This window comes from Doryrhamphus excisus, chromosome 13 (genome assembly GCF_030265055.1).
Source record: "Doryrhamphus excisus isolate RoL2022-K1 chromosome 13, RoL_Dexc_1.0, whole genome shotgun sequence".
In the NCBI taxonomy this organism is placed as follows: Eukaryota; Metazoa; Chordata; class Actinopteri; order Syngnathiformes; family Syngnathidae; genus Doryrhamphus; species Doryrhamphus excisus.
This window is the reverse complement of record NC_080478.1, coordinates 4,813,961-4,955,934: the sequence shown is the minus strand read 5'-3', so window position 1 is coordinate 4,955,934 and position 141,974 is coordinate 4,813,961. Positions and strand designations below refer to the sequence as shown.

The window sequence follows — 141,974 nt, the reverse complement described above, 5'->3', positions numbered from 1 at the left end:
GCACGTGCCGACTGTATTCCACAGGAAGTTCAAAGATCGTGTTACCTGTGCAGAGCAGCGCCGCAGACGGACGAGATGGTGGCGTAGACGTCCGTACCGAACACAGACAGTCTGCGTCCGGTGCAGTCCGCCGGACACGAGACCGCCACCGTCTCCTGGGCCAGGTCAGCCCCCCGGGTCTCGCAGGTCAAGGGTTGTGTTGCTAAGCAACCGGGAGGACAGGAAGCTTGGTACTTTAACAACCTTTAAGACGCACTGAGTGTTCCTCTTAGGACAAAGAAAGACGCACCTGATGACCACGAAACCAGGAAGTAAACTCCTGAGGAAGAACAACACCTCGTTTACTTCATCAGCCAATCACAGACATGCATAGAATGCTACACGACATCATAGACCACAATATAGCATAGACCAGGGGTCTCAAACATGCGGCCCGCAGGACACTAGTTTGAGGCCCCCGCCTTGATATGAAAGTTTAATGTTTGATATGGATGCTGTATGGTATCATATACCCAGAAAAAAATTATTACGTTTGATTAATGTTCATGTTAAAGGTTAAATAACTGTTAATAGTTATCCTCCCGATCTGTGTGGAAGTGGTAAGTTTTTGGGTTTGATATGGATGCTGTATGGTATCATATACCCAGAAAAAAATTATTACGTTTGATTAATGTTCATGTTAAAGGTTAAATAACTGTTAATAGTTATCCTCCCGATCTGTGTGGAAGTGGTAAGTTTTTGGGTTTGATATGGATGCTGTATGGTATCATGTACCCAGAAAAAAATTATTACGCTTGATTAATGTTCATGCTAAAGGTTAAATAACTGTTAATAGTTATCCTCCCTATCCGTGTGGAAGTGGTAAGTTTTTGGGTTTGATATGGATGCTGTATGGTATCATGTACCCAGAAAAAAAAAATTATTACGTTTGATTAATGTTCATGTTAAAGGTTAAATAACTGTTAATGGTTATCCTCCCGATCCGTGTGGAAGTGGTAAGTTTTTGGGTTTGATATGGATGCTGTATGGTATCATGTACCCAGAAAAAAATTATTACGTTTGATTCATGTTCATGTTAAAGGTTAAATAACTGTTAATAGTTATCCTCCCGATCCGTGTGGAAGTGGTAAGTTTTTGGGTTTGATATGGATGCTGTATGGTATCATGTACCCAGAAAAAAAAATTATTACGTTCGATTCATGTTCATGTTAAAGGTTAAATAACTGTTAATAGTTATCCTCCCGATCCGTGTGGAAGTGGTAAGTTTTTGGGTTTGATATGGATGCTGTATGGTATCATGTACCCAGAAAAAAAAATTATTACGTTCGATTCATGTTCATGTTAAAGGTTAAATAACTGTTAATAGTTATCCTCCCGATCCGTGTGGAAGTGGTAAGTTTTTGGGTTTGATATGGATGCTGTATGGTATCATGTACCCAGAAAAAAAAATTATTACGTTCGATTCATGTTCATGTTAAAGGTTAAATAACTGTTAATAGTTATCCTCCCGATCCGTGTGGAAGTGGTAAGTTTTCGGCTATTTAAGTTGAAAGGAAATAACTCGAAGGCTACCGTTTAGGTCGCTAGCTCTCTAGTTTGCGAGTTAGCATGTGTCTCAAGACCCTGCAGTTGCGCAATATGTTGTAAATAAAAAGAGTATAAATGTGACTATAGTCGTGTTTTGTCATGTCTACAGGGCTCTAATAATGCTTTGTTCATTTTAATATGAAAAAAATCATTTGTCTACCCACCAACTATATGTGGTTTCTTAAGTTTTTATTATTTGCCGTTTTATTATTATTATTATTATTATTATATTTATTACTGATTGATTTTCTTTATTCTTGATTTGTTTATTTATTTATTTTTTTAAGATATTTGAGAACAGCGGAATGTTTTATCAGAGCTTTTATTGTAGAAAATCGGAACCAAAACACTGAAAAAGTTTGTATATTTTTCTGTTTTTAATAAATGCGTTTTTTTTTGTTTTTTTTTGTAAAACCTGATGCGGCCCAGCCTTGCCCAGACCCTAGCTCCAGTGGCCCCCAGGTAAATTTGAGTTTGAGACCCCTGTCATAGACCCACTATGTACATCTGTGCAATACTTAGTATTTTTACATTCAGTATAGTTACTCCAGACTCCATTCACTGTGCAATATTAAGGGCTCTAAATACAATATACTAAGTTCTATGTGAAGTATTTCCATAATGCCTCATATTAACTCACTAGCAATATCTCAGTGTATAGACTGATCATATATCTCGTCTCGTTTCATATTATCTGTATACTGTATTTGTATATAACTCTGGGAAAAACTGTTGATTTTGTTAATACTTGGGTTGTTTATATTGTTTATTTTTCTATATTGTGTACTTTGTACCGCTTAACTGATTCTGTACTCTTTCCCCACTGAGGGATGAATAAAGGCATATCTTAATCTTAATATTCATCTCGAGAACACCATAGACTAGCACAGTAGAACACTAAATAACGCCGTAGAACATAACAGAATACATGCTATCACATTTGAACACAATAGATCACCATAGAAGACAATAGAATACTATAGATTATATATCAAATATATATATATATATAATTTATAGAATAAAACAGGATGTACCGGCAAGAAGCAGCAGAGCCATATCGTCACCTGGAAGAAGAATAAAAAATAAGAAATGAAAATCATATAGAAATAACTCAAATTAACAGAGTAGGCGGAGCCAAAAGGACAATATGCTAATGACGTCTCGTGTATCCTAACTGAACTTACAAGTCATTAAAGTAAAAAAATTTTTTTTTAAGTTTTTATATAAAAATGATGAAAAAGTATCTTAATTAAAAACTATACAAGTTTGAAAGTAGGAAAATTCAACCTGACCGTTTTCTCCAAAAGTCCAAAAATAAGATTTTATTCCTTGGATGAAGACGACCTGATGAGGAGAGGCTGACTGGGTCCTTTAAATAAGCACACAACGCGCACACACACACACACACACACACACACACACACAGTGTGTAGGCGGAGCTTCGGGAAGAAACCGAGAAGAAAAACAAGATGATTTCACGTTTTCATGTGAATAGAAAGAAAACTAAAAAAAAGGACCATCTCCATCTCGTTGGACGCTACAGCGACAGCGTCCAACTCATTTGCATATGGCGTGTAAACGTTGACGGGAAGCTAACATTAGCCGGCGGCTAAGGCCTTTTAAAAACAAAAGCAGCTTACTGACTTGATTTGGTGGACGTGCTGGGTGGAGCTTGGCCGTGTCATGTGACCTGGCTGCAGGTGGACACGCAGGAATTCATCTTGGCCGGCTCCCAGCATGCACCTGCTCCACGGTAACGAGAGAAGACGTTGACGGAATAAAAATTCGTGTTGCTCATTCCGACATTCCGAACGTGATGAAGATCAGCATGATGGCTGCGCGGCGCCGTGACATGACATGACATGACGTGTTGGAGGACTGTTCCTAATGTTTGGACCATAACACGTTCATGTGACGATATCATCAAGGTCCTCACCACCTGTGGCGCATCACATTCTGTTATCTGCATCCAGGACAGGAAGTGGGCGGGGCATCATCGATGTGATACCCTGTGTCTAAACACACACACACACAGTGAAGTTAGTTTAACCTTTGACCTTCTAGTCACCCGACAAGCTGCAGCCTCCCTGAAGTCATCCCGCCAACGGAGGGGCTTTTTTTGGCAACCTGCGTGGGTCATGTGACCCGCCTCATTATTTCAGCTGTGGGGTGAAGAGGTCAAAATAACAGAGCGGACATTTGAGCCGGGATTAGCCGCCGCGTGTTGAGACGCTCACGTGGCTGCTGCACGCCGCAACGGCCATGTTGGCACCTGACTGCATCCCGTCCGGCAAGCTCCCGTCATGCACCTCGACTAAGCACCGGAACTAGCCCCGCCCACCGTCTGCTGTCTCTCTCACGCGCGCGGCGGTACTTTTAGAGAGGAGGCGTGTCTTGCTTTTGACAGTTGTGATGTCTCCCGCCACTGAGGACATACAAAACAGGAAGTCAGTGTGTTTCTTCGCTTTATTCGTCTTGACACAGTACACAAGTGGACCACGTTCACATGTTGTTGTTGTTGTTGTTGCTGAGCATCCACGTCACTTTTGGCCCAGCTGTGACAGCTGTCAACACACACACACACACACACACACATTAAAAGAAGTCGAGTACGTCTTTGAGAAAAAAACGTTAAAAATGAACTCACTTGTTTGATGAACTGAGCTGCATTAAAGAGCTCACTGCAGCCATAAATGATCTTCTTGCCTTGTTTAGACTATACACACACACACACACACACACACACACACACACACACACACACACACACACACAGTAGCATTAGTAGACATGTTTAAACTGGAAGGTACTTAATGAGGTTGTGACGTACTTTGGTGTAGTCCACCAGGTTCTGGTACTCAATGTAGTTTCCTCCTCCCACCACAAACACAATAGCCTGAAAGAACAAAAAACAAGTGTTGTGTTGTGTTGTGTTGTGTTATATAATATAATATAATATAAGATATGCCTTTATTCGTCCCTCAGTGCACAGTACAGAATCAGTTAAGCAGTACAAAATACACAATATAGAAAAATACAAAATATAAACAGCCCAAGTATTTACAAAAGCAACAGTTTTTTTTCACAGTTATACAGTAAACCTCGGATATATCGGACTCGGATATATCGGAAATTCGCTCACAACGGACAGATAAAAAAAGAACCGATTTTTCTGTAATGCATTTCCAATAAAAAAAATTCATTGCATATATCGGATTTTTTATAACGGATTTCGCCTATTTCGGACAAAATCTCCAGTCCCGTTCCAATGCATTTCCATTAAATTTCCCTCGCATATATCGGATGGCCGCATCGTGGCGCTCCCGATTCGCCGAATCGTGACAGGCCGCTATACGACGTCATTTGCAGCGTTTGCAGCGTTACATTACGTTACATACATTGGAAACATAGTCAAGGAAGTGCCTTTTTTAAAAACGGATAAAATCCGATTTACGCATATACCGGATATAAATCCCATATATGCGTAAAACGGACATTTTCCGGTATACGCATATAACGGATTTCGCTTATATCGGACAAAACCAGTGGGAACAATTGAATCCGATATATCCAAGGTTTACTGTATACAAATACAGTATGTAGATAATATGAAACGAGATGAGATATATGACCAGTCTATACACTATGAGATCTTGCTAGTGAGTTAATATGAGGAATTATGGAAATACTTCACATAGAACTTAGTATATTGCATTTAGAGCCCTTAATATTGCACATGGAGGTTTATCAGATATTGCACAGTGAATGGAGTCTGGAGTAACTATACTGAATGTAAAAATATCTGTATTATGTATGATATCTATATCTGGTATATGCCTGTCACAATAACACATTTCACCGGATGGACGATAATTGTCCTACAAATTAGTACCCATCCATACTACATTCATTTTCTATGCCGTTTATCCTCATTAGGCTCGCGGGGTATGCTGGAGCCTATCGGGGTACACCCTGGACTGGTTGGCAGCCAATCACAGGGCACATATAGACAAACAACCATTCACACTCACATTCATACCTATGGACAATTTGGAGTGGCTAATTAACCTAGCATGTTTTTGGAATGTGGGAGGAAACCGGAGTACCCGGAGAAAACCCACGCATGCACGGGGAGAACATGCAAACTCCACACAGAGATGCCCAAATGGAGACTCGAACCCAGGTCTTCCTGATCTCCTGACTGTATGGCCAACATGCTAACCACTTAACCACTGTGCGCCCCCCTCTATTAAATTATTCACAGATTGGTAGCTTCGCTAATATCCATCTATTTTCTATGCCGCTTATCCTCAGACTGATTTTTGTATGAGACCCTGGAATGGTTGGCAGCCAATCACAGGGCACATATAGACAAACAACCATTCACACTCACATTCATACCTATGGACAATTTGGAGTGGCTAATTAACCTAGCATGTTTTTGGAATGTGGGAGGAAACCGGAGTACCTGGAGAAAAACCATGCACGCACGGGAAGAACATGCAAACTCCACACAAACTCAAATCGGAGATTCGTGTACAATAAAAATGTTTACTTGCTTCAATTAATCCATCAATTAACTCACCTCCTGGAATGGGTTCTTGTTTCTGGGAATGGAACTGAGGAAGACACAATGGCAACAGTCGGTCACATGACGTCACACTATAACGTCACAGCACGAGAGGGTGTGTGTGTGTGTGTGTGTGTGTGTGTGTGTGTGTGTGCTTGCCTTTCGCTGCCTCGTAGCATCTTGGGGTCAAAATATCGATAGTCATCCGTCTCCTGGAGGAAGACACAAGAGGACACTGGTCACATGACTGGCAGCTGAACCTATTATGCTGATTTTTTTCGGCACTTTGTATTAAATTAAAGAGCAGATATACATAACCAGCACAGAAAACCTTTGAGATCTTCCAGAATCTGCACCTATTCCAGCGGTATTTCTTTGGATGTCATGCTTCGGGCTTCTGTTTTAATGTATTCCTCCTATGGGCCCGCCTCCAGGCACGCCCACTACACTGTGGTTGGTCACCGTCCCAAGTGGTAAGATTATAGGAGTTGATAAAATAAAAATAAACAGATTTATCTTTTTTTTTTTTAAATGTCTGATTTTAACATGGGCGGCACGGCGGTCTGGTGGTTAGTGCGCAGACCTCACAGCTAGAAGACCAGGGTTCAATTCCCACCCTCGGCCATCTCTGTGTGGAGTTTGCATGTTCTCCCCGTGCATGCGTGGGTTTTCTCCGGGTACTCTGGTTTCCTCCCACATTCCAAAAACATGCTAGGTTAATTGGCCACTCCAAATTGTCCATAGGTATGAATGTGAGTGTGAATGGTTGTTTGTTTATATGTGCCCTGTGATTGGCTGGCGACCAGTCCAGGGTGTGCCCCGCCTCTCGCCCGGGGGCAGCTGGGATGGGCTCCAGCACCCCCCGCGACCCTCGTGAGGAAAAGCGGTAGAAAATGAATGAATGAATGAATGATTTTAACATAGAGCCTTATGTGTTGGATCCTGAATCCGAGACTGGACAATCTGAAGTTTCTCTCAATGGTAAGTAGCTTCAGAATTTTTTGCGTTAGTTACACGTTATTAGCAACCCCGTTCGCAGTATGCACGCTCTATAATGCTACACAGACAAGCGCTTTTGTTCCATGACTTGCACAACATAAACACATTAGGGCATTGATAAATTGTGACTTATTGCTTGCTCTTATGACTCCTCGATACAACCATTTAATGTTGGAAAGGCGTCAGGCTTCAGCAACAGTTTTTCGGCTAGTCCAGGTCCATACTAGCCCATGTTCACAAAATAGTCCAGTGTGAAATGCCGTTGACAGATTAGGAATTCGTTAGGAATTGTAAACAAATGTAGCTTTCCCTAACACCCAAAGAAACACTTATTGGGGAGCCATTGCTAACAATGAGCGTATCTATCTCGCCGTCGGCACACGCCCATATAAGGAAGCCCGCCTATGTATGACATCACAAATCTCCAATTTTACAACACCCTCTAACTTCATTATCTGAAAGTTTAGCATCGTTTAACACAATAATGTAACATTGTAGCTACATTTAGAGGTCAGAAAAGTGCTAATATGTAATAGCATAACAGGTCGCCTTTCATATTCGCAATGGACACGGTCAGGATGTCATTAGCATCCATTAGCATGCAGACAGGAAGTCACAGAGGACACACGTGAACACACAGAGAACATGTTGTCTTTCGTTCTCATCCCATACAGTAACATCTTTGATCGTGTCGTTCAAACTCACAGCGTGCGACTTCATCTCCATCAGGTTGTCAAGGATTCGAGTGACCGGAAGGTTCTGGAAGACGTAAATTAAAACTGTTCTCAAAATACGATTGTGAGACAGACGTATCAACAGAGCAAATATGACATGAAATAAGTCACATGACTTGAAAAGACTAGTTAAGTGTTGACGGTGACTTAGACATTCGAATAAAAGATGATTTGCTTGTGTTGTTCTTCACCCGCGGAGACGTGCGTGCACACACACACACACACACACACACACACACACACACACACACACACACACAGTGCGAGGATGACTAAAACAGAAGACAATATTTACATGATTTCATCCTGCAAGCATTTTTTGTCCACCCACCACCGTGCGGACCACAGAAATTTATTTTTTCTACAAAAGTGGGCAGTTTTTCCATGGAAAACACATCCCATTTAGCCTCAGTCAGTCATATATATATATATACAGTAAACCTCGGATATATCGGATTCAATTGTTCCCACTGGTTTTGTCCGATATAAGCGAAATCCGTTATATGCGTATACCGGAAAATGTCCGTTTTACGCATATATGGGATTTATATCCGGTATATGCGTAAATGGGATTTTATCCGTTATAAAAAGGCACTTCCTTGACTATGTTTCCAATGTACCTGGACGCGCAGGCAACGCTGCAAACGCTGCAAATGACGTCGTATAGCGGCCTGTCACGATTCGGCGAATCGGAGCGCCACGATGCGGCCATCCGATATATGCGAGGGAAATTTAATGGAAATGCATTGGAACGTGACTGGAGATTTTGTCCGAAATAGGCGAAATCCGTTATAAAAAATCCGATATATGCAATGAATTTTTATTGGAAATGCATTACAGAAAAATCGGTCCGTTGTGAGCGAATTTCCGATATACTGTATACTGTTTACTGTATATATTTTTTGACTACCCTAAATTCCGGACTATAAGCCGCTACTTTTTTCCCCAAACTTTCATACCCTCATCATGGAAAATGCAAATAGAAAGGCATATGACGCAGCTTTCAAGCTAAAAGCAATGGAGCTGTCGGATAAGGAAGGAAACAGAGCTGCTGCACGTAAACTTGGCATAAACGAATCGATGGTGAGACGGTGGGAAACGGCAGCGGGAAGAACTGGAGCAATGTAAAAAAAACGAAAAAAGCTTTCAGAGGTAATAAAAGCCGTCTTTCTTTGTAAATATGTTTACATGTTTTAATGTAGGGCGGCACGGTGGTCTAGGGGTTAGCGCGCAGACCTCACAGCTAGGAGACCAGGGTTCAATCCCACCCTCGCGCATCTCTGTGTGGAGTTTGCATGTTCTCCCCGTGCATCCGGGTACTCCGGTTTCCTCCCACATTCCAAAAACATGCTAGGTTAATTAGCCACTCCAAATTGTCCATAGGTATGAATGTGAGTGTGAATGGTTGTTTGGCTATATGTGCCCTGGGATTGGCTGGCCACCAGTCCAGGGTGTACCCCGCCTTACGCCCGAAGACAGCTGGGATAGGCTCCAGCACCCCCCGCGACCCTCGTGAGGAAAAGCGGTAGAAAATGAATGAATGAATGTTTTAATGTGGGCACATGCGGCTTCTATACAGGTGCGGCTTATGTATGTACAAAATGGGTTTTGTAGTGGGTGAGGCTTATAATCAGGTTCGCTCTATAGTCGGGAAATTACGGTAATGACCTGTCCAGGTCGTATCAAGCTCATTGCAAATTCCGTCATGGTTACCACTTGCCCCAACTAAACTTCCCTTCAGCAAGGTGATGTTCCCACGACCGTCTTTTTATCGCTTACGCCCCATCCTAGCTAAGGTTGGTGACAACTTCCGCTGTTTTTTGTTGACGTAAGTCACCTGCTTGAAACCCGATACCAGACTGAATACTTGATGCACTACCCAGGTACGTTGAATTTGAGAGACCTCCTTTAAAGTGATTTGATGCGACTTTAACGACATCATGTTGCTCTGCTGCAGAAGATGAGTAAATTACTTGTGCAGGTGTGGGGGGCGGGGATGGGGGTGGGGGGGTGACTCACGTGTTGTTTGAGCACCAGGTTCTTCACTCCCTCCATGACCAACTGCGAGCCGCTGTTCATCACTCTGGAAAAGAGCCTGCAAGGATGGGAGGGGGTGGGGGAGGGGGGGGTGAGACCAGACGGACAAACGGGAGGACAGGGTAAGGCTGGTAATCACAAAGAATACTAGAAGGCATCAGGAAGCGGGACTTACCCCATCGGTTTTACCCCGCTGTTGCCATAGTTGGCTGAAGTGCCGGCCATCTTGGTAAAGGCCCTGCGCAGCAAAATGAAACCACGTGATTGGCTGTTCATTTCTGTCACATCCAGCCAGGAAGTACAAATGTATCCGTGTAGAACCGCACAATGCATCCCACCAGACATCTTCTGAACAGAGTGGCAAGGTTGGTGAAGGACGCTTTCATCGAGTTTTTGCTAGAATTGAAGGATCTTTGTCCAATGTCGACATCTGACAGTTCTGTCAACATGTTCTAAATAAGTTGGGGATGCATGGCGGACGAGTGTTTAGCGTGAAGACCTCACAGCTAGGAGACCAGGGTTCAATTCCACCCTCGGCCATCTCTGTGTGGAGTTTGCCTGTTCTCCCCGTGCATGCGTGGGTTTTCTCCGGGTACTCCGGTTTCATGCTAGGTTAATTAGCGACTCCAAATTGTCCATAGGTATGAATGTGAGTGTGAATGGTTGTTTGTCTATATGTGCCCTGTGATTGGCTGGCCACCAGTCCAGGGTGTACCCCGCCTCTCGCCCCAAGAAGACAGCTGGTGACGACCCTCGTGAGGATAAGCGGTAGAAAATGAATGAACATTATTCCAACAGTAAAATATGGTGGTGGTAGTGTGATGGTCTGGGACTGTTTTGCTGCATCAGGACCTGGAAGACTCACTGTGATAAATGGAACCATGAATTATTGTTAAACTGTTCACAAATATGGGCTGCACGGTGGATGAGTGATCTCCCTGTGCATGCGTGGGTTTTCTCCGGGTACTCCGGTTTCCTCCCACATTCCAAAAACATGCTAGGTTAATTAGCGACTCCAAATTGTCCATAGGTATGAATGTGAGTGTGAATGGTTGTTTGTCTATATGTGCCCTGTGATTGGCTGGCCACCAGGCCAGGGTGTACCCCGCCTGAAATATGTAAAAGCGTATTTTGTAACACTATAAAAACAACTTGTGTGTTAACATTTCTGAAACCTGCGGCGTAACTGTGTTAGTTCGCAAAGAACTACAGTGTCAGCTACTGATGACATCATAGACAGGTGTCAGAGCTGACTTCCAGTTGCTGTTTCCCTGTAGTGGCAAGAAGGTTGTTTTGTGGTATAAATACATTCAGAACATGCACCATATTGTATGCTAACCATGCTAATCAGAGGCGTACAGTTCCGGAAAACACACTAACCGGGGTAAACACAAACCAAAGTTCCACCGTGCTAACTTTGAAACACTTAACAGAACTTAAAAAGTGTTTTCTTTGTCCTTCGCCTGAAGTTTAAACTTTGCAGAGGTTTTTCGGGGACACGTCAAGTTGCGTCCAAGAAGGATAAGCTCGAGTCTAAATCACTTCCCACAACATCTTTAAGTCTACTGAACTCCTCTGGGAGGCTGGACTTTCCTTCCATACGAGTTTACATTCACCCGCTCCGACTGCAGCGAGACACTTGGACCAAAGTATGGAAAGTGGGGAAGTTTGAGGGACACCTGCTTCTTCACTTCACGTCCTCAGCACCGAGCCCTTGAGCAAGGCGTCAAGCCCCCTGTTGGGTGTTGTTGACTTGTTAAGGTATGTCCTGTCCTGTCCCTTCACTCTGACATTAATGAATGTGTGTGTGTGTGTGTGTGTGTGTGTGTAGCAAATCAACCCAGCTTGTTGTGTTGTTCCAAGGACTCCGATGAATAAAACACACTCACTTCCACTGTTTGATGTAGCTGAGGGGTGAAAGGTCACAGCCAGCGTCCAACAGAGCCGTTTTATACTGTTCCAAGTCTGACTGAAAAGACGGAACAAAGACACAAAGTTCTAGTGAGACCACAAAGATTTGCATATTTGGAAAGTGAAGAAGGTCCATAAGAAGAATAATAAAGAATAAAAAAGCATTCCTCTCCTCTTAGAAAAGACACCGGGGACTTGATTTACAACACGGAATGTCGCTGCTCTCATCCCTGGCAGACTCACTTCGCACAGCCTGGAATGTCCATTTATGGCACGCACACGCCGTTAGCTTTAAAACGCTAGCTGCCGCCTGAAGTTCCAAACCGCTTTACGAGTACATCATATACCAATTAGGGCTGCCAAAGTTAACGCGGTACGGAAATTTCCTTTAACGAGTTCTTTTTTTTTTAGACGCGAAAATAATGTGCACTCATCCTGATCTTCGGCTCTTTCAACAGGACCGATGTTATTTGTATCTGCCGTCGCTGTGAGTTGAGTTGTCATGTGTCTGAGGGGCAGGTTTGGGGGATTTGGACTGACACAAATGCAGCATAGCCAGTTAGACTTGGAGTAGACACGCGTAATGTGTGTGTGTGCATGTTGGGGGATTACAGAAATGACATTATTTCATGTAAAAAATGTTTTAAAAAGGACTATTTTGTTTAATAAATACATAATGTGCTGCACGGCGGACGAGTGGTGAGCATGCAGACCTCACAGCTAGGAGACCAGGGTTCAATCCACCCTCGGCCATCTCTGTGTGGAGTTTGCATGTCCTCCCCGTGCATGCGTGGATTTTCTCCGGGTACTCCGGTTTCCTCCCACATTCCAAAAACATGCTAGGTTAATTAGCCACTCCAAATTGTCCATAGGTATGAATGTGAGTGTGAATGGTTGTTTGTCTATATGTGCCCTGTGATTGGCTGGCCACCAGTCCAGGGTGTACCCCGCCTCTCACCTGAAGAGAGCCGGTGACGACCCTCGTGAGGATAAGCGGTAGAAAATGAATGAACATGATTCCAACAGTAAAATATGGTGGTGGTAGTGTGATGGTCTGGGACTGTTTTGCTGCATCAGGACCTGGAAGACTCACTGTGATAAATGGAACCATGAATTATTCTTAATATGCAAATATAGGCTGCACGGCAGACGAGTGGTTAGCTCGCAAGCCTTACAGCTAGGAGATCTGAGTTCAATTCCACCCTCGGCCCTCTCTGTGTGGAGTTTGCATGTCCTCCCAATGCATGCGTGGGTTTTCTCCGGGTACTCCAGTTTCCTCCCACATTCCAAAAACATGCTAGGTTAATTAGCCACTCCAAATTGTCCATAGGTATGAATGTGAGTGTGAATGGTTGTTTGTCTATATGTGCTCTGTGATTGGCTAGCCACCAGCTGGGATAGGCTCCAGCACCCCCGTGACCCTCGTGATGATAAGCGGTAGAAAATGAATGAATGACATACATAATGTATATGCATTTTGTAACGGATACCTCCTGAAATGACTTCTGTTATCATCCATTTGGGTCTTACCTCAGGAGGAGGCTGCTGAGCTGTGATGTAGTAGATGAGGAAGAGTCGCATCTTGTCTTCAGGAGTGCCGGCTGACACACACACACACACACACCCATCAAAACCAATTCAACATATGTGTGTGTGTGTGTGTGTGTGTACACGTACCATCAGGGTCACTGATGATGTCCAGAAGTGATTTGTCCAGAGTGGACTTGCTCATCAGTTTCTCCTCATATTCAAAATAAACATCCAACTTTCGACTCTGAAGGGACACATATGTGTAAAGGTGTGGGAAAAAAAACACAAAAAAACAAGGGGTTTTCATTTAATCTTCCTATAATTTGTGGTTGAAAGTATGGCACTTTCGCTGCTCGGTGCTGTTGCACAGTGGCGCCACAGGGGGCGTTGTGGTTTGGTTGTTGGGAAGGCCACAACACAGCGGTGAAGAAGAAATAAATAAACTGCTGTGTTGGAGAGACGACCAACTGTTCCCGCTCTTTTGTGTGGTTCAGGTTGGTGAAAAAGAAGGGTTTTTAAGTACACCACCATATGTAGTACAGTCATGTAGAGTGACTTTTGATGACTCTGTAATGTATATTAGTTGTTTATGTGAGAAAAGAAAGTCTGTGTATATACACACGTGTATATTCGCTAATGCTAATAGGGCTAGCTGTGAGAACCGAGGCCTGGCCGCCTTTAGCAACCATTTTAGGTGCAAGTGAAATAGATAGACAAAAGAATGGGTGAAGGAACAAAATGGATGTATATTTTTCTTATATATATATATATATTTATTATCTTAATATGCCTATTTCCTGTCATGTAGCAGAACATGCTTGAATGGCTCGATGCTTGTAGTTGCGTAGAAGAAGAAATAAATAAACTGCTGTGTTGGAGAGACGACCAATTGTTCCCGTTTTTTTATGTGTTTCAGGTTGGTGAAAAAGAAGTGTTTTTAAGTACACCACGATATTTAGTATAGTCATGTAGAGTGACTTTTGTTGCCTCTGTAATGTATATTAGTTGTTTATGTGAAAAAAGAAAGTGTGTATATTCGCTAATGCTAACAGGCCTAGCTTTGAGAACCAAGGCCTGGCCGCCTTTAGCATCCATTTTAGGTGCAAGTGAAGTACATCGACAAAAGAATGGGTGAGAGAACAAAATGGATGTATATTTTTCTTATATATATTATCTTAATATGCCTATTTCCTGTCAAGTAGCAGAGCATGCTTGAATGGCTCGATGATTGTAGTTGTGTAGAAGAAGAAATAAATAAATAAACTGCTGTGTTGGAGAGACGACCAACTGTTCCCGCTCTTTCGTGTGTTTCAGGTCGAGAACATTTGGCAGCGAGTAGTAAAATTATAACTATTTAACTATTTATAACTAGTACCGGAACATTCCGTCATTGTTACGCTGTGGCGTGACGGACCACAGCCATACTGTATGTTGGATGCCGATGTGCTACCTTGATGTGGTCCAGCACGGCGGTGGCCACGTTGGTGTGGAGGTCAATCAGACGTTTCTTCTCTAGCAGTTCAGGGAGAGAGCTACGCAACAGAAACGCAAACGAGTTTAATGGTGTCATGACAACACAAAGCTGACATGAAAGTGCTGTGTCGAGCTGGGTTGACGACACCCGTATTGAGCCATGAGAATCAACACAAGTCTATAAAAGCTCCAATGGTTTCGGTTGGATAGCTTGACACAGGCTACGCCAATTGATGCCGGTGTGTTTGCTAACTAGTTAGCTAGAATTATGCATCTCGCTTCTGGACCGTGGACTCCAAATATGTTGTTTTTAAAACCAACTAACAATGTGGTTTGTCTATTGTTGTTGTTATACTAATTATGTCCTCCAAACACTATTTGCCAATCATCTGGTAAATGTATGTAATTGAAAATACATCGCTAAGTAGCACAGAAAAATCCGTAGAGAAGCTCTGCTGCCAGAAGACACATCTCACTACACATTAAGCAGTGGTTCGGGTGAGTACCTGACAGCAGAGGTGAGCTTGGCGGTGTTGTCTGACAGCATGCTAATGGCGCCATCGTCCTCGCCCTCCAAGCCCTACGCACAAAGACACAAAAATCTCAGCTGTCGGCCCCGAGCGAAGGAGCAAAGGTCCATGCAGAGCCGGCCGGTCCCTCACCATGATGCTCTTCAGACGTTTGACCTCATCCTCCTGCGCTCTGTAGGTGTCCAGCTCCTCCTGGACCGACTCGGCCACCTCTGGAAAGGGACTGCGACACGAGGCGAGTCACTAAACAGTACTGCAGTCAAGCGGGCCCAGTCGGGTCTTCATGGACTCACCTGCCCTTATGCTTCTGCCAGAACTTGTCTGCGGCCGTCAGGTCATACGTCCTCCTGCTCTTCTTTTTGGGCCTGGCGCCGGCAGGAGACTGCTCCGCCCCCATGCCCTCCTCCATCATCACCCTGTTGAGATGGAAGTCCTGGTGGACAGAGTCACAAGCTCGGACCTTTTCTTCTACTTGTCAAACTTTCCACAGGTACGTTGACTGCGCACCAGCACATCGTGGATCAGCGCCTGATAGGTCCAGGTGTGGTGAAGGGGCGTGGCCATGTCGATGTTGCGGTCGGCCAGAACAAACAGAGGTCTCTGGAAGCTGCGCAGGAAGGGACAAGAGAGCAATGCATGATGGGAGATCACCTCTGACCACCGTTGCTTTACCTGAACTGTCCGGCGGCCATGTTGTCTCCTGTGAAGAGGCTGTTTCTGGCGTCACGCAGGTTCTCACGAAGCTTCTTGTCCAGCTTCTGCGAGACACAAACACACCAAGTCTTACACAACGGCGTCTCGCCTATGTTTACTGCTCGGGGAGGGAGGAAAACCAACCGTATGGGATCGCTCCTCCTCGGTAACATTTCGCAAACATTCGTAACACAAAGCAAACGAAAAAACTGCGTGTGTCCTCATAGTCAAAACGTGGAGCGCCTCGCTAATGTAATGGTACACGCAGTGGTGCCATCTCAGTGCCGGTTCACTCACCATGGCTACCATCTCTGCTGCGTTCCCACGAGGACAACGGATGATTGGCACGGCGCCTGCTCGCACAAACACACACACCAATCAGGTCAAAGCGCACATGGGACACTCGGATGAGCCTGAAGTATCAGCGAACAGGGTCACACCCAGCGTGACGAAGAAGCAGAAGAGACTGTCCACGATCGTGTCCATGATGGCCTCCATGTCCGTGTCCTGGACGTCTCCTCTGTTGATAGCTGTGGGAGGACACAAACAGCATGGTTTTTAATGTGGGTTACATGGCGTCGCTCGTGTGTTCATGTTCACGTTCGTGTACCGTGGTAGGAAATGAGCTCCTTGTTTTGATGGCAGAGGATGAACATGTCGTCCTCCAGAGTGATGAAGTTCAGGTACTGGTCATACACCTGACACACACACACACCAGCGGTCAGTGATAATTAACACAATAGGGATATCTTTCAAGAGTAACCATGGTAACCTTGGTAACTTGACTGACGGCGTTGGCAGCCAGAGCGGCGCTGGCAATGTCCTCCAGTTTACTTCTACTGATGGCCGAGATGAAGTTCAGGTAGTACGACTCGTACAACTGGTTCCTCAAGTCCTACACACACACACACACACACACACACACACACACACCACTCCATTAACACAAAAGTCCTTCATTGAGTTGAGTGGTCGCAGCATGTTGGCTTTGTCGCCATCTTCAGGACAAATGACACATTGTTCTGCGCGTGCTTTTCTTTTTGTGTGTTACCATGCGTTAGCTAACATGCACACCTGACAGATCCTGTCGATGTTCTCCTCTGAGGGCATGACAAAGTAGATGGCCGGGACATCGGGAATGGGATCTCTGTCGGAATGAAGCAGTCTGCACACACAGAGACACTCCATTAAGAAACACTTCATCTACTGTATATGTGAGGCTGTGCAGTCGGGAGACTGACTGCCTGCCGTATAAATATGAACTTCTAGCAATATTTGAGTGTGTGTTGATTACAGGTGCAGTGTGATGCCCATGTCTCTCAGCTCTTTGACAGACAACAGAGGTGAGATGATGTCCTGACCAAAGCGGTCGTAGATCAACACCTAAAAGAAAGCAAAGGTCACAATGACAATTGATTATGTCTTATGACCTCCAACATTGCTATAAACATTTGTTTCTTTGTCATAATAAACAATCACAACAAACACGATGGGCGACTGGTTAGCACGCATGCCTCACAGCTAGGACACCTGAGTTCGATCCCGCCCTCGGCCATCTCTGTGTAGAGTTTGCATGTTCTCCCCCGTGAATGCGTGGGTTTTCTCCGGGTACTCCGGTTTCCTCCCACATTCCAAAAACATGCTAGGTTAATTAGCGACTCCAAATTGTCCATAGGTATGAATGTGAGTGTGAATGGTTGTTTGTCTATATGTGCTCTGTGATTGGCTGGCCACCAGTCCAGGGTGGACCCCGCCTCTTGCCCGCGACCCTCGTGAGCATAAGCGGTAGAAAAAGAATGAATGAATGAATGAACAAACAAGACACTTCAGCCTTGTTTACTACATTCACACTGCATGGTATGAAGTTTGTGGGGAACTTGCTGTTTAGAGGCGTATGTAGATGACGAATTGCGAGTACCTTTCCCCGGCATATAAATTGGATATACGTGATCCGAACATTCAGAGTGTAGTAAATGGGATACATATCTAATGTATATCTCCATAGTGAAGAGGCCTACAAGTCACACATGAGCAAAAAAAAAAAACAAAAAACGTTGCCAGTATTGTCTTGAGATTGTGTACAAAAGAGACTACCGGTAACACTCCTGATTTGTACAATTGAAAAATGAAAACTTTACCTTCCATACGGGCTCGGCTGTGGTGTTCTTCACAGGAGGAGCATTGAAGTTCAACATGCGCCTCAGAGCGACTAAAGATGCCAAACACAAACAATAAGATTGATTTATAGCACATAGTTAAAGATCTTACATTTTATATTGTATCATTTATAAGTACAGTAAGAATGTGCAAACCTAAATAAAGTTAGGGGTCTCCAAAGTGCGGCCTGGGGGCAAACATTTATGTATAGGAAACACTGCTATGTTAGCAGAAGCACAAGGCTAAGATGTAGGCGTTTTGTACAGATAACTTGAACTAATGTTGGCCTCCATTGGATTACTTTTATCATCTTTAAGGTTCAAAATGTAACTAAGTAGCCCCGGTTGTTCTGCTTGAGAGCACTTCTCATTTCGAAGTCGTCACACTGTGAGGAATGCAGTCTTAGCTCCCGTTTAACTCTAGAGAAAACAATGATCCATTTCCATTGTCCACTCGCTTTTAATACCAAAGTTATGTTGTAAAGCTAGTTTGTTGAGTGGCTGGGAAAGGAGAGCATCAGTCATTTGGCTAATGGCAGCTAATTCGTTTAAACGAGGCTTGACACTCGTTTAAACTTGTGTTGTGTCATACACGACGAGCGCTCCATTGTTAAATGCCCACTGCCACGGAGGCATGTCGCTGGAAAAGGTTACAAATGAGTAAAAAGCAGAGTTAAACAGACCTGACTGTTTGTCGCGTACTGACGCCGCCATGTTGGATGTTGTTGGCGGTGACGACTCTGTAATGACGTGTCAGCGAAGAGTAGGCAATAACGAAGATGCGTCACTCTGATACCATTTACGTGAACGATTGCCACAACCGACAGCTATCCTTCTGGCTGCCGAACATTTACGTTTGAAATATATCTAATATTTCCCCCGTCCCAAAAATAACTGTTTAGATCAGTACCTGAGTTATTGTTTTCATTAAAGTTAAAAATACGACAAACTTAAAACTGGAGGGCCAAGGGAAAGGGCAAAATACCTAAGTTTTTCGGTGAAACTGGTTGAATATGACAAAAACTATCACCGTCCAGCCCCAACTTCACATCACACCTAACAGGCTAACAATCACAGTGATAGTGATAGGTAGTAGTGGACCAAACCATCCCTTGTAGCGGGGGGGTGTATGAGTGGTGGTCAGTCAATATAGAAGCTTTCGTTTCGTCAATGTGGATATTTAACTGTTTTTTCAAACTACAGGAGATTATTTTCATCGTTTTCTGACTATTTAAAACAAATCATAACCAGGTATCAAAATTATTGTACCTATTTATTGGGGCACCTGTCAGTTAATGGCCCTTGGAATTGTCCTAAACTTTATGCTAGCTACTGATTCAAGTATCTTAGGATCGCTACTAGCGTGTTGAGACCGATATTTTTCAGTTTTCGTTTATAGTCTAAAATATTGTATATATTTGTTGAATAAATGTCTAAAGACAGTGTTCATTGAATGAAAGTAAATGATGATCACATGACATTAAGTCAACATTAAGCCACAAAGTCACGTTTGCATATTAAAAAACAAAGAGACGCATACATTGATAAGAACAAAGAAACATTTCAAAATAAAAGTAATAATGTTGCTTTCATGTTTGTGTTTTGCTTATTGTCTTTCATTTACCAGACTCCTGACTCTGACTCTACATGACGTTGGGCAGGAGGTGCATGTGGTGGCTGATGGCCTGCTCCATGGAGCTTTTGAACACCCCATAGGAGGAGGTGACAGGCAGCAGGAGGAGGTTCTTGTCAGGCTTGCTCTGCGGGAAGACTCCCTCCTCCGCACGTCTCTTCTTATCGCAGTGGGTGGATCTCGGAGGGTGGATGAAGGAGATGGAGGGAGGGGGAACCAAACCGGCGGCCGGGAGCCTCTCGGTTCTTGTGCTGAAGTGTAGGAGATCCTGCAGGGACACGGAGCTCCGCCCGACTGGAGAAGGAGCGGAAGACAAAGCGTGTCAAAACCAACCGAGGCCGCTTTGACGAAGAACAGAAGCCAAACGTCACCTTCGCACTCAAACAGGAAGTGTCTCCAGAAGCTGACCACAGCCGTCTCGCTGTTCACGCGCTCTTCCTGCGGTGAGAAATTGGCGACGAAGAGCTCAGAGAGCATCTGCGCCGACAGCTGGATCTCAGCCTCGCAGAAGACGCTGCACAAGTCAGATGGGAAAAGCTGCACCTGCAGGGCACATCGCATGTGGTCAGAAACCTCCAGGAGAAGATGATGTGCATCTCACTATCAGAACCCTCCAGGACAGGGGTCTCAAACACGCGGCCCGCGGGCCAAATGTGGCCCGCAGGACACTAGCTTGAGGCCCCCGCCTTGATATGAAAGTTTAATGTTAGTTTGATATGGATGCTGTATGGTATCATGTACCCCAAAAAAATTATTACGTTTGACTCATGTTCATGTTAAAGGTTAAATAACTGTTAATAGTTATCCTCCCGATCCGTGTGGAAGTGGTAAGTTTTTGGGTTTGATATGGATGCTGTATGGTATCATATACCCAGAAGAAATTATTACGTTTGACTCATGTTCATGTTAAAGGTTAAATAACTGTTAATAGTTATCCTCCCTATCCGTGTGGAAGTGGTAAGTTTTTGGGTTTGATATGGATGCTGTATGGTATCATGTACCCAGAAAAAATTATTACGTTTGATTAATGTTCATGTTAAAGGTTAAATAACTGTTAATAGTTATCCTCCCGATCCGTGTGGAAGTGGTAAGTTTTTGGGTTTGATATGGATGCTGTATGGTATCATGTACCCAGAAAAAAAACATTATTACGTTTGATTCATGTTCATGTTAAAGGTTAAATAACTGTTAATAGTTATCCTCCCGATCCGTGTGGAAGTGGTAAGTTTTTGGGTTTGATATGGATGCTGTATGGTATCATGTACCCAGAAAAAAAAATTATTACGTTTGATTCATGTTCATGTTAAAGGTTAAATAACTGTTAATAGTTATCCTCCCTATCCGTGTGGAAGTGGTAAGTTTTTGGCTATTTAAGTTGAAAGGAAATAACTCGAAGGCTACCGTTTAGGTCGCTAGCTCTCTAGTTTGCGAGTTAGCATGTGTCTCAAGACCCTGCAGTTGCGCAATATGTTGTAAATAAAAAAGAGTATAAATGTGACTATAGTCGTGTTTTGTCATGTCTACAGGGCTCTAATAATGCTTTGTTCATTTTAATCTGAAAAAAATCATTTGTCTACCCACCAACTATATGTGCTTTCTTAAGTTTTTATTATTATTATTATATTTATTACTGATTGATTGATTTTCTTTATTCTTGATTTGTTTATTTATTTTTCATCTTATTTTGTGCAGAAAAATAAAAAGTAAGATATTTGAGAACAGTGGAATGTTTTATCAGAGCTTTTCTAGTAGAAAATCGGAACCAAAGCACTGAAAAAGTTTGTATATTTTTCTGTTTTTAATAAATGCGTTTTTATTTTTTGGGAAAACCTGATGCGGTTTTGCCTTGCCCAGACCCTAGCTCCAGTGGCCCCCAGGTAAATTGAGTTTGAGACCCCTGCTCCAGGAGAAGATGATGTGGATCTCACTAGCTCACCTGCTCAAAGACGCCAAGAGTCTGCAGGCCTTCCCGAAACCTGCAGGCGGACACATGACAATCTTTGGTCTTTGGTCTTCTGTAGCTGTCCCACAGTGTCAAGTGCTTCTCACCTCTGCAGGGGGAGCTGCATCCTGGTGATCAACGTGAAGCTCACGAGGTCCTCCACCAGGGCATCTTTTTCCTGGAGGCTTCTGATTGGTTGCCTGCAGCCCGCCAGGTCAAGGAAATCCCTGCTGGCCGCCATGGCGTCCCTGAGCTTGTCCATCGAGTCTGCGTTGGCAATCTGAAACCAGCCAATCAGCACACCTGTCAACGTCTCTGCAGAAATAAAAGGCAAGGCCAAGCGGTTCTCACCCTGCGGACTTGGTGGCTCAGGTGCGCGTCCCGGGTCATGTGAGCAACGCCGAGTGGGCGATTGGGTGGGAAGTTGAACAAGCATTGATAGAGAGCGCGGGAGAAAAAGCTGACTTGCGACCTGCCGCACACGACAGCGAGCGCCAGCAGGCAGCCGGCGTCAAAGTACAAGTCATCCCGAAGAGCTGCACGAGACACCACAAAGAGTCAGTGTCAGCTTTGACCCCCCCAACTGCGCCCCCCCTACTATGTCATACTAATACCCTGAGAGTCAAGCGCCAGGTTTTTACATCCATCCGGACCCTCAAACAGCGCCGAGTCCTGAATCTGCTGCACCAGAAGCTTGAAGAAGTACTGCCTGGCCATGTCGCTGCTCCAAGGGCTGTTGGGAAACTTCTGCTGCTCGTCTTTGAACCTGCGCGGAGATGACGGACGTTGACACAAAGGCATCCGCTGCCGCCGCCGCCGCGTCCGCTCCCACCCACGGCATCAACGTACGTACCTGACGGACAGGTGGAGTGTGGGGTCAAAGTCCGGCCTCCTGACCAGCTCCAGAGCAGCAGATAGCGCTTGGTCCCCGCTCACCACCACCTGGAGCCCAGCCCGAGGGTGGCAGCGCGGTGGGGCTAAAGCCCGCAGGAGCTCTTCGGGAGATCCCGACGCCGCTGGTAAGGATGGCCTGAGAGACGCCATCACATCACAAGTCACAGTGTAGCCTAGCTCATACACGACCACTACGGGACGTCGTTTACCTTTTGCTGCTGATGATGGATGACGGAGCTGAGGGTTGGCGACGTTTGGACAGCAGGCGCCTCCTTGGAACGCGCTGAGGAGACGCAACCAGGGAGGCTGTTGGACACAAACATGTTAAAGTCAGAATCCATCCATCCATCATTCATCCATGTTGGAGGGCGGGACCTTTGCCGTTGGTGGCTTTGGAGCATTCGGGACAAGCCCAGTCTCTGGTGTCCAGCTTAAGTCCAGAACACTTCCTGTGAGTCCCTCTGGATCCACACAGCCGACACCGGATTACCTCAAACCACCTGAAAGAAGCAAGAAGATGTTGTCGCCGTGGCAACACAGAACAATGACACCACCCTGAACTCAGACGTACAACGTGCCCGGGTCATTAGCATAATGCAAATGTGCAATATTTCCATCACTGCCTCTGTTACTACAGTAAACCTCGGATATATCGGACTCGGATATATCGGAAATTCGCTCACAACGGACAGATAAAAAAGAACCAATTTTTCTGTAATGCATTTCCAATAAAAATTCATTGCATATATCGGATTTTTTATAACGGATTTCGCCTATTTCAGACAAAATCTCCAGTCCCGTTCCAATGCATTTCCATGAAATTTCCCTGGCATATATCGGATGGCCGCATCGTGGCGCTCCGATTCGCCGAATCGTGACAGGCCGCTATACGACGTCATTTGCAGCGTTTGCAGCGTTGCCTGCGCGTCCAGGTACATTGGAAACATAGTCAAGGAAGTGCCTTTTTATAACGGATAAAATCCCATTTACGCATATACCGGATATAAATCCCATATATGCGTAAAACGGACATTTTCCGGTATACGCATATAACGGATTTCGCTTATATCGGACAAAACCAGTGGGAACAATTGAATCCGATATATCCGAGGTTTACTGTATCTGCAATATGTCTGCTCCTGCATATGCTCCTGTGCAATATTATGCGTATATTTTAGATATCTTGTATATATCTTGTTAAACTTGTCTTTTTTACTCTACTTTTTGTATACTTTTTTTTTTTAAACTTGACTACTGCACTGAAAGGAGAAGCTCTCCAATCTCGTTGTACATCTTGTATAATGACAATAAAGGCCATTCCATTCCATCTTAGACCTTAGACCAGGGGTGGGCAAACTACGGCCCGGGGGCCACATCCGGCCCGCCAAGTGTTTCAATATGGCCCGCCTGTTTTTTCCAAAGTATTTCATTTAAACTCAACACATAACCTGGCATCGTGGCTTGGGCCAACTTTTTGATGGTTGAGGTAGCTGCTTTATCAATTTCGTTATTTGATGTGATCTGTTGTTTACAAAATACTCCTGGAAAAAGGAGCACAAGCACAATAATAATAATAATAATAATAATAATAATGTTGTCAATAATGATAATAATACTACTATTATATTAATATTGTTGTTAATATTAATATAATAATGTAGTAATATTATTATTAACAAAATAATAATAATAATATAATAACATTACTATAACTAATAATAATAATAATTCTAATAAAAATAACAATAATAATAATAATACATTGAGAAACACACTTTACATCAAATAAATGATTTCAAAGTGCACATATAGCAGATTGCATGACACTTTTACATGTAAAATGTGTGTAAAAATATAGGTGTAAAAATGGACTGTTACATGTAAAATACTACATAATCCCCCCCGTCAATTTTGTTAAATGAATGCGGCCCGCCAGTCAAAAAGTTTGCCCACCCCTGTCTTAGACCATTATTCAGACCTTGCCAGAGGTCCGCTGAGAAGCAGGACAGTACCATCGAGGTGGAGTGTGTGACCATAACCTCGCACGGGTCTTACCCAGCCTTAGCAGAGTGTGCACGTCCGTTGTTGCCGAGGCAGAAGTCGGCGTCACAGTTCATGTAGACCTCCAGCAGTTCCGTGTAGGCGTTGGCCTCCAACTCCCAGGATGCATCTCTACGCATAAAGAGAGACGTAGCATGAAGCGTGCACGAGGGTGAGGTTGTGTTGATGTGTGCGCTGCGCTTACCTCTCCGGGATGTATATTCCCATCCGCAGCATCTCTTCCTGGTATTCGTCCTTGTTGTTACACAGCGTGCATCTGAAGAAGAACAGGCCGGCGCTGTGCGCGTGGCACTGACGGACGCGCATATCGAGTCACAGTCAGCGATACGAGCACGTTTGATCACAGGCGGCGTGACAAAAGTCCGCCATCATGTGTACGGGTTACCTGCACGCAATCTCGGTGGAACCAGCTGCTGTGGCAGGACGGACACTTGAGAACGTCGTAAGACAGGACCGGCTCCAGGCGGTCCAAACACACGGAGCATGACTGTGGGAGACTGAGGTCAGAGGTCACGCACACAGACTGGGAGGGGCTGTGGTCAGAGCAGTAAGACCTGGACACAGACACACACTTTACTTTAAGACTGCAGGTCAAAGGTTAGCCCAGGTGGAGCGCAGTGATTTTCAACCCCTGTCCCGCGGCACACTAGTGGACCTTGAGAAACCGTCAGGTGTGCCGTGAGGAATTATCCAATATCATTTTTTATAATTAACATTTATTAATCATCATTTGCAAATATGATGTCAATAGCCATTATGTCAATAGTATACATGGACCCAAATATTCCAATTGCATTTGCTTTATTTGCAAAAAAAATGCAAAGAATTGAACAGGGATGGAATATTCCTTTAACCAATCCGATTGAGGTATCTTGTACCCGCTCAAACGGAAAGTTGTCAGACTGCGTTTTTCTTCTTCTGTTGTTTATTGGCGGTTGGCAAGCAAGTTTCGTGTGCATCAGCGCCATCTGTAAACAGAATCTAAACCAGAGGTGGGCAAACTACGGGCCGGGGGCCACATCCGGCCCGCCAAGTGTTTGAATACGGCCCGCCCAATCTTTCCAAAGTATTTCATTTAAACTCAACATACAACCTGGCATCATGGCCTGAGCCAACCTTTTGATGGTTGTATCAATTTCGTTGTTTGACATGGTCTGTTGTTTACAAAGTGCTCCTGAAAAAAAGAGACACAAGCACATAATAATAATAACAATTAAAATAATAATTATTATATTATTATTATAACTATTATGATTATTATATTTATTATATTAATGCTAATTATTATATTAATTATATATAATAATATTGTTATATTTGCATATTTTACATAATAATCATATAATAATTATTATTTTAATTTTATTGTAATTATTATAATATTTTATTATTTTTAAAATATTTAAATATAAATATAAAATAATAAATAATAATAGCAGATTGCATGACAATTTTACAGATACAATAATACCAGGTGGACTGTTACGTGTAAAATATATAGTCTGCCCCCCCCCGTAAATTTTGTTATATCAATGCGGCCCGCGAGTCAAAAAGTTTGCCCACCCCTGGTCTAAACCCTTCTATACTTTATTCATAAGTCCAGTTTTATTAAAAAAGAAAATATATATCTATATAAAACATGTCCCGAGTTTAATTATAAAATATTATCAAGATTGAATGTGATCTTTTCCTGTTTAAATTGATCCCGGGTGCGTTCTTTCAGAGCATGCTCAGATATGACGTAACACGCAGATCCAGACGTTCTTCACTTTTAAAAATGGAGGCCAGCAATCGGCACTGGACTAAGCAAAGTTTGTTTTGGATTCAAACTCAATTTCAAGACTGGACAGACGAAAAACTGGCAATACGGAGTTATTCCGACAAGTGAAAGAATAACTTGGGGAAGCCGGTATCACGTGATGTTGATGTTTACCTTTTACTGGGCATGCCCTATTGACTATTCTGGTTGATTTTCACGAACGCATGTAGACAAGAGATTGGAATATTCCTTTCTATGGATACCATTGTTTCCCGAAAGGTCATTCGGAAAGAGAAAAACTTGTCATGTAAAAACGTGGCTACTGTGGAGTGTCTGTGGTGTAAAGACTAGCATAGCAATGTAATATTGGTCCGTGTGGCAACACCTACCTCGTTCCTCCCATAGACTTATTCATGCACGTGTGAGGTCGTGGTGACATTTTGGAACATTTTTGGTTAGTGGTGTGCTACAAGATTTTTTACAATGTAAAAAAACGTGCCGTGGCTCAAAAAAAGGTTGAAAATCACTGGTGTAGCGTGTGCAGCGCCTTACGGGAAGTTCTCAGTAAACTGGGATATGAAGTTACTCTTGCGTCCACACGGGAAGTGGACCATCTTTCTGCAACTTTTCACATAACAGCCCACGCATGCGCCTTTCTTCTTACACGCACAACATGTCTGAAATGCACACGGGAAAACAACAACGTGCACGGTGGTTAATCCCTATCGTAACATCGTCAAGAGTCAAAGGTCAAAGGTCGTGAAGGAAACCAACAAGTCGGGCTGAGCGTCGAATCTCCCGCTTGATGTCGTTCACCAGGAAACCAAACACGCCCTCGTTGTCCTCGCCTCGCTGGTAGACACCACAGGACGTCAGCTGAGAGGAGAAGATCAAATATCATCCCGCGCATGTGCATGTGCACGCACACACACACACACACACACTAACCAGACAGAAGTAGTGCACAGAGATGTTGTGCTCCTGCACAGTGATTTTCTCCCCAAAAAAGGCTGGGTTGTCCTCTGAGGTTCTGCACAGAACACAACCTGCAGAACAGAAAATAACATTCAAATATAACATTATTTACTAATAATTACCTGAATAAAATGGGGGGGAAGACCAATATTACTAAAAATGTCAACTTGAAACCTATGAGAATGTTCTTGGCTATGGCTGTGTCATTACACACTTACTATAGATGATGAAATATTTACTTTATGTACTTTTTAATGGTGAATTGCAACCACTGGAGTTAACCTCTCCCCTTGCACTATGCAGCCACTGTTCTCAAATATCTTACTTTTTATTTTTCTACACAAAATAAGATGGAAAATAAATAAACAAATCAAGAATAAAGAAAATCAATCAATCAGTTATAAATAAATATAATAATAATAAAAACTTAAGAAAGCACAGATAGTTGGTGGGTAGACAAATGATTTTTTTCAGATTAAAATGAACAAAGCATTATTAGAGCCCTGTAGACATGACAAAACACGACTATAGTCACATTTATACTCTTTTTATTTACAACATATTGCGCAACTGCAGGGTCTTGAGACACATGCTAACTCGCAAACTAGAGAGCTAGCAACCTAAACGGTAGCCTTCGAGTTATTTCCTTTCAACTTAAATAGCCAAAAACTTACCACTTCCACACGGATAGGGAGGATAACTATTAACAGTTATTTAACCTTTAACATGAACATTAATCAAACGTAATAATTTTTTCTGGCTACATGATACCATACAGCATCCATATCAAACATTAAACTTTCATATCAAGGCGGGGGCCTCAAACTAGTGTCCTGCGGGCCACATTTGGCCCGCGGGCCGTGTGTTTGAGACCCCTGAAATACAATATCCATACATTCATTCAGAGCTAAAACAAGGCTAAAAAGCGGGGCGGGATCAACTGATATTATCACCATCACTCACACTTGTCCACCATTTTGCTGCCGGTTACCACTTCCTGCGAGTGTCTGACTTTCTTCATGCTGTTCAATGGGTGCACAGCCTCCAGGGTCAAAGGTCACATTTGTCCAATCAATCCGATAAGATGCTGTGGGTGGAAAATAGTAAAATATGAGCACGGAAACAATCTAAGCTAGCAACAGTTAATGGTCTCAGTCGCAGTGAATAATCCAGATGAGTGGAACAAACAAAAAAGTTTACTTTTTAGTTTGAATTCCAAATAAAAAATGCAATTTACGGCAAACAACCACCAACTGAAATAGACAGTATATCAACTGATGAAACATTTAAGACAATAGCTTGTGAAAAATACCAAATGGGCGATTGGACTGCACTCGGTAACAACCTTCACACGAGCATCGTCACGTGTCTTGACGGATAGCCAATCGGATCCTCCGACTCATGGTCGGTGACTTTTTTTGTTTGTTCCATAACTCTCAGGACATTTGAAGAAGTTTGCCTTGTAGCAATGGTGACACCATCTCTAAACGAGGTACATTTTGAAACGGCGACGCTTTCATAGACACCAGATTATGAATTCAGACGTAGTTACCATGGTTACAGCTGCTTTAAAAGATGGCTACCGTTCGTTTCGGCTAACTCTGGCTAATGCTGTCTGTCGTCATAACAAAAAGGCGTGGCTAGCCATGATACATATGCGACGCTAAGAAATGTAACGTAAACCATGAAATCAATTAGTTCCCGCCGTTAATGCGGTATTTTTTGACAGCCCTTGTGAAAACAAGTCCCTGTGTATTGTGGGCAGCGCCATGTTTAGCAATCAATAGCTTAGCTTAGCTTAAAAATCAGCCCGTTATTGCTAGCCCCACTACGAAAACCCCCAAATATCTTCACACGAAGCTAAAATAAAGCAGTCACAATCGAGTCGATCTAATATAGAAAGCGTGAACAAAACATAGAAAGGAGAAAAATAAGACTATTTATGAAAAAATGTGCAACCCAACAAAAGGAAGCTTCTCATCACGCCGAGCGTTCTACCTTTTACAAAAGTTGCCGTTTAAACAACCAGAAACGAATGCAAAATACGACAAATTGTTCAGAGTGGTAAGTGTTAGTAGACCTACTTTGAAATTCAGCATACAAGTTGTGACCTTTCCGTCATTTTGTTGTCGTTTTCAGGGCGTGTTTATTGACGTCGACCACTTTTAAATTTCCCTCTTCACATTTGCGTTGCCGCTTCTTCCTCTTTTAGTTAAATGGAGGGTTGCGGCCATGACTTTGAACGTGTAGAGCGCCATCTACTGCATCGGAGTATATAACACGTATGAGCATGTAACATGTAACATAAATTACAGCATTCAGAACCAACTACCAACGCATGGGTATCGCATTTTCTGTAAATGCACATCCATTTTGGAAATAAGACTATTTTTATTTTGAAATATAGATTAAATATCGTTAGAAATGTCAACTTTGGTGAAGATATCTGGGCAGATAACAGGGCAGCCAGAGGTCAATCAGACTGAAGTATAAGGCATCGCTACTTTGAATGATAATACACTAATATGGAAGTGGCAGTGCCTGAGGTATTATTAGAACTCCACATCTGTATCACCCTGCAATGCACACCAGCTGTAAAAATCCCTCCACAATGCAACCCAGCATATGTTTTCCCCGTGCGTGTGTGGGTTTTCTTACCAAAACATGCAAATTAGTTTCATTGGTGAACCTAAATTGTTGATATGAATGTGAGTGTGAATGGTTGTTTGTCTATATGTGCCCTGTGATTGGCTGGCCACCAGTCCAGGGTGGACCCCGCCTCTCGCTTGATTTCAGCGGGGATAGGTTCCAGCATCCCCACAAGGATGAGTTCTTAATAATGTTCCTAAATAATTTGATATTTTTATTGATTTTTTTTGTATTTTTTATTGGTTTTTTTTTTACAAAAAAAACTCTGATAAATTTCATATACTAGGGCAAAAGCAGGCTAATAAGCAAGCAAATAAGCAGGCTAATACTAGCCTACTAGTAGTAATAATGAGAAGACTAATAATGATAATAGGGCTGCACGGCGGTCGAGTGGTTAGCACGTAGACCCGAGTTCAATTCCACCCTCGGCCATCTCTGTGTGGAGTTTGCATGAGTTTGCCCTGTGTGTGAGTTTTCTCCGGGTACTCCGGTTTCCTCCAAAAACATGCTAGGTTAATTAGCCACTCCAAATTGTCCATAGGTATGAATGTGAGTGTGAATGGTTGTTTGTCTATATGTGCCCTGGGATTGGCTGGCCACCAGTTCAGGGTGTACCCCGCCTCTCGCCCCAAAAAGACAGCTGGGATAGGCTCCAGCAGCCCCGCGACCCTTGTGAGGATAAGCGGTAGAAAATGAATGAATGAATAATGATGATAGTAATAATAATAATAAGTTATATCCCGGTTCTTGTTCCTTATTTGTTTTTTTGGATATTTGGATTTTTTGGATTTTACTACATTCATTCATATCCTGTGCATCTGCAGGGGGCTAAGCCCCCACTGTCCTCAGAACCTAGCGACGCCCCTGGATGGATATATGATGTTTAAAAAATATAAATATCAATGGTGCAAATAGAGAAGTTCTAAATATATTAAAAAATATTTACTTGCAAATGATGTTTAAATGTCTATAAATAAAACTCTACAGCTGGAAGTTAGACAAATCCACCTTTGGCTCACTTGGCTTACCTTTGTTTACACTCAAATATCAAATATCATTTATTTTTCCTTATTTGCTATATGAATATTAAGCATGTATAGCCATCATCTATGTTCATTAATTAAAAAATAAATAAATAAATAAATATCACAGCACGTGATACAAAAATATGTCCAGCGTAGGAAGTGACGTCCGTAGGCGCAGATCCGGTACGGATCGAGTATCGACGGAACGCCGTCAGAACGACAAACTACATTGGAGTTGCAGTCACTTAAAAAAAAGGTAAGGCTTGTTCCACAAATGAAGCTAATCGTCCCCAAATGGAGTTAAATGTCATCGGTGTTGAATATCTGGTTGTTGTTTTTGCCCTCCTAAGAAACTAAAAAGCTTTATATAAGACTCGGCGGCAGCTAGGAAGCGCTAGCTAGAACCTGCTTCCATACATAGCATGTCTGGACGAATAGCGGCTCACTTGACAGACATTAATACTCCACAGTAATGCACCGTTCATGTACCGTTATTACCGTAATTAAACCGTCTGCTATGTTACTCTTGCGACTCGTATGCTGGTGGTAAAATCCCTTATTAATACATTTTTATTTCCCGAAACGAGGATACTCGGCCTGACACTACAGTATACCTCTTGTTTAGTTCTTTAGTGAGTTGATTTAAAAATATAACGCATGAACCGGAAGTGTACAATAATGACTATTTGGTCAATTTTTGTACCTTTTTGCTTCTTACTTCTGTCTCTAACGGTATCTTTGTGCTTGTCAGAGCCTGTCTGTAGTAATGTTGAAAAACTCGATGGGAAAAAAAATGTGACAGTGAGCTTGTGAACTCTGGAGGAGAGTCCTTTAAAAAATGCATTTTTTTTAATACCATATCGGGAGTATTATTGTTACATGCTAACGATGGATCTGTGCGATCGATCCATAGCGCTGAGATGGATCCGTCGTTAGCGCACAAATCGATCGATTTCTGCGCTCACGATCGATGTTATATTACTGCGCCCGGGATGGATGTGTGTAGTTTGTTTAGATGCCAACAGATGGCAGCGCTGAGCGTTGTTACTTAGAAGAATCGACAAGAAGTCGATGCGGGCAAATTTGTTACCGTTCTCGGCGGGGGGAGTGTGAACCCTAACCCTGTCATTGTATGCAATTAGCAGATCAACGATTGTCATTATATCGTCAGCGCAGTGTCAAAGCATCGGTCTCCAGCGCAAGGCAGTTATATCCATCGTTAGCGCACAAATCGATCAATTTCTGCGCTAACGATGGATCCATCCCGGGCGCAGCGCTATCGATCCATCGTGCAGATCCATCGTTAGCGCGTAGTATTATCATTCGTATGTATGTTTGTTAGGTAGATGACTTCTTCATCTTCAATTTCCCAGGGCTCGACAAAAACGATGTACCGATGGCCCGGGGCAAGTTAAATGGAATATTTTCATAGCTGAAAGTCTGTTTATACGTTCTTGAACAATGTTTAACAGTATTAGAGCCCTCTGGACTTGAAATAACACCCCTATAGTCACCTTGATGCTCGTATTATCTAACTATCTTAGCCGAGGTCATATCGGGTCGTACGGGCACAAGAAACCGCGGTACTTTGTCATGTCATGATACTCTACGGATGCGTTTGTTTTTTTCAGGTTGAAAGACACACTTGCACACTTCGTATAACGTTTTGCGTCGTCGGTGCGGCCAACCTGTGTATTTCGGTGACGTGCGAATCAATTGATACTTTTGATATTTTGATTCTCAAATAAAATTATAAATACTTTTGATACTTCAGATATATTAGGCTATATTGTAAATCATTCCGCTATCTCATTATATACTTCAAGGTTTAAAATAAATGACTAAGGTACTATGATGCCTTATACATATACTTAAATTTACCGGAAACTCTAAATTTAAGGGATGACTGTATAGCATTAATGCTAGCATTAATTAAGCCTTTACTCTCATACTCATAATGGTTTCCTTCTTGCCTCTATTAAGTCGTGCATGGTAATTGTACTACCGTGCAGTATTCATGGGTCTGAACTTTGACATTTTGAATAGTAAATCCATGGTGTAACGTTCTAAAATTAGCTAACACATGGAGAACTGTACGCCTCTAGCTACACTTTACCATGTTGTGCTGTGACTACACGCTTCAGGGAATAAACTTGTTTCAGTACTAAATAAGAAGTAGTTGGATCCTGTAGGACAGGGGTGCTCACACTTTTTCAGCATGCGAGCTACTTTTAAAATGACCGAGTCAAAATGATCTACCCACTACAAAAATGCAAAACATCTATTTATTTTCAAATGTATTGAGGATTATTTGTACGTACAATGTATGTTGATGTACCTTACATAACCAAATGAGCCAATATTGCAAAACACACATAATTAACTATTAACATTTTTTGTAATTACCTGAGTTTACTTTGATGACTTGCACTGAATTGAACCAGCCAGGGATGCATAGTCCGGACAGTAGCTGCTGATAGCCAGCCTCAAGCACACTTCCAAATGTTTATCAGTCATGGATAATATCCGTATCATAATATCCGTATAATATTCCATATCCGTATGGAAGTTGTATGTTTTTTGCCTTTTTACTTGGTCCAGTTTTTGCCTTTTTACTTGGTCCAGCTCCTTCACTCATTTTAGTGACCATAAACTTTAGCGAGGGCTTTAAAATCTCGCAATTCGCCGACTAGCTTAGCACTTTGCATCGTTGTTTACGCATGAGCGGTGACCTAAAGGTCAAAATTCAGTTGTCATCTGACTGGTTGTCCTGTATGTCAATCAAGTAACGGGGATGGATGATAGGCTGACATCGTAAGTTCTGCTGCACTTAGAGACGTTGTTTGATTTGATTGGTCGCCCGAAGGGCAACATTCAGTTGTCATCTGAATGGCTGCCCTGTATATCAATCAAGTGACGGCATTGATGCTAGGATGATATTTTTTTAATGTCACGCCGCGATCAACCGGTACCACCTCCGCGATCGACCGGTAGCTCGCGATCGACTTAATGAGCACCCCTGCTGTAGGATGTCCGCAGTAACACAGAGGCAAGATGGCTACCGATTGTGGACAAATAGAGATTTTGCTGCGTTTTTAAGACAACAAACCAACCAACCACATCAGCTGTAACTGACCTGAAATCAGGTGGAGTCATTGGAACGTCACTTGGACAAACAGCGCTAAGATTTACTTAGGAGTAGAGAAGAATTCTATCCAAAATTTTACTTTTTGAAACAATTATGTATGAGCCTGACGGCCCCCGATTGAAATGTTTGGAAGTGTTCCTCCACATGAATGTACAGACCTGCAAAACAACCAGGAAACTCCATCTTCAGTGTTTCTTCAACGACATCCAGGGAGTTCTACCTGTGATGCAATTGACACAGAGACAAAAAAAAATTGGGGTGTCACCAAATTCAGCATTTTGCGACATTTTTAAAAAGATACATAGATAACAGAAAACAACAGAAGATCTGCCCTAAGGAGCTAGCATAGCGTCATCGTTCACCTTTGTATGCAATCGAACATATTTCATGACAGTACAAATACACTAAACACTGCATTTTTCCCTTCAGGCCTGTAGTCCAGCCAAGACCATGGGAAAGAAGAGTCGGTCGAAGAAGTCCGGGTCTGGAGCGAGTGCTTTGGCTTCTCCCAAAGAGATGATGAACTTAGTTTCTGAACTGCTGCAAAGTAAGGCTTTGTACGTTTCAGTTGCTATGACGACACAATGAGAGTTCATTCATTCATTTTCTACCGCTTATCCTCACGAGGGTCGTGGGGGGGGGGGGGGGGGGGGTTGGGGTGCTGGAGCCTATCCCAGCTGTCTTCTTCGGGCGAGAGTCGGGGTACACCCTGGACTTGGTGGCCAGCCAATCACAGGGCACATATAGACAAACAACCATTCACACTCACATTCATACCTATGGACAATTAGCTATGAGATCTGCGCCCTAACCACTCGACCGCCGTGCAGCCCATATTTGCATATTAACAATAATTCATATTTCCATTTATCACAGTGAGTCTTCCAGGTCCTGATGCAGCAAAACAGTCCCAGACCATCACACTACCACCACCATATTTTACTGTTGGAATCATGTTCATTTATTTTCTACCGCTTATCCTCACGAGGGTCGTCACCAGCTGTCTTGGGGCGAGAGGCGGGGTACACCCTGGACTTGGTGGCCAGCCAATCACAGGGCACATATAGACAAACAACCATTCACACTCACATTCATACCTATAGACAATTTGGAGTGGCTAATTAACCTAGCATGTTTTTGGAATGTGGGAGGAAACCGCAGTACCCGGAGAAAACCCGCGCATGCACGGGGAGAACATGCAAACTCCACACAGAGACGGCCGAGGGTGGGATTGAACTCGGGTCTCCTAGCTGTGAGGTCTAACCACTCGACCGCCGTGTAGACCACATTGAGAGTTTTAACCCATCAATATCTGGTCCATCATTTTAAATGGGGGTTGACAACAACAACATAAGAACCTCCAATGGCGTTGATAAGCAAGTTTGTATTTGTTCCATTTTTTTTGTCTTAAATGGGACCTATTATGCTTTTTTCAATTATTCTGACCTTCTGTCAGAAGACGAAATACAGCAGGAGTAGGTGCAGATTCTGTAACATCTATAAAGTTTTCTTTGCTGGTTATTGTGTGCAGCTGCTCTATAGGTGTCCACAACTCAATGCAAAGGGAAATGAGCATAATGGGTAATGTGGAGTCCGTGCTTTAACGGTGTTTCTATTTTTATTTCAGAGTGCAGCGGTGAAGCTCCGTCTGCCAGTGAAGAATGGGAGGAATATGTCCAAATCAGAAGCTTAGTGGAGAAGATCCGCAAGAAACAGAAGGGTAATTTTAGAGTCAACTCAATAAATTGGTAGAGGTACCTAGGCTAATCATACATAAATATAGAGGTAATAATGATCATTTTTATTGTTCATTCATTCATTCATTTTCTACCGCTTTTCCTCACGAGGGTTGCGGGGGTTGCTGGAGCCTATCCCAGCTGTCTTTGGGCGAGAGGCGGGGTACACCCTGGACTGGTGGCCAGCCAATCACATCAGGGCACATATAGACAAACAACCATTCACACTCACATTCATACCTATGGACAATTTGGAGTGGCTAATTAACCTAGCATGTTTTTGGAATGTGGGAGGAAACCGGAGTACCCGGAGAAAACCCACGCATGCACGGGGAGAACACTCATCCACCGTGCAGCCCATATTTGTGAACAGTTTAACAATAATTCATGGTTCCATTTATCACAGTGAGTCTTCCAGGCCCTGATGCACCAAAACAGTCCCAGACCATCACACTACCACCACCATCTTCTAGCTGTGAGGCCTGCGTGCTAACCACTAGACCGCCTTGCAGCCTTGATATCTATTATTCATTCATTCATTGTCTACCGCTTATCCTCACGAGGCTTGCAGGGGGTGCTGGAACCTATCCCAGCTGTCTTCGGGCGCAAACGGCGGGGTACACTCTGGACTGGTGGCCAGCCAATCACAGGGCACATATAGACAAACAACCATTCACACTCACATTCATACCTATGGACAATTTGGAGTGGCTAATTAACCTAGCATGTTTTTGGAATGTGGGAGGAAACCGGAGTACCCGGAGAAAACCCACGCATGCACGGGGAGAACATGCAAACTCCACACAGAGATGGCCGAGGGTGGAATTGAACCCTAGTCTCCTAGCTGTGAGGTCTGTGCACTAACCACTAGACCTCCGTGCCGCCCGTCTGTAAAATTAAATAATTTTTAAAAAAATCAAAAAATTGTTTCAACTATAATGATGAAAATGGTATTATAATAATGGTGATAATAATAACAATAATAATGGTAATAATGGAAAATAGTATAACAATACTGATAATGATAATAATAATAATAATATTACAATGATAATAATAACAGGGGAAAACAAACAGTGGCATGAACATGATTATATCTTGCAAAAAGGGGTAGGCATTTACAAGCTTTTGCTTCTGCCTACTCCTTTTGAGCTTGTGATAAGATAGCTGAATACAAATGTAAATAATGGAAAGTTATATTTTGATTAATGTAAGAAATGCACTGTAATGTTTCATATGTTTGCCCAAATTTAAAAAAATTAAATAAAATACCTGTGTTATGTGCATTACGCACCATGGCGAGAGATGGTCTTGCCTAATCACTCCTTCTGTAGCATGCACGCTATCAGTAAATCAGTACTCGGAACTATCGTGTACATAAAAAAGAAAAAAGGTTAGAATGTGCACACACACGTCATACAGCATACAGTAGAGACTGTTAGTGAAAGGATGATGAATAAAGTCATTTTCAACTCCTTTTTTTTTTCTAGGTATGTCAGTAGTGTTTGAGTGTTCCAGAAACAACCATTTCCAGGATCTGGTGTCCTGGGCAAAGGAGAACGGGGTATCTTGTGAGGGTTTTAGAATTGCCAACTTTGGAGAAGAAGGATATGGCCTCCAAGCCACAAGAGACATTAAGGTGAGGAGAACCATGCTCTTCACACAGTTTTGATGGTTGTGACTGGGATCACTTAAGTCAAGGGTTTGGTTTTACCTGTAATCTCTATATGTGCTTTGTGTATTTAGGCAGAAGAACTGTTCCTGTGTATTCCTCGGAAGATGCTGATGACGGTGGAATCGGCACAGAATTCTATTCTCGGTAAGTCATTTGTGTATAAAATATTTGTTAGGGATTTAATACTTGAAACAGTTTTCTGTTAATCATTCATTCATTTTCTACCGCTTATCCTCGTGGGGGTGCTGGAGCCTATCCCAGCTGTCTTGTACACCCTGGACCGGTGGCCAGCCAATCACAGGGCACATATAGACAAACAACCATTCACACTCACATTCATACCTATGGACAATTTGGAGTGGCTAATTAACCTAGCATGTTTTTGGAATGTGGGAGGAAACCGGAGTACCCGGAGAAAACCCACGCATGCACGGGGAGAACATGCAAACTCCACACAGAGATACCCGAGGTTGGGATCGAACTCGGGTTTCCTAGCCGTGAGGCGTGTGTGCAAACCACTCGACCACCGTGCAGGCCATGACTCAATCAGTCGTTATAAATTACAGTACATCCCTGCTGTTCATGGTGGTCATGTTCCGAGATCACCAGGGAATAGCGAATAACGCTCATAAAATACCTATTTTTGATGCTAATAAAAACTAGCTTATGCTGCTGCATGGAAGACGCAGACGTACGCTATGCTGGCTCGCCTCCCTCCTGCGACTAAATGGTTGCATTTTGCAAGTAAAATATCAACTGGCTGCCGCCATCATGTTCCAACCAAATGAGAATAAAAGACGAATATTTGTTAATATATTGTATAATATAAAAAAATAAAAATATAAATATTCTAATATATTGTGAGTGTGAATGGTTGTTTGTCTATATGTGCCCTGTGATTGGCTGGCCACCAGTCCAGGGTGTACCCCGCCTCTCGCCCGAAGACAGCTGGGATAGGCTCCAGCACCCCCCGCGACCCTCGTGTGGAAAAGCAGTAGAAAATGAATGAATGAATGATATTGTATAATATTAAAAAAATATAAATACAAATATGTTAATATATTGTGAGTGTGAATGGTTGTTTGTCCCGCCTCTCGCCCAAAGACAGGTGGGATAGGCTCCAGCACCCCCGCGACCCTATATATATATTCTATTATTTATATATATAACATATATTATTAATAGTTATATTATTTAAATATATATAATATATTAATATAGAATTATTATATTATTATAAATATAAAAATGAACATAATGTTTGTTAATGCTCACTAGCAGCAGATCATTTTGAATCCTGAAACTTCTGTCTCCCAGGACCTCTGCTTCGCCAGGATCGGATCCTAAAAGCGATGGGAAACGTTTCCCTGGCGCTCCACCTGCTTTGCGAGCGGGCCAATTCTGCATCGCCGTGGCAGCCGTACATCCGCAGTCTTCCTCAGGATTACAGTACTCCGCTGTACTACCAGCAGGACGAGGTGCACCTGCTTCTGGGCACGCAGGCCATTCAGGATGTCCTCAGTCAGTTCAAAAACACGGCGCGCCAGTACGCCTACTTCTACAGACTTTTACAGGTAAGGGAAAATGTAACGTCATTCCTCCACCGGCATGCCACGTCTGTATTTACACACAGGCCCGTTCTGCTGTATGCGCTCACCGCAGCACTTTGAACGGGTTAGAACTTGTGAGCTACGAGAACACAGTCCTCTGCGTACCGAGAAAGCTCGAGGACTCGCTCCCTTTTGTAATTTGGTGGTTGCTTGGAGCCTCCTTAGATTCAAGAGATTGTTATCTTAGACACAAGTCTACCATCTCCTCGTGGAGAAGCCCTGTGACGTACAGCAGGAAGTACCGACGCTCGTACGCACGCACGCCCGCCATCTGCACTACCCGATTTTTTGGACCGTAGATCTTTCTTTGACATCAAAGTTATCCGTGTTACAAGCGCCTAACTATCCCTTCCCCCCCCCTCCATCATTCACAGACTCATCCTGCTGCCAGTGTTCTACCCTTGAAAGACAGCTTCACGTTCGATGACTACAGGTCAGTTTGGATTTAGCAACAGTAGCAGACAAAACAACAACAAACAATAGAAATCGTCAGAAAACCTGGCTGGACATGTGAACTTCAAAGCTATTGTTATGCAACAGAATGCATTGTAAGGATAATCCATGTCTTCCGTGGCTAGAAAAACAAAACAAAACAAAACAAAACAAAAAGCACAGAAGGAGGCGTCAAAAGTGATGGAAGACTTGCAGGAAGACAAAATAGAGCAATAAGGGAGACACATAAGCACATAAGGAGTTCATAAAGGAGTTTTCAAGTGGGAATTTGGAGCAGAAGAACATAATAACGATGAGTAGTTCAATGTCAGATTTTGGGTGACCTCCTAGAGCGTTGGTCACCACCCCTCCCTGGTTTTGGCCACAAAGCTAGGCAAGAAGGACCCTTCACTGACCTTCAAGGTGTCCGTCGTAAAAAAAAAACCCATGGTCACGGTAATGGTTTAATTTCATTTGAACATGCATCATTTGTTCACTTCCTGCCTTTCTAATATAATTTAAGTTTTTTTAAGTTTTAATTTAATTTAATTTTAAATATTTTTTTATTTAATAAAAAAAATTAATTTAAATTAAAAAAAAAAAAAAAAAAAAAATTTATGGTTTAATTTCATTTGAACATGCATCAGATTACAATTGAATGCATCCCATAATCAGTTCCCAGTTCCACATGTCCAAAAGGAGTAGGAAGAAGCAAAGCTTATTAAATCCTACCCCTCCATCTGGTACTTTTACAATCACTAACTGTTACATTTGTTCACTTCCTGCTTTCCATAATACAGTTTAAGGTTTTTTTAAAATAATTTTTAATAATAATGCACCTAAGGAGTTAGTATGTTCTCTGTAGGCGGCATTTTGAATTATCCTTACTGGCCTTTTTTGCAGTACAATTGTGCAGTACAGAGCAATAAAGAGTATGGAGTGATTTCTGATTGAGAACAAATTTTGCTTTGTTAAATACTGAAATATTACCATGACATCCACCCTGGACAGTGCCTCTGCTAAATACAAATGCATAATTAGGGAATTTACAACAGCGTCCCACAGGTTGGCGACCCCTTGACCTCACAGAGAGCTCTGCTCAGTGAGCCAGTTACAATTCGGGTATGAGAAGGTGTTTTAATACGGTAAACGTGATAAGCACCGAATGCAGCATATGAACAATAACGGGGATTGATTTGCAGGTGGGCGGTGTCTTCTGTCATGACCCGTCAGAACCAGATCCCGACTGAGGACGGCAGCCGAATCACACAGGCCCTCATTCCTCTTTGGGACATGTGCAACCACATCAATGGACTGGTAGGTCCATTGGTCCAGCTATGAGTGATGGGATGGCAATGATTTAGTTCATAGTTAGCGGTTAGCCACCCTGTGAATGTGATGGGAAGAAAGGAGCCTATCCCAGCTGTCTTCGATCGAGAGGCGGACGAGTGGTTAGCGTGCAGGCCTCACAGCTAGGACAGTTTGCATGTTCTCCCCGTGCATGCGTGGGTTTTCTCCGGGTACTCCGGTTTCCTCCCACATTCCAAAAACATGCTAGGTTAATTAGCCACTCCAAATTGTCCATAGGTATGAATGTGAGTGTGAATGGTTGTTTGTCTATATGTGCCCTGTGATTGGCTGGCCACCAGTCCAGGGTGTACCCTGCCTGTCGCCCGAAGACTGCTGGGATGGGCTCCAGCAACCCCGCGACCCTTGTGAGGAAAAGCGGTAGAAAATGAATGAATGAAGTAATATTTAAGGCTGCACGTTGGATGAGTGGTTACCACGCAGGCCTCACAGCTAGGAGACCAGAGTTCAATTCCACCCTCGGCCATCTCTGTGTGGAGTTTGCATGTTATCCCCATGCATGCGTGGGTTTCCTCCCACATTCCAAAAACATGCTAGGTTAATTAGCCACTCCAAATTGTCCATAGGTATGAATGTGAGTGTGAATGGTTGTTTGTCTATATGTGCCCTGTGATTGGCTGGCCACCAGTCTCGCCCGAAGACAGCTGGGATAGGCTCCAGCAAGGAGCCTCCATTCACTGAATATGCACTTCAAATAGTTTTCTGCATGTAAACGTATATTTGTGTATAAAAAGTGTTAAGTGTACTAACCTTTTTGGGTGCCTGGAATAGATTAATTTGACCTCCATTAATTCTTATCGGAGAAATGGATTCAGTTTCAGATCCAATGTAAATGTATTTGTGTGTCATCATTTGCAGATCACCACAGGTTACAACTTGGAGGATGACCGCTGTGAATGTGTGGCACTGCGAGATTACAAGGAGAACGAACAGGTACAGGCATCGAACGCATGCTTCATATGGAAATAATACACATTCACGCAACATTGTATGAAGTCAACCCCTTTGCTTTCACTGCTGGTTTTCATAAGCCGGAGTACAGTAAGGTGTAAGGTAACTGGTCCGTGACCAGTCTGCAAAGAAACGGCTCCTTTCAGTCACCTTTCCCTCCATGGGTTGACATTCAACGTGACACACAAACTCTAGCAAAGCCTGTTAAACTACTACGTCGCCTCGCATGCTTTTAAAACACGTGGTGATGAAATGTCCAATGCTGCTGCGCCCTTCACACACTTTGCACATTCTGTTTTTGTTTTTTTAAATATGGCGTCATGCAACTTTAAATCCAGCATTTATGGATCGGATTGGATATTGGATATACCCCCCCCCCCCATATTCATTCATTCATTCATTTTCTACCACTTTTCCTCACGAGGGTCACGGGGGTGCTGGAGCCTATCCCAGCTGTCCTCGGGCGAGAGGCGGTGTACACCCTGGACTGGTGGCCAGCCAATCACAGGGCACATATATACAAACAACCATTCACACTCACATTCATACCTATGGACAATTTGGAGTGGCTAATTAACCTAGCATGTTTTTGGAATGTGGGAGGAAACCGGAGTACCCGGAGAAAACCCACGCATGCACGTAGGGAGAACACTCGTCCACCGTGCAGCCCATATTTGTGAACAGTTTAACAATAATTCATGGTTCCATTTATCAGACCATCACACTACCACCACCATATTTTACTGTTGGAATAATGTTCATTTTCTACCGCTTATCTTCACAACGGTCGTCACCAGCTGTCTTCGGGCAAGAGGTGGGGTACACCCTGGACTGGTGGCCAGCCAATCACAGGGCACATATAGACAAACAACCATTCACACTCACATTCATACCTATGGACAATTTGGAGTGGCTAATTAACCTAGCATGTTTTTGGAATGTGGGAGGAAACCGGAGTACCCGGAGAAAACCCACGCATGCACGGGGAGAACACTCATCCACCGTGCAGCCCATATTTGTGAACAGTTTAACAATAATGAATGAGTCTTCCAGGCCCTGATGCAGCAAAACAGTCCCAGACCATCACACTACCACCACCATATTTTACTGTTGGAATAATGTTCATTCATTTTCTACCGCTTATCCTCATGACGGTCGTCACCAGCTGTCTTGGGGCGAGAGGCGGGGTACACCCTGGACTGGTGGCCAGCCAATCCCAGGGCACATATAGACAAACAACCATTCACACTCACATTCATACCTGTGGCTAATTAACCTAGCATGTTTTTGGAATGTGGGAGGAAACCGGAGTAGCCGGACGGGGGGAACATGCAAACTCCACACAGAGATGGTCGAGGGTGGAATTGAACCCTGGTCTCCTAGCTGTGAGGTCTGCACGCTAACCACTTGACCGCCGTGTCCCCCCCCCCCCCCCCCCCCCCCCCCACAATATTTGATCCAGTAAATTTGGACAGATATGGAATCGGACAGCATCTAAAGTATCCACCTTCTGACAAAATGAAAGTTGTTCACTTGGATCCAGATGATCAAGTCTGATGCCGGTGTTATGTCTGTGTAGATTTACATCTTTTACGGCACAAGATCCAATGCCGAATTTGTGGTCCATAATGGCTTCTTCTTCCACGACAACGTCCACGACCGGGTGAAGATCAAGCTGGGCATCAGTAAAAGCGAGAGACTCTACGCCATGAAGGCAGAGGTGCTGGCCCGTGCTGGTCTACCAGTGTACGTGGAACTTCTTTTCACCTCTTATAGAGATCTTATAGATCATTCCCATTGGGAACCTGCATCGGAATTGTCTACATACAAGTACATTTCTAATTTTCAGCCACTGATTCCATAAAACAGCCCCAAAACATGAATGAATGAATAATTGGCTTTGACGTCTTGGTGAGATTTTGTATAAGCATGTGATTTAATTATTAATTCTGCTGGAAAAGTGAGCATACACCATGTTTATCAGCTACGACAGTATGTGCCGGCAATAAATACAGTCATCCCTCGCTATATTGCGCTTCGAACATCTAAATTAAGCATCTTTAAGCATAAAAATTGCTAAATGAGCAAACTAAATGCACTAAATCCCGTACGATGTCCCCCCCCAAAAATACATTCCTTGTAGTTTTAAAGGATCACATCATATTAGTAATATTGAGTAAGGACCTCAAACAATGCACAACGATGAGCCAATTCAAGAAACAATACAAGCAGTTGATGTTTGCTAAATACAAGGATGAAGAGTCTTGAACCAGTCATGATGTGCTATATATATCACTATATTGACACGCACTATGGTACCCATTATGGCATTGGATGCTCATATCACAGAGTACTTCGGTACGAGGTACATTATTTAAAAAAATAAAAAAAAAAACCTTAAACTGTATTATGGAAAGCAGGAAGTGAACAAATGTAACAGTTAGTGATTGTAAAATAAGCTTTGCTTCTTCCTACTCCTTTTGGACATGTGGAACTGTGAACTGATTATGGGATGCATTCAATTGTAATCTGATGCATGTTCAAATGAAATTAAACCATTACCATTACCATTACCATAATAACACCGGCTACTGTTGCATATCATGTAATGGATGTACAAAGCAGTTGCCAGTTTGTCCGTATGAAAATTTAACTGGCTAACGCTTATACTTCATCCTCTTGGGGGAAAAAAAAGAGCATTTATATATGTGGCATTAAACCCGTGTTTTCCTTTTGTCTTTTTCTCTTTGTTATAGATCTCACGTCTTTGCTCTGCACGCCAAAGAATTCCCCGTTTCGCCCCAGTTACTAGCTTTTCTAAGAGTCTTCTGCATGACGGAGGGTAAGGTTCGACACACAAACGACATCCGTGTAAAAAATGTGCATTCAATGTGGTTATTCCGATCAGACGGCATCCGGAACAGAAGGGGTTAAAGAAGTTGGAAATTTCAGCTCCAGAAAAAAAAACTAAACTAAAAAAATCAAATGCTCAGCGAAGGATTTGGTTATGGGCAGTTGCGTCATTCTTGTTAATCACCTCAGAAATTGGTTTCGGGACGCTTGATGCCAGCATTTCCAGGAGGCTACTGGGAATGTTGCTCCGCGTGTTGAGGATGGTTTCACGCTGTCTGGAAGCGATGTCCGTTTTTGTGAAATTCCCATGCCGTCCATGCCCAAATGTTTGACAACTGCTGTTTTGACACCCCTGCACAAGTTCAATTGACTGAAAAAGCACAATGAGATCATGATAGCGCCCCGTAAGACATCTCCCTGTCATGCTAATAACGTTGGAAGCTATCAGGACAGTCAAGTTTACATTTTTTTTCTCATCATAGAATAAAACTTTCTTCCACCTTTCAATGTCCCTTGTTTGTTGCTCTCCTAGTATGTTGTGGCATTGAAGGAGATGAAAACTGTTCTCCCACAAATGCCATCTGATTGGTTATGGAGCTGCACTCGATACCAGTAATCATTCCCGGATCAGTCCCGTGTCTCGTGTGACGAACAGCCAATTGGATCCTCATTTTTGTTTCTCAAACCATCCCAACATCAAAACATTGAGGCTAACAATTGCTGGTCATTTGTATGGTTTTGTTTTCTCACAGAGGAACTAAAAGACTACCTCGTTGGAGAGTCCGTCAATAAGGTCTTGAACCTGGGCAATAGTGAACACCCAGTTAGCTGGGACAATGAAATCAAATTGTGGACTTTTCTGGAAGCCAGAGTCACGCTGCTGCTCAGGAGTTATAAAACTACCGCCGAGGTGAACCGTTTTTCCTAAAAAATTATATATTTGCAAAAAAAAATGGTCAGGTTATTATTTTTGATCCCTCACAAATGGTCTCTTTCAGGAGGACGCGGTCATGCTGCAGCAAACTGGTCTAACGCCTCACGCTCGTACGGCGATCCAGCTCCGCCTTGCGGAAAAGCAGATCCTGCTGAAATCGCTCATCAACGGACAAGCCAAACTGGAGGACTTGGTCAAAAAAATGGCCGACGGCAAACCTTTGCCTTGCTGTGACAACGGCGACATTACTAATACTCACGTTGACGCAAAGCTTCCAGTTATGCTGCATCAGGTGGAGACGTTTGAGCAGGAGAACCACAGCGATCCTCTGAATGGAGGTCAGATTATGCTGGAGGCTATTCAAGCTCCGGCGCAGTAACAGAATACATTTACATCTCCTGTATCTATAGATATCATTTCATTGGATTCTAAAATGTTTCTATTTCCTATTAAAGGTGTAAATATTTATTATTATCATCTCTGTGTGGAGTTTGCATGTTCTCCCCGTGCATGCGTGGGTTTTCTCCGGGTACTCCGGTTTCCTCCCACATTCCAAAAACATGCTAGGTTAATTAGCCACTCCAAATTGTCCATAGATATGAATGTGAGTGTGAATGGTTGTTTGTCTATATGTGCCCTGTGATTGGCTGGAGGTTGGGTGTATCCCCGCCTACCATCCAAAGACAGCTGGGATAGGCTCCAGCGTAACCACAACCCTAGAGAGGATAAACAGCATAAAAAATGGATGGATCTAAATAATATTACATATAATAAATATGGGCTGCACGGTGCATGAGAGGTTCACATGCAGGCCTCGCAGCTAGGAAACCCGCGTTCAATTCCACCCTCGGCCATCTCTGTGTGGAGTTTGCATGTTCTCCCCGTGCATGCGTGGGTTTTCTCCGGGTACTCCGGTTTCCTCCCACATTCCAAAAACATGCTAGGTTAATTAGCCACTCCAAATTGTCCATAGGGATGAATGTGAGTGTGAATGGTTGTTTGTCTATATGTGCCCTGTGATTGGCTGGCCACCAGTCCAGGGTGTAACTAACCAACTACGAAAATGAACGAATTAATTTGTCCATTGATCTGTATTGTAAATGTAGTTTTCAAACGATTCCTATCATTTTAAAATCACATTAAAATGTCACAAGGGATGCACCTGCAGTACCACTGCATCCTGAAGGGGGGGTGTGACCTGGAAGGTGCTTCCACAGAGGAAAGAGTGTTTTTTTTTTGCTAGCTGCAAATTGCATTCAATACATTTTATTCTCTTCTGAATAAATAAATGAGTTTGTCGAACAAGATGGAGGCTATGTACCCAAACTCACCAGGAGGAGAACAGACTTTACCTGGACAAAGAAAAGCTACATAAACAGTAGGGGTGGGAATCTCAGCACTGAGGACGATTCCATACACATCTAGATGCACCGCCAGCGATACGATACTTTAACGATACATGGAATTTTCTGGCAATACGATACGATGCGATAATCATTTCATTCAAATCAATGCAATCCAATATGATATGGTGGAATTCAACATGATGCAAATAAGCAAAGGGAAAAAATGGAATTCAGTATGGTCCTACAAAAAGGATTTGGCTTTATTCCTTATTGGCACTTGGCAGTAAATTCTACTAAAGTGCTAAGTTTGTCTATTTTTACTATACACCACTTCTTCATCATTATTTTTGTCAACTTAAAACAGCAACAACTTTTCAAAAACAACTTTCCTCCCACTTTCTCATGGCTATGCAATTCCAATAGCAGTGGTTCAGTGGTGGAGTAAAACAATTAAACAATAATTACTGCTGTAAAAAAAATAAAGTACTTCAACAACAACAAAGTTAAACTGATACTTTCAACAGTACAATCAATGTTTGTTTATATTCCTGTCTTTAAAACATACTGCTAATATGAATAATATGAATGAGCTAGCAGATAGGCTAATACTAGGCTAATAGCGAGGAGCAGAAAGTGTAAAACAATTTATACTCTTTTCAAATTGTTTCCAAATTCAGGAAGAAGCCAAGTGCTCTGTTGGGGGGGGGGGGGGGGGTACTTGTTACAGGGATGGACAAATAGCAAATAGCCTGGACAATTTGGAAAAGCAGCGGAAGATCCACTGACCTGATTAGCTTGGTTTTTCCCCGGTGTCCGACGAGGAATTAGACGGGGAGGCGGCGGTAGACTTGTCCGTGTTGTGGTATCCCCTTATTGGGGGGGTCAGTTTTCTGAAATGACTGACGTTTTGTCGAGCTTTCCGTCGTTATTTGAGAATCCGTAATGTTTCCAAACATACCATTTAAACGTTGCGGGGGGGGGTTAAATATATAAACTTTCTCGCTGCTGCTTGCTACAAACACATCCATGCTGTTTTACTAGTAGTTGTATGTGCCTCACGGCTTCCGTACGTATTCAATACAAAACGCCAAATAATGATGGTGCATTCATGGCACCTGGGGGGTAGCATATGGGGCGAAGTTGAACATTAATAAAACGGCGCATGCGTCGGATTTTACAGATACCGGCAAACGTATCGCGATGAATCTAGCTTTCACCCGTCAATGCATCCGGGTGAATGAGCCCATGCGCTCGCATCGTGCGCATGCGCATAGTTGTATCAATTAATATCTGGGGCTTGCTAGGTTGTGTCTGGTTTGCTAATGTTGCGGGCGAAGTGTAGGACGAATATATATTCGCTTTTTTTGGACAAAAACTCAGTAACTTGAGTTTATTGAACACAACAAAAGAAAACTATAACTAACTGACTTTAGAAAAACAAAGCACCAGCCCCGAAAGAGTCAAGAGACCGGCTTGTCAGAATTTCATACAACAAAACGGTAACGTGAAAATGTTAGCCTAGCTTGAAATGGGACCTGTTGTGCATTTTTTTCTCCACTTTTCTGACCTATAAATGTTGTTAGTATGTTATATTATGTTGTTAAACAAAGTGAGACCTGAAAGAAGTTCGGTATGGCTCTGAACGCTTTGTTTGAGAGAGTTTTAGCAACACTTATTTGTTGTAATGTCACATGGAGCCGGACTTCCTTATATGGGCATAACGCCAAGCTAATATGAGCTGGGGATAAAATATAATAAGTGTTCACTATTGCCCAGGTTCAAGACCTTAATAATAAAGCTTTCTGTGCGGGTTATATGGGAAAAAATATTGCTATATAAATCTTAAAATAAACTCTTTAAAATAGATAAACTGAAAAACAAGGGAGGGTGGTCAAATTATTTTTTTACTCCCGCTCCCTATACTTTGATAGCAAGACCGTCCATGTAGATTTTATATATTGAAGAATTGTGCTGCCCCCCCTAACGATACAAACATTTTAAATATATTGAACTACTGTGAGTGTGTAGCTAGCATTCACAGCTGAGTGTGAGACTGCGAGTTTTAGAGTACTTACCTATACGGGAGTGAGGTTTGGAGAGTAAACAAGCAGGCAGGGCTTGGAGCATTCCAGCAGTTCCAAACATGAATATTTCTCCTCTGGACAGGGAAGGCAGAGAAGCGTGCTTGGGACAGCGGACAGAGGGATGCTTTGTCCGCTTCTTCCCACCTTAAACCTTGCGCACCACTCCTCTACTTTATAGCGTCTGTCAATTGCTTCGCCCTTCTTCAGTGCCGATGCAAAGTTGAAGCTAACTTGCTTAAGAAATGCTATCTCTTCGCCGCCGTCTGCTCCTGTTCATCCTGACTCAGCAGGTAAGAAGCATTTTATTTAAATAAAAGCAATGTGGCTTAATTTGTTTGTGTTTACTCGTGATAAAGTTGACCCTTTTATTATTATTTGACCTCTATTCTTTAATGACTGTTTTTTTTTTATTCGATATAACACTGATGATGTCTCCACGCTTTTCAAAAAGATTAGAGTTCTTGTATTTACAACAAACAATTTAGGAGACAGGCCTCACATGTTTGACATACGGTGATTTTTTTTTTTTTTTTACAATATCAGAACTTGTCCCGAGTGTAAGAACTAAGGGTGCTCCGATCGGTATCAGTGGAAAAAGTATCGATATTGGATGATACTTGCTTTAAAACGCAGACCCCCTCCGCCGATCAGCGCCAGCCCCCATCAGGCAGCGGTTATAAAGCCCCGGTCCCGACCCGCTGTGGGCAAAATCAGTGGATAAGTACCCCTTTACTATGGATTTGGGAACACCCAGACACTATGTAGCACTTTTAGTGCAGGAGGAACTTTGGTTGTGTCAGACTACGGATGACGTGTGTAACCGCTTCTTGAACACGAACCTCAATTCCCGGCGCTTCCCCAGTCTCGGCGAGTGACAAATGAACGTTTGTGGCGCGTTTGAAACGCGTGTTGTGCACACTGATTTTAGAAGAGGGAGTCGGCTTCATATGAGGTTCCAAAGGCAGCGGATGCGGCTGGAGGGGCACAGCAGAAGCGTGCAAACCTGCTTCTCATGTAGGATTTCAGTGAATAATGTGAGGAGACTAGAAATGCATGCATTGTATACCAGCATTTGGTTCATGTTCTGGTAAAAACAAGCATATTCACTTTGTTTGGCTTCAAGCTAAGCTATGAAAAGAAATGTTTTGACTTATGTATGTTTTTTTTCTACCTAATTATCCATTTTTGGCGACTTATACTCCGTAGCGACTTTTATTCATTTTCTACCGCTTATCCTCACGACGGTCGCGGGGGTGCTGGAGCCTATCCCAGCTGTCTTTTGGGCGAGAGGCGGGGTACACAATGGACTGGTTGCCAGCCAATCACAGGGCACATATAGACAAACAACCATTCACACTCACATTCATACCTATGGACAAATTTGGTGTGGCTAATTAACCTAGCATGTTTTTTTTCGAATGTGGGAGGCAACCGGAGAAAACCCATGCGTGCACGGGGAGAACATGCAAACTCCACACAGAGAGTGGAATTGAACTCAGGTGTTCTAGCTGTGAGGCCTGCACGCTAATCACTCATCCCGGTTGTAAACATTCATTCATGCATTTTCTACCGCTTATCCTCACTAAGGTTTCGGGTACGCTGGAGCCTATCCCAGCTGTCTTCTATTTGGGCGAGAGGCGGGGTACACCCTGGACTGGTGGCCAGCCAATCACAGGGCACATATAGACAAACAACCATTCACACTCACATTCATACCTATGGACAAATTTGGAGTGGCTAATTAACCTAGCATGTTTTTGGAATGTTGGGGGAAACTGGAGTACCCGGAGTATACAGAGATGGCTGAGGGTGGGATTGAACTCGGGTCTCCTAGATGTGGGGTCTGCGCGCTAACCACGGGAGGAAGCGATTGCAATTGCTGTCTATTATGAAAGTTGAACTGTTTATGAGCGATTCCAATGAAGTTGACTCCGCTAAGCCATTTAGTTATTATTTTGTCTCCTTCTTCAGTGTCTTATCCGGGTTCTGATCAATGGCCAGCATCCGGTCCGTGGTGGTGAGCGCACTACGGCGGAGAGGCAGCAGTTCTGTCGCTGGCCCTGCAAATGCGGTGAAACGCCCCGGTGTACACCAGGGGTGAGTTCCGTGCTGGACGGGTGTGGCTGCTGTAAGAGCTGTGCCAAGCAAATCGGAGACGTCTGCAACGAGAGGGACGTCTGTGATCCGCACAAGGGAATGTACTGTGACTTTTCCGCTGACCGACCAAGATTCCAAATCGGAGTCTGTGCCTGTGAGTGTTATTTTCTATCATATATGTACTTCCTGTGCACTTGAAGCCGGGCATCTCGGTGCTCCCATAATTTAGGAAATGGGTGCCAACTCACCGCAGAACCACACGTTTTTGAGACGTTACTGTAAGACACTTAAAAAACAAAAAACTCTAACAAGGTTTTATGGTTTGTTCTTAAAGCATCATTTATGTAAAGAATATTCTGTCGTTTAGATTACTGTAATACCCTCATCTCTGGTCTTCCCAAAAAAAGTATTTTAAATACTTTTAAATTATTACAGAACTCAGCCGCACGTGTGCTGACGAGGGAGCGCGGGAGCACATTTAAAGGATTTATTTTAAACATTCTTATTCCACAGTGGAATTATTGCTACAGTACAGAAAATTATTTATTATTTTATTAAAAACAGAAAAATATACAAACTTTTTCAGTGCTTTGGTTCCGATTTTCTACAATAAAAGCTCTGATAAAACATTAACATTAATTTGTATTTTTCTGCACAAAATAAGATGAAAAATAAATAAACAAATCAAGAATAAAGAAAATCAATCAATCAGTAATAAATATAATAATAATAATAATAATAAAACAGGAAATAATAAAAACTTAAGAAAGCACATATAGTTGGTGGGTAGACAAATTATTTTTTTCAGATTAAAATGAACAAAGCATTATTAGAGCCCTGTAGACATGACAAAACACGACTATAGTCACATTTATACTCTTTTTATTTACAACATATTGCGCAACTGCAGGGTCTTGAGACACATGCTAACTCGCAAACTAGAGAGCTAGCCACCTAAACGGTAGCCTTCAAGTTATTTCCTTTCAACTTAAATAGCCAAAAACTTACCACTTCCACACGGATAGGGAGGATAACTATTAACAGTTATTAACTATTAACTATATACAGTTATTACACCAGTTTTAAAGTGGCTACATTGGCCCCCCCGTCCGCTTATAATAAAGTTGATTTGATTTGATAAAGAAATGAATAAATACCTTGAGATGTTTCCTTTGTTTCAGACTTCATGGCAGTTGGATGTGACCTTAACGGAGCCCACTACGAGAACGGGGAAGCTTTCCGGCCTAGTCCCCTTTACAAGTGCACGTGCATCGCAGGCGTCATCGGGTGTACTCCGGCGTTCTTTCAGAAGCCTGCAGGTCTTTTGGGACCCGCTCCGCTCATGGGAAACCTGCCGGGGAGCAAGAGTTCCAAAAAACATGCGCAGGATACAATGTACATGTCAGGTAACCACACCTTACACATTATTCATTCATTCATTCATTTTATACCGCTGGAGCCTATCCCAGCTGTCTTTGGGCGAGAGGCGGGGTACACCCTGGACTGGTGGCCAGCCAATCACAGGGCACATATAGACAAACAACCATTCACACTCTCATTCATACCTATGGACAATTTGGAGTGGCTAATTAACCTAGCATGTTTTTGGAATGTGGGAGGAAACCCGGAGAGAACCCAAAAACGCACAGGTAGAACATGCAAACTACTTTGTTAGTTTAATGACAACTAAAATAGAGCTGGAAATAATGCATTATGGAGGAGTTGAAGTAGATTTTTTTTTGTTTATGTTTACCTTATACTATCAGTACTTGTCTTGTATATGTGTTAAGTGGCTGCGTGATGAGTTTAGTGTTCTTTCCGATGGGTTGACAAGCCCGTCATGAGTCCCATTATATAGAATGTGGGAGGAAACCGGAGTACCCGGAGAAAAGAACATGCAAACTCCACAGAGATGGCCGAGGGTGGAATCGAACCCTGGTCTTCTAGCTGTGAGGTCTGCGCGCTAACCACTCGCCCACCGTGCCGCCCACGTTACGTGATGGTATTCATTTTGAAGGGTTAATCACTTAACATTAGCATATCCATATATATATATAAGTATTACAGGACCCCCCCACCAAGGTTGCTATTGACACCATCCCGTGTAATTACCACTGAAGCTTACAGGGATCCTCACTTGGCCTGGAAAAAGAACTGTCTGATCCAAACGACCACCTGGAGCCCCTGTTCCAAGTCCTGCGGCCTGGGAGTTTCCGTGCGCGTCAGCAACGATAACGGCAAATGTGAGATGACAAAAGACACGCGTCTGTGTTTGCTGCGCCCATGTAAGAAGAACGTGATGAACAACATTAAGGTGGTTACACAAACCATCCAAAGAATGGGAATTCTGTGGATGGAAATAAAATGACTGTGGATTGTCACACGCAGGTGCCGAAAGGAAAAACATGCCAACGTCAATTCCAGGCAAAAAAAGGGGAAAAGTTGATACTCTCGGGTTGTTCAAGTACCAAGAGGTTCAAGCCCATGTACTGCGGCACCTGTATGGATAAGCGCTGCTGTTCCCCCAACAAGTCACGAATGATCAAGGTCAACTTCCGATGCCCAGGAGGCGCGACGACAGAGTGGAAGATGCAGTGGATAACTTCCTGTGTTTGTCAGAAGACGTGTGGTTACTCGGGTGACATGTTTTCAGACTTGCGTTTGATATGATTCCTACGAGGAAAAACAGACCCAAAGCACAGACCCGGTCTTCAGGTTTTGCAGTTTTGGTCACAATATTAATAATAATCATAATTTGGGCCTTTAAAGGATTTATTTTAAACATTCTTATTCCACAGTGGAATTATTGCTACAGTACAGACAATTATTTATTATTGTTTTATTAAAAACAGAAAAATATACAAACTTTTTCAGTGCTTTGGTTCCGATTTTCTACAATAAAAGCTCTGATAAAACATTGCACTGTTCTCAAATATCTTCCTTTTTATTTTTCTGCACAAAATAAGATGAAAAATAAATAAACAAATCAATCAATCAGTAATAAATAAATATAATATAATAAAACAGCAAATAATAAAAACTTAAGAAAGCACATATAGTTGGTGGGTAGACAAATGATTTTTTTCAGATTAAAATGAACAAAGCATTATTAGAGCCCTGTAGACATGACAAAACACGACTATCGTCACATTTATACTCTTTTTATTTACAACATATTGCGCAACTGCAGGGTCTTGAGACACATGCTAACTCGCAAACGAGAGAGCTAGCGACCTAAACGGTAGCCTTCAAGTTATTTCCTCTAAACTTAAATAGCCAAAAACTTACCACTTCCACACGGATAGGGAGGATAACTATTAACAGTTATTTAACCTTTAACATGAACATGAATCAAACGTAATAATTTTTTCTGGGTACATGATACCATACAGCATCCATATCAAACTAACATTAAACTTTCATATCAAGGCGGGGGGCCTCAAACTAGTGTCCTGCGGGCCACATTTGGCCCGCGGGCCGCGTGTTTGAGACCCCTGTTCTGGAGTCAAATGGCATGCTCAGTACATGTTGGCAGGTCTGCACTAACATTGAAAGTACTCCCTGCCGTTATTTGAGAAGTACTGTTATACTTTTAGTACACTGACAGTCAATAGAAACTTTGATTTTTCAATATCAGTTTTATTTTGAAGCCCTAAACCAAACCAGGGGTTGGCAACCCACGGCTCCAGAGCCGCATGTGGCTCTTCAGCTTCTTTGTTGCGGCTCCTTTAGCAATGCTTAAGTATCTTTTTGTAATGAGTTTCTAAAAAATAAAAAAAAATCAGACTCTCTGTGAGACCCTGAATGAATCCTGGCAGAGTTCTGACTAGCGATTGGATGAGTTTGAGGAATGGACAGGAAGCGGAAGCTTTTATGCTTCAAATGTGGCGAGAAACAACAGTTTGTTATATTCTGCTGTTAAAACTGGTAAAATCAAGAAAGATATGGTTTTTAAATTATTGTTATTATCGGTCTATTTTCCTTTGATAGTAAAGGTTGCCGACCCCCGGCACCTAAACTAAAGCCGGGTTGACGCGCAGTGGGGCTGCTGATCCGGGTGTTTTCGTTGCTCTACGACTGGCACGGCGAAAACCGGTTCCACAGGAGTTGCAAGTGGATGCAGCGATCCCGGTCGGGAGTTTGTCACTCTATCTTGTCGTGGGCGTGGTCTATTGTCGTGTTGTGGCGTTCATGCGGCTATAATCACTGTAGCTCAAACCGGCCTCTACTTTACCCAGTACCAGGAGACGTCGTTCACTGCACTAAAACAGGAGACGTCGTTCACTGCACTAACAATGCTGGCCTTTTTTTTGGGCCTTTTATATAGGCCTCCAAACGTAAACACCTCCTCAGTATGGTGCAAAATGTATTTGGTCCACTTTTGCTTGTTTGTTTGAGACCAAACTATGTGAACCGTGACAACATGACAACTCTATCTGAACAATAAATCCACAGAAATATGGAAATATGCATACATTTCTACCTCAACTTTTCTATTGACTGTCGGTATACTTTTTACTTCCTGGTTCCCTATCGCTTTCACTTTAACGTCAATGGCGTATTTATTCTACACACGCCACGAAAGCGATAGGAACAGCGTTCATTTAGCAATGTTGACTCTCGGTATATCCGATATCAAGTTCCCCGTATCCAGATGACGATACTCGTCAATCAGAGAGTCCAGGGAGGTGACGGCCTCTGCTAATAAAGCCAGCTCCATGCCATCTACTTGCAGGTAATGATGTAAGTGTGCCTAGAAAAGTTCAATAAATGTAAATAACGACGTTTGCGAGGCAAAGTCAGAGTCTATTTGGAGCAACGGGGCCAGCAGTGGGATGTACTGCTCTAGAATGCTACACAAAGTGGTCCAGCGCACCCAAAAAAAAAAAAAAAATCATAATTTCTGTAAGAAATCTGTTAGCCTGGGCATAAATAAATATGCTTATAAAACTAATGTGTGCTGCATGAAAGCTGTGTTTGTACAAAACGGAAGAAATGTACTCACCTTCTTCTTGTAAAGCCTGGTGAAGCGTTCCCTCAGCTCCACAAATGTGGACTTGAGTCCGGTGGTGTTGGCCAAGGCTAGCAAGGATCGAGCGTGACCAACGGGGGGCACAGAACACAGACTCGTCTTCCACCCTTCTTGGTTCCACGACACGAACGGGAACAAAGGCTTGTACCTGAACCATCAAAGAAAAACTAAAGATGTGATCTTGCTTGAGGATGTTAAAAAAATAACAGAAATGACTTTGGCGTGAGATATAATATTTATATAATAAATATAATATTTAGAATGTGGGAGGAAGCCGGAGTACCCAGAGAGAACCCAAAAAGGCACAGGTAGAACATGCAAACTACACAGAGTTGTTTCATGATAACTACAATAGAGCTTTTTCTTGTTTATGTTTACTTTAAACTATCAGTACTTGTCTTGTATATGTGTTAAGTGGCTGCGTGATGAGTTTAGTGTTCTTTCCGATGGGTTGACAAGCCCGTCCTTCATTCATTCATTCATTCATTTTCTACCGCGGGGGGTGCTGGAGCCTATCCCAGCTGTCTTGGGGCGAGAGGCGGGGTACCCGGAGTGAACCCAAAAACGCACAGGGAGAACATGCAAACTACTGCGCTAGTTTTGTTAGTTTAATGATAACTAAAATAGAGTAGTAATGTATTATGGAGGAGTTGAAATAGCTTTTTTTTTTGTTTAGGTTTACTTTAAACTATCAGTACTTGTCTTGTATATGTGTTAAGTGGCTGCGTGATGAGTTTAGTGTTCTTTCCGATGGGTTGACAAGCCCGTCATTCATTCATTCATTCATTCATTTTCTACCGCTTTTTCCTCACGAGGGTCGCGGGGGGTGCTGGAGCCTATCCCAGCTGTCTTGGGGCAAGAGGCGGGGTCCACCCTGGACTGGTGGCCAGCCAATCACAGGGCACATATAGACAAACAACCATTCACACTCACATTCATACCTATGGACAATTTGAAGTCGCTAATTAACCTAGCATGTTTTTGGAATGTGGGTAGGAAACCGGAGTACCCGGAGAGAACCCAAAAACGCGCAGGGAGAACATGCAAACTGCTTCGTTAGTTTAATAATAACTAAAATAGAGTTGGAAATAATGCATTATGGAGGAGTTGAAATAGCTTTTTTTTGTTTATGTTTACTTTAAACCATCAGTACTTGTCTTGTATATGTGTTAAGTGGCTGCGTGATGAGTTTAGTGTTCTTTCCGATGGGTTGACAAGCCCGTCATGTCGCGACTGGCACAGTATTTCAACAATTAGTAGTAGTTGGGAGATGACATGAGACTAGAACATGGTCATGAATTAGCCGCACCCCAGGGGTCGTGAACCTTGCACGTTACTGAATCGGCTATTAATTTTCAAGGGGGGTTGAATAACTGAGTGGTGCATTCACGAGCGCCAAAGTGTGTGTGATTTGTCAGATGCATTGGTGCAGAGGAAAACAAAGTGAGTAAAGTTAGGGAAGATCTCAGACCTCTCGATGTTCCTGCGCAGGTCAGAGACTTGAACGTTCCCCCTGAGCATGAGGGCACAGGCCAGGTAGAGACCTTGCTTGGGGTCGGCTTTCATTAACTGGTGGCCTTTACTGAACGCATCGGCAAACATTTGATCCAGGCTGCACAAAAAAACGACAACACAAAGCGTAGTTAATGACAAACACGCGTTTGTGGACTCAACATCGTACATGAATTTGCACAATCAGGGTCCGTATTGAAAAGCTAGATAGCTAGCTAGCTAATGCGGGACAGCACTACGGTGCCATTCAATTCCAAATGAGCTTACTTTCCATTCCACGTGTGACTGTATGATGCTAGACCAGGGGTGGGCAAACTACGGCCCGGGGGCCACATCCGGCCCGCCAAGTGTTTGAATACGGCCCGCCCAATCTTTCCAAAGTATTTCATTTAAACTCAACATACAACCTGGCATCATGGCCTGAGCCAACCTTTTGATGGTTGTATCAATTTGGTTGTTTGACATGGTCTGTTGTTTACAAAGTGCTCCTGAAAAAAGACACAAGCACATAATAATAATAAAAAATTAAAATAATAATTATTATATTATTATTATAACTATTATGATTATTATATTATATTAATGCTAATTATTATATTAATTATATATAATAATATTGTTATATTTGCATATTTTACATAATAATAATATAATAATTATTATTTTAATTTTATTTTAATTATTATAATATTTTATTATTTTTAAAATATTTAAATATAAATATAAAATAATAAATAATAATAGCAGATTGCATGACAATTTTACAGATACAATAATACCAGGTGGACTGTTACGTGTAAAATATATAGTCTGCCCCCCCCCCCGGAAATTTTGTTATATCAATGCGGCCCGCGAGTCAAAACGTTTGCCCACCCCTGTGCTAGACAGCTAGCAAAACAGTAAAGTCAACTCTGTACACAAGGCTGACTTTTGTATGTATGCATGTATGTATGTATGCATGTATGTATGCGTGCCAGAAAAAGACCAACGCTTCCCGAGGCTCAAACATTTTTGAACAAACCCAGCTTGTTTACGAGCAGTTGCCATCTTGTGCTTCACAGAGGGAAGAAAAAAAAAACATGAAAGATTGTCTAATGGCGAGAAGAGCGCTGACACTATTAATTGTTGGGAGACGATGACAACCATACGTATGGAGTAAGGATCCACCGATACATCGGCCGGCCGATATTTACGTTTTTTCCTTGGCCGATGTATTTTTCTACCGCATGATTGACAGTCAGGCATCAGCCGGGGCAGCTTTGTGTTGCCTTTAATGATGAGAGAAATGTTTTTATATATCGTACTAAATTGTGTCAGTGTGATGTGTTTGTGTGCGTGCGTCAGAACGACAGAAATGTTTTGCACATGGTTGAATATTTATTTGTTGTTAATGCCGTTAAAGTTGAAAATGGCGTTTAAATGTGTGTTTAAGAAAGCTGAATCCTACTGTGTTCGGTGTTTACATTTCAATAAATATTTCTTTAAACATGAGACCTGGAATATTTGTTATCATGGTCATTTTTTCATGTAAATTGAGGGATCAAAAGCAGTATCGGCCACAAATATCAGCCCAAGCAAAATCGGCCATCGGCTAAGGGTGGTGGAAAAAAAATTGGTATCGGTATCGGTCCCCAAAAAAAGCCATTATCGGTCGATCCCTAGTATGGAGTCTCCAAAGTACAAACCTTCTGGTTGGTGCATGAACATCTGCCAACGAGTGAAGAGGACTGAGGCTTGGCACCAGGTAGTGTAATCGAGGGAAAGGAACCATGTTCATGGTGATTTCGTTCACGTCCATGTTTAGGGTGCCCTCAAAACGCGCTGAGCTGAAACAAAATGGGGGAAATGAATGGAACTAGCAGTAGTAAAAGTGACGGCAAGGACAAAAAACACGAATGATGGTTCAAAATAATTCCATCCAGTCGAGAGGGATGCCCGAACGCAACATCTTCACATAGCTAACAGCCGTTTGACACCCCTGCACAACATGAAATTCCAAAAATTCCACTGAAGGAAAAAGCACCCCGCATCATGACGTCGACCCCTCCACTGTGTACAGCAGGGGTCTCAAACATGCGGCCCGCGGGCCAAATGTAGCCCGCAGGACACCAGTTTGAGGCCCCCGCCTTGATATGAAAGTTTAATGCAAGTTTGATATGGATGCTGTATGGTATCATGTACCCACAAAAAATGATTACGTTTGATTCATGTTCATGTTAAAGGTTAAATAACTGTTAATAGTTATCCTCCCTATCCGTGTGGAAGTGGTAAGTTTTTTGGCTATTTAAGTTGAAAGGAAATAACTCGAAGGCTACTGTTTAGGTGGCTAGCTCTCTAGTTTGCGAGTTAGCATGTGTCTCGAGACCCTGCAGTTGCGCAATATGTTGTAAATAAAAGGAGTATAAATGTGACTATAGTCGTGTTTTGTCATGTCTACAGGGCTCTAATAATGCTTTGTTCATTTTAATCTGAAAAAAATCATTTGTCTACCCACCAACTATATGGTTTCTTAAGTTTTTATTATTTGCTGTTTTATTATTATTATTATTATATTTATTGATTAATTTTCTTTATTCTTGATTTGTTTATTTATTTTTCATCTTATTTTGTGTAGAAAAATAAAAAGTAAGATATTTGAGAACAGTGGAATGTTTTTGTTTAGGTTTACTTTAAACTATCAGTACTTGTCTTGTATATGTGTTAAGTGGCTGCGTGATGAGTTTAGTGTTCTTTCCAATGGGTTCCAGTGGAGCTTTTATTGTAGAAAATCGGAACCAAAGCGACGTTTTTTTTATTTTTTTGTTTTTAATAAATGCATTTTTTTTATTTTTTTCTGAAAACCTGATGCGGCCCAATCTCACCCAGACCCGAGCTCCAGTGGCCCCCCACGTAAATTGAGTTTGAGACCCCTGGTGTACAGTGTAGACGCCTTTCATTAGCATAGCTCATGGGGCCAAGTGTAATACTGTACCTGGTCATGTTGAGCAACATTTTCGCCACAATGTTATTCATGGCATCAAACGGCCGCTCGATGCCGTCTTTCCTGATGGCACCTGACTGTCCACGATGGGATGTCTGTTTGATCTTGTTCAATATCTCAACCAATGCCTAGCGATGAAAGGAGAAAGGACGATGTGTTTGGTGTACATTTTTTTTTGTGATGGCGGTTGGGGAACAAACCTGATTTTCAACAGGCAGGACACAGTCAGCATTCTCCGTGAGTTCCCTCATGGCCAGGATGCTGTTGTAGGGGGAGATGATGACATCATCCTCCGAGGACGGATACACGGGGGTGACAATTCTACACACCTCAGGGAATTCATCCTTGAGGAGGCTGAGCACTTTGGTTCCTAGTCCGGAACCTGTACCTGAGGGCACAAAGACGATCATTACTTCGGTTCCAGTCCAACCAAAAAATATATGCAAAGTTGCACAATGTGATGTCTAAAAGAACTATAGGGGTGTTATTTCATGTCTACAGGGCTCTAATAATGATAAACAGATATTTAGAAAGTCATAAACAGGTTTACTATGCTCTTACTGCAAATATATTCACTTAATATTTATATGACCTCACAGCTAGGAGACCAGGGTTCAATTCCACCCTCGGCCATCTCTGTGTGGAGTTTGCATGTTCTTCCCGTGCATGCGTGGGTTTTTTCTCCGGGTACTCCGGTTTCCTCCCACATTCCAAAAACATGCCAGGTTAATTGTCCACAGGTATGGATGTGAGTGTGAATGGTTGTTTGTCTATATGTGCCCTGTGATTGGCTGGCCACCAGTCCAGGGTGTACCCCGCCTCTCGCCCCAAGAAGACAGCTGGGATAGGCTCCAGCACCCCCGCGACCCTCGTGAGGAAAAAGCGGTAGAAAATGAATGAATGAATGACGGGCTTGTTAACCCATTGGAAAGAACACTAAACTCATCACGCAGCCACTTAACACATATACAAGACAAGTACTGATAGTTTAAAGTAAACATAAACAAGAAAAATGAATGAATGAATAATATTTATATGTAACATTAATTATACAGTAAACCTCGGATATATCGGATTCAATTGTTCCCACTGGTTTTGTCCGATATAAGCGAAATCCGTTATATGCGTATACCGGAAAATGTCCGTTTTACGCATATATGGGATTTATATCCGGTATATGCGTAAATGGGATTTTATCCGTTATAAAAAGGCACTTCCTTGACTATGTTTCCAATGTACCTGGACGCGCAGGCAACGCTGCAAACGCTGCAAATGACGTCGTATAGCGGCCTGTCACGATTCGGCGAATCGGAGCGCCACGATGCGGCCATCCCGATATATGTGAGGGAAATTTAATGGGAATGCATTGGAACGGGACTGGAGATTTTGTCCGAAATAGGCGAAATCCGTTATAAAAAATCCGATATATGCAATGAATTTTTATTGGAAATGCATTACAGAAAAATTGGTTCTTTTTTATCTGTCCGTTGTGAGCGAATTTCCGATATATCCGAGTCCGATATAGGTTTACTGTATTAATATTAAACGCACCAAAGTGTAATTATTGCATCCAGTTTCAACAGTACTTCCTGTTAAACAGCTAAGTATGAGCACTTCCATTAAACAGCACACATTACCCCCCCCCCCCGCGACACGGCTGTCGGGTTGTGGCGTCTCACCTCCTCCCATGGAGTGGAGAAGAAAGAAGGACTGCAGACAGTCACATAGTTCTGCAGCCTTTCGCAGCTTGTCCAGTATTTCGTCCCTGTAGGTTGACCCGTACGTCAAATGTCCAACTGCCCTGATTGGAAAACAAACAAAACAAAACGACTTCACAATGGGGCTAAAAAAAATTACATCGGGTTGAAATTTGGCATCATTTCAAAGTCCATAATGCGGACGCCGTAGTGCCATATCAAACAGAGCTGGAGAAACTCCCGTGTGTGTTTATTTACACAGCAAACAACCAGAAATGAGGTCAATGTCTATTTTGGCACCTACATATTCATGATCTGGGTTTAGTTGTTTAAACTGGAACGCCAATCATGGCCGACTTCAGACGAAACGTGCATGTTTTTGTAACGTGGGAGTCGTCGTAGATACTTGTGTGTCTCACCAGTTGTTGCCTGCACCCGATACGTCCGTGAGGAGCTGAGTGCTGTCGAAGACGTCTCTCAAAGGACCCTGCAGAATCTCGCTGACCACACCCTCCTCCATGTCCACCAGCACTGCCTGCGGATACGATAAAAGAGATACGGCGTACAGGTCAGGTTTCATGTATGTGCCACTGTTGGATGCAGTTTTTATTGGCGCGTGTTACACTTTTGTGGTTTAAAAGTCACTAATGACTGGGATTACTGAGACTGAAGATGGTTAGCTTAGAGCAGTGATTTTCAACCACTGTGCCGCGGTACACTAGTGGACCTTGAGAAACCGTCAGGTGTGCCGTGAGGAATTATCCAATATCACTTTTTATAATTAACATTTATTAATCATCATTTGCAAACATTATGTCAATAGCCATTATGTCAATAGTATACATGGACCCAAATATTCCAATTGCATTTGGTTTATTTGCTAAAAAAACGGAAAGAATTGAACAGGGATGGAATATTCCTTTAACCAATCCGATTGAGGTATCTTGTACCCGCTCAAACGGAAAGTTGTCAGACTGCGTTCTTCTTCTTCTGTTGTTTATTGGCGGTTGGCAAGCAGCTTTCGTATGCATTAGCGCTTATCTGTGAAACAGAATCTAAACCCTTCTATACTTTATTCATAAGTGCAGTTTTATTAAAAAAGAAAATATATATCTATATAAAACATGTCCCGAGTTTAATTATAAAATATTATCAAGATTGAATTTGATCTTTTCCTGTTTAAATTGATCCCGGGTGCGTTCTTTCAGCGCATGCTCAGATATGACGTAACACGCAGATCCAGACGTTCTTCACTTTTAAAAATGGAGGCCAGCAATCGGCACTGGACTAAGCAAAGTTTGTTTTGGATTCAAACTCAATTTCAAGACTGGACAGACGAAAAACTGTCAATACGGAGTTATTCCGACAAGTGAAAGAAAAACTCGGTATCACGTGATGTTGATGTTTACGTTTTACTGGGCATGCCCTATTGACTATTCTGGTTGATTTTTACGCCGCATGTAGACAAGAGATTGGAATATTCCTTTCTATGGATACTATTGTTTTTCCCGAAAAGGTGATTGGGAAAGAGAAAAAGTGGTGATGTAAAAACGTGGCTACTGTGGAGTGTCTGTGGTGTAAAGACTAGCATAGCAATGTAATATTGGTCCGTGTGGCAACACCTACCTTGTTCCTCCCATGGACTTATTGATGCACGTGTGAGGTCGTGGTGACATTTTGGAACATTTTTGGTTAGCGGTGTGCTACAAGATTTTTACAATGTAAAAAAAACGTGCCGTGGCTCAAAAAAAGGTTGAAAATCACTGACTTAGACGACTGAATTATGAGAACATACCCGTGCTTTCAGCAGTTGGATTCTTTCACCACCGGCTACGTGTACTCCATTCCTGTTCATTGGGGGAAACAAGTACATTATTTCATGTATGACGAGCACATACGTGTACCAAATATATGGCAGCAATAGCAGATATGACTACCTTGAGTCCACATTATGGAAAAACGTTCCAATGGTGTCGTCGTACAAGCCGCTCTACATAAGACAGTAAGTATATATTAAAGGTTATATATTTTTCATACATTTGGGTCCAGTTTATAGCTGCTGCTAAGCCAAAAAAAAGACAAATTGCAGAATGTGTCAAATATGATATCGCATGAATTAATTACATTAATCAGAGTCCCACCACTAATTATTTAATCACAAAACTCAGTCATTATGCCACAATGAATTCAAAATAAATGCATTGTTTAAATGTAATGTTTACACAAGTAAAATATAAACACTTACTTTGTTAAAGTGGGCATGCTCTTTCAAAGCAAGATCCCAAAACCGACAACCAATCTGATTTCCGCATTGTCCAACTGAAGAGCAGATTAAAAGGTTTATCAAATACCTGATAATAATCATTCCCATACAGCAAAGATGGCGGCATTCAGCCTTAATCAGACTTTGCCAAGTTACAAATACATAGCTGTTAAATCGTTACAGTGGATAGCTTGGCTATGAACAACTCACCCTGGACAACAATCGACTGCGTCATGGCTATTCAAGATGTTACACGGGCGATAGTTTGGCTCATGTTGGCAGTTGACAAATCTGCCATTAAGTTGGGCTTTTGTACTCTTGCCGCTTCTTCTAAGACCACTGTTGTCGGATGTGACGTCATTGTCAGCGGCGGGCGATTGTCCCAGCAGTGTTGCCGTAGCATTTTGGCTAGTATTTAGCTAACTCTTAAAAACTTTACATGAACGCAGATTAAACTAAAGTTCTTATAAGAATCAGGTTTGGGTTAATAAATTTAGACTTTTTTGAAGTATGTTTTTAAGTACAAATATGTGTAGTTGGCGGCATCAATTCACCTTTTCCCATCAAACAGAAAGAGGAAGCATATCCGTCCGCTGCGGATTTAGTTCCGTGGGGAAATTGTTAATAATCTTTAATTCCGGAGTGAAAAGAACTCTCCGAACAAAAACAAACGCAGATGGGAAATATATTTTCCTCCACTTTTTTTCCTGTAGTTTAAAACTAACTGCTCATTAGGTGAGTATAGTACATGGAATCATGAGGAGCTTAAGTCTGCTTTATTAGTCGGAGTGGCTTGACATTGACTTGGCAGCGAGTTTGTAGCCTGTGGCTAGAAATCACTGGCTCTTCATGTGCTAACTGCAGTCGGGGCCAAAAGTTTTGGAGAATTACACAAGTCCGATGTTACTACGATAAACCGAGGTATAATTTACAAGGCTTTAGTGACAGTTTAATTAAGTTCATGCAAGAACAAATAAATATTGACATTTACACGTACGTCTCGTGAGAGCCAATTAAAATGTCTGTAATTACTACTCTATCCTAAGTATAACTACACAGTGTTAGTGACTAGTAACTTGCTGATTATATATATATATATATGTATATATATATTTTTTTATGTAGTTAACATTATTCTGTTTTGTGCAGCAATCAGGTGATCCGGTGAAATATGCTGCCTGCTATTAAACACGCAAGGTCTCGCCTGAGATACTTCCGGAGTATCTCAAACAAAGGTAAAACTCTAATGCTAAGAGTCCACTGGGCCGGTGCCCGTTGGTGCCAATGCAATTTGCGCCTAGTGTCGCCAATAAGGTGCCTAGTGGCGTGCAGTGGCTCCCAACTGGCTCGTGGTGGCCCGTAACGGCGACCAAAATTGAGTTTGACGGCAAGAAAATTTCAAAATGTTTAAAATCTTCATCGCGCCACTTGCATCAAGCAATTGGCACAAAGTGTCCACCAAGTGGAACCAAATGTCACAAACAATCCGCCTATTGGAATCCACTGGAATGTAATGGCGCGCGCCAAGTTGCGCCAATGATGCTAGGAGTCCACTGGGCCAGCGCCAGTTGGTGCCAGTTGGTGCCAATGCAATTTGCTGTGGCGCCTAGTGTCGCCAATAAGGTGCCTAGTGGCGTGCAGTGGCTCCCAATTGGCTCGTGGTGGCCCGTAACGGCGGCAAAAATTGAGTTTGACGGGAAGAAAATTTTAAAATGTTTAAAATCTTCATCGCGCCACTTGCATCAAGCAATTGGCACGACGTGTCCACCAAGTGGAACCAAATGTCACAAACAATCCGCCTATTGGAATCCACTGGAATGTAATGGCGCGAGCCAAGTTGCACCAATGATGCTCGGAGTCCACTGGGCCGGCGCCAGTTGGTGCCAATGCAATTTGCTGTGGCGCATAGTGGCGTGCAGTGGCTCCCAACTGGCTCGCGGTGACCCGTAACGGCGGCAAAAATTGAGTTTGACGGCAAGAAAATTTCAAAATGTTTAAAATCTTCGTCGCGCCACTTGCATCAAGCAATTGGCACGAAGTGTCCACCAAGTGGAACCAAATGGAATCCACTGGAATGTAATGGCGCGAGCCAAGTTGCGCCAATTATGCTAGGAGTCCACTGGGCCGGCGCCAGTTGGTGCCAATGCAATTTGCTGTGTCGCCAATAACGTGCTTAGTGGCGTGCAGTGGCTTCCAACTGGCTCGTGGTGGCCCGTAACGGCGTCAAAAATTTAGTTTGACGGCAAGAAAATTTCAAAATGTTTAAAATCTTCATCGTGCCACTTGCATCAAGCAATTGGCACCAAGTGGAACCAAATGTCACAAACAATCCGCCTATTGGAATCCACTGGAATGTAATGGCGCGAGCCAAGTTGCGCCAATGATGCTAGGAGTCCATTGGGCCGGTGCCTGTTCACGCCCAAGATTATGTGATTGGCGCGTAGTGGCTCGCTGTGGCACCGAATAACGGCAACATGGCAACATGCCGAGCGGACATTAATTGGGCGCCACTATGCGCCATTCACATAATCTTTGGCGCCAACTGGCACCAACCCAGTGGACTCCTAGCATAATGGATTCAACACTAATGTTCCCAAGTATTCTATGTGTTTCTATTCCATTTTTAAATCCCCGTCTTTGGTGTATGAACTGTGTCGTAGGATACCACCAGGCAAATGTAGTCATCCTGCCTAAACATTTGGCCGACGACTTTGAAGCCTTCTGTCACAGTAACTCTGCACCTTTACCACTCCTCTATCGCAGCCAATCGGGTGACAGCTCATTCCCACCTCTGGCTAAAGATGCTGACATCAGGTAAGACAAATGTTTTATCCTCATTGATTAAGCCTTGCTGGGCTGTATTGTCGCTATCTGTGGCCATGCGTATTGTGTCACGATCCAATATTATATACTAAATTTTTTGCCGATATCGGACTGAAAGGCTAAATCGGCAAAAAAACTGAACATCTACAATTTCTGATATCAGCACTCAAATACAGGAAGTCCAGGCAGACACGCTACAAAATTAAAATAATGGACAGTATGAGAATGAGAACCGCCTCATTCTGGTTCATTCAGTAAAAAGATCCGTTCATTTCGGTCAATTGGTCGTTAGCCTGTGATCTCCCCCCCTGTGCATAGACCCGGTCAGCTGTGTCGAGTCAGTCCGTTCACTCACGTTCACGTTCGTTCCGACTCAACTGTCGCTCAATTGTCACGATTCGGCGAATCGGAGCGCCACGATGCGGCCATCCGATATATGCGAGGGAAATTTAATGGAAATGCATTGGAACGGGACTGGAGATTTTGTCCGAAATAGGCGAAATCTGTTATAAAAAAATCCGATATATGCAATGAATTTTTATTGGAAATGCATTACAGAAAAATCGGTTCTTTTTTATCTGTCCGTTGTGAGCGAATTTCCGATATATCCGAGTCCGATATATCCGAGGTTTACTGTAGTTCTTTTGACCCGTTCGTTCATGACCGACACACCACTACTTGCACACCACTGGGCCTAGATAGGCTGGACTTGACAACATCCACATTCAAGCATAGTCCTCCATCTGTACTAGGGATCGACCGATATGGTTTTTTTTTTGGGCCGATGCCGATACCGATTTTTTTCCATCACCCTTAGCCGATGGCCGATTTTGCTTGGGCCGATATTTGTGGCCGATACTGCTTTTGATCCCTCAATTTACATGAAAAAATGACAATGATAAATATTACAGGTCGCACGTTTAAACAAATATTGATTGAAATGTAAACACTGAACACAGTAGGATTCAGCTTTCTTAAACATGCGGGGTCCTCTGCTGCAACACAAAGCTGCCCCGGCGGATGCCTGACTTTAAATCATGCGGTGGAAAAATACATCGGCGAACCCACGCGCGTATCGGCCGATACCGATACAAGGAAATGACTCAATGACTATTTCCTTCAGAAGGTCACATACAGTAGACAGTTAGTATATGTCGAGAAAAATGCATTCCTATCATACATATAAATGACCTTTACTAGATGTTGGGTTTCTGTTACGTGTACTACATTGTTCTCTGCTTATGATATATGTAATATCTGAAAGTATTTGCTTCTTTCCGTGTGTCCAGGACAGACGTGTCACAATACAGAGTGTATCAGGATGGCGTCCTAGTGACAAATGTCTCCAGCCTGCAGAAGGACGGTGCTTCAGTCAGGTGCGATGACACGGACGCATACCGCAAAGTCGATTAGTCGATTAGGGATGGTTTGAAAATGAAGAAGCGGTATGACGCCATCCCTCGTTTAAAGGGACAGCACCTTTTTACGATGCCCAAACACAAGATGACATATTTTGAGTAGAGGTGCATGATCTGTAATAATAACAATTTGGATGTGATGTGTTGTGTTCAGGAGCACAGCAACACAGCCAGCAGGTCATCGAGTCAAGTGGTCAGACATGGTGTGTTTCCATCTGGGCAGTAGCTTTGGCTTTGAGGACATCTTGAAAAAAGCCGGAGTCGGCGTCAGGAACGTAGAACGGGGCAAAAGTGTGGGCATGTACAAGGTACGTAGATATGAAATATGCCCCTGTATGTTGCCACGGATTCAGGACAAGAAATATGTCCATGTCTTCGTTCAGACTGCAGTTCCCTGTATTAGAGCCGGGGTTTTCCGGTCCCCTCTTGTGGTGTCGATGTACCCGATTCCACCTGATATGTTGGAGACGGCAGTTCAGGTCTCTCACCGTAACCCACAAGCGCACGGCGCCCCCGTGCACATTGGCGATGCAGGTACAAAAACGCTATTTTGGTTATTTTCACGTTATCGTGAATGAATATGGAAATGTTGACCGTGTGTTTTTAGCTTTCCTTGGCATACAGGATCTATCCAGACCGGACTATGGGGATCGAGTTGAGCTACAGCCTTCGGATGTTCCGGTCTTTTGGGCCAGTGGAGCGACGGCTGTAGAAGCAATAATCAGCAGCAGTCCGTATTTAGTATAACACTTATTGATATTTCATTCATTTTAAGCTAATGTTCCCTTGAACATGCAAGGACATCAGGTCACGGTCTTATGGGGAAAATTCTTTTACAGTAAACCTCGGATATATCGGACGCGGATATATCGGAAATTCGCTCACACAACGGACAGATAAAAAAGAACCAATTTTTCTGTAATGCATTTCCAATAAAAATTCATTGCATATATCGGATTTTTTATAACGGATTTCGCCTATTTCGGACAAAATCTCCAGTCCCGTTCCAATGCATTTCCATTAAATTTCCCTCGCATATATCGGATGGGGGGCGGCACGGTGGTCTAGGGGTTAGCGCGCAGACCTCACAGCTAGGAGACCAGGGTTCAATCCCACCCTCGGGCATCTCATGAGTTTGCATGTTCTCCCCGTGCATGCGTGGGTTTTCTCCGGGTACTCCGGTTTCCTCCCACATTCCAAAAACATGCTAGGTTAATTGGCGACTCCAAATTGTCCATAGGTATGAATGTGAGTGTGAATGGTTGTTTGTCTATATGTGCCCTGGGATTGGCTGGCGACCAGTCTAGGGTGTACCCCGCCTTGCGCCCGAAGACAGCTGGGATAGGCTCCAGCACCCCCCGCGACCCTCGTGAGGAAAAGCGGTAGAAAATGAATGAATGAATGAATATATCGGATGGCCGCATCGTGGCGCTCCGATTCGCCGAATCGTGACAGGCCGCTATACGACGTCATTTGCAGCGTTTGCAGCGTTGCCTGCGCGTCCAGGTACATTGGAAACATAGTCAAGGAAGTGCCTTTTTATAACGGATAAAATCCCATTTACGCATATACCGGATATAAATCCCATATATGCGTAAAACGGACATTTTCCGGTATACGCATATAACGGATTTCGCTTATATCGGACAAAACCAGTGGGAACAATTGAATCCGATATATCCGAGGTTTACTGTATATGTTTTTGCTGACATTTTTTAATAAATTAATGCAAAAAATGATCTTATACAATATTCATTGATTATTGCACTGGTCTAAAAGAAATCTTTTTTTTTTAATTCCAGAGCCAACTTTGGCATTCAGTCGCTCACCTGGCATGTTCTTGACTGATGCCCCCCTTCCCACTGACAACAAGGAACCCGAAGCCATAAGCCCCCCTCCAGAGCTGACCCCCACCTGCTTTCTGATATCCAAAAATCCTTTGTTATATAGTTTGGTGTCCAAGAGGGTTGCGTCCAAGATCGGCAAATTGGATGCAATTATTGGAGAAGATCCAGGTAAATTATTTCTCGTCTTTTTAGTCGTTTGTCACGACACTGTGACTGAAGCACAAAATTTAAGTCACTCCCAAACTTTTTTGTTGCCATGACTGTTAATGAATATTAATTATAGTAAACCTCGGATATATCGGACTCGGATATATCGGAAATTCGCTCACACAACGGACAGATAAAAAAGAACCGATTTTTCTGTAATGCATTTCCAATAAAAATTCATTGCATATATCGGATTTTTTATAACGGATTTCGCCTATTTCGGACAAAATCTCCAGTCCCGTTCCAATGCATTTCCATTAAATTTACCTCGCATATATCGGATGGCCGCATCGTGGCGCTCCCGATTCGCCGAATCGTGACAGGCCGCTATACGACGTCATTTGCAGCGTTTGCAGCGTTGCCTGCGCGTCCAGGTACATTGGAAACATAGTCAAGGAAGTGCCTTTTTATAACGGATAAAATCCCATTTACGCATATACCGGATATAAATCCCATATATGCGTAAAACGGACATTTTCTGGTATACGCATATAGCAGATTTCGCTTATATCGGACAAAACCAGTGGGAACAATTGAATCCGATATATCCAAGGTTTACTGTACTAGAAAAGTCACATTCCCACAGGGTGATTTCCAACAAAGCGGGAATACTTCTGCACGTCACTTTGAAATACAATAATACAATATAATACCAAAATATATCAGGAGAATCATTGGCAATATTCAGATTATTTTGGCAGTGGTACTTCTGGTCACGTGACAGCAACGGGGTAGCGTAATGACACGTCAGCGTTATCGGATGTTCCCCGCTCTGGAAGCCAGCGAAGGGCTGAAACGATAAAATACTTCACTGTTTCAACCTGGAAAAGGTGCTAAGAGTCCAAAACAACGAGTGCCAGTAAAAACAAGCTGCTTCTAAAAATGTCGGCTGGGCCACAATTTGGTCTTCCGTACTGGGAAAAACTACTTGATTGGTGAAATATAATGTCGTATGTACAATACGTCCGATATGATTGACGGGTTATTGAATCGGAGCGTCTTTCCAACAGGTCAACGAGGGATCAAAGCTTTGTTTGTCCAAGATGAACTCCTGCGTTCCTGTCTGGCTCTCTCCCATGCATCATCTGTTGCCATAACGACAGGCTTTCCCACGCACTACATGCACAGGTACTACCTCTCACACATAGTATCCCAATACACTATTCCACTGAGGACAGTATTCTCATTCTGTGATACTACCAGGATTACCTGGATTTATTTGCATACTGCTCAGAGCTTATGCGCTCCTGGAGACCAGTTGAAAAACTGAATTTGGATCTTAAGGAAGTTCTAAGCGGAGCTTCAAAATAATTGTCTGTTTATCAGCTGACGTTTTTGTATTTGGTACTAATATCTGGCTATGCGACAAATTGTATATAATAGGGCAAAAGCAGGCTAATAAGCAAGCCAATAAACTCATTCATTCATTTTCTACCACTTATCCTCACGAGGGTCGCAGGGGGTGCTGGAGCCTATCCCAGCTGTCTTCTTAGGGTGAGAGGCGGGGTACACCCTGGACTGGTGGCCAGCCAGCCAATCACAGGGCACATATAGACAAACAACCATTCACACTCACATTCATACCTATGGACAATTTGGAGTCGCCAATTAACCTAGCATGTTTTTGGAATGTGGGAGGAAACCGGAGTACCCGGAGAAAACCCGAGTGTGGCCGAGGGTGGAATTGAACCCGGATCTCCTAGCTGTGAGGTCTGAGTGCTAACCACTCCTCTAGAAAATTAATTAATATCTATAGATATTAATTAATTAATATCTGGCTATGCGTCATTCATTCATTTTCTACCGCCTATCCTCACGAGGGTCGCAGGGGGTGCTGGAGCCTATCCCAGCTGCCTTCTTAGGGCGAGAGGCGGGGTACACCCTGGACTGGTGGCCAGCCAATCACAGGGCAAATATAGACAAACAACCATTCACACTCACATTCATACCTATGGACAATTTGGAGTGGCTAATTAACCTAGCATGTTTTTGGAATGTGGGAGGAAAACCGGAGTACCCGGAGAAAACCCACGCATGCACGGGGAGAACATGCAAACTCCACACAGAGATGGCCGAGGCTGCAATTGAACCCTAGTCTTCTAGCTGTGAGTGCTAACCACTCGACTACCGTGCAGCTGAGTCAGACTTTATAATGAAAAAAGTGTCCAAGCACATATGTTGATGTTTAGTTAAGATGGCCCATTTTTGTAATAATAACGTCCAAAAATGTTGCTGTTGTTGACTTAAACGGGTTCCACTGAATTGAGGCATCTGAAATGTGGACGACTTTGAAGGTGGAAAGGCTGCTGAAGACATGCTTTTACCTTCTTCCAGTCCTCCTGATGAGACCGATGGCCCGCCTGGAGCTTTTGCCGTAGCGACCATGCTGCAGTCCCTTGGCAAGCGCGTTACAATGGTGACGGACCGGAGAGCCTTGGAGATGAATGGAGCCCTCATCGATAAAGCTGTGAAGTCAGGTAGGAGCTCCGTTATGATGTTTCTGGGTGTCGCTCAGTGTTTCCATAACGGCCATGATTCTGGACTTTCCTGCTCAGGTGTTCTGAAGACCACCATTCCGCTGGTCACCTTCGAAGACAGCGGTCCAAACGCTGCTCTTGATTTTTTGTGTCACCACGGTGACCCCGCTAAGCCCAGGTCGGATGAAGTGACTTTCACCAAAGCATGTTAGCTCGTGGAGTAGAAATCAGACCTTTGCAATAATTCTTCATTTGTCCCCTTGCAAATGTGTGTAATGATCTGTGATATCAGGTACGACCACCTGGTGGCGATAGAGCGCAGCGGGCGAGCTGCGGACGGGAACTACTACAACATGAGGGCGATCAACATCAAACATCTGGTGGATCCAATCGATGACCTGTTTCTTGCCGCAGAGAAGATCCCAGGAATTACAACCACAGGTTAGCTAACGCCGTCGTAGTTGGCTGCCATTTTGGACACGTCCTGTTCTCCGCAGGCATTGGTGATGGCGGCAACGAGCTGGGGATGGGGAAAGTGAAGGAGAAAGTGAAAAGTTTGATGCCGAAGGGGGATCTCATAGCCTGTGATGTCGCCGCCGACTACGCCATCACTGCAGGTTTGCATTAAAACGCTGCGTTTGATTATATTTCATATTCTCCCAATAATAACACGGTTTATGTATGCCACTCGCAGGGGTGTCCAACTGGGGAGGGTACGCTGTGGCCTGTGGCCTTTACCTGCTGAACACTTGTCCCACCCACCAGCGATACCTAAATAAAGGACTGGGAGTGGATCACGTCACCCCAAAGGATTTACAAGACTGGACCGCTAACCTGCCATCCGTCAACAAGGTGACTCGCGCACTTACAGTGAAGAAAATAAGTATTTGAACACCCTGCTATTTTGCTATTTCTCCCACTTAGAAATCATGGAGGGGTCTGAAATTTTCATCGTAGGTGCATGTCCACTGTGAGAGAGATAAACTAAAAAGAAAAATCCAGAAATCACAATGCATGATTTTTTTAACAATTTATTTGTGTGATACAGCTGCTAATAAGTATTTGAACACCTGAGAAAATGAATGTTAATATTTGGTACAGTAGCCTTTGTTTGCTATTACAGAGGTCAAACGTTTCCTGTAGTTTTTCACCAGGTTTGCACACACTGCAGGAGGGATCTTGGCCCACTCCTCCACACAGATCTTCTCTAGATCAGTCAGGTTTCTGGGCTGTCGCTGAGAAACACGGAGTTTGAGCTCCCTCCAAAGATTTTCGATTGGGTTCAGGTCTGGAGACTGGCTGGGCCATGCTAGAACCTTGATATGCTTCTTACGGAGCCACTCCTTGGTTTTCCTGGCTGTGTGCTTCGGGTCGTTGTCGTGTTGGAAGACCCAGCCACGACCCATCTTCAATGCTCTGACAGAGGGAAGGAGGTTGTTCCCCAAAATCTCACAATACACGGCCCCAGTCATCCTCTCTTTAATGCAGTGCACTCGTCCTGTCCCATGTGCAGAAAAACACCCCCAAAGCATGATGCTACCACCCCCATGCTTCACAGTAGGGATGGTGTTCTTCGGATTGTACTCTTCATTCTTCTTCCTCCAAACACGCTTATTGGAATTATGACCAAAAAGTTCTATTTTGGTCTCATCTGACCATAAAACTTTCTCCCATGACTCCTCTGTATCATCCAAATGGTCATATGCAAACTTAAGACGGGCCTTGACATGTGCTGGTTTAAGCAGGGGAACCTTTCGTGCCATGCATGATTTCACATCATGACGTCTTAGTGTATTACCTACAGTAACCTTGGAAACGGTGGTCCCAGCTCTTTTCAGGTCATTGACCAAGTCCTGTCGTGTAGTTCTGGGCTGATTCCTCACCTTTCTTAGAATCATTGAGACCCCACGAGGTGATATCTTGCATGGGGCTCCACTCCGATTGAGATTGACCGTCATGTTTAGCTTCTTCCATTTTCTAATGATAGCTCCAACAGTGGACCTTTTTTCACCAAGCTGCTTGGTAATTGCTCCGTAGCCCTTTCCAGCCTTGTGGAGGTGTACAATTTTGTCTCTGGTGTCTTTGGACAGCTCTTTGGTCTTCGCCATGTTACAAGTTAAAGTCTTACTGATTGTATGGGGTGGACAGGTGTCTTTATGCAGCTAACGACCTCAAACAGGTGCATCTGATTCAGGATGATACATGGAGTGCAGGTGGACTTCTAATGGGCAGACTAACAGGTCTTTCAGGGTCAGAATTCTAGATGATACACAGGTGTTCAAATACTTATTTGCAGCTGTATCACACAAATAAATTGTTAAAAAATCATGCATTGTGATTTCTGGATTTTTCTTTTTAGTTTATCTCTCTCACAGTGGACATGCACCTACGATGAAAATTTCAGACCCCTCCATGATTTCTAAGTGGGAGAAATAGCAAAATAGCAGGGTGTTCAAATACTTATTTTCTTCACTGTAAATACATTAGACTATTTTTTATGGTAACATAAGATGATTTTAGCTACAGCAAAGCATGCTGGGAAATACGTACTCTAACAGATTGTGATGTTTTTGTGTTGATATAAAAATACTGTTGTTTTTTCTCCCCGACATTTTCTACCGCTTATCCTAACGAGGGTGGCGAGGGGTGCTGGAGCCTATCCCAACTGTTTTAAGGCGAGAGGCGGGGTACACCCTGGACTGGTGGCCAGCCAATCACAGGGCACATATAGACAAACAACCATTCACACTCACATTCATACCTATGGACAATTTGGAGTCGCTAATTAACCTAGCATGTTTTTTTTTGTTTTTTTTTTTTACTTTTAAGAGCCAGTGGCGTCATTAGGCCTATTTTAAAATGTTCTTAAGACCCCCTAAATAATGTCATATTTTTTATTGATTTTTTCATCTCTGACAAATTGTATCTAATAGGGCAAAAGCAGGCTAATAAGCAGGCCAATACTAGCTTGCTACTACTAGTAGTTTCTACCACTTATCCTCACAAGGGGAGCGGGGGTGCTGGAGCCTATCCCAGCTGTCTTGAGGCGAGAGGCGGGGTACACCCTGGACTGGTGGCCAGCCAATCACAGGGCACATATAGACAAACAACCATTCACACTCACATTCATACCTATGGACAATTTGGAGTGGCTAATTAACCTAGCATGTTTTTGGAATGTGGGAGGAAACCGGAGTACCCGGAGAAAACCCACGCATGCACGGGGAGATCACTCGGCCACCGTGCAGCCCATATTTGTGAACAGTTTAACAATAATTCATGGTTCCATTTATCACAGTGAGTCTTCCAGACCATCACACTACCACCACCATATTTTACTGTTGGAATAATGTTCATTCATTTTCTACCGCTTATCCTCACGAGGGTCGTCACCAGGTGTCTTCGGGCAAGAGGCGGAGTACACCCTGGACTGGTGGCCAGCCAATCACAGGGCACATATAGTCAAACAACCATTCACACTCACATTCATACCTATGGACAATTTGGAGTGGCTAATTAACCTAGCATGTTTTTGGAATGTGGGAGGAAACCGGAGTACCCGGAGAAAACCCCACGCATGCACGGGGTGAACATGCAAACTCCACACAGAGGGTGGAATTGAACCCTTGTCTCCAAGCTGTGAGGTCTGCGCGCTAACCGCTCGACCACCGTGCAGCCCCGCATCAAAACAAGTTATTCAGTACTTCCACAGACTACTGGACTGTAGATATTTCAAGCAGGAATGAACGGACACAAAAAATGTGGGGGTTACTCTCCTAAACCCCCCAAACTGGGGAACTTGTGTATTTATCTGAAAAAGTCAAGCCAAATTTTATTGTTTTTTTATTTTTTATTTTCAGGAGGAGTCTATCTTGTCAACGCTGGTGGATTTCGGCATTCGGAGTGGGAAAACTGGTCACCTGGCTATGGAGGTGGATGGTTTGACCTTTCACCCGTCACATTCTGACATCATAACCAGACTCCTGGAGGTCACCCTGGGCTCAGCCAAGTAGCTTGTATGCCAATAGATTGCTTTTGGCAACGGTAGAGTTAAGTCAATACTGAATAGTCTGTATGGGTGTAGTATATGAAATTGTTGTTTTTGTTGATGATAATAAGTTAGCAATCAATTCCCACAGTGAACCGGCCTTTCTGTCTGCGACCGTGGATCTCATCTATGATTCATCTTATACTTAATATTCTTAATCATGTTGCGTCATGGTTTCTGCTATTCCGTCCATTCTTTTCTTGTACTTTTCCACTGTGACCTTTTTGACCCAAATTGAATGTGATTTCCTGCTGCATGATAGCAGCATCTGCCAAGATGAATATACGCATACAACGCATCACACATGAATCCGTATCATTGAATAGATTACACAAACACACTCGCACAATGCTAGCATCCAGAGGAAAAGATTGGGTTACAAAATAAATCCGGTTTTCCTAATTCACCTGACCACTGTTTTGTGAATCTTTTAAAACTAATAAACAATTTCTCACATTCAGTTCAGCCAACCACAACACAAATGTCCTTTCTTCAAACTGAACTGGAATCAGTCACCCATGATACAAGCAAAGGGAGTATATGTGAACTAGAAATTGTGTGTGAATGCTGGCTGTAACGCTAAGCTAGCTAAACACCTAGCATGCTACTGCTGCTAAAAACAATAATTTTTAGAATGCTAGTTTGCTTGGCTGACTTAAACCGGGGACATTTTGACTCGTTTGAGCAGTACTGCAACCTAGCAGGAAACATGTATCATAGCATAAGTGAGAAATTTAGCTGGGTACTTTTTTTTTACATAGTTAGCTAGTTAGTTACTAGTTAGCTAACCAGAGCTAGCTTGAGCTAACAAATAGACTCGTTTGAACAGTTCTGCAACCTAGCAGGAAACATGTATCATAGCATAAGTGAGAAATTTAGCTGGGCACTTTTTTTTTTACATAGTTAGCTAGTTAGTTACTAGTTAGCTAACCAGAGCTAGCTTGAGCTAACAAATAGACTTGTTTGAACAGTACTGTAACCTAGCAGGAAACATGTATCATAGCATAAGTGAGAAATTTAGCTGGGTACTTTTTTTTTTACATAGTTAGCTACTTAGTTACTAGTTAGCTAACCAGAGCTAGCTTGAGCTAACAAATAGACTTGTTTGAACAGTACTGTAACCTAGCAGGAAACATGTAACATAGCATAAGTGAGAAATTTAGCTGGGCACTTTTTTTTTTACATAGTTAGCTAATTAGTTACTAGTTAGCTAACCAGAGCTAGCTTGAGCTAATAAATAAACTCGTTTGAACAGTACTGCAACCTAGCAGGAAACATGTATCATAACATAAGTGAGAAATTTAGCTGGGCACTTTATTTTTTACATTGTTAGCTAGTTAGTTACTAGTTAGCTAACCAGAGCTAGCTTGAGCTAACAAATAGACTTGTTTGAACAGTACTGTAACCTAGCAGGAAACATGTATCATAACATAAGTGAGAAATTTAGCTGGGTACTTTTTTTTTTACATAGTTAGCTACTTAGTTACTAGTTAGCTAACCAGAGCTAGCTTGAGCTAACAAATAGACTCGTTTGAACAGTACTGTAACCTAGCAGGAAACATGTATCATAACATAAGTGAGAAATTTAGCTGGGCACTTTTTTTTTTACATAGTTAGCTACTTAGTTACTAGTTAGCTAACCAGAGCTAGTTTGAGCTAACAAATAGACTCGTTTGAACAGTACTGTAACCTAGCAGGAAACATGTATCATAGCATAAGTGAGGAATTTAGCTGGGTACTTTTTTTTTTACATAGTTAGCTACTTAGTTACTAGTTAGCTAACCAGAGCTAGCTTGAGCTAACAAATAGACTCGTTTGAACAGTACTGCAACCTAGCAGGAAACATGTATCATAGCATAAGTGAGAAATTTAGCTGGGCACTTTTTTTTTTTTTACATAGTTAGCTACTTAGTTACTAGTTAGCTAACCAGAGCTAGCTTGAGCTAACAAATAGACTCGTTTGAGCAGTACTGTAACCTAGCAGGAAACATGTATCATAGCATAAGTGAGAAATTTAGCTGGGCACTTTTTTTTTTACATAATTAGCTACTTAGTTACTAGTTAGCTAACCAGAGCTAGCTTGAGCTAACAAATAGACTCGTTTGAACAGTACTGTAACCTAGCAGGAAACATGTATCATAGCATAAGTGAGGAATTTAGCTGGGTACTTTTTTTTTTACATAGTTAGCTACTTAGTTACTAGTTAGCTAACCAGAGCTAGCTTGAGCTAACAAATAGACTCATTTGAACAGTACTGCAACCTAGCAGGAAACATGTATCATAGCATAAGTGAGAAATTTTGCTGGGCACTTTTTTTTTTTTTACATAGTTAGCTACTTAGTTACTAGTTAGCTAACCAGAGCTAGCTTGAGCTAACAAATAGACTCGTTTGAGCAGTACTGTAACCTAGCAGGAAACATGTATCATAGCATAAGTGAGAAATTTAGCTGGGCACTTTTTTTTTTACATAATTAGCTACTTAGTTACTAGTTAGCTAACCAGAGCTAGCTTGAGCTAATAAATAGACTCGTTTGAGCAGTACTGCAACCTAGCAGGAAACGTGTATCATAGCATAAGTGAGAAATTTAGCTGGGCACTTTTTTTTTTTACATAGTTAGCTAGTTAGTTACTAGTTAGCTAACCAGAGCTAGCTTGAGCTAACAAATAGACTCGTTTGAACAGTTCTGCAACCTAGCAGGAAACATGTATCATAACATAAGTGAGAAATTTAGCTGGGCACTTTTTTTTTTACATAGTTAGCTAATTAGTTACTAGTTAGCTAACCAGAGCTAGCTTGAGCTAACAAATAGATTACTTTTACCTTTTAGCAAGGATTAGTAATTTCCAAAGGCTTCATTGACGTTAAAAACCGGCGTCTGCGTCTTCTTTTTTTTGGCCCGACCAACACACACAAACCTAGCTTTACTTACCTTATTTGTGGATCGACAGGTCGAAGGTATCCATGTCGCAGCTTAAATGGCGGACCCATTTATGTGACGTCATCACAATCGCCAAGTTGTTTTTTTTTTTAACCCTCGAAGGACACGATTTGGTGTCTGTACTTTGAATATTTACTTTGGGTATATTTTTTGAATTAAAAAAAAAATGTGGTTGGAGCAGAACGAGGAATGTATTGGCTGTGGTGGGCGGGGCTTAGGGTTTGAAAGAAGAACTATCCCAGGCATTCTAATACATTAAGGGGTGATACCAGTTACCGATATCATTCTTTTGGCATACCAAAAGATACCGCTGCCGATACGTTGGGTGACATGTTCACCCTCCAAAAACACACATCAAATACTGACCATTGCCAACTTTAATGTGTATTTTTGTCACGTATCCATCATACGTGACATCACAAATATAACAATACTTTAATACACAATGTAACATAGGGAAAACCATGGGTGTAACTTGGCTTGTCAAATAGTTTTGCTTTGATCAACCAATCAGAGGACGGAAAGCTGCTGATGTCACTGAGGGGCCAGCTCAGCGAATCTGAAATTTGATTGGTTAAAAAAATAATAATAAATAAACAGAACCATTGTTTATAGTGTGTATGCGAAATGCGCCAGCACTACTGATTCTGAAGGCCCTGGAAAGATGGCTAATTCTTAACATTAAGGTTAAGATACACATTATGAAATGAAGATTATCGACTGTTGGGAATAAATTCATGCATTTTATTGGTTGTAAATGTAGTTTTCAAATGTCGTTTTCAAGTATTTCATGCCTTTATTCACACGCTTGTTTAGAACTGATCATTTCAGAGACATGCACCACGACTGGCCGTCATTCTTATAACAATTCTTACTCTGAAATGTTAGTTTATATTATTGTGAAATGATCACATGTAAGTCTATAACAGGGATGGGCAAACTACGGCCCGGGGGCCACATCCGGCCCGCCAAGTGTTTGAAAACGGCCCGCCTGTTCTTTCTAAAGTATTTCATTTAAACTTAACATACAACCTGGCATCATGGTTTGAGCCAACCTTTTGATGGTTTGAGTACCTGTTTTATCAATATTATTATTATATTATTTGATGTGGTCTGTTGTTTACAAAGTGCTCCTGAAAAAAGGGGACACCAGCACATAATAATTGTAAAATTAAATTCAATTAAATTTATAATGCACTTTGCATCAAAGGAATGATCTCAAAGTGCACATATAGCAGATTGCACGACACTTTTACAGATACAATAATTCCAGGTGGACAGTTACGTATAAAATATATAGTCTGCCACCCCCCGTCAATGCGGCCCACGAGTCAAAAAGTTTGCCCACCCCTGGTCTATAATCTTTGTCCTGTGTTTTATTGTAAATATATAACAAATTAAAGGTAAAACACAAAATAAGTCAATGGAATTTCAAGTAGAAAATAGTGGAACAGGTCTAGGTAGCTGCAATACTGGCCCTGTATGATGCTAATATGTATATGCTAATGGGTATAAATAGTAACTGTAGTGCATGGAGTGGAAGGAAAGACAATAAGACCATGAAGACGTGATGCTTGTTCATCGGATCCATTCACTTAATAATAATAATAATAATAATAATAATAATAATAATAATAATAATAATACTTTACAGTATGTGATATTCTGACTGTCTTCTGCTTGTCCTCAACAATAATCCTTCCATCAAGTTAACGGCGTGATTGTTTTTTTATCATCTGCGGTGATTAAAATGATATTTTTGCAGTTGTTGCTCATGTGAGAGATCCTAGTCGGGACCTCGTGGGACTCCGTCGTGACGTTGGCGAGACTGGCGGCGGCGCCGCCGAGGCAGCAGCAAAGAACCCTGGTAGCAGGTCGAAAAACGGCCCTGAAAAAACCGTGGCGGGCGCTTTCGCTGACGAAGCAGTAGAGAGCGGGGTCAGCCACGCAGTTGAGAGAGGTCAACAACAACGCCAGGTGGTAGTAGTTGAATATTCCTTTGGGAAGAACGACACGGGATGGATGGACGGTGTGACAGGAACGTTTCCTTTGCTGAAAAAATGGCGTACCTGTGATAAAGTTGCAGTCCCGCTCCAGGACGGTGCGAACCAACAGAAAGATGTGGTACGGGGAGAAGCAGATGAGGAAGATGAGGATGGTGCTGCTCACTAACTGACGGATTCTGGTCTTCTGAACTGGTTGCGTGCCCGCACTCTGACCCACGGCACGGAGCACACACAGGTAGCTGACCTGCAAACAGCGGCATTGAACATGAATGCAGCGCATCCCCACACTGATTACAATTTTACACATGATGGTACACATGATAATTGTATTGGTGCGCATGATAATTGTATTGGTATGTATGGTAATTGTATTGGTACACATGATAATTGTATTGGTACACATGATAATTGTATTGGTACGCATGATAATTGTATTGGTACACATGATAATTGTACTGGTACACATGATAATTGTATTGGTACACATGATAATTGTATTGGTACACATGATAATTGTATTGGTACGCATGATAATTGTATTGGTACGCATGATAATTGTATTGGTACACATGATAATTGTATTGGTACACATGATAATTGTATTGGTACGCATGATAATTGTATTGGTACGCATGATAATTGTATTGGTACATATGCTAATTGCACCGGTATACATGCTAATTGTATTGGTACACATGCTAATTGTATTGGTACTCATGATAATTGTATTGGTACGCATGCTAATTGTACTGGTACGCATGACAATTGTATTGGTACGCATGATAATTGTATTGGTACATATGCTAATTGCACCGGTATACATGCTAATTGTATTGGTACACATGCTAATTGTACCGGTACACATGATAATTGTATTGGTAGACATGCTAATTGCACCGGTATACATGCTAATTGTATTGGTACACATGCTAATTGTATTGGTACTCATGATAATTGTATTGGTACGCATGCTAATTGTACTGGTACGCATGACAATTGTATTGGTACGCATGATAATTGTATTGGTACATATGCTAATTGCACCGGTATACATGCTAATTGTATTGGTACACATGCTAATTGTACCGGTACACATGATAATTGTATTGGTAGACATGCTAATTGTACCGGTACACATGCTAATTGTATTGGTACACATGCTAATTGTACCGGTACACATGCTAATTGTATTGGTACACATGCTAATTGTACCGGTACACATGATAATTGTATTGGTACACATGCTAATTGTACCGGTACACATGATAATTGTATTGGTACACATGATAATTGTACCGGTACACATGATAATTGTATTGGTACACATGCTAATTGTATTGGTACACATGCTAATTGTATTGGTACACATGCTAATTGTATTGGTACACATGCTAATTGTACCGGTACACATGCTAATTGTATTGGTACACATGCTAATTGTACCGGTACACATGCTAATTGTACTGGTACACATGCTAATTGTACTGGTACACATGATAATTGTATTGGTACACATGCTAATTGTACTGGTACACATGCTAATTGTACCGGTACACATGATAATTGTATTGGTACACATGCTAATTGTACTGGTACACATGATAATTGTATTGGTACACATGCTAATTGTACCGGTACACATGCTAATTGTATTGGTACATATGCTAATTGTACCGGAAGACATGATAACCCGCACAGAAAGCCTTCTAGATCTTCCAGAGTGTGCAACCCTTTCTGCAGCTAATAAATGGTCTGTTTAATGTAGTCCACCCCCGGCCCTCCTCTAGGTACGCCCACTATACTGTGATTGGTCACACTCCAAAGTGCTCCCAAGGACTTCCGGATGTTGACCGAGTGCGGGCAATCTGCTGCCCATATAAGGAAGTCCAACTCATTTAACACGAGAATACAACATTGTAAAAAAAAAAAAAAGGCAACACAAAGAAGTTGCGACGTTGCATTCAATGACAATGACCAAAAGTGTTCTTACCAGCAGAATGGCCAGTGGAAAAATGAAACCAACGGTGAAGCGGTAATAGTTGATTGGATACTCCCAAGGTTGCATGGGGTAGTGCTCGAAACACACCGACTGGTTGTGGGGGTTTTGACTCAGCTCTTTATGGCGGAAGAAAACAACCCCGACCGCAATCTCCTTTAGCCAGATGATGGCGCTGAAAAGAGCGGCGACGCCCATGGAACGGAGGGAGGTGAACCTACGGAGGAAATGGGAGGTGCTTGGTACAGTTAATAACCATGTATACAGTTACATACAGTCACATACAGAATATCTAATACTTGTTAGAACATCTAACGTGGAACGCTTGGTCAACCTGCTGGTTTAGTTTATTTTCCAGAGTAAATCATTGATTTCCTGTTTGGGTTACAGGAAGAACCCAACATTGACACATTGCTGTTGATGAGTCCCCACCGCTGGGACCATCGATGCGGTCAAAGGAACGCCGACCGATTATTAGAATCGGTTGGGCCACCCTCAGCAACAACCGCTTTTGTGACCCCTTGAATTAGTCGTCGCTGCTCACCTGGGGTCATTTTGGTTTGGCCCGACACTCCTGGGGAGGTTCACCACTGTTCCATGGTTTTTGCCATTTGTGGATAATGGCTCTCACTGTGCTTTGCTGGAGTCCCAAAGCTTTAGAAATGGCTTAATAACCTTTTCCACACGGATAGATCTCGATTAATCTTAGTTATGTTTTAACTGGGGGGCAATCACTTTTCACACATGTCATTTTGGATTTGTTTTCTCTGGTAATAACACAAAGTTTCATTTAAAAACTGCATTTTGTCTTCAGTTGTGTTGTCACTGACTACATGCTTGATGATCTAAAACATTGAAGTGTGACAAACATGCAAAAAAAAAACAAAAACAGGAAGAGACAAACACTTATTCAAACATTAAATGGTGATGGGGCTGCACGGTGGACGAGTGGTTAGCGCGCAGGCCTCACATCTAGGAGACCCGAGTTCAATCCCACCCTCTGCCATCTCTGTGTGGAGTTTGCATGTTCTCCCCGTGCATGCGTGGGTTTTCAAAAACATGCTAGGTTAATTAGCGACTCCAAATTGTCCATAGGTATGAATGTGAGTGTGAATGGTTGTTTGTCTATATGTGCCCTGGGATTGGCTGGCCCCCGCCTCTCGCCCCAAGAAGGCTGGGATAGGCTCCAGCACCCTCCGCGACCCTCGTCGGGATAAGCGGTAGAAAATGAATGAATGAAAAAATATTAGTTTCACATTGATCTACATTGAGCTACAAAGTGAAACATTTATTTTCATAGTTTAGCTTAGCTTAGCTTGAAGCCAAACAAAGTGAATATGCTTGTTTTTACCAGAACATGAACAAAATGCTGGTATCCGCCACTCCCGTTTTCTATTTCACGATGCATTATTCATTATTAACTCGCATTAATAACTGAAATCCTACATGAAAAGCAGGTTTGCGCGCCTCTGCTGTGCCCCTCCAGCCGCATCCGCTGCCTTTGGGACCTCATATGAAGCCGACTCCCTCTTCTGTGCCCTCGGCATATGCCAGCGTTTCAAGCGCGCCACAAACACTCATTCGTCACTCGCCGAGACTGGGGAAGCGCCGGGAATTGAGGTTCCTGTTTTAGTTTGTGTGGGTTGTCTCTGACGTTCCAAAAACATGCTAGGTTAATTAGCAACTCCAAATTGTCCATAGGTATGAATGTGAGTGTGAATGGTTGTTTGTGTATATGTGCCCTGGGATTGGCTGGCCACCAGTCCAGGGTGTGTGTGCCCCGCCTCTTGCCCCAAGACAGCTGGGATAGGCTCCCTTGTGAGGATAAGCGGTACAGAAAATGAATGGTAACGAGGCAGACCAACCTTAAAGGATGGACCACAGCCAGGTAGCGGTCCAGACTGATACAGCACAGGAAGCCGATGCTGATGTAGATGTTCTCATAGAGAAGAAAGCCACACAACTGGCACAACCATTCCCTGTGACGCCAATCGTCATCCTGTAACAACAAAGCACAGACATGAAGCATAAGGATCCGCCCCCCCTGGCTGAGCTGAACTACAATACTGTTTTGTTACTATACAGTACTATGAATTAGGGCTTCAGTTTACCTGGAAAATGTACTGGAGCCAGAGTGGTAATGATGCCAAGTATAAAAGATCCGACACGGTGAGGTTTATCAAGTAAACCCCCAATTCATTCTTTTGCTTCAGCTGCAGCACTGCATGGTACAGGGAGTATAGGTTGGAGGGAACACCCACCTGAAATGAGAAAGACAAGCAGGTATAAGAACAAAGTACAAGTATACAAGTACAAGTATCACAGCAGAATCCGCCTTGTGGTGAGTGACATTGCAGCATGAAAAATAATACTCAACTATGGTATCCATAGAAAGGAATATTCCAATCTCTTGTCTACATGCGTTCGTGAAAATCAACCAGAATAGTCAATAGGGCATGCCCAGTAAAACGTAAATCAACATCACCAAGTTTTTCTTTCACTTGTCGGAATAACTCCGTATTGCCAGTTTTTCATCTGTCCAGTCTTGAAATTGAGTTTGAATCCAAAACAAACTTTGCTTAGTCCAGTGCCAATTGTTGGCCTCCATTTTAAAAAGTGAAGAACGTCTGGATCTGCGTGTTACGTCATATCTGAGCATGCTCTGAAAGAACGCACCCGGGATCAATTTAAACAGGAAATAAATAAATAATAATAGCAGATTGCATGACAATTTTACAGATACAATAATAACAGGTGGACTGTTACGTGTAAAATATATAGTCTGCCCCCCCCCCCCCGGAAATTTTGTTATATCAATGCGGCCCGCGAGTCAAAAAGTTTGCCCACCACCCCTCTCTCGACTTGAGGAGCTTCAGTCTTGGATCGACTTATTTTACTGTCTTACTCTCCCAATCCAGCTAGTATTTGCTCATTCTTACATAGAAGTGGAATCTATCCCAGCGTGTCCTGTGTGAAAGGGGGAGGGTAAACTACACTCTCCACACTCCAGCCACTGAACATGGAGCAAAACATTATACAATATATTATATACACACAGTGAAAATATGCCAGCTTCAAATTAAGAGCCTCGTTAGGTTGAAAGGAAGACAAATGTCCAGTGTGACGATATATTTAGTGCAATGTATTTGTAACAATGTAATTCCTATAGTGAGTATGCGTATAAATATTTACACACGCAGCCACACTTACCAAGAGTACGAGGATATAAACAAAGGAAAAGAGGTACTGGTGGATTTCATGGCTGATGGTGCAGTTCATAATGTCCTCCTCAAGCATAATGGACACCAGAACTATTTCTGCGTCACATACACCAACCCATTCATGTTTCCAGATATGTGCACGAATACACACGTACAAATTAATCTTCCACTGGAGTGCTTGGTTGTCTTCCCAGTTCCACACTTGGGGTTTCTGTCGTCACCCTAAAAGAAAGCAGAGAAACGTGCATATTACTGAACTTATTAAAATTGGGTAAATCACGCAGACAATAGCGCTAGCAGTTAGCATCAAATGCTAATACAAATGAAGGTGCAAAAGCCGTATAAAAAACAAACAACTGTGAATCAAAATGAATGATAAATCAATCAGAATGATCGCACAAACACTGATGGTTTAGCTTGTAGCTCTGAATAAGTGATGAGTAAAGTCCATTCCAAATCGGAACCATAGGTTGGATACCCGTTTGGAGTGTCCCGAGGAAGACAGAAACTAGTGGTGTGTCGTGTGTCATGAACGAACGGGTCAAAAGAACTAGTTCTTTTTTTGTGAACAGAATGAACAAGGTCACCGCCCTCTAAAATACCCGTTCGGTGCGTTCAGTTGTAAATGTGATTGGCTGGTGAGTCAGTTCACCGTTCCTTTTGCAGGGCGGGACTATCTTATCCTATCGTCGCGTTTCGCTCTGTGACTTGGGGGGGGGGATTAGCTCACTGAAAGACCGAGACCGAGAGATTGACCGACACTGTCGGTGACCTTGTTCATTCCGTTTTTAAAAAAAAAAGAACTAGGTCTTTTGACCCGTTCGTTCATGACCGACACACCACTAGTCATCACCTGTTGAGTCGGAACGAATATGAACATGAGTGAACGGACTGACTGCGGGGATCACAACTTATTAAAATTGGGTGACTTGGAAAAGTGGACTCATCACATTCATGGAGTGATGGAGTGATGGAGTGATTGAGCAGCGTAAGAACCAAGAGATCAAGAAGAAGAGATCAGAGATTTCCGTCCGTCATGGTGAGTCTGTACGGCAATGAGATGGCCTTTTCACAGACAAATGAAGTTAGTGGACACAAGAGAAGCGCTGCACTCTATCAAACTAGCGCCCGCTGTCCGAGCCTGGGCCCGATGAGCTGCTGTAAAAAGATTAATGGAATAATCCACAGAACGACACAAGTCCGCAGAACGTACACTACAAGTGGACGCTCCGAAGTTAAACACACGATCACATCAGCTAGGCTTGTCACGATAATCCATAAATTGATTAATCCGGTTTCCTCCCACATTCCAAAAACATGCTAGGTTAATTAGCCACTCCAAATTGTCCATAGGTATGAATGTGAGTGTGAATGGTTGTTTGTCTATATGTGCCCTGTGATTGGCTGGCCACCAGTCCAGGGTGTACCCCGCCTCTCGCCCCAAGACAGTTGGGATAGGCTCCAGCACCCCCCGCGACCCTCGTGAGGAAAAAGCGGTAGAAAATGAATGAATGAATGAATGACGGGCTTGTCAACCCATCGGAAAGAACACTAAACTCATCACGCAGCCACTTAACACATATACAAGACAAGTACTGATAGTTTAAAGTAAAAAATGAATGATTATTACTACTACTACTACTACTAGTAGTAGTAAGCTAGTATTAGCCTGCTTATTGGCTTGCTTATTAGCCTGCTTTTGCCCTATTATATACAATTTGGCAGAGATTATTTTTTTGTAAAAAAAAAATTAAAAATCAATGGAAAAAATCTATAAAAAAATATCAAATTATTTAGGAAGTCTTAAGAACATTTTAAAATAGGCCTAATGACGCCACTGGCTCTTAAAAGTAAAAAAAACAAAACATGCTAGGTTAATTAGCGACTCCAAATTGTCCATAGGTATGAATGTGAGTGTGAATGGTTGTTTGTCTATAGGTGCCCTGGGATTGGCTGGCCACCAGTCCACGGTGGACCCCGCCTCTCGCCCGCCCGAAGAAGACAGCTGGGATAGGCTCCAGCACCCCCGCTACCCTTGTGAGGATGAATAAACTGGAGCATGTCCAAAGCCGTGTCCATTCGACGAGGGCAAAAGGGTTAGCAAACGCTGAGAAAAATGGCTTCCCTAACATCGCCCAAAGACAGCTGGGATAGGCTCCAGCACCCCCGAGACCCTCGTGAGGATAAGTGGTAGAAAATGAATGAAAAAAAAACAAAAACAAAGTTGATAAATTGACATGTGCATTCAGTATATTCCTATTTGTCTCTCTGTAGCACACAGGCTGGATGACAAGAGTGTTCACTCTACACATCTGTGCGCATTGGTTCTATAGTGGAATGAACTGAGAGCATCAACCCATCAACCCAACTGAGAGTTTTTGTGCTCAGCGGCTCTCAGGAGGCCCCACCGTGCCCCCCCCCCCCCCGGATTCTCCGCCTCCTAATGCAGTTCTGAGCCCCAGCCCAAACTGATTAGTGTCTCTGAAAACATTACATCGCTACTGGTCCGACGTGTCCTAAAGCTAACCACAGAAAAAAATAAAAATTACAAAATCCATGATTGAATTGAAGCACAACATTGGTGCTAGTAAAGAACATTATGATAAAAATAAAAAAGCCATGTCCAGCTGTTTAATGACGTTTTCCATGTTAATGACGGGACAAAGGGAAGCAGGAAGTCAGAGTTTTACTGCTCTACAAGTTAGACAAGTTCACTAATTTGATTCATTTGTAATTATCCTAATTATTGCAAAGAAAGTTAGCTCTTAAGTTGAGCTACACGATTATGGCAACAGTCAGCTTCTTTCTTTGTGTTTGGCTTTGACATCAAAAGACGAATGTGACACCAGAGAGCAACGTTTCAGCTTTTAGTGGATGCGTTGCGCAACTTTTAAAACGAACCCACTCGTTTTTTAACGAGATTCATGTGATTGATTGAAGTGTGTTTTGTTGCCCGGGTGTGTCCTATTCAACCAGTTAATAGTACTAAACACCTTGGCCGGTGTAGACTACCTTTACAGGTGAAAACAGTATGAAAAACAAGCAATTGTGAATCCAAATGAATGGTAAATCACGCAGACAATAGCGCTAGCAGTTAGCATCAAATGCTAATACAAATGAAGGTGCAAAAGCCGTATAAAAAACAAACAACTGTGAATCAAAATGAATGATAAATCAATCAGAATGATCGCACAAACACTGATCGTTTAGCTTGTAGCTCTGAATAAGTGATGAGTAAAGTCCATTCCGAATCGGAACCATAGGTTGGATACCCGTTTGGAGTGTCCCGAGGAAGACAGAAACTAGTGGTGTGTCGTGTGTCATGAACGAACGGGTCAAAAGAACTAGTTCTTTTTTTGTGAACAGAATGAACAAGGTCACCGCCCTCTAAAATACCCGTTCGGTGCGTTCAGTTGTAAATGTGATTGGCTGGTGAGTCAGTTCACCGTTCCTTTTGCAGGGCGGGACTATCTTATCCTATCGTCGCGTTTCGCTCTGTGACTTGGGGGGGGGGGGGGATTAGCTCACTGAAAGACCGAGACCGAGAGATTGACCGACATTGTCGGTGACCTCGTTCATTCCGTTTTTTAAAAAAAAGAACTGGTTCTTTTGACCCGTTCGTTCATGACCGACACACCACTAGTCATCACCTGTTGAGTCGGAACGAATGTGAACATGAGTGAACGGACTGACTGAGGGGATCACAGTCTAATGACCAATTGACCGAAATGACCGAAACGAACGGATCTTTTTACTGAAGGAACCGGAATGATCCGGTTCCACTGAAATGAACAGTTTTGCCCACCACTAACATAAACCGCCGGCGTACTAAGCAACAAACAATCAACAAGAAGACCACAGAAAACCTCAGCAGTTAATGGCGGAACCATTTTGGGATCCGTAAAGAAAGACCCTAAAGTTACATTTGGCGACAGAGGGCAGGAAGTATCACTATCGACTCTTACTCTGACCAAATACTACAGTAAACCTCGGATATATCGGAAATTCGCTCACAACGGACAGATAAAAAAGAACCGATTTTTCTGTAATGCATTTCCAATAAAAATTCATTGCATATATCCGATTTTTTTATAACGGATTTCGCCTATTTCGGACAAAATCTCCAGTCCCGTTCCAATGCATTTCCATTAAATTTCCCTCGCATATATCGGATGGCCGCATCGTGGCGCTCCGATTCGCCGAATCGTGACAGGCCGCTATACGACGTCATTTGCAGCGTTTGCAGCGTTGCCTGCGCGTCCAGGTACATTGGAAACATAGTCAAGGAAGTGCCTTTTTATAACGGATAAAATCCCATTTACGCATATACCGGATATAAATCCCATATATGCGTAAAACGGACATTTTCCGGTATACGTATATAACGGATTTCGCTTATATCGGACAAAACCAGTGGGAACAATTGAATCCGATATATCCGAGGTTTACTGTAAAAGGGCAAAAGCAGGCTAATAAGCAAGCCAATAAGCAGGCTAATACTAGCTTACTACTTCTACTAGTAGTAGTAATAACCTAGCATGTTTTTGGAATGTGGGAGGAAACCGGAGTATCCGGACCGGGAGAACATGCAAACTCCACACAGAGATAGCCGAGAGTGGAATTGAACTCGGGTCTCCTAGCCGTGACGCCTGTGCGCTAACCACTCCCCCACCGTGCAGCCCAGAGTTGTTTAATGATAACTAAAATAGAGCTGGAAATAATGCATAATGGCAGAGTTAAAATAGCTGTTTTTCATTGTTTACTTTAAACTATCAGTACTTGTCTTGTATATGTGTTAAGTGGCTGTGTGATGAGTTTAGTGTTCTTTGTAAAATGACACTGTGAGTGAGACTGAACTGTGAAAATCCAGCGGTTTCCGATGAGCTACCAAGTGGCATATTATTTTACACAATATTACTTAAAAAAAAAAATATGTTGTCATCTGCGGACAGCTAGGAGACCCGAGTTCAATTCCACCCTCGGCCCTTTTACGGACTGATGGATTTTTGCGGCTCATAGCAATTGACCACTTTATGGTTTTCATGTTGTTTTCACCTCTAAATGTCTTCCTCGTCTTTTCTTGCAATGGTCCACCTATTCTTGTCAGTTGCGTGACATTTGCTGCGACTCTTTCCATCCACAATTCAACATTGTATGATTTTCATACGTCCACCTGATCTTTTATGTGCCTGTAACCGTTTCAGTTTGGGTTTTGCCCTCGTCTACACAGGCAAAACATAGGCTACCTAAACTGAAACCGAGTGCACACATTCTGTGCTATTTATTGGTTGAATAAGCAATGCAATAAAACACCTCACACACAGTCACGCGTTCCAATACTTTTGCTCACATAAAAAAATGGCCGGGATCGGACTCATATATTTGCCTCATATTTGTCTTTTGATGTCAATCCCAAATTATTTAAAAAAAAAAAATACCCTCAATGAAGACAATTTGGTGAAGTACATTCTGGTGTATTATTAGCGTGTATTAATAGTTAAAAAAACTAGCTCTCTCAACAACAAAATGAAATAATAACAACATTTATAATTGTATCAAATGTATTTGGCCACGGGGTTTTTTATATGGCACGTGCCAGTCAAAATGTCTGCGCGCGTGCCTGCTGTTTTGTGTATTAAAAGTGTAACAACAAAACGATGTTTGTGAGCATAATACCTCATATAAATATCACATAAAGCCGTGGATCCGACATGTACTCGTGTAGAATACACGCTTTCACTTGAATACAACAATCTTGAGCCTTTTCAGTCACACTACCTTCTTATGTTTCACTCTTTGTGTACCGTAAGCTGCTGTCCAACTAGCTAATAAAGACTTAATAGTCACATCAATAATTCACAACTATGTATATATATATATATATAGATATATACAGGCAAGGTGCATCTTAGGTAATTATTCATAACAATTATTAACAACCCGGTGACGACGATGATATGTGACTTTTTAAAAAAAGTGGTATTAGCTAATTACCGCCGATAGAAACAGACTCACGTGACGTTGAGCTAACATATGAAGAGATTCGTCGAAAAATGAGAAAATACAAGTATTACTTAGTATTACTTAGTATTACTTAGTATTACTTACCGAGTCTCCGTGTGACGCCGTTGTGGAAAGTCTTACTGTGTATCACTGTGGTCTGCTGCATCGTGTACATTCACGACGAGCCCGGCTACAACATTATGGGGATGCTGAGGGAGGGGGGGGGGGGGCGAGCCAGTCCGCCATTGCCGTTTCACTTCATTACTTTACCATTAAGACAACAACTACACCGACAACCACAACAACCGGTACTACTATTGAGTACCATTAGCTTTTTTTGTATCTTCTTTAAGACTCTAACAACTGAATTGCCCTTTCCTCTTCTTCTACCTAATAGCTGCTGTCTCTAACCTGTACTATTACTAGTCCGGCCATTACTATTCCACAGGTATGTATGTCAAACATAGTCCATGTTTACACAGCAGAAAATTAGTGGCGGGTGGCACGATCCAGATGTCGATAGTTTCAATATCAAGGGGTGATACCAGCATAATGATGATTACATTTTGGAGTTCAATTATATGTTAATTTTCACATACTGTAATTGTGTTTTGTTGTTGTGGCAGCCATATTGTTATTAGTATTAGGAATTCATACAAACATTATAGTTGGGGGGGGGGGGGGTGATACCAAGTGTGTATCTAATTTAATACCCTTACCCTTCAGGTTTAATTTCCACATCTTTTTTTGTTATTTAGTTGTTTATATTGGGCGGCCATATTGTTATTAGTATTAGGAATTCATACAAACATTATAGTTGGGGGGGGGGGGTGATACCAAGAGTGTATCTAATTTAATACCCTTACCCTTCAGGTTTAATTTTCACATTTTTTTTGTTATTTATATTGTTATATTGTTACTTTGGGAGTAAAATTGCAAAGTGTTTCAATGGGAGTTTTGCTTTTGTTTACTTATTTTGCACTTTATTTTGCTTGAACAAATAAATAAAACCAATATTTTTTTGTTTATTTTGTTTATTATTGCCTTTAATTTTTAACAAATTTCATATTATTTGCTTTGCTAAAATCTTGGTTTTATTGTGATAATTATCACGATCACACAAATCATTAAATTATCTTGAAAAAATGGCAAGCGAAGAGTATCGGTATCTGATTGATACCGCTACCAAAGTGTGATTCTGTGTACTATTTATATAGAATACTATGGGGAAACATTACTGTATCAATTTTGTATGTAAATAAATGAACGAGCTTACCTGACACGCTATCATCACACGACTAGGGGCCAGTAAAATGGAGCTGGGGGGAGGCACAACATCGCTCCCAAGCCGCACTTTGGACACCCTTGCTATGCTTGTGTTTGGCTGCAGATCGAATGTGTCGGGCTTTGCAGATGAAAACTCATCTCCTCCTGTAGAAGGCAATTAAACCTTAAATGGTTCTATCGGAAAAACAAAACAAGTTATTTTAAGAAGCTGGAAAACCAAAGGGGGGAGGGGGCCGGGGGGGGGGGGGGGGGGGTTCTCTGTGGTATTTGGTCCATTGGCAACCTTTTTATAGGCTTCTCTTTGTTACCATGAAGAGAATTGGGAGAGTCTTAAAGCATAAAGCATTGGGACGTGGCTCTTAATCTATTTGTTCATTCTTGGAAGAACACCCCAACGTAGCGTAGAAAACACCTTGGCTTCACACACACACACACACACACACACACACACACACACACACACAACACTCGAAAAGGCAGCCGCTGGTACATTTCTTTATTATCACAAGCTTTCCGACTGTAGCATAACATCACTTTCCCCCCCTAAAAAATAGTCTCATTACATTTGCCCAATCAGCAAATTGAGTTCTCTCATCTGAGGATGTTTTATCCTTCGGAGGGGGGGTGGACAAAGAAATACACACACACACACACACACACACACACACAAATACACTTTCCTCTCAGACAGCCAATAATGTCCGATACATTCAAGTGTTATTTCAGGAGGTAAAAAAAAAATAGCCTTGGGGAATTTAATATATTTTCTTATATCAGCAAACACACCAACACAGTCTGCCTCAGCGCAGACGGAAGAAAGCCGATTAAAAAAAAAAAAAAAAATCAGGTTAGTGATCATCAAGTCATCAACTAAGTCATCAACTAAGTCAATCTTATTTCTAATATTTTATTTATTGCATCAAAATCTACATATATTAAACTTTTCCAGTGGAATTAGCTCGTTTAGGGTCTTTATTTTATACCGCATTACAGATCAACTGTGTTTTTTTGGTATGCATTTTCAGCTAGCTAGTACATTTTACCCCCCCCCCAAAAAAAAAAAAAAATTAAAATCCAGTTTCATCAACTAAGTAAATTATCCCTACAATTTTAAAGCATCAAAATCTAGAAATATTAAATATTTACATGTCAACGGTGTTAGTGGTATAGTAAATCAAACCTTCCAAAAATGACCCCCCCCCCCCCCCCCCCCCAAAAAAAAATCCAGTTTTCCTCAACATACAGTGCCAATAATTTAGGTTGTTGCATATAGAAATGTGCTTCACATCCCACAGGGGGCGGGGGGGGTAAACACGGAAAGAAAGGTTCCCGGTCATCTTTCCAAGTCCAGTGTAAACAAGTCCACGTTCCCGTGCCATTGTTCTATCTAGTGCTTATCCATTGGGGGTCTCTGCTGCCCCGGTTTTCCATCGGCATTCCGACGGCAGTACAGCCACTCGGCTTCATAATCACGGAATCTGGATGACTACTTCCATCTTTTGTTGTTCTTAAGCAATTGATACTTTGGCTGTTTGTCAAGTGGAATACTTCAAAGAGGAATACACTGTGTACTTCAAAATACAAATACCCCAAGTCCTGTTTCCACCAAGAAGTATAGTTTGGATTGCTTTGCCATTAGGTATTTAGTACTAGTATTTCAATATTACTTACAAACTTACAGGTGCTTTTTGTATTTTTGTTTGTGTGGACATGTCCGGGGCTGCACGGTGGACGAGTGGTTAGCGCACAGACCTCACAGCTGGTAGACCCGAGAGTTCAATCCCACCATCCATGCCATCTATGTGTGGAGTTTGCTCCATTGTTTTCTCCGAGTACTTCGAGTGCTAGGTTAATTCCCGATTCCAAATTGTCCATAGGTATGAATGTGAGTGTGAATGGTTGTTTGTCTATATGTGCCCTGTGATTGGCTGGCCACCAGTCCAGGGTGTACCCCGCCTCTCGCCCCAAGAAAACAGCCGGTGACGACCGTCGTGAGGATAAGCGGTAGAAAATGAATGAACATTATTCCAACAGTAAAATATGGTGGTGGTAGTGTGATGGTCTGGGACTGTTTTGCTGCATCAGGACCTGGAAGACTCACTGTGATAAATGGAACCATGAATTATTGTTAAACTGTTCACAAATATGGGCTGCACGGTGGACGAGTGATTCTCCGGTTACTCCGGTTTCCTCTCACATTCCAAAAACATGCTCGGTTAATTCCCGACTCCAAATTGTCCATAGGTATGAATGTGAGTGTGAATGGTTGTTTGTCTATATGTGCACTGTGATTGGCTGGCCACCAGTCCAGAGTGTACCTCTCGCCTCTTGCCCCAAGAAGACAGCTGGGATAGACTCCAGCACCGTCCGCCGCCCTTGTGAAGATAAGATGGTAGAAAATGAATGGACGTGTCCTTAGTTCGGTAGGTCATAGAAGTGTAACGGTAAAGTTCGGTAGAGAGATACGCCACACGGTCCACGTGAAAAGCTCGAGAATCGCGGTCCCCGGTCCCTCTTTTGTCGGCAAGGTCCCTATTTCGTTATTGTACCCCGAAATGAACCCGACGGTGACTTTAAACCGAGGTGCACACCAAAACGTGTTCATGGCGTACCATGACACCCCTAAAAGTAAGACATCGCAGTATTCTCATCGCTTGTTCGTTCAAATAGGCCTAAGCGGAACGAGTGTTGACTCGGGTATCGGTTGCATCAGTTCCAAACCCTTCCAGTCGCCGCCGTTTGGTCTGCCGTTCTTACATGGTAAGACTTATTCGTTCTTTCGAGAACAAAGTTCCTTCGAGACAAATGTTGGTGTACGACCAGTTCAGTTCTGATGCTACTCGTCGAATTAGGTGGTCCGGTTCCATACGTAAAGACTGGAACGCAGTTTTTTCTTCTTGTTTGTAGTCAAAAATGGTGGAAAAATGATACTTGGTACGCACTTATTGGGAATCAACGGACCAAATAATCGGTATACGCGGTACCTTGTTTGGACCGCGTATGTCAAGGGTACGTTCCGTACACATGAGGTCTTCCGGGTTACATTTGATCGTAGGATCAAGTAGGACCAGGTTTCTCCAGTTCCTGGTCGGGTTTTGCTAACCATCACCAAGGTTTCAATCCCTCAACGGACCAAATTATCGGTATACGCGGTACCTTGATTGGACCGCGTATGTCAACTGTAGGTCCCGAACACATGAGGTCTTCCGGGGTACATTTGATCGTAGGACAATGGAATCGTTTACCAGTTTTCTCCAGTTCCTGCTTCTTCAGGTTTTGGTCGGGTTTTGCCAACCATCACCAAGGTTGACTCACATCTGGTGACATTCTATCGGTATACGCGGTACCTTGATTGGACCGCGTATGTCAAGTGTACATTCCGTACACATGAGGTCTTCCGGGTTAGATTTGATCGTAGGACAATGGAATCATTTTCCAGGTTTCTCCAGTTCCTGCTTCTTCAGGTTTTGGTCGGGTTTTGCTAACCATCACCAAGGTTTCAATCACTCAACGGACCAAATAATCGGTATACGCGGTACCTTGATTGGACCGCGTATGTCAAGGGTACGTTCCGTACACATGAGGTCTTCCGGGTTACATTTGATCCTAGGACAATGGAATCGTTTACCAGTTTTCTCCAGTTCCTGCTTCTTCAGGTTTTGGTCGGGTTTTGCTAACCATCACCAAGGTTGACTCACATCTGGTGACATTCTATCGGTATACGCGGTACCTTGATTGGACCGCGTATGTCAAGTGTACGTTCCGTACACATGAGGTCTTCCGGGTTACATTTGATCGTAGGACAATGGAATCCTTTTCCAGGTTTCTCCAGTTCCTGCTTCTTCAGGTTTTGGTCGGGTTTTGCTAACCATCACCAAGGTTTCAATCCCTCAACGGACCAAATAATCGATATACGCAGTACCTTGATTGGACCGCGTATGTCAAGGGTACATTCCGTACACATGAGGTCTTCCGGGTTACATTTGATCGTAGGACAATGGAATCGTTTGCCAGGTTTCTCCAGTTCCTGCTTCTTCAGGTTTTGGTCGGGTTTTGCTAACCATCACCAAGGTTTCAATGACATCTGGTGACATTCTATCGGTATTCTGGTGCGTCAGTGCAGTTGGCGTTCTGTTGGAACCTACACCCATCTCTCAGGTGGTCTCGGTCTGCTAGTTTGGTCCTGGGTTCAGTCCATTGCGTTCTTTTTACCTGAAGCAAACTAATACCGAGATCAGTATCTAGTAGTCACTTGTCACGGTAATAATCCTTTGGCGGCTGCTTCAGTATCCAGTTCTGTTGTGGACCCCAAAAGTCAGGTTTGGTGACTTCCAGTTAAGGACGAACCACATCGGAAAAACTGGGAACGCCGGATGTACGAGACCTTTGGTTCCCACGTACAGAGAACAAGGCTGGTATCTGATTGGCTGCGGTATTCAGACACAGCCGTATTCATACCACACCGTCTGGGGGTCGTTGTTGGGGTCGGGGGACGCCGGTGTGCTTTTTGGCCGTTCCACGGAACTACAGTCTGGCCGTTCGCCGTCTCCATTTTGTATTTCCTGTACCCGCTCCAAAGCGTCACCCAGTTGGGTAGCGGGCACGGCCCTCACCGGGGTTACCATGGCAACCTCGCCACGGTGATGGTAAGACGAAGGGGGGCCATTATGAGCGACAGGGGTTCGCCCCCTCTCGCAGTCTCTGTCCCCGGGTCTCTCGGTCGGCAGGGCGAGCGAAGACGAGTGGTGAACGGGCGAAGTCAGGAAGCCGCCGTCTCCGTGCTGATTGGTTGAACCGGCCAAACGAGCGGAGAGCGGCCTCTCTCTTCCGCTCGCCCCGCCTCCCTGGCGGCGAATGATCGAATCCGATTGGTTGGGGGATCCTCCATTTCCGCGAAAACTGTCCGGGCCGTTGGAGCGCAGCAAATCCGCCGACGCCAGGCTGAACGTCCTGCTAAGCGAGCGGTTGGTTCGCTGGCTAATCGGGCGACCCGAGGCCGGTGATTGACCAACAGGCTGTCGGGGGGACGGCTTAACACTCTGGCCCGGCCTCTGGTTCGATGTATGCACGGTGGGCGTGACGTAGCTGGTGGGGTTGATCTGATCGCTGACGGCGGGACCCGGCGGGGCGGGACTTCTGGTGAAGTAATCCTTCATTAAGTCCTCTCTGCTTCCAAGTGAAACCTAAATGACAACAAAGGACACAAAAAACATATTTACATTTTGGTTAGTCTTTTCGTGTCGCCGCCATCGTCCTTCGTGATGCGGGGTTTCGGAACCCAGACTTTTTTCAAAAGACGTGCGCCCCAAGAGAAATATCACGAAGACATGAAAGCAGAAACACCGAGACTTTTCATCCAAAACAGACGCTTCTTCTTCTGAGATAAGGAAGAATAAATCAGTCGAACCGCCAGGCACCGCCACGTTACCTCCGGCTGACCCGCGTGACCCGCGTGACCCGCTTCCCCTCACAGCAGACATACTCAAAGAAACATATGAGGACTGTTAGAACTGAAGTGAAGAAAAGACCAGTAAAATATTCATTATTCGTTCATTTTCTACCGCTTATCTTCACAAGGGTCAGGGGTTGGGGGGCGGGGGTGCTGGAGCCTATCCCAGCTGTCTTTGGGCGAGAGGCGGGGTACACCCTGGACTGGTGGCCAGCCAATCACAGGGCACATATAGACAAACAACCATTCACACTCACATTCATACCTATGGACAATTTGGAGTGGCTAATTAACCTAGCATATATATTTTTTTTTACTTTTAAGGGCCTATTTTAAAATGTTCTTAAGACCCCCTAAAAAAAATTTTATTGATTTTTTTTCATTTTTTTTTTTTTTTTTTACAAAAAAAAATCTCTGACAAATTGTATATTGTATGCTAATAAGCAAGCCAATAAGCAGGCTAATACTAGCCTACTACTACTAGTAGTAGTAATACCCTAGCATGTTTTCGGAATGTGGGAGGAAACCGGAGTACCCGGACGGGGAGAACATGCAAACTCCACACAGAGATGGCCGAGAGTGGAATTGAACTCGGGTCTCCTAGCCGTGACGCCTGTGCGCTAACCACTCCTCCGCCATGCAGCCCAGAGTTGTTTAATAATAACTAAAATAGAGATGGAAATAATGCATAATGGCAGAGTTAAAATATCTGTTTTTCATTATTTACTTGTTAAACTATCAGTACTTGTCTTGTGTATGTGTTAAGTGGCTGTGTGATGAGTTTAGTGCTCTTTGTAAAATGACACTGTGAGTCAGACTGAGCTGTGAAAATCCAGCGGTTTCCGATGAGCTACCAAGTGGCATATTATTTTACACAATATTACTTTAAAAAAAATATGTTGTCATCTGCGGACAGCTAGGAGACCCGAGTTCAATTCCACCCTCGGCCATCTCTGTGTGGAGTTTGCATGTTCTCCCCGTCCGGGTACTCCGGTTTCCTCCCACATTCCAAAAACATGCTAGGTTAATTAGCCACTCCAAATTGTCCATAGATATGAATGTGAGTGTGAATGGTTGTTTGTCTATATGTGCCCTGTGATTGGCTGGCCACCAGTCCAGGGTGTATCCGTCACCCAAAGACAGCTGGGATAGGCTCCAGCACCCTTGTGAGGATAAGCGGTAGAAATGAATGAATGTTGTCTTCTGCAGGGTATAAATGGCCCTAAACGGCCCCCGGGCTGGACTTTGCACACCACTGAGGAAAATAAGAAAACAACCTTTGATGCAGGGGTGCTCATTCCGTTCACTAATCTCATGGACTGAACCTTTCCAAATAGATCTTATTCCCATCTGTAGACTACAAGGGCCACTCGTTTCCTACGGGACCATGAGTGAGAGTTATTATGGGTGGTGTGTTCAGGGAGACGTGGAATGTTGAGGCGAGGTCAGCCACGTGGACGATTGGAATGGAGGGGTGATTTACAGGCAGGAGCAGATTAGATGTGTCAAAAGGAAACAAATAGGCATGACAGCAAATGACGTTTGCTGGCTTGAAAGCCATATGTCGTTGCGCTAACAGTGAACCTGAACGTCTCATACATTCTCAATGACTGTGGACTGAAAACTGATTGCAAAGTAAAACATTTTTTTTGTTAAAGTCACAACGTATTCATGTATTTCTATGGAAGCCCGTTTCCACCAATGAATTTTTTTTTTATCCCAATCGTAAATCGAAATCTCATCATTTCTACTTTTTAGCTCGTTATTTCGACTTTCTATCTCAGATTTTCGACTCTCTATCTCAGAATTTCGACTCTCTCATTATTATGACTTTCTATCTCATAATTTTGACTTTCTATCTCATAATTTCGACTTTCTATCTCGTAATTTTCGACTTTCTATCTCGTAATTTCGACTTTCTTTCTCAGAATTTCGACTTTCTCAGAATTTCGACTTTCTCAGAATTTCGACTTTCTGTCTCAGAATTTGACTCTATCTCAGAATTTCGACTTTTATCTCATTATTCTGATTTTCTATCTCATAATTTCAACTTTTTATATCCTAATTCCGACTTTTTATGTCATAATTTTGACTTTCTATCTCGTAATTTCAACTTTCTATGTCGTTATGACTTTTTATATCGTAATTTCAACTTTTTATACCATAATTTCGACTTTCTTTCTCAGAATTTAGACTCTCAGAATTTCGACTATCTCAGAATCTTGACATTTATCTCATTATTATGACTTTCTATCTCATAATTTTGACTTTTTATGTCATAATTTCGACTTTCTATCTCGTAATTTCAAGTTTCTATCTCATCATTTCGACTTTCTATCTCAGAATTTTGACTTTTCATCTCAGAATTTCGACTTTTAATCTCATGATTATGACTTTCTATATCGTAATTTCGACTTTTTATCTTGTTATTTCGACATTTTATCTCATAATTTCAACTTTCTACCTCAGAATTTCAACTTTTTATCTCATTATTTCGACTTACCATTGGGATATTTTATATTTTCAGTGGCGGAAATATATTCCATCTACAAATAGCTTCCATATATTTCTCACCATTTGCGGCGATTTGAGGTTGCTCTCTTGTAGAAACTCCTCCAACGTCACCATTTCACTTCCGGGAGATGAAGGTCGAGGCCTGTTGCTGTTCCTTCCTCCACGCTGTGGCTGGGCGCGCTGGGGTGTGTGCTCGTACGGGAGGGTCACGCTACGTGACAAGGTCGGGTGTGATTGACTTAGACCTGTGACGTCATCGCTGGACAGACTACCCGACCAGAGATGACCGTCTGATCCGTCTAAAAGAGAAAAAGTTTGAAATGAATCTTAAACATCTTTGTACACATCGAGTGTGAGTAGTTAGCCTCGCCCTCTGTTAGCCTCTTCAAGTAGTACCTCTGCAGTTGACAGGTGAGTTTGAGCTGGAGGTGCGGTGACTGACAGCTGATCCCGGGCGACCTCCCATGTGACCGTGGGCGCCAAACACAGCATCCGTGTCGTCGTCAAAGAACATTCCTATAACATTTGGCAAGCACGGTCATTACTACTCATGCTATTTCAGGTCCGGCATCATACTTTTATTATATTTATTATTATAGTAATTCTAAAGAGCAGCAATTTAACACTTTTCTACATCCTAAAAATCCCCTTCGGTATTCAGTATTCACATGGAATTTCGCAGAAATGAGAATCCATCCATTTTTTGTGCCGTTAGCAGAAATGACCTGGTTATTATTATTATTATTATTATTATTATTATTACCTCTCGGTCTGCAGCCGGCGCCTTGTTCCAGTGGAGAAGTGGAGCTGCTTAGGGCCAATGACGATGACTGATGGCTCGGGGTGGAACTCAGAGCTTTGTGGGTTTGAGATAGGCCTAAAACACACACACACACACACACACAAAGTGTTACACTTATACTCCTTAAATGACTAAACTCCAATCTCAAATACACAAGCATGGTTATATGGGATGAACAAATACAGATATTGTTTGCTAGGTCTTGTCCAAATACTTTCCTGATGTAGTACTTGAAAATATATGCATTATGTCAACATTATCCAATGGCTACCGCTTATCCTCACAAGGGTGGCTAATTAACCTAGCATGTTTTTGGAATGTGGGAGGAAACCGGAGTACCCGGAGAAAACCCACGCATGCACGAGGAGAACATGAAAACTCCACACAGAGATGGCCGAGAGTGGAATTGAACTCGGGTCTCCTAGCTGTGAGGTCTGCGCGCTAAACACCCCCTCCACCGTGCTGCCCATATTTGCATATTAACAATAATTCATGGTTCCATTTATCACAGTGAGTCTTCCAGGTCCTGATGCAGCAAAACAGTCCCAGACCATCACACTACCACCACCATATTTTACTGTTGGAATAATGTTCATTCATTTTCTACCGCTTATCCTCACGAGGGTCGTCACCGGCTGTCTTCTTGGGGCGAGAGGCGGGGTACACCCTGGACTGGTGGCCAGCCAATCACAGGGCACATATAGACAAACAACCATTCACACTCACATTCATACCTATGGACAATTTGGAGTGGCTAATTAACCTAGCATGTTTTTGGAATGTGGGAGGAAACCGGAGTCCCCGGACGGGGAGAACATGCAAACTCCACACAGAGATGGCCGAGGGTGGGATTGAACTCGGGTCTCCTAGCTGTGAGACCTGCACGCTAACCACTCCTCCACCATGCAGCCTTGCATCAAATATTTATACTAATAATTCTGACATGAAGAATGTAATGACAGAAGATGAATAATCACCGTGTCCGTGTCCGTCGTCGCCAAGGACGCTGCTGTCTGTAGCCATGCTGCTGCGGCACGGCCCTCGTCCTCTGTCAATCAAACCTGCACAACAAAGGATAAATAATAACGTTTTGTGTTACGATATGGCGGTGCAATACTGTAAACAGGACGCAAGCGACAACAGGAAGCACAGTGGGGGAAAAAAAAAAAAAGCAGGAAAATGTTGTGATGCGTGTGTGTGATCGTAGCCATGATTAGTTCAAGCGTAGCATTGAGAATGCTAACTAGCCTTAGCTATTAACTCGGTTTGATGCTTGAACATCATCATCATGGGGTACGAAAATATATTTTTCACTAAAAATAAAAATGTTTTTATTGAGATTTTCTGCACCCTGCTCTAAATTATAATTAAAAACAACAATTTTTTTAAAGCTCTTGATTGGTGATGTTTGTGTTTCTTCACAGCTAACAAGACGAGACCAGCGTAGCAAAGCGCCGACAGGTAATACGCAATAAGCAGTTGCTGTGGTAACGTCTCGTCGCAGCAGACGGATTGCTGCAGCAAGCCTTCGGGGAAGCAAAAGTGCCCGGTTCGATTCCACTCTTAATCGGTGTGGCAGTTCATCAAACATGAAAGGCGGAGCGAATGTACGCAAACAAACTATATTTATAGGCATAAATACACTTAAAGGGGGGGAAGGCGTGCAGGCAGGTTTGCTGTGCTGTGACAAAGGTGGCGTGGGCTCATTGTATCACACGTGCGCACAAACACACACACACACATACACACACTTACTCGTATTTCTGCCTTTTTTGTGAGTACTTTGATTTGTTGGCTGGAGGAAATGTATGTGTGTGTGTATTCTGCAAATATTTGTAAGATGCGCTAAATGTGGATGAGACCTGATGATGATGATGATAAGTACAGTTCTAAACATGAGGAGGAAGAGCATGGTATTATAAGACTCCATTGGCGGAGACAGACGGGCTAGTGATGATGTCGGCTGTGATGTCAGCGGATGACCAAAATCGGAGTCGTCTGCTGAGAGAAAGGGAAGGGCGGGAGGCGGAGTCGGAGGGAGGGGAAATAGATGGGAGGAGTTTGTCTTGGCTTTTACTGCGGAGAAAACAGAAACGTTTCTGGGCAGGCGGAGCTAAGGGGTGGAAACATGGAGAGAGAGAGAGAGAGAGAGAGATGGAGAAAGGTAGAGAAAAATCATAAAACAAGAGTGAGTTCATGAAAATAAATGAGTTAAAGTTATTGAATATGTGATGAAAAAAGGCGGCTAGTGTTCCCTAGTATATACTACTAGTAATACTACTTTATTATAACGTGTGTACTTCTACCTCGACTGATGGGCGTCAACACCGGACTGGCGCAGTGGTTGCTATGTTTACTGTGGGCGTGGCCGTTGTCCTGGGAGTCACTTCCTGTCCTCTGGGGAGGTGGGGGTGGGGTTTCCGGGGGGAGCAGAGGCGGGGGCGCAGGCAGGGGGATATCCGGGGCGCTCTTGGCTCGCTCCCGGTCTTTGGCGCCGTCCTTGTCTCGGTCGCCGCCTCGTTCCCTGCTGCCGTCCTTTCTTGGTTTGATGAGTTTAGCCAAAGCTTTGGCTCCCGACCACTGGCTCTTCCTGACACCACGCAAAAGGATGACACATTTGTTAATAATTAATTAATCACGATTAATCACGATTTCAAACTATGTCTGAAAATTTTAATTCTCCGGAATACCCGAAGAAAACCCACGCATGCACGGGGAGAACATGCAAACTCCACACAGAGATGGCCGAGGGTGGAATCGAACCCTGGTCTCCTAGCTGTGAGGTCTGCGCGCTAACCACTCAACCGCCATGCAGCCCATATTTGCATATTAACAATAATTCATGGTTCCATTTATCACAGTGAGTCTTCCAGGTCCTGATGCAGCAAAACAGTCCCAGACCATCACACTACCACCACCATATTTTACTGTTGGAATAATGTTCATTCATTTTCTACCGCTTATCCTCACGACGGTTGTCACCAGCTGTCTTGGGGCGAGAGGCGGGGTACACCCTGGACTGGTGGCCAGCCAATCACAGGGCACATATAGACAAACAACCATTCACACTCACATTCATACCTATGGACAATTTGGAGTGGCTAATTAACCTAGCATGTTTTTGGAATGTGGGAGGAAACCGGAGTACCCGGAGAAAACCCACGCATGCACGGGGAGAACATGCAAACTCCACACAGAGATGGCCGAGGGTGGAATTGAACCCTGGTCTCCGAGCTGTGAAGTCTGCGTGCTAACCACTCGGCCGATCTGCAGCCCTTAAATATTACTTATTATACTTAAATATTACGGTAAATATTATGTAAAGTCCACACAGAGATGGCCGAATGTGGAATTGAACCCTGGTCTCCTAGCTGTGAGGCCTGCGTGCTAACCACTCGGCCCATCTGCAGCCCTTAAATATTACTTATTATACTTAAATATTACGGTAAATATTATGTAAAGTCCACACAGAGATGGCCGAATGTGGAATTGAACTCGGGTCTCCGAGCTGTGGGGCCTGTGTGCTAACCACTCATCCACCGTGCAGCCATGTCTAAATAAAAAAAAAATGCCCATTTAAAAAAATAAACAGGAAATTTGAAATGACGCTAAAATATATCACCCATGTGTGTAAATCTATCTTTTAGAAGTTTAGGCGTGAATCGATTCCTCGCCGTTTGGGTACCTTGATTACGAAAAATGATCAAGGAATTTTTTTCGTAGAATTCTCACGTGTCATAAGTTGTAGCGTATTACCCACAAGTTGAACGCTTCCATACCAAAACTGAATCAAAAATCAACATTTTGAAAATTCGAGACAAGGTAAAACGAGCATAGTGGATACTAACTTCTTCGGTGTGGGGTCATAGAACTTGTACTGATCCATGATCTTCTCCTCTAGTTTCTCCTTCTGACGACGAAGAGCGTTCAGCTTATCACTAACCGAATAAAAGATGAGTAAGAATCACATTTTGGTTTGCGTCTTCACAACATCTGATGGATACGCCAGATGGTAGAGCTTACATGTAGAGCTTCTGTTCCTGGTGGTAGAGCTCTTTGCTCTCCATGCTTCTCTCCAGCAGGGTGTGGTTCTGCTGACCGAGAAGGTTGATCTGACTCAGGAGGTGATGGTTTTCTTCTTCAAGGTTCCCTTTCAGACGACTCAGCAGCTGAACCGACACGCGAGCGTACAGTGTGTGTTAGATCTCAGGTACATCTCGGAACGAGTACCGCAGGTTTGTTACCTCACAGTGGTTGTCTAGTTTTGTCATGGTGATGTCCAAGCCCTGGTGCTTCTCCATGAGGCCGTCGTATTGGGCCATCCAGCGACTTGCTTCCAGCTGAGCCGAGCTTAAGGAGCCCTTCAGTTCGTTCACTCGCTGCTGGAGCTTGTCCGACTGCTCCGACTGCTGGGATTGGCTGTGTGATAGCCTAGACGTTGAAGGGGAATCAAACGATAAAGATACAGGGTTTGACACATTTCTAGGTTAAATAAAAGGCAAATAAAGTAAAGTAACAAAAAACAGTGTTGCTTTATGTCTTTGTAATGCCGTTGTTTTTGGTTTCTTTTTCAGTTGCTGCCATGAATTGGACTGGTGAGCATAGCGCTTTTATTGTGAAAATGTTTATCAAAACTTTATTTTATTTTATTTTTATCAAACACCTGTTTGTTTCTTTACTTTATTTGTCTTTTATTTAACCTATGATACCATATGTACCGTAATTTGCACTTTTTTTTCATAGGTTGGCCGTTCCTGCGACTTATACTCCAGAGCGACTTATAAAAAAGTGTTTATGTTTACATAAACACTGGACACCTTTTGTGTTCATGTTTATTTTTAGTGTAGCTGAATAAGCATTGTGTTAGCATATCTTACACCTATTCAGCCTGTTCTCTATTCTTTTATTCATGTTAGAACTTGCCTTCCAAGATGACGTAATGTTTGTTTTGGTCAAGTAGTTTGGAAAATTAATTACCTGCAAAAAAATGCGACTTATACTCCAGTGCGACTTATGTATGTTTTTTTCTACCAAATTATGCATTTTTGGCCTTGTGTGACTTATACTCCAGTGCGACTTATGTATGTTTTTTTTCTACCAAATTATGCATTCTTGGCCTTTTGCGACTTATACTCCAGTGCTACTTATGTATGTTTTTTTTCTACCTAATTATGAATTTTTGGCCTTGTGCGACTTATACTCCAGTGCTACTTATGTATGTTTTTTTTCTACCTAATTACGTATTTTTGGCCTTTTGAGACTTATACTCCAGTGCGACTTATGTATGTTTTTTTTCTACCTAATTATGCATTTTTGGCCTTGTGCGACTTATACTCCAGTGCGACTTATGTATGTTTTTTTCTACCTAATTATGCATTTTTGGCCTTGTGCGACTTATACTCCAGTGCGACTTATGTATGTTTTTTTCTACCAAATTATGCATTTTTGGCCTTGTGCGACTTATGTATGTTTTTCTTTTCTTTTATTCATGTTAGAACTTGCCTTCCAAGATGACGTAATGTCTGTTTTGGTCAAGTAGTTTGGAAAATAAATTACCTGCAAAAAAATGCGACTTATACTCCAGTGCGACTTATGTATGTTTTTTTTCTACCTAATTATGCATTTTTGGCCTTGTGCGACTTATACTCCGGAGTGACTTATGTATGTTTTTTCTACCTAATTATGCATTTTTGGCCTTGTGCGACTTATACTCCAGTGTGACTTATGTATGTTTTTCTTTTCTTTTATTAATGTTAGAACTTGCCTTCCAAGATGACGTAATGTCTGTTTTGGTCAAGTAGTTTGGAAAATAAATTACCCGCAAAAAATGCCACTTATACTCCAGTGCGACTTATGTATGTTTTTTTTCTACCTAATTATGCATTTTTGGCCTTGTGCGACTTATACTCCGGAGCGACTTATAGTCCAGAAAATACGGCAATTTATTTATTTATTCATTATTATTATTTATTTATTTTTACAGTTTTGTTGTTTTTTTCTTTTTTTTTTTACCGAGTACGACATCTGACTTGCAAGTCATGTTGCCAGTTTGTATGTTAAAAGTTGAAATACTTAGAAAGCAACTGGCGGGCCGGATTCAAATGCTTGGTGGGTCGCATGTGGCCCCCGGGCCGGAGTTTGCCCACCCCTGATTTAGAGTCACCTCAAATTAGTATGGATAGTAAAAAATTGAGGGGCTGCACGACGGGCGAGTGGTTAGCACGCAGGCCTCACAGCTAGGAGACCTGAGTTCAATTCCACCCTCGGTGCATCTCTGTGTGGAGTTTGCATGTTCTCCCCGTGCATGCGTGGGTTTTCTCCGGGTACTCCAGTTTTCCTCCCACATTCCAAAAACATGCTAGGTTAATTAGCCACTCCAAATTGTCCATAGGTATGAATGTGAGTGTGAATGGTTGTTTGTCTATATGTGCCCTGTGATTGGCTGGCCACCAGTCCAGGGTGTACCCCGCCTCGCGCCCCAAGAAGACAGCTGGTGACGACCCTCGTGAGGATAAGCGGTAGAAAATGAATGAACATTATTCCAACAGTAAAATATGGTGGTGGTAGTGTGATGGTCTGGGACTGTTTTGCTGCATCAGGACCTGGAAGACTCACTGTGATAAATGGAACCATGAATTATTGTTAAACTGTTCGCAAATATGTGCCCTGTGATTGGCTGGCCACCAGTCCAGGGTGTACCCCGCCTCTCGCCCCAAGAAGACAGCTGGGATAGGCTCCAGCCTCCACCGCCACCCTTGTGAGGATAAGCGTTAGAAAATGAATGAATATTTCTATACCTATCCACGTCCGCTTTCAGCTGAAGGTTCTCTTGCTGCAGGAGTCGATTCTTCTGGTGCTCGAGGTTGAGCTCCTCTCTCTCCTTCTGACCGCGTCCTTCTAGCTCCTCCCATTTCTCCTTCTGCTGTAACAAAGTGCAATACCTGCAGAAAGCCCCAGATTAAAATTAAATATTCAAATCATCACTGGTGCTCCAGCGTACCCAAATTAGTACTTCCACTGGTGGTACTCATGGCTGCGTTTGATGCCTACCTTTCTACGCTAGCTTAGCGGCACCATAAGGAGAAACATGGCATTGAACTGCAAATGCGTACTTATTACCGACTACTACATTTCCCATCTTACTTGTTGTGTGTTGCTCTGTGTTCGCTCTCTAGCGCCCTCTGCTTGACTTTCAGAGCGGTGTGTTGAGCGATCAGGTGCTCATACTCCTGCGCCTGCCTCTCGTGGACGCTCAGCAGGCGCTCGTGGTCGTCGAGGACACTTTCTCGCCCTCGCCAGGCCTCCTCACGCTGTCTCTGCCACGACTCCACCTCGGTCTCTAAGGCGCTGACTTGGCCCTGCAGCACGGCATTTTGGGCCATGAGAGACGCACTCTGGGAGGACAGCGTGGAGTTTTCCACCTAGGAAGCCATAACATCCATTCAATTCCGATCCAGGAACGGGAACGTGTTATGATTAGTGGGAACGTGTATACCTGAAGTTTGGCTGTCTGAGTATGTAGAGACGTATTCTGCTCCTGCAGAGTGGCAGTGTGCCGCTGCAGCGTTGCCATCTGACTGTTCAGTGAGGTGTTCTGGTTCTCCAGTTGTTTCAGCTGATCCTTCAACAAACGGCTCTGGGTCTGAAGCGAGGCGTTCTATCCATAACAGTGGCAACGTTAGCAATTATGAAAGACGCAACATTGTCATAATATAGCTGATAAAATGCATAAAAATGGCTATTTGCATGTTCTCCCCGTGCATGCGTGGGTTTTCTCCGGGTACTCCGGTTTCCTCCCACATTCCAAAAACATGCTAAGTTAATTAGCGACTCCAAATTGTCCATAGGTATGAATGTGAGTGTGAATGGTTGTTTGTCTATATGTGCCCTGTGATTGGCTGGTCACCTCGCCCGAAGACAGCTGGTGACGACCCTCGTGAGGATAAGCGGTAGAAAATGAATGAACATGATACCAACAGTAAAATATGGTGGTGGTAGTGTGATGGTCTGGGACTGTTTTGCTGCATCAGGACCTGGAAGACTCACTGTGATAAATGGAACCATGAATTATTGTGAATATGCAAATATGGGCTGCACGGCTGATGAGTGGTTAGAGCGCAGACCTCACAGCTAGGAGACCAGGGTTCAATTCCACCCTCGGCCATCTCTGTGTGGAGTTTGCATGTTCTCCCCGTGCATGTGTGGGTTTTCTCCGGGTACTCCGGTTTCCTCCCACATATTATAATTATTATTATATTATTATTATTAACAATACTAGTATAATAGTAATAATAATAATAATAATAATAATAAAAGTATGTATTCAAGACTGGCATGATGACCAGAGAGCTACGTTCCAATCATAAACTGTAAAAGGTTCCTAAAATATTGTGACACTTAATAGGTTATAAAATATATATATATATATATTATTTTTTTTAATCGTGCAATAAAACAATAAAAAATAATTTTTAAAATATTTGCAAAAATTAATCATATTTTTAATGACCTCTCATGGCCCACCTGCAGTACCACCACAGCCCACCTGGGGGCCGCGGGCCACACTTTGGGAATCACTGGTCTAGTAGTAGATGGCAAAACAAATGCATGAGTGGTCGTTTTAACTTGGGCACCCGAAGGCAACTGAAACATTCATTCAGCAACCATGCCGTGATTTGATTGACGGGCTCAATAATAATAATAATAAAAAAAACCTACACTCTTTTCTACGTCAATCAGATGATCTTTGATGTGGAGCAGCTCCGTTGTGGCCGAGTCTCGTCGCTCATCTCCTCTGGAGAACCCTTGCATGTTGTGCTTTTCTCCTTGATGGACAACCTAAAGTAGAACATACTCATTCATTTCATGAGACCTAACCCTCTTAATCCTTCCTACTACTATGTATATGAAATATGAACATTCATATAACATTCATAAAATAAATGAAGTTACTAGTCAATGAATAAACAGACAGGAAGCTGAAGGTTTCACTTACAGCAGCTCGCTCTGCCCGTAGCGTTTTGTTGTGTGTGTTAATCTCTTCCAGTTTCTTTTCCAGACCGGATATCTTCTCATCTTTCATCTTCAGCGCCTGTTGGACCGTTTCCTCCAGTCGGGATTCAAGCAGCTTGTACTTGCTGACACACACACACACACACACACACACACACACATTTATCATTATCAGAGCGATACAACTGTGATAATTGTATTTTTATTTTTTAAAATAGGCTCAAGGACCACACATTTAATTTGGCTTTTAACTCATGCTCTTAAAAATTATTATTTTCAACCTTTTTAACTTGACTTTTATCTAATTTTATACCCTATACCTTTTGTTTTGGCTCTTAATCAAATGTTTTTACACATACTTAATTTAGTAGAAATATCTTTGTAATGAAAAATTGTTATAATTTCATATTCCAGGTATTCCTCAAAAAACATATTTTTGATATCATGCCATTCACAATTTTAACTTACCTTTTATACATTTTAAGAAATTTTAGTTTTTGTGTTACTACCCCAATTTTCCATAAGTGGGTCAAAAATTACCCGGTCAGGTTGTTTTCTTGAAATATCTTTGTCATGAAAATTTTTTATCATTTCATATTCCAGGTATTCCTCAAAAAACACCTTTTTGATATCATGCCGTTCATATTTTTAACTTAGCTTTTACACATTTTAAGAAATTTTAGTTTTTGTGTTACTACCCCAACCTTCCATAAGTGGGTCAAAAATGACCCAGTCAGGTTGTTTTCTTGAAATATCTTTGTAATGAAATTTTTTATCATTTCATATTCCAGGTATTCCTCAAAAAACATGTTTTGATATCATACCATTCACATTTTTAACTTACTGTTTATACATTTTAAGAAATTTTAGTTTTTGTGTTACTACCCCAACCTTCCATAAGTGGGTCAAAAATGACCCAGTCAGGTTGTTTTCTTGAAATATAATTTTTATTAAAAAATTTTATCATTTCATATTCCAGGTATTCCTCAAAAAACATGTTTTTGATATCATGCCATTCACATTTTTAACTTATTTTTATACATTTTAAGAAATTCTTGTTTTTGTGTTACTACCCCGACCTTCCATAAGTGGGTCAAAAATGACCCGGTCAGGTTGTTTTCTTGGAATATCTTTGTAATGAAATGTTTTATCATTTCATATTCCAGGTATTCCTCAAAAAACATATTTTTGATATCATGCCATTCATATTTTTAACTTATTTTTATACATTTTAAGAAATTTTAGTTTTTGTGTTACTACCCCAACCTTCCATAAGTGGGTCAAAAATGACCCGGTCAGGTTGTTTTCTTGAAATATCTTCGTAATGAAAATTTTTTATCATTTCATATTCCGGGTAATCCTAAAACACATGTTTTTGATATTATGCCATCCACATTTTTAACTTACCTTTTAAGAAATTTTTGTTTTTGTGTTACTACCCCAACCTTCCACAAGTGGGTCAAAAATGACCTGCATGCATTTCCTATGGAATCCAATAGGAACCTTTGATTCTTATCAACTCCTAAATATAATACTGAATATCATACAAGTGATTATTCCTAACCAAAATGGCAAAATTGTCATAAAAAGGCATTGATTCTAGTATGGGTGATTTTTGAGCCCCTTATGGAAGAGTGTAGGGTCCAGTCACTCGTGCATCTAAGGGTTAACAGGGACTTGGTCGTGTATTGCGTCATTTTAAAAAGGTACTGTACCTGTCCTCCAGGGTGAGCTCCTGCTGCAAAAGTCTTTCTCTGTTCAGTCCAACCTTCTCCAGTTCTTCACGGAGTCTCTCTAACTCAACATTGTTCTGCTGGACGCTCAGTTTCTCTGACACCAACTCCTGCACATGAGAAGATCAAAGATACGTAACTACAATTACCATTTTCTATACCGCTTATCCTCATTGGGGTCGCAGATATGCTGGAGCCTATCCCAGCTGTCTTCTTGGGGCGAGAGGCGGGGTACACCCTGGACTGGTGGCCAGCCAATCACAGGGCACATATAGACAAACAACCATTCACACTCACATTCATACCTATGGACAATTTGGAGTGGCTAATTAACCTAGCATGTTTTTGGAATGTGGGAGGAAACCGGAGTACCCGGAGAAACGGGCAGAACATGCAAACTCCACACAGAGGTGGTGGAATTGAACCCGAGTCTCCTAGCTGTGAGGTCTGCGCGCTGACCACTCGTCCGCCGTGCTGCCCATATTTGCACATTAACAATAATTCATGGTTCCATTTATCACAGTGAGTCTTCCAGGTCCTGATGCAGCAAAACAGTCCCAGACCATCACACTACCACCACCATATTTTACTGTTGGAATAATGTTCATTCATTTTCTACCGCTTATCCTCACGACGGTCGTCACCGGCTGTCTTTGGGTGAGAGGCGTGTTTTTGGAAGTACCCGGAGAAAACCCACGCATGCACGGGGAGAACGCGCAAACTCCACACAGAGATGGACGAGGGTGGAATTGAACCCGGGTCTCCTAGCTGTGAGGTCTGAGCGCTAACCACTCGCACGCCGTGCAGCCCATATTTGCATATTAACAATAATTCATGGTTCCATTTATCACAGTGAGTCTTCCAGGTCCTGATGCAGCAAAACAGTCCCAGACCATCACACTACCACCACCATATTTTACTGTTGGAATCATGTTCATTCATTTTCTACCGCTTATCCTCACTAAGGTTTCGGGTATGCTGGAGCCTATCCCAGCTGTCTTCGGGCGAGAGGCGGGGTCCACCCTGGACTGGTGGCCAGCCAATCACAGGACACATATAGACAAACAACCATTCACACTCACATTCATACCTATGGACAATTTGGAGTGGCTAATTAACCTAGCATGTTTTTGGAATGTGGGAGGAAACCGGAGTACCCGGAGAAAGCCCAGAGATGGCCGAGGGTGGAATTGAACGCGGGTCTATTAGCTGTGAGGCCTGCGTGCTATCCACTCGACCACCGTGCAGCCCTTAAATATTACTTCATTCATTCATTGTCACTGTCCCGTGAGAGTTGAAGACCTCAGCTGGATGAAGCTACCAGGACCACCAAAGCTTTGTCCTCCTTACCTCTCTCAGTGTAGCCAAAGTTCTCTTGTCAATGGTCGCTTGCTTCTGGAGCTCCTTGTGTTCCCTTTCCAGCTCCTTGGCCTTGACTGCCACCTCCTTCAGCCTATCGACTTCTTTGCTCAGAGCCTGGACCTCCTTCTGGACCACAGCCAATTGAGCGGCTTTCTCCTCCAGCTCCGTCTCCTTGTTGTCCAGGAGCAGTCTGATCCTCCAGCTCTCCTTCTCCAGGTGCTTCCTACTCTTCTCAGACTCATCCAGATCCAGTTGAAGCTTCCTCCTCTCCGCGTCGCCCTCCTCTCTCCTCCTCCGCTCCTGACTGAGCTCCTCTATTTCCTTCCTCAGCTCCTCCAGCCTACTCGAGGCTCCCTGCTTTTCTCTCTGGAGTTCTTCTCTCTCCTCTTTAAACGTTTCGACATGGACCTCCAAGTGATGCTTCTCCTGGTGAAGTGTGGCAACGTTTGCTTCCAGTCTCTCCGCTCTCTTCCGCTCTCCTTGCAACTCCACTCCGACCTCCTCAAACCTGCTCTGCAGCTCTTGCAGTTTTTTCTGCACCTCACGATTTTCCTCCTGTTGCTTCACCAGGAGAGCCGAAGAGGAACGCAGGTTTTCCAGAGTGCAGCGGAGATCCAGGTTCTCCTTGGTGAGGACGCCGTTGTCTGGTCCTTGTCTGTCTGCCTTCAGTTGCTGAAGCCCTTGCTGGGCGTCCGCTGCCTCCCGTTGCAGTCTGTGCAACTCCTGCTCCAAGGAAGAGACCTGCTTCTCCAGAAACTCCGAACGCTCACTGCACGTACGCAGAGATGCCACCTGGGGGGGCAAAGACGTCAACGAGCACCTTTGAGTCAGCAGGAAGTACGTTTTGTCGATGACGCGCATTCGATTACCTCTCTGTTGAGAGCGTCCCGGTTTCTCTCCAGCCGCGCCACCTCCCTCTCCACCTCATCGCATCTTCCCGCCCGGTCCCTCAGCCGCTCTTCCTCTTCTTGGGAAACCTTCAGTTGAATTTCCAAGCTCGCCAAGCGAGCGCTGGTGTCGGTGATTCCCTGGTGCAGGAGGCGGTTCTCTGCCTCCACTTCCCGGACCCTCGCCTCGCTGTCGGCTTGAGCGCGCTCACGGAGCGAGACCACCGCCTCGGAGAGATGTTGCCTCTGGCTCTCCAATTCGGAGATCTGTTGGAACATCGTCGATATAAGCCGGAGCCATTTTAAGTTGCAACAACGTCTGAGCGTCATTTACCTGTCGGTCTTTGTCCGCTCTCAGGGCATGCATGTCTCGTTCCAGATTGTGTTTTTCCTTTAATAATTCCTCTCCAAGAGACTCCATGTCTTGATTGGTCAGTTTCTCCTGGTCCAGCAAGCCTTGGAGATGCTCCAACTGCAACATCGAGATCAAGAGTTAGGAGGCCGGACTCAGAACAGGCAGTTTGTTCCGTGTCGGACTGTGACAATTTGAATGCATCCCATAATCAGTTCCCAGTTCCACAAGGACTCCAAAAGGAGTAGGAAGAAGCAAAGCTTATTAAATCCTACCCCTCCATCTGGTACTTTTACAATCAGTAACTGTTACATTTGTTCACTTCCTGCTTTCCTAATATAGTTTAAGTTTTTTTTTTATAAATGCATACATTTTTTATCATTATTTTGATATTTTATATTATTATTTTATATGATAAAATTATTGTTATAAAATTTTTTATTACATTATTTTTAAAAAAAAATTTACGTTTTATTTTATTTTATTTTTGTAACGTCAAAGGAGTAAAAAAAAATTTTTTATTATTATAATTTTTTTATAGTTTTGAACGCATCCCATAATCAGTTCCCAGTTCCACATGTCCAAAAGGAGTAGGAAGAAGCAAAGCTTATTAAATCCTATCCCTCCATCTGGTACTTTTACAATCAATAACTGTTACATTTGTTCACTTCCTGCTTTCCTAATATAGTTTAGGAATACGTTTTTTTTTATAAATGCATACATTTTTTATCATTATTTTGATTTTTTATATTATTATTTTATATTATAAAATTATTGTTTGTTACATTATTTTTTATATTATTATTTTTTTTACATTTTATTTTATTTTTGTAACGTCAAAGGAGTAAAAAAAAATTTTTATTATTATAATTTTTTTTATAGTTTTGAATGCATCCCATAATCAGTTCCCAGTTCCACATGTCCAAAAGGAGTAGGAAGAAGCAAAGCTTATTAAATTCTACCCCTCCATCTGGTACTTTTACAATCAGTAACTGTTACATTTGTTCACTTCCTGCTTTCCATAATACAGTTTAAGGTTTTTTTGCAATTAGGCAAGAGGCAATTAACCTAGCATGTTTTTGAAACGTGGGAGGAAACCGGAGTACCCGGAGAAAACCCACGCATGCACGAGGAGAACGTGCAAAAAAAAATTGTTCACACAGAGATGGGCGAGAGTGGAATTGAACTCGGGTCCTTTAGCTGTGAGGTCTGCGAGCTAACCACTCGACCGCCGTGCAGCCTTTATAGTTACTCCCCCATATTTCCACACAATAAGTATTGTAGTAATTGAGCTCTTCCTTGTGATCATATTTCTCCTCTCTTCAAAGTAAAAGCAATGTTTTTTTTTGTTTTATTTTGTGAAAATAACCGGATGTTGCTCACTAGCTAGCTTAAATTTTGCCGAATTTGTCCAAACTAAATTGTAAACAAACAAATAAATAACACTCAGGATCTAAACGGGCACTTTCTCACCTGATTAAAAAAATAATCTCAATAATGTTATGTATTTAAAGAGTTTAGAGCAAAAGTGAAATGGGTTCGGGTAGGAGAGCAATGCATTGTGGGTTATGTAGTACGCTGTAGTGTAAAGGCTTTGCATACTGATGGATCGGGTATGCAGTATAGATGTGATTAGTATGGGCATGCAAGTAGTATGTAGTACTTAGTATGCGGTTTCCGCGTCCGACCTCCGACGGTCTTTCGAGTTCAAGCTCCCTACCTTCTTGCTGAGACCCTGGTTTTCCCGGTCCAGCACTTGAGCGTGGAGCTGCTTCTCCTGCAGGAGGTGATTATCTTCTTTCAGTCTCTCAACCGTGACTTGAAGCTCCCCGTTCTCCTTTTCCAGCTTCAAAACCCGGCTGGAGACACACTCATTGAGCTCGTGTACAAACGACTTCCGAGCTGCAGAAGAAGCAAAATATGAAGGAATCACCAGGAAAACGAAGACATGTTCTCCTGAAGGAGAAACCAGAACCAGAGAACAAAAAAAAATGTCTTACTCTCGGAGCTACAGTTCTCCTGGTTTTTGGTCAGCTGTTCCAGTTCCCAGCCAAGATGAGCCGATTCGTTCATGCTTTGTTTCTGCCCGATCTCTAGCAGCATGTTCTCCTCCACTAGCTCCTCCAGCCTGCGACGCTCATTGTCCCTCACCTGCATGGAACATACAAATAGACATAAAATGTCCACAGCATTGTTCTCCACAGCACGGTCTAATGTCAGCTTATTGTTGTGATTTGGCAAAGTTTAGCTACTTTATCACAAATCTGTAATTTTCCATGTAGAAATGTCCATAAATGACATGAATTCAAGGAGACCAGGGTTCAATTCCACCCTCTGCCATCTCTGTGTGGAGTTAGCATGTTCTCCCCGTGCATGCGTGGGTTTTCTCCGGGTACTCCGGATTCCTCCTACATTCCAAAAACATGCTAGGTTAATTAGCCACTCCAAATTGTCCATAGGTATGAATGTGAGTGTGAATGGTTGTTTGTCTATATGTGCCCTGTGATTGGCTGGCCACCAGTCCAGTGTGTACCCCGCCTCTCGCCCCAAGACAGCTGGGATAGGCTCCAGCACCCCCCCCCCCCCCCCCCCCCCCCGTGACCCTTGTGAGGATAAACGGTACAAAATGAATAAATGAACATGATTCCAACAGTAAAATATGGTGGTGGTAGTGGATGGTCTGAGACTGTTTTGCTGCATCAGGACCTGGAAGACTCACTGTGATAAATGGAACCATGAATTATTGTTAAACTGTTCGCAAATATGGGCTGCAAGGTGATCGAGTGATTAGCTCATAGGCCTCACAGCTCGGAGACTCGAGTTCAATTCCACCCTCGGCCTTCTCTGTGTGGGTTTTCTCCGGGTACTTCGGTTTCCTTCCACATTCCAAAAACATGCTAGGTTAATTACCGACTCCAAATTGTCCATAGGTATGAATGTGAGTGTGAATGGTTGTTTGTCTATATGTGCCCTGTGATAAGCGGTAGAAAATGAATGAACATGATTCCAACAGTAAAATATGGTGGTGGTAGTGTGATGGTCTGGGACTGTTTTGCTGCATCAGGACCTGGAAGACTCACTGTGATAAATGGAACTATGAATTATTGTTAAACTGTTCGCAAATATGGGCTGCACGGTGGATGAGTGATTCTCCGGGTACTCCGGTTTCCTCCCACATTCCAAAAACATGCTAGGTTAATTAGCCACTCCAAATTGTCCATAGGTATGAATGTGAGTGTGAATGGTTGTTTGTCTATATGTGCCCTGTGATTGGCTGGCCACCAGTCCAGGGTGTACCCCGCCTCTTGCCCCAAGAAGACAGCTGGGATAGGCTCCAGTGACCCTCGTGAGAATAAGCGTTAGAAAACGAATGAATGAATGAATTCCTACCATTTCCAGGTCGTGTATTTTAGCTCGTAGCAGCAGGTTGTCTTTCTCCAAAGTGTGAACTTTATCACAGCGCCCTCTGGAGACCGACAGTTGCTCCTCCAGCAACATCTTGGTCTCCATCAGGGTCAAGTTGTCCTCACGAAGCTCCTAAGTGATACATGAATTTGTTCAAAGTTTGGATTATTGTTTTCACTAAGGAATAATGAAATATATCACCATTTTTTTTTTACCTCCATTCTGGCCTTGTAGAAGTGAACATCGTTGAGCTTCTCTTTACATCGAGTCAATTCTGTTTCTAGTCGGTCAACCCGGGCCGTTTTCTCCCTCAGGGAGTCAACCTCGTCGCGGTACACTCGCACCGAACGCGCCTCACAAGACAGCGACTGGTTCTGAAGCACATGGAGAAACACGTGGACTTGATTTCTTCATGGTGCTGGAAAGCTACAGTGGAATCAAACTAGGACGCCATAAACGGCCGTACATCGTTTCATGACGTAGAGCAGGGGTGCTCACACTTTTTCAGCATGCGAGCTACTTTTAAAATGACCGAGTCAAAATGATCTACCCACTACAAAAATGCAAAACATCTATTTATTTTCAAATGTATTGAGGATTATTTGTACGTACAATGTATGTTGATGTACCTTACATAACCAAATGAGCCAATATTGCAAAACACACATAATTAACTATTAACATTTTTTGTAATTACCTGAGTTTACTTTGATGACTTGCACTAAATTGAACCAGCCAGGGATGCATAGTCCGGACAGTAGCTGCTGATAGCCAGCCTCAAGCACACTTCCAAATGTTTATCAGTCATGGATAATATCCGTATCATAATATCCGTATAATATTCCATATCCGTATGGAAGTGATATGTTTTTTGCCTTTTTACTTGGTCCAGTTTTTGCCTTTTTACTTGGTCCAGTTTTTGCCTTTTTACTTGGTCCAGCTCCTTCACTCATTTTAGTGACCATAAACTTTAGCGAGGGCTTAAAATCTGACGCAATTCGCCGACTAGCTTAGCACTTTGCATCGTTGTTTACGCATGAGCGGTGACCTAAAGGTCAAAATTCAGTTGTCATCTGACTGGTTGTCCTGTATGTCAATCAAGTAACGGGGATGGATGATAGGCTGACATCGTAAGTTCTGCTGCACTTAGAGACGTTGTTTGATTTGATTGGTCGCCCGAAGGGCAACATTCAGTTGTCATCTGAATGGCTGCCCTGTATATCAATCAAGTGACGGCATTGATGCTGGGATGATATTTTTTTAATGTCACGCCGCGATCGACCAGCGATCGACCAGTACCACCTCCGCGATCGACCGGTAGCTCGCGATCGACTTAATGAGCACCCCTGACGTAGAGTACCGTATACTTGTGTACTGTATACTTGTGTACTGTATAGTTGCAATGACGCTGACCTCCTGTTTAAGTCGCTGAAGCTCCTGATCCAGACGCTCCACCTCGTGTCGGGAATCCATCAACTGCTCCGTCTTCTCCTCCCTGCACAAAAGACGGCTCCAATCATCTCCGGCCTCGTGTCGTGGTTTTATGTAGTCAGCTTTAAAAGATGACGGAGTTCGAGACTCACAGTTCTTGTCTGTTTCGGCGAAGCTTGGCCTTCGTGTCGGCCATCTCCACTGACAAATGTTGCTTTTCTTCTTTGGTGAGGTTGGTTACGGTCAAGGCTGGTCCGCCGTTATTCACGACAACACCTCCAGGACTGGTGCCTTGCTCCGGGCTGCGTATTGGTCTTTCCTGGGGGTGCAGGCTGGACAGGTAGTCCCTCTCGTTGGTGAGATCCACAATCACCTATGAAGGATAAAAATTATCATTCAAAATTCTACTTCCTTATCCGATATACGTAACATGACGTATCTCCTGTGGTGGAATGAACGCATATGTTTTGTATACGGCATTTTTTCATATCGGGGAAAAAAATATATCAAATTTTTATGCTGATATCGGGCCGATAATTATCAGTAGCGGTAATTATCAGACATCCCTGGGGTCCTCTCATCCATCTCTAATTTTGGGTTCCACCTCGCTACTAATGCTAACAATATTGTTGTATTTATATATTATATTGTATATTATGTAACACTAAAATCTGCTGTGTTTATACTAATAATCATGAGCAAAAACATGTAAATATTGAGAAAATCCTAGTAAAAAGTACTGCATTTGTATCTGTACTTAGTATCAGATCATCATCAAAAGTTGCCGTATAATACTATAAAAATATTGTGTTAAGTGTAAGACAGATATCCCTCCGCCTGGCTAACTTCCTGGTAGCCGATATCGCATTTTTATGCTGATATCGGGACAATAATTATCAGTAGCGGTAATTATCAGACATCCCTGGGGTCCTCTCAATGCCAAGGAGCAGCGGTACTACTCCAAGTTTCTCCCAGATGACAGTACTTCTCACTTTATCTCTAATCTTGGGTTCCATTTTGGGTTCCACCTCGCTACGAACGCTGTTAAAAATTAAATATGTTGATAACACTAAAATCTGCTGTGTTTATACTAATAATTATGAGCCAAAAAATTAAAATATTGAGAAAATCCTAGTAAAAAGTACTGCATTTGTATCTGTACTTAGTATCAGATCATCATCAAAAGTTTTGGATCATTTTTGTGTTTGCGGCGTTTGGAATTATAAAGAATATTAATTAGTTAGTTTTTCCTTTTCATGTTATTCCTGTGGTGGAATAAACGCATATGTTTTGTATACAGCATTTTTTCATATCGGGGGGAAAAATCTGATACCGATATCAAATTTTTATGCTGATATCGGGGCCGATAATTATCAGTAGCGGTAATTATCAGACATCCCTGGGGTCCTCTCAATGCCAAGGAGCAGCGGTACTACTCCAAGTTTCTCCCAGATGACAGTACTTCTCACTTTATCTCTAATCTTGGGTTCCATTTTGGGTTCCACCTCGCTACCAACGGTAACAATATTGTTGTATTTATATATTACGCTGTTAACAATTAAATATGTTGATAACACTAAAATCTGCTGTGTTTATACTAATAATTATGAGCAAAAATATTGAAATATTGAGAAAATCCTAATAAAAAGTACTGCATTTGTATCTGTACTTAGTATCAGATCATCATCAAAAGTTTTGGATCATTTTTGTGTTTGCGGTGTTTGGAATTATAAAGAATATTAGTTAGTTTTTCCCTTTTCATGTTATTCCTGTGGTGGAATAAACGCATATGTTTTGTATATAGCATTTTTTTATATGTGGGAAAAAAATCTGATACTGATATCGAATTTTTATGCTGATATCGAGCCGATAAGTATCAGTAGCGGTAATTATCAGACATCCCTAGGGTCCTCTCAATGCCAAGGAGCAGCGGTACTACTCCAAGTTTCTCCCAGATGACAGTACTTCTCACTTTATCTCTAATCTTGGGTTCCATTTTGGGTTCCATTTTGGGTTCCACCTCGCTACCAACGCTAACAATATTGTTGTATTTATATATTACGCTGTTAACAATTAAATATGTTGATAACACTAAAATCTGCTGTGTTTATACTAATAATTATGAGCAAAAAAATTAAAATATTGAGAAAATCCTAGTATAAGGTACTGCATTTGTATCTGTATTTAGTATCAGATCATCATCAAAAGTTTTGGATCATTTTTGTGTTTACCATTTTGGGTTCCACCTCGCTACCAATGCTAACAATATTGTTGTATTTATATATTATATTGTATATTATGTAACACTAAAATCTGCTGCGTTTATACTAATAATCATGAGCAAAAAATTAAAATATTGAGGAAATCTTAGTAAAAAGTACTGCATTTGTATCTGTACTTAGTATCAGATGATCATCAAAAGTTGCTGTATGATACTATAAAAATATTATGTTAAGTGTAAGACAGATATCCCTCCGCCTGGCTAACTTCCTGGTAGCTTGGCTAAAAGTTTTAGCTTTTGTTTTTATTTTTGTTTTTTATGGTGTTTGTGTGTTTTTAGTTTTGGATCATTTTTGTCTTTGCGGCATTTGGAATTCTAAAGAATATTAATTAGTTTTTCCTCTTCATGTTATTCTTTGACAGCTTTTTTCCCCAATGTCGTTACCTCACTGGCCTTGTCTCTTTGCTCAATCAGTTGCCGTAGCGATGCAGCCATGCTGCGTGACAGCGGTTCCAGCTCTTCCTGTCCAAGTCCTGCTCCTTCCTCCAGCCACGAAAGGTCAAGAACATTCTGCCGGTTGTGGGTCACCTGAAAAACACACTTTCATGTGACTACAGTAATGGTGGTTCCCTTATGGTGGTAGGAACCCTTAGTGGAAAAGGTCTGGACAATCAGAACACTTGAAGTGGTCTGGGCTCTACTGACCTCCTGGATGTGAGACACAATGGCTGCCTGGGTCCCGATGTCCAGCAGTTTGATCTTCTCGATCATCTCCTCCTTACGTTCGCACTGGGGATTCACAAACACCTCAAAGGTTAAAAACATGAGCATAAAGGGTGAAGACCGTATGGGAAATGGAGTTATTCGTCATAGTTAACACGTCAGGGTGGCCTGACACGATATTTCCCATCCCTCCATTCACCGACTGCTCCCATCCTTCCTGTTTCATGAAACCAGTCGAACAAAATAACGGAAAAAGACGAGAGCAGGGAGTGTTCAATGCTGTCCATTAAAGACAGAAACACCACAGAGCTTTATGGTAATGGTAATGGTTTTATTTCATTTGAACATGCATCAAATTAGTAACTGTCAGTAACTGTTACATTTGTTCACTTCCTGCCTTTTTTTATTTTTATTTATTTTTATTTAAAAAAAATGTTTTAATTTTTTTTAATTAAACTTTTTTTATGGTTTTATTTCATTTTCACAACATTTGTTCACTTCCTGCTTTCCTAATATAATTTAAGTTTTTTTATTTTATTTTTTTAATAAAAAATATATTTTTAATTTTTTTAATGATTTTAATTTTTTATGGTTTTATTTCATTTGAACATGCATCAGATTCCAATTGAATGCATCCCATAATCAGTTCCCAGTTCCACATGTCCAAAAGGAGTAGGAAGAAGCAAAGCTTATTAAATCCTACCCCTCCATCTGGTACTTTTACAATCACTAACTGTTACATTTGTTCACTTCCTGCTTTCCTAATATAATTTAAGTTTTTTTCATTTATTTTTGTTTTTACATTATTATTTTGATATTTTATATTATAAAATTATTGTTATAAATGTTTTTATTATATTATTTTTTATATTATTATTTTAAATTTTTTATGTTTTATAATGTGTTTGAGAAACAGCTAGCACCAAACCTGCCAGTAAAAACGGTAGCGAAGACTCGTTTGTGTACAAAAGCTTTCATGATTTTAGTCATGGCTGCACGGCGTTCGAACGGTTAGCACGCAGGCCGCGCAGCTCGGAGACCCGAGTTCGATTCCACCCTCGGCCATCTCTGTGTGGAGTTTGCATGTTCTCCCCGTGCATGCGTGGGTTTTCTCCGGGTACTCCGGTTATTGTGGCAACGTTTAATTCCACAGCGGCGCCAACGTGCAGCTGAGTCTATTGATGCAGCGTCGGCAGTCGGCTCTGCTCAGACATGAAAAGCTAAACAGAAATACTCCTTGGGTGAGCGACGCAGTGGGAGAGACCGGCTGTCTGAGCATGTGTACTTGGTATTTGTGTAAGAGTTACCTGAACAGCACAGCCAAGAATTAACAGTAGAAGTCTTTTCAGCTCCTCCATGCTCTTTGCTGTGGGGGCAAACAACACAAAGACTTACTTCTTCTGCATGTTTTTGGATTAGAGTAGATTAAAAAAAATGATAGAAACAATTTTTTTTGCATGTTCTCCCCGTGCATGCGTGGGTTTTCTCCGGGTACTCCGGTTTCCTCCCACATTCCAAAAACATGCTAGGTTAATTAGCCACTCCAAATTGTCCATAGGTATGAATGTGAGTGTGAATGGTTGTTTGTCTATATGTGCCCTGTGATTGGCTGGCCACCAGTCCAGGGTGTACCCCGCCTCTCGCCCCAAGAAGACAGCCGGTGACGACCCTCGTGAGGATAAGCGGTAGAAAATGAATGAACATTATTCCAACAGTAAAATATGGTGGTGGTAGTGTGATGGTCTGGGACTGTTTTGCTGCATCAGGGCCTGGAAGACTCACTGTGATAAATGGAACCATGAATTATTTTTAATATGCATATATAGGCTGCACGACAGTGGAGTGGTTAGCACGCAAACCTCATAGCTAGGAGACCAGGGTTCAATTCCACCCTCGGCCATCTCTGTGTGGAGTTTACATGTTCTCCCTGTGCATGCGTGGGTTTTCTGTGGATACTCCGGTTTCCTCCCACATTCCAAAAACATGCTAGGTTAATTAGCCACTCCAAATTGTCCATAGGTATGAATGTGAGTGTGAATGGTTGTTTGTCTATATGTGCCCTGTGATTGGCTGGCCACCAGTCCAGGTTGTAACCCCACCTCTCTCCCCAAGACAGCTGGTGACGACAATGAATGAACATGATTCCAACAGTAAAATATGGTGGTGGTAGTGTGATGGTCTGGGACTGTTTTGCTGCATCAGGACCTGGAAGACTCACTGTGATAAATGGAACCATGAATTATTGTTAATATGCATATATAGGCTGTACGGTGATCGAGTGGTTAGCGCGCAGACCTCACAGCTAGGAGACCAGGGTTCAATTCCACCCTGGGCCATGCGTGGGTTTTCTCCGGGTACTCCGGTTTCCTCCCACATTCCAAAAACATGCTAGGTTAATTAGCGACTCCAAATTGTCCATAGGTATGAATGTGAGTGTGAATGGTTGTTTGTCTATATGTGCCCTGTGATTGGCTGGCCACCAGTCCAGGGTGTACCCCGCCTCTCACCCCAAGAAGACAGCTGGGATAGGCTCCAGCACCCCCCGCGACCCTCGTGAGGATAAGCAGTAGAAAATGAATGAATGAATTTATTAGTGGGAACGGTGCTTAAGTGTTTCCATGAATGTTATCAAGATGTTTGGGGCGTGTCAGTTACCTGATAATGGATCCTTGGCGATGCAGACGATGTTAGGAAGGGGCATCACTATTAGCTGCTGAAGGGTATCCTGTAACAGAAGAGGAACGTTTGTGAAGGCAGAGAAAAAAAGAATGTACTTGAAAACCGCCTCATCCATGACATGCTAGTCATGAACAAGACTCTAACATGAACAGAATCTAAAGTTGCGTGTCTCCATGTTTATAGCCTTCTTAGGTGTGTTTGCCTCCCCACTCGTGTGTCTGTGGGTGTGGAGCCAACACTCAGCCAACAAAGTTTATCAGGAAAAAGGTCAGAATGGAGGATAGGAGCAAAAGCTTGACATGCTTCTTCAACTTGGGGTGAGCGGATCAAATGTTGACAGGTATTGGAATTGGATCAATACTAGCTTGATGAGAGTGATATTTTTTCACTTCTCTTGGGTTGGGAATGTTACATCAAAAAAGTAATTAGTTATAGTTCCTAGTTACTTGTTACCAGTAAGAGTGGACAAAGTTTTTTTACGTGGATATAACATACTTTCGACGTGTACATATTTTTACCTTTCGCCTCAACGAGGTTAAAGTAGTGTCTGTACTTCCTTTTGGCAAACGCTGTAGTCTCACTAGATTGCACTAAACACCCGCCCACTCAAGTTCTCTGATTGGCTGAAGACGCAATCTTAGCCAATGCTCATTGCTTATGTTGCTCTAAACACCCGCCCAGCTAAGTTCTCTGATTGGCTGAAAACGCAATCTTACTACACCTTAGCCAATTCTCATTGCTTATGTGCTCTAAAAACCCGCCCACTGAAGTTCTCTGATTGGCTGAAGACGCATCCTTAGCGAATGTGCTCTAAACACCCGCCCACTCAAGTTCTCTGATTGGCTGAAAACACAATCTTACTAAACCTTAGCCAAATGCTCATTGCTTATGTTGCTCTAAACACCCGCCCACCCAAGTTCTCTGATTGGCTGAAGACGCATCCTTAGCGAATGTGCTCTAAACACCCGCCCACTCAGGTTCTTTGATTGGCTGAAAACGCAATCTTACTAAATCTTAGCCAATTGTCATTGCTTATGTGCTCTAAACACCCGCCCACTCAAGTTCTCTGATTGGCTGAAGACGCAATCTTAGCGAATCCTCATTGGTGATGTGTTTTTTTCTTGTTTTTAATATTTTAATATCTATTTTACGATTTTATTTCTTAAATGATCTTTTAGTTTTGGATTAAATTCAATTTGTACCTTTATTTATTTGTATTTTATTTTTACTTTTTATTTTACTAGTCTGTGCAGCACTTTGGAAACTCTGTTTATAAATTAAAGTGGATTGGATTATGTGCTGTCTAAACACCCGCCCACTCAAGTTCTCTGATTGGCTGAAGATGCAATTTGTGAAGTCTGTGATATATTTTTTAGGCGGCTTCAGTAACGTACAGTAACGGGGTGTCGAAAAATGATAACGGCGTTAATGCCGACAGTAAAAGTAATTAGTTAGATTACCCGTTACTGAAAAAAGTAACACCGTTATTCCCATCACTGGTCCTAGGTCTGCCCAGGGGCCTTTTTTCCCCGGCTGGGAACGCCAATGGAGGCGTTTGGACTACATGCCCGAGCCACCTCAAGTCCCGCTCGCAAGTATCTGCAATTGACATTAAAATGTACAGTATCGCCCATCCCATCATCAACACGGTATTGTTCCGACAATTCCAAAATGTACGTGAATGAAAGGTTGTAATGGAGAACAATGGACTTGTTTACACGAGGACACATGAGGGTGGGTTAAGGACTCCATGAAGAGAGATAGAGAGTTTAGAGCGAGGACGTATGGGAAGAGACATAACAAGGTGTGTGCTTGTGGGCGAGAGAGGGGGAGAGAAAGCGGAAGTCCCTGGGAGCCGTCTGGGAATAACGCACGCAAAAACAAGCCCCCCCTCACACACACACAATCACACAAAGTTCCATAACGCACATTTCAACAGTCGTCGTTTGGTTTGTGTTTCTCGACTTAATACGTCGTCTGAAAGTCGCCTGCGCTTGCATCGCCTTACATAAGCGTTCCAACTGAACTGGAGTACGGGGAAAAGGCTCGCAGGGAGCACAATGGCTGCAGGTACGATTACAATGACCTTAAGACCAGGAGGTAACTTGATCGTGGAACCTCGCTCTCCCTTTACCCACAATGCACTGGAGGTGTGAATAAAACATGCGTGCCGATTACCAGCTGGTCCTAGGAGGTTTGACACAGCTTACGTCCCATCGGGGGGGGGGGGAAGCCACAATATTTGAATAGCAACTGTAACCGTGCTAGTCTGGAGCTATATGCTAAATGTACAAATATAGACATGAACAGGAGAAATATGATCCCATTATGTCATTGGATGCTCATATCACCTCCTACTTCAGTACGAGGTGCATTATTATTAACAAAAAAAACACCTTAAACTGTATTATGGAAAGCAGGAAGTGAACAAATGTAACAGTTAGTGATTGTAAAAGTACCAGATGGAGGGGTAGGATTTAATAAGCTTTGCTTCTTCCTACTCCTTTTGGACATGTGGAACTGTGAACTGATTATGGGATGCACTCAATTGTAATCTGATGCATGTTCAAATGAAATTAAACCATTAAAAAAATTAAAATAATAAAAAAAATAAAAACTATTAAAAAATTAACAACTATTTTTTCAAAACAAAAAATAAAATAAAAAAATTAAATTATATTAGAAAAGCAGGAAGTGAACAAACCATTAAAAAAATAATAAAAAAAATTAAAAACAATAAAAAAATTAAAAACAATTTTTTAAAATAAAAAAATTAAATTAAAAAAACTTAAATTATATTAGGAAAGCAGGAAGTGAACAAATGTAACAGTTACTGATTGTAAAAGTACCAGAGGGGTAGGAGGGGGAGGGGTAGGATTTAATAAGCTTTGCTTCTTCCTACTCCTTTTGGACATGTGGAACTGGGAACTGATTATGGGATGCACTCAATTGTAATCTGATGCATGTTCAAATGAAGTAAAACCATTAAAAAAATTTAAAATAATTAAAAACTATTAAAAAAATTTTTTTTAACTATTTTTTGAAACAAAAAATAAAATAACAAAACAAATTATATTAGAAAGGCAGGAAGTGAACAAACCATTAAAAAATAAAATAATAAAGAAAATTAAAAACAATTAAAACAATTTAAAAAAACAATTTTAAATAAAAAATAAAATAAAAAAAAACTTAATCTATATTAGAAAGGCAGGAAGTGTAACAGTTAGTGATTGTAAAAGTACCAGATGGAGGGGTAGGATTTAATAAGCTTTGCTTCTTCCTACTCCTTTTGGACATGTGGAACTGGGAACTGATTATGGGATGCATTCAATTGTAATCTGATGCATGTTCAAATGAAATTAAACCATTACCATTACCATTACCAAATAAAAGACAGGTGGCGTCAGGTCGCACTTTACTATTTTGAGTGGAGCAAGATTATAAAGAATAAATATACAGTCCCTGACAAAAGTCTTGTCGCTTATCCAAGTTGTAAGAACAACAAATAATAACTTGACTTGTAGTTGCTCAATTGGAATCAGAAATGACTTATATGAAAGGCAAAGCCCTCTAGATTATGCTTTTTATATCAAAATAAAGTTTTGTACCATTCATTGAGTTTTATCATTTAATTAGGACATAAAGGTCAGATTTTGCTTGGACAAAAGTCTTGTCGCATACAAAAAAATGTAGAAATAATACATATACTTAATTTTGAATACACAAATATGCTACAATAACATCAGAACATAAAGTCATTGTACCTTGGAAAAAAGAATTAATATTGTGTATGGCTTCCATGAGCTTGGAGGACTGCATCCATACGTCTTGGCAATGACTCAAATAACTCATCTGGAATGGCCAAGAAAGCAGTCTTGCAGGACTCCCAGAGTTCATCAGGATCTTCCAAGCCTCCTCCTTCATCTTACCCCAGACATGCTCAATAATGTTCATGTCTGGCGACTGGGCTGGCCAATCCTGGAGCACCTTGACCTTCTTGGCTTTCAGGAACTTGGATGTGGAGGCTGAAGTATGAGAAGGAGCGCCATCCTGCTGCAGAATTTGCCCTTTCTTGTGGTTTGGAATGTAATGGGCAGCGAGAATTTCTTGATATTTCAGGCTGTTGATGTTGCCATCCACTCTGCAGATCTGTCGCACACCCCCATACTGGATGTATCCCCAAACCATGATTTTTCCTCCACCAAACTTGACTGTTTTCTGGGTGAATCTTGGGTCCATGCGGGTTCCAACAGGTCTTCTGCAGTATTTGCGGCGATTGGGATGCAGTTCAATGGATGATTCATCAGAAAAATCAACCTTCTGCCACTTTTCCACTGTCCATCCTTTCTGCAAGCTGTGGGCCTTGGCAAATGCAACACGATTTTTTTGTTGGCTGCCCATTACATTCCAAACCACAAGAAAGGGCAAATTCTGCAGCAGGATGGCGCTCCTTCTCATACTTCAGCCTCCACATCCAAGTTCCTGAAAGCCAAGAAGGTCAAGGTGCTCCAGGATTGGCCAGCCCAGTCGCCAGACATGAACATTATTGAGCATGTCTGGGGTAAGATGAAGGAGGAGGCTTGGAAGATCCTGATGAACTCTGGGAGTCCTGCAAGACTGCTTTCTTGGCCATTCCAGATGAGTTATTTGAGTCATTGCCAAGACGTATGGATGCAGTCCTCCAAGCTCATGGAAGCCATACACAATATTAATTCTTTTTTCCAAGGTACAATGACTTTATGTTCTGATGTTATTGTAGCATATTTGTGTATTCAAAATTAAGTATATGTATTATTTCTACATTTTTTTGTATGCGACAAGACTTTTGTCCAAGCAAAATCTGACCTTTATGTCCTAATTAAATGATAAAACTCAATGAATGGTACAAAACTTTATTTTGATATAAAAAGCATAATCTAGAGGGCTTTGCCTTTCATATAAGTCATTTCTGATTCCAATTGAGCAACTACAAGTCAAGTTATTATTTGTTGTTCTTACAACTTGGATAAGCGACAAGACTTTTGTCAGGGACTGTATATTATAAATATAAAAATAAAATATGTGCTGTGCATCAATGCTGAAAAATGACTGCTTGCATCCAACGCATAAGGACATTATAACAGGACTCAACAATGACCCATTTACACACACACACACACACACACACACACACACACACACACACACACACATAAAATCCATGCCCCATTAACACTGTGGGCTCGCATGTCTAATACCAGATCAATATAATATTGGCAGCCACCAGGAGACCTGACTTTAAAAAATCCTCTAAGCGTCACTTTCGCTTTCACACCAGGAGGAGGAGGAGGGTTCATTCGCTCTCCTCATTCTGCTAGAAAACCAACACGCCCAGGTGCTGTGAGACATACGTAGTACATAGTGAACCCGAGTGGTACCACTACTTTTGTGTGTATGTACGTAAAGTAGGCCAGAGGATACGGTGTTCAAAACAACCACAGAGTCAACCTTTTGTTTGGCAGTTTCCTCCGTCTCCCAAGAGTGGGAATTCCGACGGGAAGACCAGACTTAGAGGGCCAATTCTACTAGTCAAAAAAAAAATACTACAACTGGTACTTGGATCAAGATAAATATAAATATCAACTATGTTTATTTTTGTTGATATCGTTACATTTAGGGCTGCACGGCGGACGAGTGGTTAGCGCGCAGACCTCACAGCTAGAAGACACGAGTTCAATTCCACCCTCGGCCATCTCTGTGTGGAGTTTGCATGTTCTCCTGTACGGGTACTCCGGTTTCCTCCCACATTCCAAAAACATGCTAGGTTAATTAGCCACTCCAAATTGTCCATAGGTATGAATGTGAGTGTGAATGGTTGTTTGCCTATATGTGCCCTGTGATTGGCTGGCGATTTGGGTAGGCTCCAGCACCCCCCCCTTCACCCCCCGGCGACCCTTGTTAGAATAAGTGATAGAAAATAAATGAATGAATGTATTATCAGAGCCCTCTAAACGTGATCTAACACCCCTATAGTCACCTTTACACCCATATTGTGTAATATAGTAAACATAATAAGAGTATATAAGCAATTTAAAACATAATTAAGAGTTAATTAACAGACCCTGTCCACAGGAAGTGGACAGGGTCAAGTTTTAGCTTAGCTTGAGTTACTGTTACTAACTTTCGTATGAAGGATTTTTGTTCCCGTTGTGAGACAATGCAAACCTGCAATAAAAGCCTGTTGTTGGCATTACGCTAACATTATTTACACGTGGTGGCCCGTTGGAGAATATGAATATTATTTACATATTATTACTTGGATATAATAGGCCATATTCCATACAATGCAACGTTCACAGACTGATTGTACTTCGAGTCTGTATGCACCGTTGAAGTGGGTCATTCCGGGCAGTATGGGGTTAATCTGATGGTTAATCTCTAACCACAAACAAATACCTACCACTGAACACACACACATACACACACACACAGATACACACGAGGCGTTACACATGTACAAGTACAAGTAGACAAGTAGTATTTCTGAAACATGATTCTTAGAATGCCTTTAAGATGCGCCAACTAAAACAACTAAATAATACAACTGATGGCGATTATGGATGGCGTCCTATTGGTTGATCATCCATACACACGTGTGCTCCTTGTATGTGCTCCTCGATGTATGACATTCCTTGTTATGATGTTTCGGGATCATGAACGCACCCACGGTCAGGTCTCAGCACGTCACAATCACAGACAGTCCAAAACCACAAAACGCTACACATGGAATCATATCTGCAGACTGGAATCAGACTTCCTGACTACAAGTTGCTATTAGCATCATGGGGATGTCGATATTAGCATCGCTGTAAAAGCCGCAGGGTAAGAAAAAAAATTGTTCTTTTTTCTATTACTGTTTCATTTCATTCTTATTTCTTGTTAGATGCTATATGACAACACTCACTGGCTAGCATATGTTAGCATTCATTCATTTTTTACCGCTTATCCTCACAAGGGTCACAGCGGTGCTGGAGCCTATCCCAGCTGTCTTCTTGGGGCCAAGAGGCGGGGTACACCCCGGACTGGTGGCCAGCCAATCACAGGGCACATATAGACAAACAACCATTCACACTCACATTCATACCTATGGACAATTTGGAGTGGCTAATTAACCTAGCATGTTTTTGGAATGTGGGAGGAAACCGGAGTACCCGGAGAAAACCCACGCATGCACGGGGAGAACATGCAAACTCCACACAGAGATGGCCGAAGATGGAATTGAACTCGGGTCTCCTAGCATTGAAGTGCTAACCACTCGACCACCGTGCAGCCTGGCTTGGATAATGTTGAAAACGATATTTGGATGGATGGATGGGATAATGTTGAAAACAATATTTGGATGGATGGATGGATAGATAGATAGAGATAGATAGAGATAGATAGAGATAGAGAGATGGATGGATGGATGGGATAATGTTGAAAACGTTGTTTGGATGGATGGATAGATAGAGATAGATAGATAGAGAGATGGATGGATGATGGGATAATGTTGAAAACGATATTTGGATGGATGGATAGATGGATAGCTGGATGGATAGATGGATGGATAGGATAATATTGAAAACGATATTTGGATGGATGGATGGATAGATGGATGGGATAATGTTGAAAACGATATTTGGATGGATGGATGGATAGATGGATGGATAGATGGATGGATGGATGATGGGTGGATGGATGATGGCTGGAAGGATGGATGGATGATGGCTGGATGGATGGATAGATGGATGGGATAATATTGAAAACAATATTTGGATGGATGGATGGATAGATGGATGGGATAATGTTGAAAACGATATTTGGATGATGGATAGATGGATGGATAGATGGTAGATGGATGATAGATGGATGGATGGATGGATAGATAGATGGATGATAGATGGATGGGATAATATTGAAAACGATATTTGGATGGATGGATGGATGGATGGATGGATGGATAGATGGATGATAGATGGATGGATAGATGGATGGGATAATGTTGAAAACGATATTTGGATGGATGGATAGATGGATGGATAGATGGTAGATGGATGATAGATGGATGGATGGATGGATGGATGGATGGATGGATGGATGGATGGATAGATGGATGATAGATGGAATGGATAATGTTGAAAACGATATTTGGATGGATGGATAGATGGATGGATAGATGGATGGATGGATGGATGGATGGATGGATGGATAGATGGATGATAGATGGATGGATGGATAGATGGATGATAGATGGATGGGATAATGTTGAAAACGATATTTGGATGGATGGATAGATGGATGGATAGATGGTAGATGGATGATAGATGGATGGATGGATGGATGGATAGATGGATGATAGATGGATGGATGGATGGATGGATAGATGGATGATAGATGGATGGATGGATGGATGGATAGATGGATGATAGATGGATGGATGGATAGATGGATGGGATAATGTTGAAAACGATATTTGGATGGATGGATAGATGGATGGATAGATGGTAGATGGATGATAGATGGATGGATGGATGGATGGATGGATGGATAGATGGATGATAGATGGAATGGATAATGTTGAAAACGATATTTGGATGGATGGATAGATGGATGGATAGATGGATGGATGGATGGATAGATGGATGGATAGATGGATGGATAGATGGATGGATGGATAGATGGATGATAGATGGATGGGATAATGTTGAAAACGATATTTGGATGGATGGATAGATGGATGGATAGATGGTAGATGGATGATAGATGGATGGATGGATGGATGGATAGATGGATGATAGATGGATGGATGGATGGATAGATGGATGATAGATGGATGGATGGATGGATGGATGGATGGATGGGATAATGCTGAAAACGATATTTGGATGGATGGATGGATGAATGGCTAGATGGATGGCTAGATAGATGGATGGATAGATAGATGGATAGATGGATGGATAGATAGATGGATGGATGGATGATAGATGGATGGCTAGATGGATGGATAGATAATAATGTGGAGAATAAATAGATGACATAAAGTGTTTTTCTACGCTCCAACTCCAATAAAAACGTATTCCAGAGTTCCTGTTCCCTTGAAGTTCTTCTTGGGTGATTATGGTCTGATTCCACACCTTCCTCATAATCCCCTTCACCCATGGAGGTGTATGGGGAATAATTCACTTATCTTGGATTTATTCCATTTTTTATGATCACAGTGGTTTCTTTCTCATAAAGCTCCTTGAGGAACAGGAATAGGAACAGGAATAGGACTAACTTGTGTCCTTCATGTGCTCGTATGTGACCTGTACCCAAGTGGTTTCTGGAGGGACGCAGCCCCCAAAGACAAAGCTGGTTCGGTGAAGGTCCCTGGTGAGCGTGCATACCTTGTAGTACGTCCTGACGTGTCGGGTGAGGAGGGTCAGGTTGTGAAGACGGAGTGACACGTCGTTGTTCACGTTCTTGTTCAGCCTCTGATTATTTGGGCCGGGGTCACTATGGGAACAAAAACACATCCCGGAGGACTTAGTTGGCACCCATTTAGGACGAGGACTACTAGAAATAATTCCTTTTGTACGGAAGGAGAATTTACGATAACAGACGTCATCCTCTGACAGGCTCATTTGCATTTCAACAGTGTGTGTGTGTGTGTGTGTGTGTATATGTGTGTGTGTGTGAGCCTTGAAAGTCTTTTCCTGACCTGAGCCACGTCCCAACATAACCAAGTCAAACATTTGTTCACTTCCTGCTTTCCTAATATAATTTAAGTTTTTTTATTTTTTTTTTAATAATTTTTTTTTACAATTTTTTTAATGGTTTTATTTCATTTGAACATGCATCAGATTACAATTGAATGCATCACATAATCAGTTCACAGTTCCACATGTCCAAAAGGAGTAGGAAGAAGCAAAGCTTATTAAATCCTACCCCTCTATCTGGTACTTTTACAATCACTAATTGTTACATTTGTTCACTTCCTGCTTTCCTAATATAATTTAAGTTTTTTTAATTTCATTTTTTATTTAAAAAAGTTTTTAATTTTGTTTTAAATTGTTTTTAATTTTTATTATTATTATTATTATTTTATTTTTTAATGGTTTGTTCACTTCCTGCCTTTCTAATATAATTTAATTTTTTTATTTTATTTTTTATTTAAAAACATTTTTAATTTTGTTTTAAATTGTTTTTAATTTTTATTATTATTTAATGGTTTGTTCACTTCCTGTCTTTCTAAAATAATTTAAGTTTATTTTATTTTTGTTTTAAAAAAGTTTTTAATTTTTTTAATAGTTTTAAAAAAAAATAATTATTTAAAAAATTTTAATGGTTTTATTTCAATTGAACATGAATCAGATTACAATTGAGTGCATCCCATAATCAGTTCCCAGTACGTTCCCTGGTACTTTTACATTCAGTAACTGTTACATTTGTTCACTTCCTGCTTTCCATAATGCATCCAATGCCATAATGGGTACCATAGTAAGTGTCAATATAGTGATATATATATATATATATATATATATATATATATATATATATATATATATATATATATATATATATATATAGCACATCATGTCGGCGGCATTATGAATTATCCTTACTGGCCTTTTTTGCAGTACATTTAGCCATGAAATAAGGAATGATGGCAGTTTCCCATATTTCCCAACCCATTTAGGACATGACAGGACCAGGCAAAGAGTTTTCCACATTCCCCCAAAAGCGACTGCATTCCCTAGTTAGGTTTTATTTTGTGTGTCCAATCCAACAGAATGAAGAATGATCAGTTGGGGGGTGGGGGGTTGGGTGGGGTGGGGTTCCTAAGGTGCGGTGAACTCCGGTCATGTCCTATGGAGTTCTGTGCCAGCTTCATGTGGACTGAAATAATAGACTGACTGGGCTGAATGACCTTCCTTTAATAATGTTCACAGCACCTCCACCCTGGCCCCCCTCCTGTTTAACCCACTTTCTTACAGACCCCCCCCCCCCTGCAAGACCCAACCCCACACCCCCAGACTGAATATATGCGAGGGGGCTGGGGATGCAGTGGGAGAGTGGAGAACAATAGCGTTATTATGATTGGAATAACGTATCCTAAGACAATGAAGTATGAACGCGTGTGATTGGCCGGCTTCAAATGCACTTTTATGTTCAGCGCAAACAACCATTCACACTCACATTCATACCTATATGGACAATTTGGAGTGGCTAATTAACCTAGCATGTTTTTGGAATGTGGGAGGAAACCGGAGTACCCGGAGAAAACCCACGCAAACGCCACACAGAGATGGCCGAGGGTGGAATTGAACTCGGGTCCGCTAGCTGTGAGGCCTGCGCGCTAACCACTCCACCGCCGTGCAGCCCATATTTGCATATTAACAATAATTCATGGTTCCATTTATCACAGTGAGTCTTCCAGGTCCGGATGCAGCAAAACAGTCCCAGACCATCACACTACCACCACCATATTTTACTGTTGGAATCATGTTCATTCATTTTCTACCGCTTATCCTCACGAGGGTCGCGGGGGTGCTGGAGCCTATCCCAGCTGTCTTCTTGGGGCGAGAGGCGGGGTACACCCTGGACTGGTGGCCAGCCAATCACAGGGCACATATAGACAAACAACCATTCACACTCACATTTATACCTATGGACAATTTGGAGTGGCTAATTAACCTAGCATGTTTTTGGAATGTGGGAGGAAACCGGAGAGATGGCCGAGGGTGGGATTGAACTCGGGTCTCCTTGCTGTGAGGTCAGTGCGCTAACCACTCATCCACCGTGCAGCCCTTCTAATTTATAGCCTTTATGGAATGTTTTTTAAGGATTTTTTTGTTAAAATTGAAAATGGAGTAAAACAGTTAGAGTACAGTATAAAAGTGCATTTCATACAAAGGTTTGCTAGTCTTTGTAATGATAGAAGTATAATATAGTATAATGTAATAAAGCCCTTTTAGTACATGAAAGCCATTTTGTTGAGTCATGCTGGACCGTCTGAATCCCATCAAAGAGGCTTCATAAAAAGGCTAAACTATCACTTTTAAGAGCGTGAGCAACACATGTGGCAGTGACGCCCTCAACCTGAAACAAGAGCGTCACAGGATGTGGTCGCGCATAAACGCACGCAAGACGCACTAACACACACACACACACACACACACACACACACACGAGTCAACCGAACCAGAAGCATCACCTACATGTGTGTCATGATCTTGTGCAGGAAGACGCCATCCACGAGCTCGATGAACATGTTGACACGATCCTCCGAGCCCACGTCGTCACATGACCCCAGCGGACCCAATGTCCGCACCTGAAAACACACAATGTAAGGACCAAAACAATCATTGTGACACAAATTTACTTTACGAAAAATAGAAAAAAATGCTGCGTTCCGCTAATGGCCCCTGGGCCGTACTTTGAAGACCATATAAATTTTTTGGCTTTTGAAAAAAAAATTATTACAAATATAAAAATTTGATTTTTCAGATAATTAAGATAATTTGCTTATAATTTTATTTAATGTATTTCAATTATTTTTAAATATTTTTATTTTTAAAATAATATTTATATTATTTATATATTTAACAATCTGTTCAATTCTGTCACGAAAAAGGGCATTGATTTTTTTTATTGTTTTTATAGTACTGGTTCACGCGGTTAATAGTAAAATAAGTAAATAATATAAATATTATTTAAAAAATAAAAAAATATTTTATTTATATATTTAACTATATTGTTCAATTCTGTCACAAGAAAGGGCATTGATTTTAAATTAATTAATAAATTGATAGTACTGGTTCAGGCAGTTAATAGTTAAATAAATAATATAAATATTATTTAAAAAATAAAAAAATATTTAAAAATAATTGAAATACATTAAACTACATTAAATAAAATTCTAAGCAAATTATCTAAATTATCAGAAAAATCGAATTTTTATATTTGTAAGATTTTTTTAAGGCAAAAAAATGTATAAGGTCTCCAAAGTACGGCCCGGGGGCCATTAGCGGAACGCAGCATTTTTTTGCCCCAATTTTTAGTGCCTCCCCAGTACTCAATGGAAAAAGTTTAGACACCCAAGCAGTACATGAATTGAAATGTACTGATAGAAGTTGAAGGGAAGCCATGATTATTATTTACCTGTCATCCATGTTCGATACTGCCACCTACTGGATTGGAGTATGCACCTTTTCAAGTCAAACCGCCATTGTACCAAACAATAACCTTGTTTTATAACCGTGTTTATAAATTAATATCGTAATAAAAAAAAGGATAAGAAATAAATTTGTAGACTGGAATAGCAAATTAGTGAACTTTTACTTTTACGTGACAGTACTTTTACGTTGACATGTGTACCCAAGACACGGTCATTAGAATCAAAACAAATATGCATACAACATATAAGTAGCACCCGTCGTGATGCGTTTGTGGAAGTTTGTTAACTTTTAACTCCCCACATCTACCCGGGAGAGAGACACGCTTCCACTCACCCACAACACGAGTGGGGACTCCAAGAAGGCAACCAAGAGCTCGGAAAGAGTCACATCCATGTTGGTGGTGGTTGGTTGGGGCTGCGGATCAAACAATCGATCAATCAATCGATGATCTCCACAGGACGGAACAAAGCCCCCCTCGCGGAATAGACCTCCCCCGGATGAGCTTTCTCTCCAACGCTCACTATTGTTTCACTTTGTCCCTCCACACATGGTTTAGTATTCCCAATCGTCTCCAAATGGTCCCAAAAAGTCTTCCGCAAAGTTCCAAAAAGCGACACAATCATATCCGGTGGCTACACTTGGGAAATATCCATTTTATTCCACGGAAAAACACTTGATCCCAACTTCGCAGGACTCGCGTTGTCCGGGATACATCACACATGTACAAACAAAAAACTATTAAAAAAAGCAGCAAAAATACGCGATAAAATATTACTTTACACGCAAATGCGACGTTTTAATGGTCTTTTTCTTAAACGTCCTACCGCAATGGTAGCGGAGATACAATACACAAACTAAAAGCGGACAAGCGGAAGTTGATTGGCGGCAGTTTTGACCAATCAGCTCAAGCGAACAAGCAAACCCCGCCCTTTGCTACAAAATAACCAATTATCACGCAGTAAAATGCGATCGCTGGTTTTCATCTGGCTGACGTCACAGCTAGCTGTGTTTTTTTTATCAGTATTGCAATACTGCGAACTATTGCTGATGCTTTTTTTACTTGAAACCTTTCAAG

General features: G+C 42.3%; 9 protein-coding genes across 24 annotated transcripts in view; 3 read left to right on the top strand and 6 right to left on the bottom strand.

Annotated features, from left to right (window-relative positions):
- The window catches only part of LOC131140455 (cochlin-like), a 7,634-nt gene extending 4,108 nt beyond the window's left edge, over nt 1-3,526 (bottom strand). Inside the window, exons 1-5 of the mRNA XM_058090899.1 lie at nt 3,235-3,526; nt 2,883-2,959; nt 2,625-2,654; nt 290-319; nt 46-202 (exon numbers count right to left, since the gene is read on the bottom strand). Coding sequence (XP_057946882.1) covers nt 46-202; nt 290-319; nt 2,625-2,654; nt 2,883-2,959; nt 3,235-3,329 — 389 coding nt within the window. The 5' untranslated portion in view covers nt 3,330-3,526. The remainder of the gene's footprint in view (nt 1-45; nt 203-289; nt 320-2,624; nt 2,655-2,882; nt 2,960-3,234) is intronic.
- Nucleotides 3,527-3,869: 343 nt separating this feature from the next.
- On the bottom strand, nt 3,870-19,261 carry LOC131140454 (sec1 family domain-containing protein 1). 2 transcript variants are annotated; one of them, XM_058090897.1, is made up of 26 exons: nt 18,907-19,261; nt 18,206-18,276; nt 17,362-17,450; nt 17,142-17,232; nt 16,840-16,962; nt 16,678-16,765; nt 16,508-16,597; nt 16,365-16,420; nt 16,047-16,132; nt 15,882-15,981; nt 15,668-15,807; nt 15,507-15,597; nt 15,351-15,424; nt 14,822-14,903; nt 13,519-13,615; nt 13,372-13,442; nt 11,820-11,899; nt 10,106-10,168; nt 9,913-9,988; nt 7,865-7,918; nt 6,320-6,372; nt 6,176-6,209; nt 4,421-4,486; nt 4,238-4,306; nt 4,097-4,154; nt 3,870-4,015 (listed from the first exon to the last, which is right to left on the bottom strand). In XM_058090897.1, the coding sequence occupies exons 1-25, from the start codon at nt 18,935-18,937 to the stop codon at nt 4,131-4,133; spliced, it is 1,899 nt and encodes a 632-aa protein (XP_057946880.1). In that variant the 5' UTR covers nt 18,938-19,261; the 3' UTR covers nt 3,870-4,015; nt 4,097-4,130. The 2 variants fall into 2 exon arrangements, with proteins under 2 accessions (XP_057946880.1, XP_057946879.1); XM_058090896.1 differs by having other exon boundaries at nt 4,010-4,154.
- Nucleotides 19,262-19,604: 343 nt separating this feature from the next.
- On the bottom strand, nt 19,605-48,084 carry LOC131140635 (G2/M phase-specific E3 ubiquitin-protein ligase-like). 3 transcript variants are annotated; one of them, XM_058091241.1, is made up of 18 exons: nt 48,001-48,084; nt 34,468-34,529; nt 28,451-28,574; nt 27,461-27,558; nt 27,287-27,388; nt 27,065-27,189; nt 25,139-25,307; nt 24,938-25,044; nt 24,748-24,864; nt 23,068-23,192; nt 22,902-22,998; nt 22,652-22,828; nt 22,413-22,564; nt 22,150-22,334; nt 21,906-22,078; nt 21,793-21,832; nt 20,228-20,399; nt 19,605-20,150 (listed from the first exon to the last, which is right to left on the bottom strand). In XM_058091241.1, exons 3-18 carry the CDS (start codon nt 28,506-28,508, stop codon nt 19,867-19,869), a joined length of 2,181 nt encoding a protein of 726 aa, XP_057947224.1. In that variant the 5' UTR covers nt 28,509-28,574; nt 34,468-34,529; nt 48,001-48,084; the 3' UTR covers nt 19,605-19,866. The 3 variants fall into 3 exon arrangements, with proteins under 3 accessions (XP_057947224.1, XP_057947223.1, XP_057947225.1); XM_058091240.1 differs by lacking the exons at nt 34,468-34,529; nt 48,001-48,084 and adding an exon at nt 29,572-29,693; XM_058091242.1 differs by lacking the exons at nt 34,468-34,529; nt 48,001-48,084 and adding an exon at nt 29,572-29,693 and having other exon boundaries at nt 19,871-20,124.
- On the top strand, nt 31,341-46,336 carry LOC131140636 (actin-histidine N-methyltransferase-like). 3 transcript variants are annotated; one of them, XM_058091243.1, is made up of 13 exons: nt 31,341-31,417; nt 34,739-34,856; nt 35,937-36,029; nt 37,536-37,684; nt 37,792-37,864; nt 39,038-39,294; nt 39,705-39,763; nt 40,965-41,079; nt 41,989-42,063; nt 43,661-43,827; nt 44,838-44,923; nt 45,687-45,844; nt 45,933-46,336. In XM_058091243.1, the coding sequence occupies exons 2-13, from the start codon at nt 34,760-34,762 to the stop codon at nt 46,245-46,247; spliced, it is 1,644 nt and encodes a 547-aa protein (XP_057947226.1). In that variant the 5' UTR covers nt 31,341-31,417; nt 34,739-34,759; the 3' UTR covers nt 46,248-46,336. The 3 variants fall into 3 exon arrangements, 2 of the variants coding, with proteins under 2 accessions (XP_057947226.1, XP_057947228.1); XM_058091245.1 differs by lacking the exon at nt 31,341-31,417 and adding an exon at nt 31,687-31,793; XR_009132438.1 differs by lacking the exon at nt 43,661-43,827 and having other exon boundaries at nt 45,933-46,081.
- A 428-nt stretch (nt 48,085-48,512) lies between the features above and the next one.
- LOC131140449 (cellular communication network factor 6-like) lies at nt 48,513-54,330 on the top strand. 4 transcript variants are annotated; one of them, XM_058090887.1, is made up of 6 exons: nt 48,513-48,713; nt 49,506-49,588; nt 51,270-51,549; nt 52,577-52,801; nt 53,516-53,709; nt 53,784-54,330. In XM_058090887.1, exons 2-6 carry the CDS (start codon nt 49,541-49,543, stop codon nt 54,063-54,065), a joined length of 1,029 nt encoding a protein of 342 aa, XP_057946870.1. In that variant the 5' UTR covers nt 48,513-48,713; nt 49,506-49,540; the 3' UTR covers nt 54,066-54,330. The 4 variants fall into 4 exon arrangements, with proteins under 4 accessions (XP_057946870.1, XP_057946869.1, XP_057946868.1 ...); XM_058090886.1 differs by having other exon boundaries at nt 49,477-49,588; XM_058090885.1 differs by having other exon boundaries at nt 49,381-49,588.
- LOC131140448 (tubulin epsilon chain-like) lies at nt 52,596-65,539 on the bottom strand. Its single transcript, XM_058090883.1, has 12 exons — nt 65,090-65,539; nt 64,862-64,935; nt 64,554-64,606; nt 64,412-64,463; nt 63,036-63,151; nt 62,599-62,720; nt 61,120-61,307; nt 60,911-61,047; nt 59,625-59,765; nt 57,899-58,039; nt 56,401-56,575; nt 52,596-56,148 (listed from the first exon to the last, which is right to left on the bottom strand). The coding sequence occupies exons 1-12, from the start codon at nt 65,112-65,114 to the stop codon at nt 55,996-55,998; spliced, it is 1,377 nt and encodes a 458-aa protein (XP_057946866.1). The 5' UTR covers nt 65,115-65,539; the 3' UTR covers nt 52,596-55,995.
- Nucleotides 63,044-78,154, top strand: LOC131140447 (D-glutamate cyclase, mitochondrial-like). Of its 4 annotated transcripts, none has more exons than XM_058090880.1 (15): nt 63,044-63,184; nt 66,029-66,114; nt 67,540-67,693; nt 68,992-69,078; nt 69,275-69,428; nt 69,504-69,654; nt 69,728-69,850; nt 70,923-71,135; nt 72,185-72,302; nt 73,509-73,651; nt 73,730-73,829; nt 73,944-74,092; nt 74,149-74,268; nt 74,346-74,503; nt 77,512-78,154. In XM_058090880.1, the coding sequence occupies exons 2-15, from the start codon at nt 66,051-66,053 to the stop codon at nt 77,662-77,664; spliced, it is 1,887 nt and encodes a 628-aa protein (XP_057946863.1). In that variant the 5' UTR covers nt 63,044-63,184; nt 66,029-66,050; the 3' UTR covers nt 77,665-78,154. The 4 variants fall into 4 exon arrangements, with proteins under 4 accessions (XP_057946863.1, XP_057946862.1, XP_057946865.1 ...); XM_058090879.1 differs by lacking the exon at nt 63,044-63,184 and adding an exon at nt 65,474-65,614; XM_058090881.1 differs by lacking the exon at nt 63,044-63,184 and adding an exon at nt 65,543-65,614 and having other exon boundaries at nt 67,643-67,693.
- Nucleotides 78,155-81,084: 2,930 nt separating this feature from the next.
- On the bottom strand, nt 81,085-96,179 carry LOC131140121 (ovarian cancer G-protein coupled receptor 1-like). 2 transcript variants are annotated; one of them, XM_058090269.1, is made up of 7 exons: nt 93,970-96,179; nt 87,851-88,083; nt 86,752-86,901; nt 86,506-86,639; nt 84,635-84,857; nt 82,708-82,888; nt 81,085-82,635 (listed from the first exon to the last, which is right to left on the bottom strand). In XM_058090269.1, the coding sequence occupies exons 2-7, from the start codon at nt 87,935-87,937 to the stop codon at nt 82,343-82,345; spliced, it is 1,068 nt and encodes a 355-aa protein (XP_057946252.1). In that variant the 5' UTR covers nt 87,938-88,083; nt 93,970-96,179; the 3' UTR covers nt 81,085-82,342. The 2 variants fall into 2 exon arrangements, with proteins under 2 accessions (XP_057946252.1, XP_057946251.1); XM_058090268.1 differs by having other exon boundaries at nt 81,085-82,888.
- A 181-nt stretch (nt 96,180-96,360) lies between these two features.
- On the bottom strand, nt 96,361-141,757 carry LOC131140119 (protein Daple-like). 4 transcript variants are annotated; one of them, XM_058090265.1, is made up of 31 exons: nt 141,233-141,757; nt 139,940-140,052; nt 137,126-137,234; nt 127,698-127,767; nt 126,350-126,408; nt 125,025-125,108; nt 124,764-124,907; nt 122,251-122,471; nt 122,081-122,162; nt 120,883-121,041; nt 120,653-120,799; nt 119,263-119,413; nt 118,983-119,164; nt 117,245-117,382; nt 116,893-117,177; nt 116,012-116,815; nt 114,644-114,771; nt 112,912-113,053; nt 112,635-112,754; nt 111,412-111,573; nt 111,060-111,337; nt 110,714-110,857; nt 108,161-108,347; nt 107,940-108,085; nt 107,765-107,854; nt 106,223-106,506; nt 104,894-104,977; nt 103,878-103,991; nt 103,511-103,630; nt 103,175-103,413; nt 96,361-100,334 (listed from the first exon to the last, which is right to left on the bottom strand). In XM_058090265.1, exons 1-31 carry the CDS (start codon nt 141,290-141,292, stop codon nt 99,588-99,590), a joined length of 5,793 nt encoding a protein of 1,930 aa, XP_057946248.1. In that variant the 5' UTR covers nt 141,293-141,757; the 3' UTR covers nt 96,361-99,587. The 4 variants fall into 4 exon arrangements, 3 of the variants coding, with proteins under 3 accessions (XP_057946248.1, XP_057946250.1, XP_057946249.1); XR_009132358.1 differs by lacking the exons at nt 96,361-100,334; nt 103,175-103,413; nt 103,511-103,630 and adding an exon at nt 105,672-106,029 and having other exon boundaries at nt 103,964-103,991; XM_058090267.1 differs by lacking the exons at nt 96,361-100,334; nt 103,175-103,413; nt 103,511-103,630; nt 103,878-103,991 and adding an exon at nt 105,861-106,029 and having other exon boundaries at nt 104,896-104,977.
- Between the last annotated feature and the right edge of the window lie 217 nt (nt 141,758-141,974).

Excerpts from the sequence above, each read along its gene's own strand:
- LOC131140454 (XM_058090897.1), bottom strand. The coding sequence starts at position 18,937 with ATGGCGGCGTCAGTACGCGACAAACAGTCAG. Across the intron at positions 10,169-11,819 it reads AGCTACATCAAACAGTGGAA|GGCCTTTACCAAGATGGCCG; the intron begins GTGAGTGTGTTT and ends TTTGCTGCGCAG. Across the intron at positions 7,919-9,912 it reads ACCTGGTGCTCAAACAACAC|AACCTTCCGGTCACTCGAAT; the intron begins GTGAGTCACCCC and ends TACGTCTTCCAG.
- LOC131140635 (XM_058091241.1), bottom strand. The coding sequence starts at position 28,508 with ATGAAGAAAGTCAGACACTCGCAGGAAGTGGTAACCGGCAGCAAAATG. Across the intron at positions 23,193-24,747 it reads GCACACTCTGCTAAGGCTGG|GTGGTTTGAGGTAATCCGGT; the intron begins GTAAGACCCGTG and ends TGCTTCTTTCAG. Across the intron at positions 22,079-22,149 it reads TGAGCCACCAAGTCCGCAGG|ATTGCCAACGCAGACTCGAT; the intron begins GTGAGAACCGCT and ends GGCTGGTTTCAG.
- LOC131140636 (XM_058091243.1), top strand. The coding sequence starts at position 34,760 with ATGGGAAAGAAGAGTCGGTCGAAGAAGTCCGGGTCTGGAGCGAGTGCT. Across the intron at positions 37,685-37,791 it reads AAGCCACAAGAGACATTAAG|GCAGAAGAACTGTTCCTGTG; the intron begins GTGAGGAGAACC and ends TTGTGTATTTAG. Across the intron at positions 43,828-44,837 it reads GCCCGTGCTGGTCTACCAGT|ATCTCACGTCTTTGCTCTGC; the intron begins GTACGTGGAACT and ends TCTTTGTTATAG.
- LOC131140449 (XM_058090887.1), top strand. The coding sequence starts at position 49,541 with ATGCTATCTCTTCGCCGCCGTCTGCTCCTGTTCATCCTGACTCAGCAG. Across the intron at positions 51,550-52,576 it reads CCAAATCGGAGTCTGTGCCT|ACTTCATGGCAGTTGGATGT; the intron begins GTGAGTGTTATT and ends CCTTTGTTTCAG. Across the intron at positions 52,802-53,515 it reads GGATACAATGTACATGTCAG|CTTACAGGGATCCTCACTTG; the intron begins GTAACCACACCT and ends TTACCACTGAAG.
- LOC131140448 (XM_058090883.1), bottom strand. The coding sequence starts at position 65,114 with ATGACGCAGTCGATTGTTGTCCAGG. Across the intron at positions 64,936-65,089 it reads GCAGTCGATTGTTGTCCAGG|TTGGACAATGCGGAAATCAG; the intron begins GTGAGTTGTTCA and ends TCTGCTCTTCAG. Across the intron at positions 58,040-59,624 it reads GTTCATGCACCAACCAGAAG|CCTGGATCAAATGTTTGCCG; the intron begins GTTTGTACTTTG and ends TTTTTTGTGCAG.
- LOC131140447 (XM_058090880.1), top strand. The coding sequence starts at position 66,051 with ATGCTGCCTGCTATTAAACACGCAAGGTCTCGCCTGAGATACTTCCGG. Across the intron at positions 67,694-68,991 it reads GCTAAAGATGCTGACATCAG|GACAGACGTGTCACAATACA; the intron begins GTAAGACAAATG and ends CCGTGTGTCCAG. Across the intron at positions 74,504-77,511 it reads ACCTGCCATCCGTCAACAAG|GAGGAGTCTATCTTGTCAAC; the intron begins GTGACTCGCGCA and ends TTTTATTTTCAG.
- LOC131140121 (XM_058090268.1), bottom strand. The coding sequence starts at position 87,937 with ATGCTTGAGGAGGACATTATGAACTGCACCATCAGCCATGAAATCCAC. Across the intron at positions 86,902-87,850 it reads TTTATATCCTCGTACTCTTG|GTGGGTGTTCCCTCCAACCT; the intron begins GTAAGTGTGGCT and ends TTCTCATTTCAG. Across the intron at positions 84,858-86,505 it reads GCTGTGGTCCATCCTTTAAG|GTTCACCTCCCTCCGTTCCA; the intron begins GTTGGTCTGCCT and ends TTTCCTCCGTAG.
- LOC131140119 (XM_058090265.1), bottom strand. The coding sequence starts at position 141,292 with ATGGATGTGACTCTTTCCGAGCTCTTGGTTGCCTTCTTGGAGTCCCCA. Across the intron at positions 119,165-119,262 it reads GGAGAACTGTAGCTCCGAGA|CTCGGAAGTCGTTTGTACAC; the intron begins GTAAGACATTTT and ends CTTCTTCTGCAG. Across the intron at positions 111,574-112,634 it reads TGATTGACGTAGAAAAGAGT|AACGCCTCGCTTCAGACCCA; the intron begins GTAGGTTTTTTT and ends TGTTATGGATAG.